Raw genomic sequence first — 143,844 nt, forward strand, 5'->3', positions numbered from 1 at the left:
TCCTCAGGGTTTCAACCAACTCTTTCTCAAATTCCACATATCCTTCAATTTTCCTTTGTCTTGTAGAAGTTTGACATTCTACACCCAATTCCTGATGAGTTCCTCTAAGATCATTCCCATTTTTTTATAATTTTGCCCCTGATGCTTCTGCTATTTCATGATAGTTGAGGTTCCTCAAACTACCTAAGATGGTTAGAGTTAGGATTCATAAAACTTGAGAGGTTTTTTGAGGTTCATGAAACTTGGGGTTCCACAAACCACTGTAGATGGTTAGGATGAGGGTGCATGAAACTTCAGGTTCCTCTAACCAACTAAGATGATTAGGGCTATGGTTCATGAAATTTTGAAGTCCTAAGTGGTTCATGAAGCTTGAAGTTCCACAAGCTACCTAAAATGGTTAGGATTAGGTTTCATGAAGCTTGAGGTTCATGATGCTTGAGGTTTCCCCCCCACCTCAATTGGGTCTGAAGAGGCGATTCATTTGGTGGCTTTGCCAACAAATCTTTAAGCAAGATTTGTGCACTGGAGACCTTTGAAAGGAACTGTTGAGATACACAGTAGACTGGACAGTTGAAACCAGCAGTCACAGCAACAAAACTTTGCTGATCAGGATCAGCACTCAGAAGGAGGGGCCAGGAGTGTTGGCACTCAGAATCAAACAAAAATATCTGTAGTTAAGGATTGAACTGTGGGGTCCTTATTGCGCTCAGAGCTTGGTGGTTTTGTTGCAGACGTTTCATGACCCAACTAGGTAACATCATCAGTGAAAGAAGAGAGTGGGGTTGGAGGAGGAGGAGAAGGACTATGGAGAGAGAGAGAGAGAGAGAATATGAATTGCTTTAGCTGACCAAAAAAAGGCTATTTTCCTTTTTTGCAACAGGCAACCTCCAAGTGTCAGGAAAGGCTTTTCTTTGAGCAGGGAGATCCCTCTGTTCCTTTTCAACAATCCAAACAGATGCAGGAAGATCCTGGCAATTAAAACCTGCCTTTTTGCCGTTTGGCTGACAGATGTGGTAAGCGAAATTTTCTTCCTAATCCCGCGCTTTACGATTATGGCTCCAAATGTAAGACGTTCTTTCTTGCTTGCTCTTTCTTCCTTTCTTTTATTTTGTTGTTCGGAGAGAGATATTTTTTTTCTGTGGTTAAGGCAAAGCACAAACCTTGCTTGTGCTTTTTTTTTAAAAAAAAAAATCCTTCTCTTTTTAATCCTCCCAGACTTTAAAGAGACGAACCGTCTGATGCTTTGATTTGTGCTCTGGTTGGGTTATCCAGTCTCAGGACGAGAGAAGGGCTTTTCATCCAGTCCTTGACCTACGACTACAACTGAGCCCAAAATTTCTGTTGCTAACCAAGACAGTTGTTAGTTGCCCTATGGTACAACCTTTCTTGCCACCGTCGTTATGTGAATCCCTGCAGTTGTAAACTCAGCCACACGGTTGTTAAGCTAATCCAGTTTTCCCTTCGACTTTGCTTCTCGCCAAAGATGATCGCATGACCCTGGGACACTGCATCCGTCATAAATATGAGTTAGTTGCCAAGCATCTGAATTTTGACTGTGTGACCTTGGAGATGCCACAACAGTCGTACGTTTGGAAAAACGGTCATGAGTCATTTTTTTCCCCATTGCTGTTGTACCTTTGAACCATCACTCAATGAACTGTTGTAAGTCAAGGATTTCCTGTATTTGCAATATTTTTTCTCCCTCCATTCGCAATGCTTTGCAAAAAAAGCACCGGTGGAGTTTACACGGCTCTCCTGAGAAAAACCAGCCTTTGTGTGAATCCACCTCCCACCCCGTGCCACCGACAATCACGGGCCATGAAATTGTGTTGCCTGCCACACAAAGCGCCTGGCCGTGGCCCCTGGCCCCATCCCCAGAGTCTCCATGCAAACTCGCGGGAATCCCTTATACCGCCCAGCCTGGCTTCTTAACCGATGTTAACATGTTGTTATCTGCTCGGCAGGTGGGTTAGCTTGACATTGTTTCCGCAAACAGCAGGATGTGAAACAGAGAATGGGCTCATGGCGCCAACTCTGGCATCTGAGATGGTTGGATGGCCCTCAACGGTCGCTAAAAAAGAGACAGCGAGAATAGCCGAGCCGAACCGACCCCGCTGCGTTCAACCCACACAGTCCTAGGCTGCATCAACAGGGATAGAATCAAGATCACATGAAGATTTAATACCATTTTATAAAGCCTTCGTAAGAATATGCATGGAATATTTGCATCCAGTTTTGGACACCATCATATAAAACAGATGTTGAGACTTTAGAAAGAGTGCAGAGAAGAGCCACAAAGATGATTAGGGGGTTGGAGGCTAAAACATGCGAAGAATGGTTACAGGAATTCAGTATGTCTAGTCTAGTGAAAAGCAGGGCTAGAGGAGATATGATAGCATTCTTCCAATATCTCAAGGGCTGCCACAAAGAGGAGGGGGTCAACCTGTTTTCTAAAGCATCTGAAGGCAGGAGAAAAAGCAATGGATGGAAACTAATCAAGGAGAGAAGCAACCTACAATTAAGGAGAAGTTTCCTGACAGAAATTGTTCCTGTGAAAACAATTAAAGAAGAGATTGGACAACCATTTGTCTGAAATGGTAGAGGTTCTCCTGCTTGAGCAGGGGGTTGGACTAGAAGACCTCCAAGGTCCCTTCTAATTGTTGTTAGTCTGTTAATTCCTAAGGGATTGGCCTGGGTAATTTTCCAGTTGAAGTTTAGATTAAACAGTGCATCAAGGTGACTGGAAGAAACAATTAATTATCTTGGGCTTGGCTTTGATCCCTCTTCCTTCCTACCCATCTATCCACTCAGCCTTTGCCCATCCTGGTTCCTAGTATGGTTCGTCATTTTACATCCCTTTGGGCCAGCTTTGAAAGGAAAATATCCAATGGATCCAAATTTCTGTTGGGTGTTGAAAAAAAAATTAAAACTGTATAGGCAGCAGAGCATGGAGTGATAAACTCTTACGATGAAAGAAAAGAAAGAAAGAGAGAGAGAGAGAGAGAGAGGGAGGATTGAAAAGAAAGAAAAAAGGAAAGGGAGGGATGGATGGATGGATGGAGAGAAAAAGGGAGGAAGGAATGCAGGAGGGAAGGAAGGAAGGAAGAAAGAAACGAAATGAGGAAGAAAGGAAGGAAGGGGAAAGTTAGAAAGAACGAATGAAAAAGAAAAAAGGATAGAAGGAAACAGAAGGATGGGAGGGAGGGAGGGAGGAAAGAAGAAAAAAGGAGGGAGGGAGGGAGGGAGGAAGGAAGGAAGGAAAAAATAGATAAGCAAACAAGGAGAGAGGGAGAAATGGAGGAAGTTAGGAAGAAAGGGAGAAAAACAGAAAGAAAGAAAAAAAAACAGAAAGAAAGGGGATGGGAAGAGCATATTCTGTGCTCAGCTAAATATCATTTTCTTCCTTTCGAAAGGGTTAAGGCCGCAAAGAGCAGCTGAGAACCTTCCCCTCCGGAGACACAATGCCATCCTTCTTATAGAATAGGTTCCATTCTCCTTGGATTTTCCACAAAATCTTTAATAATTTGATTCCTTTCAGGCCCGGCAGCCCGCCGAGGTCTTTAAGAAACAGTAACAAAACCCAGAGAAAAACCCACCACTGGGCCAGGAATTTGAGGGGCGAGGAGCAATGAAACAGATTAGCCACAGCCTGAATAGAGCCCGGCAGATCCTCGCAGTGCGTCCCAGCCTGGAGTAGCCAGCTTCATTCATGTTCGCACAATATCACACCAGAGTCCAGACTAACCGCCTCAATTACACCATTATGGACCTTGAGGGATGCCGAGCTGGAAGGCCACGTCGCAAAGGGAAGGGGGTTTAATTTTAATTTAATTTCTTTTTTCTTTTCTTTCTTTTTTTTTTCCAGCAAGGTTTAGAGTGCCCCCTAAGGAATTCCTCGCTTCCTGTAAAGCAGATCAACTCAGAATTGTGAATTGCCGCACACCCAAATTTGCATAGGGAAAAAGGCAGAGCTGACGTTCTGCACATATACATATACACACTCTCCTGGAGACCAAGCGCAGAAGGGGGTCTAACTGGGTTTTAAAAAACCTTTTGGGTCCCATGGATGGGGGACAAACAGACCTAGGAGTCACCTGTCAGGGTTCAGCCATAGGGCTTGAATTTTGGTTTGCCACCCGTGCAAAATTGGGCAGAAATCTTTGCTCCCAGAGATGCTCATCGCCCCAATATCACTTCTCTCTCCTTCTCTCTCTCCCTCCCACTCTCTCTCTCTCTCTCTCCCTCCCTCCCTCTCTTCCATCATCTATGCCTCTCTATTATTTATTTTCCCCTCTCTCTATCTCTTTATTATCTCTCTGTCCATCCCTCCCTTCCTCCCTCCATTTATTATCTATTATCTATCTCACTATTATCTCTCTCTCTGTATTCATCCATCCGTCATTTATGTCTCTATTATTTCTCCCTCTTTCCCTCTCTCCTTTCATCTATCAATCTCTATTATCTCCCTGCCCATCCCTCCCTCCATTTATCATCTATCATCTATCTTGCTATTATCTCTCTCTTCATCCATCCATCCTTTTCTTTCTTTCTTTCTTTCTTCTATTTATTATCTATGTGTTATTTCTCCCTCTTTCCCTCCCTCCCTCCATTCATCTAGCTATCTCTCTCCCCTTTTCTCCCTCCCCCCATTTATCATCTATATTATCTATCTACCTATCCATCTATCATCTATCCACTTATCTCTCTCCCTCCCTCTCCCTCCCCCCCCTCTCTCTCTCTCACACACACACACACATACACACACACACACACCTCTAAACTATCAAACCGTTGCACTATTCCATGCAATCGTAATGGGTGGGGGGGAGGAACCCACATCTGTTTGTTTGTTTTCCCAGGCACCCAAAGAGACAAAAATTACATTTTTTCCCTCCCTCCCCAGACATCCCAGAAGGAACCTGAAAATTAATGAGGCGAAGAAAATAATTTAGAAGAAGGGATGGGTGATTAAATCCAACCATCTCAGGAATGTTTGAGCAACAGCTACCCAATTCAGAGTCATTAAAAGCGTGTCAGAGCTCTGTCAACAGGCTGGCTGAGACCCAAATCTCTTAATATCTTTTAGTTAATTTTTTTTTCTTTTTCATTTCAGCAAAAAAAAACATTAAAAAAATAAAAAATAAAATAAAAGATTGAGCAGAGATGTTTTCATAGCTTGGGGCTACAGAGAAGGAAGGGAGTGAAAATGAGGTGGAAAGTAACATTTTTACCTCCGGCTTTTCATTTTAATTGTCTGTAGTGTCTGGCTGAGTCATTCCTCTGGCTTTTCTCAGTTTTGTGGGCAACCAAATCCTTTGCCGCAATATTTACGCAATCTATTTACCGCTTGACACAAAATCAACTTGCATCCTTCAAACAGTAAGCATCCATATTTTTTTTCTTCTTTTCTGTTTTTGCAGGACTGAAAAAATCTGATTTATTTATTTTTTTTATCTTGAAAAACGGGCTGGTCCAGATCGTCATTTTGTCATCCGAATCTTTCAACCTGCAGTCTTCCTTGGGGTCCATCGCAGATGGCCTCTTGTGGTTATTGGGGGCTGATCTTGAACAATTAACCAGGGTGGGTTCTGGTTAGCAACAGGAGGGGAGACCACCAGAAAGGAGTGTTTTGCTTTGGACTAGAACAGAGGTGTTGTGGTCTGCCAGCAGCCTGTGGACCTGGCAGCAGAGTCAGGCAGTGAAGAGGCTGGGGAGGACAATGAGCCAGTCCTGGAGGCTGGGGAAGGCCCGGATGAGGGCTCTGCATCAGAGGCAGAAATGGGCCAGAGCCATCTGGGAGGGATGCCTGGACTCCGGAGCCTCCAGAGGCGGACAGCAGAGAGGCAGAGGAACAGGAGGAGCCTGTTCCTAGTGCACACATGCAAAGAGCTTTCCAGAAGGCAGGAGCAGCTAAAGCAAAAAAGGACGATTCGGGAGTAAGGCCAGGAGATGATTGGCCCCTCCCATATGGCTTAAAAGAGCAGCAATGAACCTTGGATTCTTTGTAGAAAAGCAACATTGATTCCATTGCTTCTTGTCAGCGTCTCTTGAACTTTGTGGGGTTTTTGCTGAGAAAAGCCTTTGGCAGGTTGCAAAGACAACAAAGGTTGGTGATAAGGCTAAAAGACTGTTTATGAAGAATCTGTTTTGGACTAAATTGAGAATGAATTAATTCTCAGCTGTTTTAATAAAATAAGTTTGTTCAGGACTGAATTGTGTTTGGTAATCACTACTTGGGCCTTGGTCACAACAAGAGGTCTCCAAACTTGGTAGCTTTAAGACTTGAGGACTTCAACTCCAAGAATTCTCAGCGGACCAACTCCCAGAATTCCTCAGTCAGAAAGTATATTTAAGACTTGTGGACTTCAACTCCCAGAATTCTCCAACCAACCATGCAGCTTTAAGATTTATGGATTTCAACTCCCAGAATTCCCCAGCCGACCACGCAGCTTTAAGACTTATGGACTTCAACTCCCAGAATACACCAACCAACCATGCAGCTTTAAGATTTATGGACTTCAACTCCCAGATTTCTCAGCCAGCAAGTATCTTTAAGACTTACGGATTTCAACTCCCAGAATACACCAACCAACCACACAGCTTTAAGACTTATGGACTTCAACTCCCAGAATTCATCAGACAGCCATACTCTGTCTGTCTGGGGTTTCAAAGTTACCAAGTTTAGAGATCTCTGGACTAGAACGAGAAATTGGGAAGAAAAATATTCCCGAAAAAATATTGGGAAAAATATTCCCGAAAAAAGCATGGCAAATCATTTTTGTTAAAGAAAAATCAATATGGATTTTTTTTCTTCTGGTTGCCAACTTGATGACAAAAGCAACATTGCGGTGTTATGCTGTGTTGCAGGGAGGAGGAGGAGGAGGAATAGATTTTATTGTGTTCAAAAAATCAGCATAGGTACTGTTTCATTTATGACTGTTCATTTAGTGACCGTCCGAGTTACAACAGTACTAAAACATAACTTATGACATATATGACCATTGCAGTATTTCCATGGTCACATGATCAAAATTCAGACACTTGGCAACGTATTTGTGACAGTTGCAGTGTCCCGGGATCACATGATCCCCTTTTGACAAGCAAAGTAAAAGGGGAAGCCTGATTCACTTAGCAACTGTGTGACTAACCTAACAATGACCGTGACTCCCTTAACAACTATGGCAAGAAAAGTAATTTAAAAACTCTCACAACTTTCTCGCTTAGCAATGGAAATTTTGAGCTCAATAATGGTAATAAGTGAAGGACTACCTGTATATAATAAAACTCAGGAAGAAAATCGGGTTATGTTATGCGGAACATAAAATTAATTGGACTTATCAATCAATGGTAAATTTTAAAGATGATACAATGGACTAAAACGGGGGTCTCCAACCTTGGCAACTTTAAGACTTGTGACTTCAACTCTCAGAATTCCTCAGCCAACTTTGCTGGCTGAGGTATTCTAGGAATTGAAGTCCACAAATCTTAAAATTGCCAAGGTTGGAGACCCCTGGACTAAAACAATAGCAAAGGCCAGGAACGTGAGAAAAGCACTCAATATTTTTCTATCTTGATGTTCTTGGGCATCAGTAGGAGAAAAGGGGACAGGTTTTAAAGAGGGTTTTCAAATCCTATTACAGGTAGTCCTCAAATTACAAGTATCTTGATGAAGGTATTTTTTTTCTTTTTCTTTTATGTACACTGAGAGCATATGCACCAAAACAAATTCCTTGTGTGTCCAATCACACTTGGCCAATAAATTCTATTCTATTCTATTCTAAATTCTATTCTACAATTGAGCCCAGAATTTATGTTGCTAAGTGAGGCAGTTGTTAAGTGAGTTTTGCCCCATTTTACCACCTTTCTTGTCACTGTTGTTAAGCCAATCACTGCAGTTAAGAGAGCCATCCGGTTGCTTAGCGAATCTGGCTTCCCCAGTGACTTCACTTGTCAGGAGGTCGTTAAAGGGGACCACCCCAGGACACCGCAATTGTCATAAATATGAACCAGTTGCCAAGTATACTGAATTTTGATCACATGACCATGACGATAGGTGTAAATGTGACAAATAGCCATAAATCATTTTTTCAGTGTCGTTATAATTTTAAATGATCACTAAACAAATGTTGTAAATTGAGGACTACCTGTATTATAGCGTATATCAGTGATTTTCAACCAGTATATCGCAGCATACAGATGTATGATTGGCTTGTTTCTAATCTTCCATGACATTTTGTTTTAATGTTATTTTTTTCATTTTTTTCCCCCTTTTGGTACTACTGGGTAGTCCAGAATTTACGACTGCAATTTGGATTGGAATTATGGTCATAAATTATGATCGTTATATGTTGAGGGTGTCCAGACCTGATTTTATGATTGTTTTTACGGCTGTTGTTAAATGAATCACACAGTTTTAACTCTGAATTCCTTCTTCTGAATGGGATGTTTTTGGGGAGTTTTCTGCCAGAAATTGGCAAAAATGTCAGAAATTCAACAACAACAAAAAAGTCACAAAATACAGTCATGTGACTGCAGGATGCTGCAATCAATTTGGTATAATGGTTAAAGCAGCAGGCTAGAAACAGAGGGTAACTTATAGTCCCGCCTTATACAAAAACCAGCTGGGTGACTCACCCAATCACCAATAGATGATGAGTTCTCATCTCGCTTTAGGCATGAAGCTGTCTGGATGATTTTAGGCCAATCACTAGGAGATGGTGAGTCCTAGTCCCGCCTTAGGCATAAAAGCCAGCTGTGTGATTCAGCCAATCACCAGGAGACAGTGAGTTCTAGTCCCGCCTTAGGCACAAAAGAACGCGACTGGGTGAATTTGGGCCAATCAGCAGGAGACTTGAGTTCTTGTCCCGCCTTAGACATAAAAGCTAGCTGGATGACTTTTGGCCAATCACTAGGAGATGGTGAGTTCTAGTCCCGCCTTAGATATAAAAGCCAGTTGTGTGATTCAGCCAATCTCCAGGAGATGATGAATTCTCATCCCGCCTTAAACGTGAAAGCAGGCTGAATGACTTGGGGCCAATCACCAGGAGACAGTGAGTTCTAGTCCCGCCTTAGGCATAAAAACCAGCTGAGTGATTCATCCAATCTCAAGGAAATGATGAGTTCTAGTCCCGCCTTAGGCACGAAAGCCAGCTGAGTGACTTTGGGCCAGTCCCTGTCTCTCAGGCCAAACCAACTCACATAGTTTCTAGGGAATTCTGGGAATTGAAGTCTATTCATGCTGGCTGAGGGATTCTGGGAATTGAAATCCACCCTTCTCTCAGCCTTCCTGCATTTATCTATATTTCAATACAGTAGACTTCAAGATCCCTGTCCATTCTCCCAAAACAACCCTGCAAGGTAGGCCTGGCTGAGAGGTCAGGCCCAGCCCCCCCCCAAGACCCCTTCTCCAAAATGCTGGAAGTGAAACTCTACAGACCCTTCCCCCAAAGCCTCTCTTCCCCTCCCTCCCTCCCTCTCACCCTACCTATCCATTGCAAATGAGTAGACAATCTCTCCTTCAAGTCCTTGAAAAGAATTTTATGGCTGGGGGTTTGGGCAGATGCCCACCCCTCTTCTTCCTTTTGTATTACCGCTTCCCCCTGAGGGGGGGGCTGTTCATCTGGGAGTGGGGTTCCCAGAGGTGGGCGGGGCAGCCAAAGGGAAATGGCCAGGTTAGCAGGTACTTGAGAGGCTGTGAAAAGGAAAAAAGTGAGGAGGGGGGCGTATAGAGCAAAGGCGTGAGAACAGAGAAGGAAAACCCACCCTAATGCCCAACTGTGGGGGTGTCTCAGCTTTTGCAAGTTGCAACCCCCTTGCAGAATGCTAATTGGTTCAAAAAAAGAGAGTGTCCCTGTATTCCAGAGACATTCCCCCCCTTTACCCCCTGCAGGTCAATGAGGGTCTGACTCTAGTTTCCCCCACCTCAAATTAAACATCACATTGTAAGAAGGGGCAGGATAAAACTTTGCCTGGCCTTTGATGTGTTCCAACTCCCCCCTCCAGGAAAGCAAGGCTGACACATGAAGGGGTTTCTGGGGAGGGTCTCTGAGAGGCAGGAATGGAGAAGAGGGAGGGGAAACCAAAATTGGAGAGGAAGAGTAGGAACAAACTTTTCCAAACTTGAAACAAAATATTGTGCAGAATGTGTGTTCTAACTCAGGGCAGGTTCCCTGCCAGAGCAGGTGAGGTGGGGGCTCACCCCCTAGAATTTGGAAATTCAAGGTTTTTTTCTCTCCCCTCCCCCTTCCTCTTCTCCAGATGTAGATCCAGCATCTGTAGGGACAACTCGGGAACTCCCCAAATTTAAGGCATGGTCAGGCAAAAGATTAAGGTAAAATATGGGTAGTCCTCAACTTACAACAGTTTATTAAGTGACCGAAGTTTCAGTGACACTGAGAAAACTGACATAGGACTGTTTTTCACACTTATGACCATTGCAGCCTCTCCATGGTCATGTGACCAAAATTCAGACGTTTGGCAACCAATTCATGTTTATGACGATTGCGGTGTCCTGGGGTCACATGACCCTCTTTTGTGACCTTCTGACAAGCAAAGTCAAGGGGAAAGAAAGCCAGCTGGGTGACCTAAGTTAACAATGGCAGTGATTCATTTAACAAAGGTAGCAAGAAAGTTCATCAAATGGGTAGAACTCACTTAATAAATATCTCATTTAGCAACAGAAATTTTTGGGCTGAATAGTGGTCGTAAGTTGAGGACTACCTGTATTATTATTACTATTATACTATTACTATTATAAACTGAAGGCATGACCAATCTGCAAACTGAGATAAAACCTTTAAGGGCAACGGCCACCATCTAAAAACTAATTTAAACACGATTTAAAATTAAAGCTAAAGTTCCGAATCTAAAAATTAAGGCTCAATCTAAAATCCAAGGGGTTGAAATCCATGCATAATGGCTGAGGAATTCTGGGAGTTGAAGTGTATGCATGGTGGCTGGTGGATTCTGGGAATTGAAGTCCATCCATCTTAAGGTTGAAAAAATTGTTTCTAAATTTTACAACCCAGATTGCATTTTGGAAATGCAATTGCTAAAGAGCTGTGACCGACTCTTAATGCGTGTGTCCATTGGACAAAAGCCCCCTCTTCCTCATTTTATTTCTCACGCATTCATGGATCACAGAGGCCCTGACGGAGGAGACACGGCAGGATTTGAATCTGTGCCCAGCTCAAATCCCCTTGTAGAAAGGTAGAGAGAGAGAGAGAGACCCATATCTACAATGAAGATATAATGATTGGTGACCGGCTTTTGAGACCTGGCCACCCAGGTGTGGCTGAAGGAGACCTCCCACAAAATCTGTCAATGCTCCGGTCTGTTTCAAGTGGTTTCAGCCAGAGGCAGATTGGTTGCCTTCCCTCTGTCTGAGCCCTACTCTGATGGATGGCATTGACCCCTCTTCAAAAGAGTTGGTTGCTGTACACGTCTCCCCTCTTGAGAGACTCCTTGCACCTAAGTGAACTCCAGCGTGGTCAATCCCCCTAGGGGGTCAAAGACCTGCCCGGCCTGGAACACACACCTTGCCGTCACTCTAGTTGTGATCCTCAAATCTGTTTGGCAACCCCTGTCCAAAAATTAGGAGAGGCTCAGCTCCAGGGTCCCCTTCTCTGGCTAGGTGTCTTTCAACAGACAGGTAAAGGTAACAGATCAGAGAGCAAGAACAGGTGACCTGCCCAGGTATCCGTGTCATGCACTCATCTGGTCTCTCTTTGTGCAGGTAGTCTTCGACTTACGACCGCAATTGAGCCCAAAATTGCTGTCGTTAACATGTGACATTTGTTAGGTGAGCTTTACGACCCTCCTTGCTACCGTTGCTAAGTGAATCGCTGCAATTCTTCAGTGAGTCACGTGGTTCTTAAGTGAATCTGGCTTCATCATTGAGTTTGCTTGTCAGAAGGTTCCGAAAGGTAGTCACATGACCCCGGGACACTGCAACATTTGTTAAGTACATGCCAGTTGCCTAGCGTTTGCATTTTGATCATGTGACGTGGGCATGCAGCATAGGGTGTAACTCTGAAAAAACACCCACAAGTCACTTTTTTCAGTGCTGTTGTAAGTTTGAACAGTCACTAAATGAACTATTGTAAATCAAGGGCTACCTGTATTTATTTTTTTCCCCATGTTTAAGATCCGAACCAGAAGGTAAGCATCAATCAATCAATCGCCGCTAATTTCTTGCATGCAAGAAATGTCATTTGTACCCATCCTTATATACGGAGCAATTGTATACAGGTAGTCCTCGACTTACGACCACAATGGAGTCCAATATTTATGACGCTAAGTGAGACACTTGCTCAGTGAGTTTTGCCCCATTTGATGAACTTTCTTGCCACTGTTGTTAAGCGAATCCCTGAGGTTGTTAAGTTAGTCCCACAGTTGTTAAGTGGCTTTCTCATTGATTTTGCTTATCAGGTCACCAAAGGGGATCACATCACACACACCAGGGCAGTGCAACTGTCGTAAATAGGAAGTCAGTTGGCAAACATCTTTGATCAAGTGATCACACAAGGATGCCAAGACAGTCGTAAGTATGAAAAATGTAAGTCACCTTTTGTAGGATTTGGGTTTGGCTCGTCTAGAGAAAAGAAGGACCAGGAGTGACATGATAGCCATACTCCAATATGTGAGGGGCTGCCACAAAGAAGAGGGGAGGGGGGTCAAATTATTCTCCAAAGCACCAGAAGGCAGGAGTGAAGCAACGGATGGAAACTAATCTAAAGGAGAGAAGCAGCCTGGAATTAAGGAGAAGCTTCCTAACAGTGAGGACAATTACCAATGGAACAACTTGCCACCAGAAGTTGTGGGTGCTCCATCAGTGGAGGTTTTTAAGAAGAAATTGGACAGCCACTTATCTGGAATAGTGTAAGTTACCCTGCTTGAGCAGGGGGCTGGACTAGAAGACCTCCAAGTGCTTTCCTGTTCTGTTCTGTTCTGTTCTATTCTATTCTATGGATCATCCCCAACTTGCAACCATTCCTTTAGGGACTCTTCAAAGTTACAACAGAACTGAAAAAGGTGACTTAGAATAGAACAGACTAGCAGAGTTGGAAGGGACGTCGAAGGTCTTCTAGTCCAACTTCCTGCTCAACCTTATACCATTTCAGACTTAAGACTTCCATTTACCACCATTCTTCACACTTACAACTGTTGCAGCATTCCCAAGGTCAGGTGATTCTCAACTTACAACCAATCACACATTTTAAGTTACAGCAGAACTGGAAAAAGGGCTTAGAGGCGGTCCTTGCATTTACGATGGTTGCAGCGTCCCCATGTGATGAAAATCAGGTGATGAAAATTTGGACTCTTGGCCACTGGCATGTACTTATGACAGTTGCAGCGTCCCAGGGAATACCATTTATGAGCTTCCAAGCCAGTTTCCAACAAGCAAAGCCAAGAGAGGAGGGGAGAAGCTGGATTTGTGTAATGACACAATTCATTTAACAAATCACTGATTCACTTCACCACCATGGCAAAAAGAAATCGAACCCAATGTTCAATTAAGTTATGCACCTAGTGAAAATTACATGCAATGTAGTGGATTATTTGGACATGGTTGGTGGCTGTCCTTGACTTACAACAATTGGTTTAGTGACCATTCGAAGTTACAATCACAATGAAAAGAGTGGTTTTTTTCATACTAAGAACCATTGCAATAACCCTACTCCCTTCTACCACTGAAGATGTTCCCAAGTTGGGTCATGAAATGTCTACGAGAAAGCCTCCAAGCTCAGAGAGCACCAAGGAAGCAACACTCCTCCTCCTCTTCTTCCTCTTCCTCCTCCTCTTCCCTACTAGCACTGAAGATGTTCCCTAGTCCAGTCATGAAATGTCTGTGAGCAAACTCCCAGGTTCAGAGAGCCCCAAGGACCCAACACTCTTCCCCCTCCCCCTCTTCTTCTTCCTCTTCTTCTTCTTCCTTCTTCTCCTCCTCCTCCTCGCAACTTCCTCCTCTCTTTTAGCACTGATGATGTTCCCTTACTTGGGTCATGAAACGTCTGCGAGAGAACCTCCAAGCTCAGAGAGCACCAAGGACCCCACAGTCCTCCTCCTACCCCACCCTCTCCTCCTACCCCCCTCCTCCTCCAAGTTGAGATAGCGTTAAAAGACCCCTAGTTCAATCCTGAACAGCAAATATTTTCTCATATCAGTGTTCAGTCACCTGGTCTCTGGGATTCAACTTCTGCTATCAGTTCGGCAGTTAGCTGACCACTGCCTGGGATCAGTGCACCTATGGAGATGGTGGCATTTAACTATATAGATATTCCCTGGGGCACTACTACTAAGATTTGGTGAACCTTCAAATGAGTGTTCTACCACAGCAACACAAGCTCCTTCCTTTCACGGGTGTACAGTATTGTGACACCAGAAGCACAAACACAAAATGGACAGAACATGTACAATGAGCGGGCAATTCTGCATTTATGTTGATTTTTTTCTCAAAAGTGTGGGATCCCATGTCTCTGCAGAAATGCTACCTAAGCATACTTGGGAAGACTCCATGGGCTTCTCTGGACTCCATAGCTGGTCTAGGCTGCACTAATAAGAGGGATAGAATCAAGATCACGTGAAGTATTCATGCCACTTTATAATGCCTTGGCAAGGCCACACTTGGCATATTGCATCCAGTTTTGGTCACCACAAAGATGCTGAGACCCTAGAAAGAGTTTCAGAGAAGAGCAACAAACATGATTAGGGGACTAGAGGCTAAAACATATGAAGAACGGTTGCAGGAACTGGGTATGTCTAGTTCAATGAAAAGAAGGACTAGGGGAGACATGATAGCATTCTTCCAATATCTCAGGGGTTGCCACAAAGAAGAAGGAGTCCAACTATTCTCCAAAGCACCTGAGGGTAGAACAAGAAGCAACAGGTGGAAACTAATCAAGGAGAGAAGCAACCTGGAACTAAGGAGAAATTTCCTGATAGTGAGAATAATTAATCAGTGGAACGGCTTGCCTCCAGAAGTTCCGGGTGTCCCAATACTGTGGGGTTTTTAAAAGAATTTTTCTGGAGTAATATAGGGTCTCCTGCTTGAGCAGGGGCCTGGACTAGAAGACCTCCAAGGTCTCTTCCAATTCTGTTATTCTGTAATTCTATGCCCTGAAGTCATCTGTGTTCATCTGTTGTGTATGGTCCCAAAAATACATATTTGAGGAACTATTGATCTTCACGAGTCCCTTCTCTTTTCCAATCTGAACACCCTCTGGAAGCAACTAGGGGTACACTGCTCAGTTGTGATTAATTGTACAGCTGAAAGAGGAATTTAGAGGAGGTACCACCTTCTAAGACGCTGCACAGTCCTGAGAAGGGAGAAGATTTAAGTATCTCTACTCTAGAATATCCCAGGATATATCTACAGGCAGTCCTCGACTTACAACCATTTGTTTAGTGACCGTCCAAAATTACAATGGCACTGAAAAAAAGGGGCTTATGGCTGTTTTTCACACAACTGTTGCAGCATCCAGTCAAGGGATCAAAATTTGGATATTTAGCAACTGGCTCATATTTATGATGCTTGCAGTGTCCCAGTGTCACGTGATCCCCGTTTGCAAACCTTTCACAAGGACAGGGAAGCGACAACCACATTTCTAATTTAACAGCTGCGTGATTGGCTTAAAAACGGGGTCAAGGAAGTTCCTATAAAGGGGCACAACTCACTCAGCAAAACGTCTTACTTAGCCACTGAAATTTTGGGCTCAACCGCAATCGTAAGTTGAGGACTAACCATACCCCAGGTATGAAAACATGGAAGAAGCATTTTGACGCGGGACAACGGGCGCACAGCAGGCGGACATTTGACCTTGAAATCAAAACCCCATCAAATCAGTGATGACCATGGATTCAACATTTTATTTCATGTCTTGCATGGCTCAAATAAAGATGAAGACTATTCAGAGAGAAGGATCCAGTTTCTCCTCCTCTCTATCACGGCAATACAATATTTGTTGGCTAACCATACAATAAGGCATCGATCACAAGAGAACCATTTATTGGATCCGCATTGTCCAAGCGTAGCTAACGAGCCCAGTGCGACGAGACGATTTCTCGCGGCCTGAACGAGAAAAAAAACAAATGTCCTTGAGACCGATTCCAGGCAGCACGAGAGAGTCCTACTCGACCCACAGCCTGTGTATGTGTGTGTGTTTGTGTGTGTGTATGGGTGTCTTTTGTCCAACATGCCGCACAAGCATGATTGTCTCCTCAAAATGTGGTGGAAACATCACCTCCCGTAATGGTACGAGACACCGTTATCATCCAGTTTGGGAGACCGCACACACGGCCCATCGACAGAGCAAAGGGTCTCTTCAGATCCTTTTAGTTCCCTCAAGAAGTTATGGGAGATCTTTGATAAACCATCACCTGTAGACCGTTTTCAATCCTATACAACAGTTAAAGTCCCGGTTTACACTTGATGCTGTAACACAAGGATCCTCGTGTAGAATCGTCTTCTGAGTTCAGAATTCAACTACAGATCCGGTGACTTGTAGGTTTCAAAGAAGGAAGGGGTGACAGCCCAGAAGACAACTACAGAGCACCCCCTGACCCAATTCTATGTCTAGTTAAAGAAATCACCACCTCTCCTCTGTAGAGCAATAGTGGGAGAGAACGACCCGTTCGTTCGTTTCTCTCGTTGACGGCATTGCAAAGTTAACTTCCGGGTGTGGCCACCCAGAAGACATTAGACCTATCCTAGTCCACCCATTTTAACTTCTTCTTCCCTCTCTCTCTCTCTCTCCGTTTGTCTTCACTCACTCTCAAGAAGTCGTGTTTTTTTTTTCTCCCCCAACTAAAAAATAAAAATAAAAATTGTTCCTTCTGGTTCATCTCCGACGATGGAGCAGGTTATTCCATTTTTTTTTTACTTGCACGTGTGAACGTCGTAGATCCTTATACATTCCTGGCAGCTGACGTAGCAGCACCAGTGAAAGATGCAATGGCACTTCTCCTTCCTCTTCTCAGTCCTCGTGTTGTGTCCGCGGCCGCAACACAGCAGGTCGCAGCCATCGATGCCGTGCGAGGTGATGTTGCAGACTCGGTCATGGGTGCCGAATGAACCGGTTTCAGGGTTGGGCTCGCAAAAATTGGGGGAGTTTTCGTAGTAGACCAGGTCTCGCTCCGTGGGCGCTTTGAAGAAGTTATATTTGGGGCGCAGGGTTTCGACCCAGCCGCGGGATTCTCGGTGTTTCTCCACCACCATCTCAGAAGCGCTGTCGTACTTATCTTTAAGGTAGTCGCCGATGACTCGGAAGTCTGGTTGAGACCACCAACAGGTTTTGACCTCACAGCTGCCAGACAGCCCGTGGCACTTGCATTTGAGATGCATGTGGTCTATGATGGACTGAAAAAGAGAGAAGGAGAGAAGGAGAGAAAGAGAGAGAGAGAGAGAAAGGAGGAGGGAGGGAAGGAAGGAAAGAGAAAGAAGGAAAGGAAGGAAGGGAAAAAGAAAGCAAAAAAGAAAAAGGAAGGAAGGAAAAAGGAAGGAAGGAAGGAAAAAGAAAAAAGGAAAGGAAGGAAGGAAACAGAAAGAAGGAAAAAGGAAAGAAGGAAAAAACAAAAGGAGGAAAAAAGAAAACCAAAAACAAAAAGGAAAGGAAAGGAAGGAAGGAAAGAAAGAAATAAAAAGCAAGAGAAAAACAAAGAAAGAAAGAGGGGGACAAAGAAGCAGAAGATTAATTGACCATAATATTTGTACAGGAAGTCCTCAACTTACAAGCATTTGTTTAGTGACCGTTGGAAGTTGCCACAGCCCTGGAAAAAAAAGTTGACTTAGGACCATTGCAGTATCCCTTAAAGCCATGTGATCAAAATTCAGATGGTTGGCAAACTGACTCATACTTATGATGGTCGCAGTGTCCCGGGGTCATCGATTGCCTTGCTTAGCAACCAAAATTCAGGTCCCAATTGTGATCGTAAGTCGAGGACTACCTGTACTAGAAGTGGGATAGATGGCTCGCGTGTCCCTGCCACGGTGCACGGACATGTCTGTACGTCAATCTCAAATCGGAAGGAAATATGTCGTCGTTCAACGAGGACCCCGTTAAGGGAACACAAACAAGAGGACCACAATCCTTACCGTCCGTCCTGCTTCGTTGTTGTGTCTGTTCATGGCTGAGCGAGCGTCCGGGCGGTTCTCTCGTGCGTCTGCAAACTCCCGTGACACCATGCTGCCGAACTCCACGTCCTCGCTGCAGCCCCCCCACTTCCAGCCTTCTCCAGGGGGGCCTTTGTGACGGTTGTCGCAGCCGCAGATCGTGGAGGACCCTTCCGCGCAGGATCGGGTGACGGCGAAAGCCACTCCAGCCGATGCAATGGCGTGGACAAAGGCCGATTCCCGGGTGGCTGCAGGGGAAAAAAAAGAAACAACTCCAGTGAGATGGGATGGGGACGGAACATTGCAGCGGAACATCTCTTCAATCTGCTGACCAAAAGGATACAGGTAGTCCTCGACTTATGACCGCAATTGAGCCCAACATTTCTGTTGCTAAGCGAGACATTTGTTCAGCGAGTTTTGCCCCATTTCATTACCTTTCTTGCTACGGTTGTAAAGTGAATCCCTGCGGATGTCAAGTTAGCAACACGGTTGTTAAATAAATCCGGCTTCCCCCCGTTGACTTTACTTGTCAGAAGGTCGCAAAAGGTGACCGGGATACCACAGCCATTATAAATTTAAGTCAGCTGCCAAATATCATGACCATGGGGATGCTGCAATGGTTGTAAGTGTGAAAAATTGGTGAGGGTTAGGGTTTTTCAGTCCCATTGTAATCTGGACAGTCACTAAACAAATGGTTATAAGTCGAAGACTACTTGTAGATATATCCTGGGAGATTCTAGAGTAGAGCTACCTAAATCTTTTCCTCCCTTCCTTTTGTTCAGTGGCCTTGTGGACTTTAAATCATCACTAAATGAACTGTTGTAAATTGAGGACTACCTGTAACGGAATAACAAAGTTGGACAGGACCCTGAAGGTCTTCTAGTCCAACCCCCTGCTCAAGCAGGAAACCCCATATTATTTCAAACAAATAGTGGCCTAATCTCTTCTTAAAAACTGCCAGTGTTGACCTCCGGGAGCATTGAACAATTGGCTATTGCCTCTTCTTGCTGGGATTATAGGTAATTCTCAATTTATTCATTTAGTGACTGTTTGAAGTTACAACTGCAGTGAAAAAGGGGATTTAGGGCCATTTTTCACATTGGTTGAAAATCTGCAGCATCCTCCATGATCACATGATGAAAATCGGACGCTTGGCAATGGACTCATACTTACGACAGTTGCATTGTCCCGGCGGGGTATGTGTCATGTGATCCCCTTTTGCGACCCTCTGCAAGCAAAGTCAGTGGGGAAGCCAGATTCACTTAACAGCCATGTTAGTAACTTATCAACTGCAAAGATTCATCTAACACTGTCTCACTTAGCAACAGAAATGTTGGACACAATTGCCATAAGTCGAGGACTGCTTGTAAAGCAAAGCAAACCAGTGCAGGGCAGAAAGGAAAACAGATTAAAATAAAAACAAATAAATAGGATAACAAAATAAAATCAAAAATACAATGAAATAAATAAAAAATAAAATAAATGAAAAATAAATAAAATATCATCTCATATAACATCATGTACTATAACACCATATAATATCATATAAGGTAGTATAATGTCATACCATAATATATGATAATATCATATAGTATAATATAATATTATATAATATACTGCTCAAAAAAATAACGGGAACACCTAAACAACACAATGTACTGTATTTAAGAAGAATATTTCATTCCTTCAGATCTAGGATGTCTTACAGCATTTTTTGTGTTCCCTTTATTTTTTTGAGCAGTGTATATAAAATGAGATAGGAGTTGTGCACTGATCCAAACAGGTAGCAAATGGAAATTTCCTTGTTGACCTGGAAGGGTTATCAGCCTGGAAGGGTTATCAGCTATAAATGCCATTTTATGGTATTTTTAAATTCACACCTGCCCGCTGGCTGTTACCTTCAGGGTTGTACAAAGATAAACCAAAATTCCAATATGCTACCTTCACGGGCTGTTCTAAAAGTTTACATTAAATAGCGCACGTCCGCAGCTTCTTCAAAATCCCGAAGCTTCCAGAAATTAGGATTTTCATTTTAATCGTACCATCTCAGTTGTTGTTAGTTGTGAAGTTGTGTCCGGCCCATCATGACCCCATGGACAATGTTCCTCCAGGCCTTCCTCTCCTCTACCATCCTCTGGAGCAGGGGTCTCCAACCTTGGCAACTTTAAGACTTGTGGACTTAAAAGCAAAGCTGGCTGAGGAACTCTGGGAATTGAAGTCCACAAGTCTTAAGGTTGCCAAAGTTGGAGACCCCTGCCCTGGAGTCCATTTAACCATCTCAGACCCATGTCAAACTTGCTTAACCATCTCAGACCCTATCCTACTTGCTTAACTGTAATGTGGGCATCTACTTTTATCTTAGATGGGTAATTTATGACTCAGACTGACCACAACTGCTTATTTGACCCAAATAAGGGTCATGTATGTATGTCGTTGTTTTTTTAAATCTGATTTTGTATTAGATAAATTAGGTCCATTCATACGTTGCTTTAATCTGGTGTTACTTTGCAGCCTGATGGTCTATGGACCAACTCCAAGAATTTCAGAATGGTGGATAGAAAGAGAGGAGAGGAGAGAAAAGAATAGAGTAGAATTACAGAGTTGGAAGGGTCCTTGGAGGTCTTCTAGTCCAACCCGCTGCTTAGGCAGGAAACCCTACACCACTTCAGCCAAATCATTATCCAAAAAAGGGAAGACAAAAGAGAGAAAGGAAGGGGAAGGAAGGAAGGAGAGAGAGAGAATGACAGGAGGGAGGGGGGAGAGAGAGAAGGAAGGAAGGAGAATAAGAAAGAAAAGGAGGGAAGGGGGAGGAAGAGGAAGGAAAGGGAAGGGAAGGAGAGAGAGAGAATGACAGGAGGGAGGGGGGAGAGAGAGAAGGAAGGAAGGAGAATAAGAAAGAAAAGGAGGGAAGGGGGAGGAAGAGGAAGGAAAGGGAAGGGAAGGAAAAAGAAGGAGGGAAGGAGGAAGAGAAGGAGAAGAAGGAAAGGAAAGAGGAGAAAGGAGAAAGAAAGGGAGGGAAGTAAGCAGGAAGGAACGAAAGAAGGAGGGAAGGAGTGGGGAAGGGAAAGGAAAGGAAAGGAACAGATAAAAAGGGGAGGGGAGGGGAGATAGAATAGAATAGAATGGAATGGAATAGAATAGAATAGAATAGAATAGAATTTTTATTGGTCAAGTGTGATTGGACACACAAGGAATTTGTATAGGGTTAGGGTTAGGGTTAGGGTTAGGGTTAGGGTTAGGGTTAGGAAAGGAAAAGTTTACTCCTTTCTAAGATTTTCTCATAAACAGCCTTCTCAGTCTTGGCAGGTTGAAGATGTATAGACTCTCAGAATTCCCCAAGCATCACACATGGACTTCAATTCCCAGAGTTCTTCAGCCAACATGCATAGAATTCCTCACACTAGTCGGGCAATTCTGGGAATTGAAGCCTACCCATTTTCAAGGTGCCAGGGTGAAGAAATGCTGTTCCAGCATGCCATACCAATAGAAAATCCTATATATTTAGGCCTCTATCCCTAAGGAGGCTTCTTGGTGGCCCCATCAAAAGATCTCTGAAAGGATCCTCCCTTTCTTGTGGCTTTGAGCAGGGACAAAGAAAGTCGAGACAAATCCCCCGGGGTCTCCAAAAGACCTTCTAGCTTCTCACCCACCCCTGCCCGGATGCTTCGGAGCAGACCTGACCCTTCTGAGCTCCAGCAAGGTGCCTCAGGCTTTGCAGAAGAGCGAAAGAGGATGAGAGGAACGCAGTTGTAATGGAAGTGAAGGGTTATTAAGATGCCATATAAAAATGTAAGCCCTTTGATGGAGATAAGAGCAGAGGGGGCTGGGGGCATATTTGTTAGCCGGCCTGGGTGGTTCGCCAGAGGTGTAGCGGTGACAAGCAGCAGGTCATGACTTGAGATGTTCGTGGTAGGCCTTCTGCAAGGACTGGGGGTGGGCCAGGAGTGGGCAGAAGGGAGTGGAAGGCAAAGCTTTTGAAACAAGGGTATGCAGAGCCTCCATAATTTGTAGAGCCTTGTAGAGCAGTGAAAGATGGGGTGGGGGAAAGAGAGGAGGAGGACCAACAGAAGATGGACAGACTCAGTTATGGTGACAATGGAGGCATCATTAGAAGAGTTGAATGGCTAGGTTGGAGACAGGTCCTTATCAAGAATTTCTATCTAGAATGTTGCTTCAAACACTCTTGAAGGCACATAATCTATCCAACATTCAGTTTGCGCAAAGAGCCAGTTTTCTGGAGAAGACCTTAATGAAGTTGGTAAGGATAGAAGGAAAGAGAAGAAGAGGACAATGATGAGAAGGCAGATAGACTCAGTTTACCCTGGTGATATGGGTACCTTTGGAAGACTTGAAGGATAAGGGCAGATCTTCTGGAGAAGATAGATCTGTGTGGTCACTAAAAGTGGATAGTGACTTCATAGTGCACCATCAATCAATTACTGCAAACAATCAGTTCCTTTGAGGAGTACATAGTGCAAACAAAGATGGAAGAGAAGAGTAGAAGAGGACAACCAGGAGTAAATCTGATGGACTGAGTTACAGTCAGGATGAAAGCATTGTTGGGAGACTTGAAGGACCAAGTTAAGGAAAGATCTTCCAGGAGAAGATCTACCTATCTGGACACTGAAACTTGACACCAAGTTAATGGCAGATAATCCATCTGTCAATCAATGCAAAGACTCATCTTCCTTGAAAAGTCAACAGTGTTGGGAAAGATGGAAGGAAAGAGAAGAAGCGGGTGACCAGGAGAAGGTGGATCAACTCAATTATGCTGGCAATGGGTGCATGGATGGAAGACCTGCAGGACTAGTTTAGGGACAAATCATCCTGGAGAAATTAGGTCTATGTGATCACTAGAGTTGAAAATTATTTGATGGTACACCATCCATCCATCCATTCATCTGTCCGTCCGTCCGTCCGTCCATCTGTCTGTCTGTCCAAGCATCCATCCATCATCCCATCCATCCATCCATCCATCCATCCATCATCCCATTCATCTACATCCTTTCCTCATCCCATCCATCCATCATCCCATCTGTCATCTCTTCCACCCATACTTCCCTTCATCCATTTATCCATCATCCCATCCCATCCTTGATCGGGATGCCTTGTGCACAGTCACTCATGCGCTCGTTACCTCTCGCTTGGATTATTGTAATGCTCTCTACATGGGGCTCCCCTTGAGATGCACCCGGAGGCTGCAGTTAGTCCAGAATGCAGCTGCGCGGGTGATAGAGGGAGCTCCCGTAGTTCCCATGTAACACCGCTCCTGCGCAGACTGCACTGGCTACCTGTGATCTTTCGGGTGCACTTTAAGGTTCTGGTTACCACCTTTAAAGCGCTCCATGGCTTAGGGCCCGGGTACTTACGGGACCGCCTGCTGTTACCGCATGCCTCCCACCGACCCGTGCGCTCTCACAGAGAGGGACTTCTCAGGGTGCCGTCCGCCAAGCAGTGTCGGCTGGCGGCCCCCAGGGGAAGATCTTTCTCTGTGGGGGCTCCCACCCTCTGGAACGAACTTCCCCCGGGTTTACGCCAAATACCTGACCTTCGGACCTTCCGCCGCAAATTGAAAACACATCTATTTATTCGTGCGGGGCTGGCCTAAATTTTATTGGTTTTAAATTTATTACTAATTTTAATGGGGTTTTTAGTTTTATATGGCCACTTTTATAATAAGTTTTTTAATTTGTATTTTAAATTGTATATTTTTGTATTGTTTTGTTTTTATCTTGGCTGTACACCGCCCTGAGTCCTTCGGGAGAAGGGCGGTATAAAAATTGAATAAATAATAATCATCATCATCATCATCATCTCATTCATCCATTGTCCCACCCATTATCCCATCCTAATCTTATCCATCCTTCCTCCTGGCTCTATGATCCATCCATCCATCCATCCATCCATCCATCCATCCATCCATCCATCCATCCAAGCAACCAACCAATCAAGGGGATGGTGAAAGTCTTCTTTGAAGGGTGACCTTGGAGATAGAAGGCCTTAAGAAAAGAATGCCAGCAGTTCTCCTTGGAAGAGAAAGACATGTAGAATTCAATTTGTAGTGGCTGAAGAGTATCTGCAACACAGGATGAAACCTTCTTGACCAATGCCCATATCTGACTTCTTTGGGCAATTGCTAGGCTGCCAAAGCTGTAGCCTCATGTTCTTCAAAGCTGCCAACCATCACATGGATGGATTTTAACTTCATGATGGCTGGGGAATTCTGGGAGTTGAAGTCCACCTAATTTGAAGAGGGTGGTTGAAACAATGACTTAGTCTTAGGCTTTCATCCACCTGCTTAAGGGCACCAAAAGCTGTTTGATTACTATCCTAGAACATTTGAAAATCTGGCTAGAAGTTAAAATTTAACTTGTAAATTTTTAACCTTGTTTTAAATTTGTTTTAACTATGCTTCTAAAAACCCTTTTAGCTAGTTTTATTGTATTGTGGGTAACCAGAGATAAAATGGCTAATGTAGAAATTTGATCAATAAATAAAATAAATAAAACAGATCTTTGAAGATAGATAATAATAATAATAATAATAATAATAATAATAATAATAATAATAATAATAATAATAATAATAATAATAATAATAATAATAATAATGGTATTTCTCTTCATTTCTACAGAGTCCTCGACTTACAACAGTTCATTTAGTGACAGTTCAAAGTTACAACGGCACTGAAAAAATGGACTTATGACCATTTTTCCCACTTACGACCATTGCAACACTTTGCACATTGCAAAACAAAATTTGATCAGGGTCACCTGATCAAAATTCAGAGGCTTGGCTACTGACATATTTATGATGGTGGGAGGGTCCTGGGGTCACGTGATCCCTTTTTGAGACCTTCTGACCAGCAAAATCAATTGGGAAATCCAGATTCACTTAACAAATGTTTTATTACTGTAACAACTGCCTTGATTGACTTAACAATTATGGCAAGAAAAGTCGTAAAATGGGGCAAATTCACTTAACAAATGTTTCACCTAGCAACATAAATTTTGGGGTCGATTATGGTCATAACTCGAAAACTACCCTGTATCGTGTATAAACTGCCAAGAGTCACTTAAGGTAAGGTGGGCGATGTAGAAATTTGTTGAATAAATAAAATAAATAAACCGTATTTTTTTTAAGATTGATAACAATAATAAGGGAGTTTTCCTTCACTTCTACAGATTCTACAGACCTACAGATACAACTATTTAGATATGAGCCAGCCGTGTGCAGCAGCTGCCAGAAAAGCCAACACAGTTCTGGGCTGCATAAACAAAGGGATAGAATCAAGATCACGTGAAGTGTTAATAACACTTTATAATGCCTTGATAAGGCCACACTTGGAATATTGCATTCAGTTTTGGTCGCCACAATGTAAAAAAGATGCTGAGACTCTAGAAAGAGTGCAGAGAAGAGCAACAAAGATGATTAGGGGACTAGAGGCTAAAACATATGAAGAACGGTTGCAGGAACTCGGTATGCCTAGTTTAATGAAAAGAATGACTAGGGGAGACATGAAAGCAGTCTTTCAGTATCTCAGGGGTTGCCACAAAGAAGAAGGAGTCAAACTATTCTCCAAAGCACCTGAGGGCAGGACAAGAAGCAATGGGTGGAAACTCATGAAGGAGAGAAGCAACCTAGAACTAAGGAGAAATTTCCTGACAGTTAGAACAATCAATAAGTGGAACAACTTGCCTCCAATAATTGCAAATGCTCCAACACTGGAGGTTTTTAAGAAAATGATGGATAGTCATTTGTCTGAAATGGTGTAGGCTGTAGGGTTTCCTGCCTGGGCAGGGGGTTGGACTAGAAGGCCTCCAAGGTCCCTTCCAACTCTGTTGTTATATTATTATTAGATAGTCCTTGACTTACAACAGTTCATTTAGTGGCCCTTTGAAGTTACCATGGCACTGAAAAATGTGGCTTATTGTTGTTTATTTATTTCTGTTTATTATTAGCTCATAGAATCATCCGTTATAATGTCCTTCCTGCCAATGATTACTTCAGTTTCAACTACAATAACACAAGAGCTACCAACAGATTTAAATTTAATGTCAACCACACCAGTTTAGATTGCAGAAAACATGATTTCTGTAACAGAACTATCTATGCTTGGAATGCATTACCTGACTTTGTGGTCTCTTCTCATAACCCCAAAAGTTTTATTAAAAATCTATCCACTGTTGACCTCACCACATTCCTAAGAGGACTCTAAGGGGCGTGCATAAGAGCACAAATGTGCCTACCGTTCCTGTCCTATTGTTTCTTCCCCTATATATATATATATGCTTATACTACCTTGTTTCTCCTCATATATACGTTTATATATTATATAATCTTTTGTGTTATGCTTGTTATGCTTGTGTATATTGTTATGTCAAAATTAAATAAATAAATATTTTATTATTGTATTTTATTTTATTGATTCATAGGAAGTCCTTGACTTACAACAGTTCACTTAAGGATCGTTGAAAGTTACAGCAGCAATATTATGATTGATTTTCAAATTTATGACCATTGTAGCATCCCCATGGTCAGGTGATCAGAATTCAGATGCTTGACAAATGACTCATAGTTATGACGGTTTCAGTGTCCTGGGGTCAGGTGATCCCCTTTAGCAACCTTCTGACAAGTCAACAGCGAAGCCAGATTCACTTAACAACTGCAGTTATTCGCTTAAAAACTATGGCAAGGAAGGTCATAAAATGGGACAACGCTCGCTCAACAACTGTCTTCCTTAGCAACAGAAATTTCGCGCTGAATTGTGGTCATACGTCGAGGACTGTCTGTCCTGAGTTACAGTCATTTTTTTTAAAAAGGCACTTCCATTTGTATTTATTTTGCTTTATGGCACCCGGGCTTCCTTACAAAACAGGAATTAAAATGCGAAATAAGTTTGCATATTATACTAAAATTATTTGTTGTCTAAGTTGACATCACCTTAGAAACATGTTGGTTAATCTTCTAGCGGTTGTCTTGTGTACCTGCAAAGCTTGGTTAGTGCTCAGTCTAGTCTACTTGGTTAGCAGAGGGCTCCCTGGATTATATGAACCCCTAAACAGATTAATTCAGGAAGCAGACAATTAAGGAGAAACAGCAAATGCTTGCTTAATCCTAGCCAACTCCGGAAGGCGGTTAGACAGGTTTTGGTGGAGCACCAAAGCAATCTTCCTAACCTCAGGCCCTGAATAAGGTGGGACTTCAACTCTCATAATCCCCAGCCAGTACAGAAGAGCTAATATTCACACAATGTACACCAATATCCAATACAAATGGTCCTCGACTTAACGACCAACATTTCTGTTGCTAATCAAGACAGCTGTTTTAAGTGACTTTTGCTCCATTTTACGATGTCACAGTTGTTTAGTGAATCCCTGCGGTTGTTAAGTGAGTTATACGGTTGTTAAATGAATCTGGCTTCCCTATTGACTTTGTTTGTCAAAAGTTCACAACAGGAGATCACAGGACCCCCCGGGGCACAGCAATGGTGGTAAATATGAGTCAGTTGGTAACTATCTGAATTTCGATCATGTGACCATGGGGATGTTGCAATGGTCGTAAGTATGAAAAACGGTCATAAGTCACTTCCAACACTGAGATCAGACAAACAGTTGTCTGAAATGGTATAGGGATTTCTGCTTGAGCAGAGGGTTGGACTAGAAGACCTCCAAGGTCCCTTCCAACTTTGTTATTCTGCTACAGGTAGTCCTCAACTTATAACAGTTCATTTAATGACCATTTGAAGTTACAATGGCACTGAAAAAGTGACTTAGGACCGTTTTCACACTTATGACCGTTGCAGCATCCCCAGGGTCATGTGATCAAAATTCAGACTCTTGGCAACTGACTCATATTTATGACAGTCACAGTGTCCCGGGGTCACGTGATCCCCCTTTGCGACCTTCTGACAAGTAAAGTCAATGGGGGAGCCCAGATTCACTTAACAACCATGTTACTAACAACTGCAACAATCCGCTTAACAACTGTGGTGAGAAAAGTCGTAAAATGGGGCAAAACTCACTTAACAAATGTTTTACTTAGCAACATAAAATTCTGGGGTCAACTGTGGTCCCTAAGTTGAGAACTACCTGTATTCTGTTTTTTTCAGTGCTGTTGTAACATCAAACTGTCACTAAATGAGCGATTGTAAGTCGAGGGCGACCTCCGTTGACCCAGTAGTTCAAGAAGAAGAAAAAAAACCCAGAAGCCATCCACAACATACAGTATAACGTCTGTAACAGTCCCTATGTAAGACAGGTAGGGAACACCAGCTAGGAATCAGACGACAAAATGATGAAAACTCCTTAATCTCACAACACATGGACACTGTCAACCAACGTTTCTAATGGGTGTATCTGTGAGTGTCCTACACCAAGCTAACTCCTAAAAGGGTAGGGAATTCCTGAAAGTTTGGCATTCAGACACCTGGGACATCCATGGACACGTTGAGATAAACCACCTTTACACACCATTCAAAAGAGACAAAAGTGATGAAGGAAAGGCCAAAGATCCAAATACATCCTCTCTGGATAAGCAGGGATTCAGACCAGACAAGCAATTCATCAGAAAACAATATCCCCAAGGAGAAAACCACATCCCGGCCATAGGGTAAGTTACTGACTATACACAAGGAGCAAACCCCATTTACTTCTCGCCGGTGGTGAAATCCAAATTATTTTACTACCAATTCTGTGGGTGCGGCTTGGTGGGTGTGGCTTGGTGGCTTAGTGGCTGTGGCAGGGGAAGGATACTGCAAAATCTCCATTCCCATCCCACTCCTGGGGAAAAGATAATGCAAAATATCTATTCCCACCCCACTCTGCTGCCAGCTGGAGGTAGTATTTGCCGGTTCTCCAAACTGCTCAAAATTTTTGCTACTGGTTCTCCAGAACCTGTCAGAACCTGCTGGATTTCACCCCGCCTCTAACACTGATGATGTTCCCCTAGTTGGGTCATGAAAGGTCTATAAGCAAACACGAAGGATCCCACAGTCTTCCTCCTCCTTACACCCCACTCCCTTCTAGTACTGATGACGTTATCTAGCTGTGTCTTGAAACGTCTCCAAGAAAATCCCCAAACTCAGAGATCACTAAGAACCCCATAATCTGTTCTGTCCCCCTCGCCTCAGTCCGAGCAATGACTTAATTAGCCGGCACTATCAGCTCTGGCAGCAAACTAGCGAGCATCTGCCAAGTGTCTCTGTTATCTCTCTTGATGAGTCAACCAGGAACAAGCAGTACTTTAGCTCTAGTTTAGCAGTTGATTTGCTTGCTATGAAGAGATATAGCAGCCCTTGCTGCTTTTATATCCTCCATGACTCAGCACTTCCTAGGCCTGCCCCACCCCTGCTTCTGTTGTTCCCATGAAACCTAGGGTCTAGCCAGGCCTGATTGCCATCAGCTGGGTCTGGAGGCGTGGCGGGGGGGGGGAAAGAGTCAGGGGACTGAGGCCTCCGTTATCTCTTCCACCTGGCCTGCCTCTGCCTCCTGGAGCTGAGCCAGGGAAGCCAGTGCTCCCAAGGTAAGTCCTGATGGCCCTTCCCCCTCACTTTCCAAGTCACTTTCTGGCAGGGAGCCCGGCTCGGAGGGTGCAGACACAACACAATCCTCCTCCTCTCTGCTAACCTCCACTTTCCTTCTAGCACTGATGATGTTCCTTAGTTGGGTCACAAAACGTCTGCAAGAAGACCACCAAACACAGAGTGCACCAAGGACCCCCTCCAACCCTAACCCTAAATATACTACCGTAAAAATTGCCAAGAAAAAAACAACTCCAACAGCAGGTATCCATCTCAGCCTGCATAAACTGAGAGACTGTCCTCTGTCAATACAATTTGACAGGACCCTATCTAGGCAGACATTTGCTCTTGCATACAAAAAAGAAAAAGCGAAAAGCAATTCCGAATCAATATTTGGTTTCCAACGTGCCCAATATTTTTGCCGAAAGCAAGGATTCAAAAATTGCGGTTTCATCCCTCCTGTCTTGTTTGATTCCCTTCCAGTCTTTGGGCTCAGCTTCCCACGCATCTGTGGCCTTCTCCATAAATTACAGGCAGGTTAAAAAAAACTTCCAAGTCTCTCTCTCTCTCTCTCTCTTTTTTTTTTGCAATATTTTTTTCTTCTGGGATAATCTCTACCTCAACCTGGTGCCTTGCCAAAGTTTAATAGTTTTGATTGCTGCATTATATGTTCCTGGGGAATCATAAGAGATTATTATTTTATTTATTTATTTATTTTTAAAATAATCTCTGCCTTTGCCCCAGGAAACCTAGGTGTCTAGGGAAGGAAATTTTTCCATGTATCTTCATGATTTCATTGCGATGGGATCTGTAGAAACAGATTGTTCGCTTCGAGCATTAGTATAATTAAAAAAAAAATCCTTAGCAATAAAGGGAAACGGGACAAAAAATTCAAAATGCTGGTGACATATCTCTATCTATCTATCTATCCATCCATCTATTTATTAAAATTCAGAACCAAACATTAAGATATAAGCTGAAATAAAAAGGAAAGGGCAAAGGAAAGAATAGAAGGGCCCCAAAATGCATTCAACAAATAACAGAGATGGCAAAGATTCTTTTAATTTTCATGCTATACCTAAGACATTCTCCAAGGTAAATAAGCTCATATTGAAAAAACTGCAATACAGGTGGTCCTTACGACCACAATCGAGCCGCAAATTTCCGCTGCTAAGCGAGACAGTTGTTTAGTGAATTGTGCCCTGTTTAACGACCTTTCTTGCCATGATTGTTAAGTGAACCCTTGCAGTTGTTAAGTCAGTAATACAGTTGTTAAGTGAATCCAGCTTCCCATTAACTTTGCTCTTCAGAAGGTCACAAAAGGGGGATCACGTGACCCTGGGACACTGCGACCGTCATAACTGTGACCCTGTTGTCAAGCGTCATAATTTTGATCGCGTGACCATGGGGATGCCACAGTGGTTGTAAGTGTGAAAAGCGGTCATAAGTCACTTTTTCAGGACTCCCGGCCCTCTACAATTTAGCTTGTATCGACTTACAATCACAATTGAGCTGAAAATGTTGTCGCTAAGCGAGACAGTTGAGTTTTACCCCATTTTGCGACCTCGACTTATGATTGCAATTGAGACTACAATATCTGTGGCTAACCAAGGCGGCCTGCTTTTATGACCCTTATTTCCACAATTCTCCATGCAAATCTCTGTAGTTGTTAAGCGAATCACAGGGTCGTTAAGCGAATCCAGCTTCCTCCATTGACGTTACTCGCCAGAATCCGGCTGGGAAGGTCACAAAAGAGGATCACGTGACCCCCGGGATACTGCAACAGTCATAAATAAGACCCAGTTGCCAAGCGCCTGAATTCTGATCATGTGACCACGGGGATGCTGCAGTGGTCATAAGTGCGAGGAGTGGTCGTAAGTCCCCTATTTTGGAGGGCCGCTGTAACTTCGAACAGTTGTGGCTGTAAATCAAGAATGACTGTAGCTTCTGACAGGCACCCAAAAATTCAATTTTGGGCTTGTGCTTTGTTCAAACTGTTTGATAAGACCTTGTCGTGTTTGAATGGCCCCAGGGCACCTGATGCTCGTTTCAGATAAATAACCCATTTAATAATTTCAGGAAAGTTATTAAAGCCGATATCCCTGCCAAGGAACGGTGTATATGCTTCACGGTAGGTGGAACATATGTTTGGGTTACTTAGGCAACACGTCAACTTTGTAAGAACATGGCGAATTGCGCACCTTCAGATCAAAACTTGATTTCCCAAAGATCAAAATTTGGGAAGCTTCCAGAATTCACTCCAGAGACAATTCGTCTTCTATTCCGGGTTGTTTTGACCCGGAAGCGCACATGGGCTCTGATCCTGGAGCAGGCGTCATATCACTGCACGCTTCTGCTTCATCGATCAATTAATTTGATTTTTATTTTCTTAAGACCAGGACTAGGGTTCACTCATGGTGGCTGAGGGGCAGCTTATAAAGCAGGGTTCTCCAAGCTTTGCTGGCTGAGGGACTGTGGGAGTTGAAGTCCGCAAGTCTTAAAGGGACCAAGGTTGGAGACCCCTGGCTTATAGCAACAAACAACCCTGGGAGAAAAGTCAAGATGCAGCCACCCCCAGTGACAGCAATCGAACCCGTCACTTGTGAGGGTCCTTGGTGGTCTCTGAGCTGAGTGGCTTTCTTGAAGACGTTTCGTGACCCGACTAGGTAATCTCACCGGTGCTAGAAGAATTTGCTCTCTCTTTATATATGAGGACAGAGTTCTCCAATCTTTCTGGCTTTGTGGACCGGGTGTGTGGTTTGTGGACCACAGATGGTTCTCGCTCGCTCAAGTGGGGATGTACACATGGACGCCCGCTGCTTCTGCAGCCTGGTTCCGAATGGCTCACGGACTGGATAATGGGCCGTGACCTGAGGGTTGGGGAGCCCTTTACTGGTGGCTTGCCTTGTCAGTGTTGGTGGGAGTGGAGGTGGTGGTCTCTTGATTAGGCCGTGGTTTAAAGTCCCACCAAAACTGATAGGTATATAAAGAGGGCAAACCCCCCCTCCCCCTCTAGCAATGATAGAGTTACCCAGTTGGGTCATGAAACATCTGCAAGGAAGCCACCAAGCTCAGAGACCACCAAGGACCCCACAGTTGTCGTTGTCCTCCTCCTCTTCCTCCCCCTTCTCCTCCTCTTCCTCCCCCTCCTCCTCCTCTTGCTCCTCCTCCTCCCCTCTACAAACCTCCCTTCAAGCCCTGATGATGTTACCTAGTTGGTCACAAAATGTCTGGAAGGAAATAATCAAACTCAGAGACCACCAAGAACCAAACAGTCATCCTCCTCTCCCTCCTCCTCCCCTCCTCCTCCTCCTCCTCTCCTCTCCTCCTCCTCCTCCTCCTCCTCTCTCCTCCTCCTCTTCCTCCTCCTCCTCCTCCCCTCTCTCCTTCTCTTCCTCCTCCTCCTCTCACTCTTCCTTCTCCTCCTCCTCTCTACAAACCTCCCTTCAAGCACTGATGATGTTACTCAGCTGGGTCACAAAACTTCTGTAAGGAAATAATCAAACTGAGAGACCACCAAGAACCCCACAAACCTCCAGCTAACATCCTCTTCTATGGAAACTGCTTTATGGGCTCCATTTATCACCCTGGGGTCCACAGGCCCGGTGGTCGCACCTTGCCTTCAAGGCCCTTTTGAAAAGGACGTCAAAGTGTGCGGGACCAACCTTATCTCTGCAGGGATGATGTTCCGCAGGGAGGGAGCCACTGCAGGGAAGGCCCTTCTTCTGGGTCACACTAGATGAGATCCATAACCTACCTCGCTCCCTTCTCTGATGTGTCAGAGTGACTTAATGACCGGTTTTCACACTTAACGACTATTGCATTCTCGTCCCCATTCACACCTGATCAAAATTCCGGCGCTCGGCAACGGTTTCATATTTAGGACGGTCACAGTATCCCGGGGTCAATTTCACCTTCTGAGAAACAAAGCCAATGGGATTCACTTAACAACAGTGTTACTAATATCCACTGTGACCCACTTAAAACAACCGGGGCAAGAAAGATGGAGCAAAAACTCGCTTCAACAACCGTTTCGCTTAGCAACCAAAAGTTTGGTCTCAGTCGGTGTCGTAAGCCAAGGACTCCCTATATTTCGGTCTATTGAAGTCCAGCCTTGTGGCCAAGTGGAGCATCGGGCGTGTTTCGCAAGGGGTCCCCTCCCACCCCCCACTGTAAGTGACCCGCAACCCCTCCGTCAAAAATGTTCAGTCTTTTAGGATGTGTTCGCAAGACCCCGCTTTTCATCCACGCCTTGTATCGTCTTCCTGGGGGAGGCTACAACATCAGTATATCATTAACTCGGGCCAAGAAAAAGGGGCCGTCGAAGGGGACCTTCACCCCACACCCTGCTGGGGTCCGCTCGGAGCACAATATCCCAGCGACGAGCAGATTAAGGCCCCGGGTATCAAGCAAAATGTGTTTTTCTGCCCACAATTCACACGCCCTCGCAATTGTTCGATGCCACCGTTTGAATGGAAAATTTCCCATTTGCCGGGCGAGCGACGCATAGTTTTACGTTGCTATGACTTAGTTCGGGGTCTTGCTAATCAGGGAGCAAAGCAAACTTCATATAAAATATCTCCGGGCCATTGTGAGCTTAATGCACCGTGACGTTCTCGTCACAAAATAGGGATAAAGTCACCCCAGCAGGTATCAGGGGCCGACTTTGCAAGCCCTCCCTGCTCCATCGTCCGACGGAGTCAAGCCGAGATGGATGAAATCTCTTGAATTTTAGGCGCAGGTAAGCTGAGCCGAGTCTCTTTTCTTAGCAGGATTTAAGACAAGGGTGTTTTGCATGGAAAGAGAGGGGGCGAAAACGTTTGAGGCTGGGGTTTTGTTGTTTGCTGTTTTACTTCAAGAAAAGATACTTAATTTCCTATTTTCTAGAATAATTGGATCAGACTAAGCCAGGATTTCCCAAGTTTAGCCACTTTAAGATGCAGAGACTTCAATTCTCTGTATTGGGAGGGCCTTCTCTGTGGGGGCTCACAGAGGGCCTTCTCTGTGGGGGCTCCCGCCCTCTGGAACGAACTCCCCCCAGGACTTCGTCAACTTCCGGACCTCCGAACCTTTCGCCGCGAGCTTAAAACTTACTTATTTATCTGCGCTGGCCTGGGTTAGTTTTTAAGTTTATAGGTATTTTAATGGGTTTTAGTCTCAAATTTTAATTGTGGCCAATTTTAATAAGTTTTTTAATTGTATTTTAATTGTATTTATATTGTATTGTCTATTTTACTTGGCTGTGAACCGCCCTGAGTCCTTCGGGAGAAGGGCGGTATACAAATTTAATAAATAAATAAAATAAATAAATAAATAAATTCCCAGAATTCCCCAGCCATGCTGTAAAATGCACGTTTGATCCATGCTGTAAGATACATGTTTTCAACTTACAACCATCACGGAGCCCCAGATTTCCATTGCTAAGGTGTTAAAATGAATTTTGCCCCGTTTTACCACCATCCTTGCCACGGTTGTTAATTGAATCCCTGCAGCTGTTAAATTAATAGCACGGTCTTTAAATGAATCTGGCTTCCCCATCAACTTCGCTTGTCAGAAGGTTGCAAAAGGGGAACATGTGAGCCCTGGACACTAGGACCATCATAAATACGAGTCATTTGCCAAGTGTTCGAATTTTGATCACGTGTGTCTGGGGAGGCTACAGCGGTCGTAAGTCTGAAAAACGGTTATAAGTCACTTTTTTTCAGTGCTGCTGTAACTTTGACCAGTCACTAAACGAATGGTTGTAACTTTGAGGACTGCCTTGAGCCCGTTTTCATTGCTCTCAACAAATTCTGGACCTCAGCAATTGGCCTTAAACAAAACCCCACGTCATACGCCATCATCACCTAAGTGATCTTGTCATAAATTGATACACAGGTACTCTTCAACTTATGATCATAATTGAGCCTGGAATTACAAAGGTCAGTTGCGCAAGTCGTTCAGTGGATCATCGGGACCGCTTTTCTTTTACAACTTTTTTTTTTTTTTCCGGCAGCAAATAGGATAGTTGTAAACCACTTGATTTGTGCTCTCTGAGCTTGGTTGAGGTGGTTTTCTTGCAGACATTTCAGGACCCAACTACGGAACATCATCAGGGCTAGAAGGTGTGGGGGGGGCTTGTGGAGAGGAGAAAGAAGATGAGGAGGAGAAAGAAGAGAAGTGGGAGGAGAAAAAAGGAAAGGGAGGAGGGGGGAACTCTAGGTCCTTGGTGCTCTCTAAACTTGGTGGTTTCTTTGCAGACGTTTCATGACCCAACTAGGTAATGTCATCAATCCTGAAAGGGAATGGGTTGTAGACAGGAGGAGCAGGAAGAGAAGGAGGAAGAGGAGGAGGGACTGTGGGGTCCTTGGTGCTCAATGAGTTTATGGTTTTCTTGCAGATGTTTCATGACCCAAATAAGTAACGCCATCACTGCTACAAGGAAGGGAGGCTGTTCTGTCCCCCCTCGCCTCAGTCCGAGTGATGGCTTAATTAGCCGGCACTATCAACTCTGGCAGCAAACTAGCGAGCGTCTGCCAAGTGTCTCTGTTATCTCCCTTGATGCCGATGAGTCAGCAAACAGTACTTCAGCTCTAGTCAAGCAGTTAATTTGCCTGCTACGAAGAGGCATAGCAGCCCTTGCTGCTTTTATATCCTGTGAGATGTGGCTCCATGACTCAGCACTTCCTAGGCCTGCCCCACCCCTGCTTCTGTTTGTTTCCGCCTCTCCTGCCTATGAAACTTAGGGTCCAGCCAGGCTTGATTGCCATCAGCTGGGTCTTGAGGCGTGTCCTGGGGGGGGGAAGAGTCAGGGGACGGATGCCTCATTATCTCCTCTACCTGGCCTGCCTCTGACTCCTGGAGTTGAGCCAGGGAAGTCGGTGCTCCAGAGGTAAGTCCTGATGGCCCTTCCCCCTCACTTTCCAAGTCACTTTCTGGTAGGGGGCCCGGCTCGGGGGGCGCAGACACAACAGGGGTGTTCTAGCTTCTAGCACTGATGATGTTACCTAGTTGGGTCATGAAACATCTGCAAGAAAAAACAAACAACAACCCAAACTCAGAGAGCACCCCGCCATTTCTAAACCTCTTAAACCTCCTAATTTCTCTCTCCAGGGGTTTCATTCTCCTTCCTTTTCTGCATGACGTTCTCAAAAAACTCACAGGCCCCTAAACCTGGTAGCTCTTTTCCCTGCAATTTTAAGCATCCTTTGCGGTTTTGATCGATTTCCTAAGTTGATTTCCACCATCACCACCCGGTTTTCTCACCCGGGGGAGACTTCATCCATGATTGTTCATTGATGTTATCTCTCCTTTTAATTATCCATTTTCTTGTTCCAGCATCCTGCACTTTCTCTTTCTTAAAAGGAGGGTGTTTCCTAACCAATGTTAATCGACAAATGCCTCCTTTAGGTTGACTCACTGGGACAAGATTAATGTCTCTCTCATTTGCCTAACTATTTCTTTGTGCACAAGATGTAGGAATTTAATTAAAGTGGTTCTCCGTTCCATGCCATTTCTGGGCAAAATTTCAAATATCCAAAGGGTGCATTCAAATGAACAGAAAGATGCCAGCAAAATAGGTTGGAAGTAGGTTTGTCTCGTTCCTTCCTCTTTCTTCTTCTCTCTTGGGTTTTCCCCACCGCCAAAATCGAAGCTGCAATACAGGGTCTTTCTCAAATTACGACCTCAATGGAATCTGCCCATGGCAGACCGTCCTTGACTTATGACCACAAGGAAGGCCAAAATTTCTAAGCCAGACAGTTGTTGAACGAACATTTTGCAAGCTTTCTTGCCACCGTTGTTAAGTGAACCACTTCAGTTGTTAAATTAGTTACCCAGTCATTAAGCAATTCGGACTTCCCTTTTGAATTTGGTTTTGGAAGGACTCGGAAGGGAATCACATGACCTTGGAACTCTTTATCTGTCAAAAAGGGACTTATGACCATTTTTCACAGTTATGACCATGGCACGTGATCAAAATCCAGGCACATGGCAACCAACTCATATTTATGACAGTTGACAGGTTCAACACCAGTGGTGGGTTGCTACCAGTTCGGTTCGGAGCTTGCAAACCGGAGGCTCCGCCCACCCGCCCGGATGTCGTCATGGCCGCTCTGTGCGCACACACACTTCCATTGCAAACAGGTAGCGAAGGTAAGTAGAACCCACCCCTGGGTCATGCGATCCACTTATCGCCAACTTCTGGCAAGCGAAGTCCACGGAGAAGACAGATTCGCATAACGACCCATGTTACTAACTTCACAACTGCACTGATTCACTTTAACGACGGTGGCAAGAAAGGTCATAAAATGGGACAGAACTGCAATTGTCTCAATTAGCCAATTAGAAATTTGGGGCCGAAGTGAAGTGGTTAAATCGAAAACTACTTGTAATTTTAACGCCTGTTCCTTACGTCAGAAAACCCAAGCAATGGAGATGACTGTGTCCACACCACTTGGACTTCCGCTCCCATTTTTCCCCACGTTCCCCATGTTTGGCTCAGGATTATGGGTCCTGAAGTCCAACCTCTAGTCTAGAGGAACTCATAGATGGCCATGAAGTCCTTCTGCTCAAAAAAAAAAAAAAAATATCTATTCCTCTCAGGTCTAATTTTTGCCACGATTTCCTCTGAGTAAGGCTATAATAAGACAGCTCCCTAAAAAGATGTTCTATGACAGGGATCTCCAACCTCGGCCACTTTAAGACATGTGAACTTCAAATCCCAGAATTCCTTTGGGATTCCAGAGAACTCTGGGAGTTGAAGTCCACAAGTCTTAAAGTGGCCAAGGTTGGAGATCCCTGTTTTTAAGGTAGTTCAGCTTCGCAAATTCCTCTACAGAAATCCAATTATTCTTTGCGTTTTGTCCATCTGTGACACATGCCCAATTTTGCGACTCAGTTTTGGGCTCGAAGGGGGGGAAAAAAGAAGAAGAAATCCCATTGGCGTGCAATAGAAAAAAATAATAGCAGCATTTTCGGAATATAGTGCGCATGAATGTCTGCTTATAAATGGACGTTGACCAGGAAACATAAATAATTCTTACTTTATAACTAGTAACTGTTCAAAATTACAACGGCACTGAAAAAAGTGATTTATGACCGTTTTTCACACTTACGACTGTTGCAGTGTCCCCATGGTCACGTGATCAAAATCCAGATGCTTGGCAACTGGCTCGTATTTATGACGGTTGCAGTGTCCCGGGGTCACGTGATCCCCTTTCGCGACCATCTGACAAGCAAAGTCCACGGGAAAGCTAGATTCACTTAACAATTTAGTGTTGCTAAATTAACAATTGCAGTGATTCGCTTAACAACGGTGGCAGGAAAGGTGGTAAAATGGAGCAAAACACACTTAATAACTTGTCGCGCCTAGCAACAGGAATGTTGGCCTCAGCTGTGGCCGTAAATCAAGGACTAGCTGTATTGTGGTACTTAGAAAATTGGGGGATGGGCAGAACTATTTATCCTGACATCCGCAAGTCTTACGAAGTTTGTTGCAACCGAAAACAGAAGCACCTTGACATCAGTGAAGTCTTGATTTATGACGAGGGAAATTCCTGAAATTTAAGGATGGCTTGGGTTAATGACCTGAGGCCATTGGCAAAGTTTTTAAGACATCTTCTTAAATTGGGAATTGCCAAGGAAGGTTCAACCCACCTCACAATACAGATGCTTTTCTGGCAATATCTGGATGAAGGATGCATGTAGTCCTTCACTTATGACCATTCCTTTAGCAACCACCTGAAGTTACGCTGGTATGAGAAAATGACCTGGGACCGGTTCTTGCACTTACAGCTATTGCAGTATCCACAATGTCTTGTGGCCAAAATTCAGGCCTGCATTGTACATCTGACCAGGAGATTGGGAATTGTAGTTCCTCCTTAGGGATAAAAGGCGACTGGGAGTCTTTGGGCCAATTCCCAGGAGACGGTGAGTTGTTGTCTCGCCTTAGGCATGAAAGCAGGTTGGGTGACTTTGGGTCAGTCCATCTTTCTCAGCCCAGCCCACCTCACAGGGTTGTTATTGTGGGGAAAATAGCAGGAAGGAGAATTAGGTATGTTCATGGCCTTGAGTTACTTAAAAACTAGTAAAGGTGAGAATGAAAGTCTAAAAATGTATATAATACATCTGGTGGGATCATATAAAAGCGACTTCTCAGTGGTGGCCACCTCTCTATGGAACATGATTGCGCTGGAGGGAGGGAGGGAGGGAGGAAAGAGGGAAGGAAGGAGGGAGGGAAAGAGGAAGGGAGGTCAGAGGGAGGGAGGGAGGAAGGAAAGAAGGAAGGAGAAAGGAAAGAGGGAGGGAGGGAGGTCAGAGGGAGAGAGGAAGGGAAGGAAGGAAGGAGAGAGGGAAGGAAGGAGAGAGGGAGGAAGGAAAGGAAGGAAAGGAGGAAGGAGGGAAGGAGAAAGGGAAACTGGAAGGACGGGGAAGGGTAGGGGAAGAATGGATGAAGGAGGAGGAAGGAGGAGGGAGAAGAAAGAAGAAGAAGGAAGGAAGAGAGAAGGAGGAGAAAGGAAGGAAGGATTAAAGGAAGGAAGAGAGAAGGAGGAGAAAGGAAGGAAGGATTAAAGGAAGAAAGGAGTGGAGGGAGGGAGGGAGAGAGAACAAGATGAGAGGGAGGGAGGGAGGAAAGAGGGAAGGAAGGAGGGAAGGAAAGAGGAAGGGAGGTCAGAGGGAGGGAAGGAGGGAAGGAAAGAAGGAAGGAGAAAGGAAAGAGGGAGGGAGGGAGGGAAGGAAGGAAGGAGAGAGGGAAGGAAGGAGAGAGGGAGGAAGGAAAGGAAGGAAAGGGAGGAAGGAGGGAAGGAGAAAGGGAAACTGGAAGGACGGGGAAGGGTAGAGGAAGAATGGATGAAGGAGGAGGAAGGGAGGGAGGGGAGAAGAAAGAAAGAAGGAAGGGAAGAAGAGAGAAGGGAGGGAGAAAAGGAAGGAAGGATTAAAGGAAGAAAGGGAGTGGAGGGAGGGAGGGAGAGAGAACAAGATGAGAGGGAGGAAGGGAGGGAGAGAGGTAGGAAAGAAAGAAGATAGGAAAGCAGGAAGGAAGGATGGGAGGAGAAAGGGAAACTGGGGGAAGAAAGGAAGGAAGGAGGGAAGGAAGTAAGGGAGGCGAATTACATTCCTCACTTGCGGGCTCCATCCTTACGCGTGTCAGGTCCACCCTCCCCTCCTGCCTCCCTTCCTCCCTTCCTTTCCCGTTGACAAGCCTCCTCCGGGTTCTTTTACATCTCCCCTCCGACAAAGCTCTTAATCCCCTTGGGCACGACCCTTGACCCTATTAGGGACCATGGTGACCCTAATCCAATCAGATTGATTAACTGGAACCCAGAGCCGGAATGCTGACCCTCTCTCTTTCGGGGGTCCAACAATAGCAGACGGCAGGACCCCCATTTGCACCACAATAGCCAGAGAGTCAAAATCCGACTTCTTCATTAGGTTGACTTCGGTCTTCCCCTGGTCAGCCCTCCGTGAGGTCATTAAAAGAGGCTCCGGATCACCTCTCCAGGCCAACGGGGTCCGATGTTGGGGTGTCTTTGGGAGGGCAGTGAAAATTAATGGGTTTCCTTTTCTTTTCGAACCATTTAAATGAGTGGGCTGGTATAGGCTGAACATCGGGGCGTTTTAGATACACGGCGGGGGGAGGTCATTGAAAAGGGGGAGGACGAGACCAGGAAGGGGATTGTTTATTCTGGGTTAACCGCCTCCATCATCCCCAACTTGATTTCTAATCAAAGTTAGGATGGGGGGGGTGGCCTTAAAAGAACCCCAAGAAACAATCGGCAATATGGAAATCGTGTTTAGCCATTCCACGGGGGAAAAAAATTAGTTGAATTAAAGGAGAGATGCTTGCACAGAGAACCGAGAATTCATGGAAACAATGACAGTGCTAGAAGGGAATGGCGTTCACAGGGAAGAGGAGGACGGGGAGGGGGTCGTCTTTGGGGCCTTAGTGCTCCCTGAGTTGATTGCTTTCTTACAGACGTTTCATGACCCAGCCAGGTAACATCATCAGTGCAAGAAGAGATCGGGTTTGAAGAGGAGGAGGGAAACAATCTTGATGTTCTCTGATTTTGGGATTTTCTTTTAGACATTTCATGACCCAGCTAGATAACATCATCAGGGTGTCTCTCTGTTTATATATTATTTATTATATTATTGAACTGAATTCTTCCCCTCTTAGAACTAATATAATAATTAAATATAGCATAGCATAATAGTATTGTTGTTATGTCCCCTCCCGACCACAAACCAAAAAGACACACGAGCTGACTTTCCTTGCCAGCAATTTACTCCGACAACAGATAACAGTCCTGGCAACGAACCTGCGATTGCCTGCCAAGTAATGTAATGTAATGTAAAGAGAAAACAAACCTCACACTCCCTTCTAGCACTGATGATGTTACCTTGTTGGGTCATGAAATGTCTGCAAAAATGCCACCAAGCTCAGAGAGCAACAAGGACTCCCTGAGTTCAACCCTGAGTTACACAGGTTGGAACAACATTGGGTCTCAGATCATGTTTATTTGATTTTTATCTGCCTTGATGACTTTATAAATAAATCAAGGTGACAGACAGGCGTGATATTCCGTCCTCTTTTTTTGCAGCTTTGGGGGGGGGGGCAGCCTCACCCTGATAGCTTTCATGCCTAAGGTGAGAGTAGAACTACTATCTCTTAGTGATTGGCCCAAACTCACCCAATCTCCCTGCCTCCCTCTCTCCTGTATCTATCTATCTATCTATCTATCTATCTATCTATCTATCTATCTATCTATCTGTCTGTCTATCTATCTATCTATCTATCTATCTATCTATCTATCTATCTATCTATCATCTCTCTCTCTCATCTATCTTATCTACCTACTTACCTACCTACCTTCTGTCTGTCTGTCTGTCTGTCTGTCTGTCTGTCTGTCTGTCTGTCTGTCTGTCTGTCTCTATCTATCTATCTATCTATCTATCTATCTATCTATCTATCTATCTATCTATCTATCTATCTATCTATCTATCTATCTATCTATCATTTCTCTCTCTCATCTATCTTACCTACCTACCTACCTACCTACTGTCTGTCTGTCTGTCTCTCTCTCTCTCTCTCTCTCTATCTATCATATCTCTCTCTCTTATCTACCTACCTACCTATCTACTGTCTGTCTGTCTGTCTGTCTCTCTCTCTCTAAGCAATCTATCATCTCTCTCTCATCTATCTTATCTATCTATTTATCTATCTCTTTCTCTGTCTCATCTCTCTCTCTCTCTGTCTCTATCTTATCTCTATTAGCTATCTATCATCTTTCTCTCATCTATCTTATCTATCTATCATCTCTTTCTCTCTCATCTCATCTCTCTTTCTCTTAGCTATCTATCATCTCTCTCTCATCTATCTATCTGTCTATTTATCTATCTATCTCTAGATCTATTTATCTATCTATCTATCTCTATTAGCTATCATCTCTCTCTCTCATCTATCTTATCTATCTATCTATTTATCTATCATCTCTTTCTCTCATCTATCTCTCATCTATCTATCTATCTATCTATCTATCTATCTATCTATCTATCTATCTATCTATCTATCTATTTGTTTTCTGAGTTTTTTGCGGGTGTTTGTATGTAGGTCTTTGGTTATTCGGGTTTTCTCCCGCGTAAAATTGGAAGTGTCTTGGCGATGTTTCGACGAAGTCTCATTCATCATCTTCAGGCTTCAGCTTCGTGCTTCTGGGAGCATTGCTCTTATCTATCTCTATCTATCTATCTATCTATCTATCTATCTATCTATCTATCTATCTATCTATCTATCTATCTATCTATCATCTCTCTCTCTCATCTATCTCTCGTCTATCTCTAATCTATCTCCTACTAGCTATCTGTCTGTCTGTCTGTCTATCTATCTATCTGTCTGTCTGTCTGTCTGTCTGTCTGTCTGTCTATCTATCATCTATCATCTCTCTCTCTCTCTCTCTCTCATCTATCTATCTCTCATCTATCTATTTGTCTATCTATCATCATCACTCAGTAAGCTCAAACTGCCCAAGGAGCTGCTGACCCAGTTCTACAGAGGAATTATTGAGTCTGTCATTTGCACCTCTATAACTGTCTGGTTCGGTTCTGCAACCCAACAAGAAAAACACAGACTTCAGAGGATAATTAGAACTGCAGAAAAAATAATTGCTACCAACTTGCCTTCCATTGAGGACCTGTATACTGCACGAATCAAGAAGAGAGCCGTGAAAATATTTGCAGATCCCTCGCATCCTGGACATAAACTGTTTCAACTCCTACCCTCAAAGCAGCTATAGAGCACTGCACACCAGAACAACTAGACACAAGAACAGTTTTTTCCCGAAGGCCATCACTCTGCTAAACAAATAATTCCCTCAACACTGTCAGACTATTTACTGAATCTGCACTACTATTAATCGTTTCATAGTTCCCATCACCAATCTCTTTCCACTTATGACTGTATGACTATAACTTGTTGCTGGCAATCCTTATGATTTATATTGATATATTGATCATCAATTGTGTTGTAAATGTCGTACCTTGATGAAGGTATCTTTTCTTTTATGTACACTGAGAGCATATGCACCAAGACAAATTCCTTGTGTGTCCAATCACACTTGGCCAATAAAAATTCTATTCTATTCTATTCTATTCTATTATCATCTCTCTCTCTCTCTCTCTCTCTCATCTATCTATCTCTCATCTATCTATCTATCTGTCTATCTATCTATCGTCCAGCTTTAGACCCTGTGAGTGGTGTGTGTCTCTGTGTATAAAACATAGTGAGAAAGAGGCAATTATGTGTTTAAAAGTGGAACTGTAGCTATTGTGTTTTTACTCTAAGCTCCTTTTCTTTTCTTTCCCCCAGGTTGCTTCGTTCTCTTCCTTTCAGTAAATTAAAAATCCTCCAACTTGATTAAAAGTGATTATGCTTTATTTTAAAAGTTAGCCATCCGTAAGGCCTGGAAGACCTGGCATTTCCCTCAGGCCAAAGTGTTTGTTGTTCAGGTCGATTTCGTCAGCTAGCAGCCTCAGAAACATTGTATTGTTGTGTATGTGTATAATTAAATTAGTTATTTCAATTATGAGGGATTTTTTTTTTAATTCTTAAATTATCCTTTCTTGTGTTTTTAGGCACTGTCAGCCATCCAGAGTCACCAGGCTGAGATTTCTTTAGAAATCATATCAAGTCCTCGACTTATGACCACAATTGAGCCCAACATTTCCATAGCTAAGTCTGTTGTTAAGTAAATTTTGCTCCATTTTAAGACCTTTCTTGCCACAGTTGTTAAGAAAATCACTGCAGCCATTAAGTGAGTCACACGACTGTTAAGTGGATCTGGTTTCTCCATAGACTTTGCTTGTTGGAAGGTCACAAAACGGGATCACATAACCCTGGGATACTAAAACCGTCATAAATATGAGCAAGTTGCCAAGAGTCTGAATTTTGCTCACGTAACCATGGGAATGCTGCATTGGTCATTAAGTGTGAAAAACGGTCATTAGCCACTTTTTTTCATCGCCATCACTTGAACGGTCACTAAAATGAATGGTTGTAAGTCGAGGACTACCTGTAGAGAATCACACTTCCTATGAACATATTTGTGAGGGAGAAGTAAACCCACAAAAGTGTTTGTTTCATTCAGATCTTCCTGAGACCCACAATGAAACATCTCCTGACCAACCAGATTCAGCAGATAACGTCCGTAATTACACGAATCACACATCACACCAAGCCATAGAAGCCACAACCACACCTCAAACTATACAGCAGAGTTTACAAACCACAACACTGGCATCTCCACAACCTAAGCTAACATCAAACCACCTTATGGCTAGCTTGACGCAATACTTCTAACTGGGCTTCTGGATATACATCGGGGTCAGACTAGATGACCTCTAAGACATCTTCCAACTCTACAAGATAACAGGAATCCATCGAACCATCCAACAATCAAAGTGGCTGTGTTTGCCCGAGCTGCTAAGCCACAAACGTACTTAACCAGGTTAAACACTAACCACACGTTGCATTTCCTGCATCGTGTAGCCCGCACTTAGTTATGGTGCTCGGCATCCCAAAAATTCCATTCAACAATCCGACAGGTAGAGTACAGCTCCATTTCTGCTGTTTGGCCAGTCCTGCTTCTCACTTAATGGAACTCAGGGTTGTAAGACGAAGATCAGGACAGATTTTGGTGGCCCCGCAACCTAGTTATCTCCCCTCCCCACCCCAAGCTGTACCGAGAAGGGAGGTTTATATGACTAGGCAACTCATTCATGGGTGACTTACAGCTATAAAACACCAATAAAAACAACAACAAAGAATCCACACAGTGCCGGTGACAACAGTCAACAACCACGTGATGGACTCCATATCACCTTGGAGTCCTGAGGCCTGTTGGTCAAACCTGGTCTTCATGGCCTTTAAGGAAAGGTCTCAAGCTGGAGACCAATCTTATCTCCACAGGAAGCCAGCATGAAGAAGTCTTTTGGGTCCCGCCAGATAGACTGGGGTCCCGTAACACTGCCTCTCCCTTTTGGTGGGTTGGGTGGATGTAAATGGGAAAATGTGGTCCTTCTAGGATCTTCTAGTCCAACCCCCTGCCCAGGAAGGAAACCCTACACCATTTCAGACAAATGGCTATCCAACATTTTCTTTAAAATTTCCAGTGTTGGAACATTCACAACTTCTGCGGGCAAGTTGTTCCACTGATTAATTGTTCTAACTGTCAGGAAATTTCTCCTTCATTCTAGGTTGCTTCTCTCCTTGATGAGTTTCTATCCGTTGCTTCTTGTTCTACCCCCAGGTGCTTTGGAGAATAGCTTGACTCCCTCTTCTTTGGGGCAGCCCCTGAAATATTGGAAGACTGCTATCATGTCTCCCCTAGTCCTTCTTTTCATTAAACTAGGCATACCGAGTTCCTGCAACTGTTCTCCATATGTTTTAGCCTCCAGCACCTCACATCTCCTGCTCTGGTAGGTTGAGTAGATGCCACTGGGAAAAGACGGTCCTTCAAATAACCTTTGAAGGGCTAGTTTGAAGGTGACCACCGGCACCTTGATTCGGACCCGGAAGCCAATCGTCAGCCAATGCTGAGAGGTGACCTGTGTGCGAATCTAGACTTGCACAAAACCGCTGCCTTTGGAATCAGTGGAAGGAGGCTTTCCAAGGGCAGCCCCATGTAGCAGTCAAAGCTGGCAGCTCTTAAGATTCCTGGAGGACATCAACTCTCACTTGAAATCAGGGAAGAAACTGAAGGAATTCCTCTTTGGTTTGGGTTGTGTGTGTGTGTGTTGGGGGGGGGCAGGTTCTGTGGATCTGGGTATTTCAGGACGACACCCTATTTTATTCAATTTTGAAGGTGGCCGAAAGGACACAGGAGGGAGCTGAAGAAGAAGGTTGGCATTGCTGAAATCCGTCCCTTTCCTTCTGAGCAGAAATATGTTTTTTCTCTCCCCACCCCCCCAGGGCACCCTGAAGAATGTGGCTGAGATGTTTAATTCTTGTTCACCTCCCACCCCCCAACTCCGACCCAGCCAGCGGCTGCTGCTGTAAGTGAGGGAGACCAACTTGGGGGGGGGGGCCTGTATTCTGCCTCCAGGGAAAACATTCTTCAGTTATGAAATAGTATCACCCCCCCACCCTGAGCAGGCCCCCCTTCAAGACCCAATTTGTCTGATTACTTTGGTAGGGGGAGGGAAGAGGAGAAGGTAGACGAGGAGGAGTAAAGAGAAAAAGAGAAGGGTAAATGTGGAGGAGGGAGAGGGGGGGAGAGGAGGAGGGAGAGAGAAAGAGAAAGAGAAGATAGACAAGAAGAAGGAGAAGATAGACAAGCAGGAGGAGAATTGTAGACAAGGAGGAAGAGGAGGAAGAAGAGGTAGATGAGAAAGATAAAGAGATGGAGAAAGAGTAGGTGAGGAGGAGAAAGAAGACAGACAACAAAAAGTAGGAGAAGATAGACAAGGAGCAGAAGAATGGTAGACATGGAGGAGGAGGAGGATATAGACGAGGAGAAAGAGAAGGAAAGAGTAGAAGAAGAGGGGAAGGGAGAAGAAAGAAGATGGGCAAAGATGAGAATGGTAGACATGGAAGAGGAGGTAGACAAGGAAGAGAAGGAAAGAGTAGAGATGGAGGAGGGGAGGGGGAGGGAGAGGAGGAGGAGAAGGGAAAAGAAGATATACAACAACAACAAGGGTGGAGAAGAAGGAGGAGGGGAAGATAGGAAGGAGGAGAAGGAGAAGACAGACGAGGAGAGAGGGAGAGGGAAAGGGTAGACATGGATGAGGGAATGGGGAAGAGGAAGGAAAAAGAGGAGAAGGAGGAGAAGAAGATAGACAAGGAGGAGAAGGGAAAGGAAATGTTAGATCTGGAGGAGGAAGAGGAGGAGGAGTGGGGGAGAATATAGACGAGAAGAAGGAGAAGATAGACAAAGAGGAGAAGGAGAAGATAGAAGAGGCTTTGTCTGATCTTACCACACCACAGCTCTTGATTCCCTTTGCCTGAAATACCTAAGGGAGCCTCTGTTGGTTTCCCCAGACCACAGATCTTAATTCCATTTCCTTGAGATATCTAAGGTGGCTTCAGTTAATCTCACCAGACCACAGATCTTAATTCCATTTTCCTGAAATGCCTAAAGTGACCTCTGCTGATCTCACCAGATTTATCCTTTGCTAGAAACCTCTCAAATTATACAAGAATGCTGAAGATGAGCACTCCAGAAGTTCACACAACTAATCTTTCTATGAATTTGCATGACAACAGGAAGCAAGGAAGACTCAAGATGTTCCTACTACTACCTTCCCTGCTGATGATGTTCCTTCATTTCTACAAAGACCTCTTTTCCTACCCACCCTGAGATCCCTCCTCCTTCCCAAAAGTTGGGTGACCTTATTCCAAAACCGGACACTCACCTTTATCTAACACCGGTCCAAAGATGGCCAAACTATCATTGACGGTGGTACAGTTCCACCTCCTTCCACGAAACTGATGCTGGCATTCCTGAATGCCGATCTTCACTCCTTCGGCCACGCTGGGCATAATCTGCACATAGTTCCTGCAGAATCGAAGCTGCTTGGGAACTAGACCAGGAATGCTCCCACAGAGGATGGGCTGAGTTCCCAACGAGGAGTACTGATGACCGATGGCCAAGGACCTTCAAAAGAACAGGAAAGGGCAGAATCAGAAATCGGTTCCTCAAAAGACGTCTCCATCCGCCTCATCTTGAAGCCTCCACAAAGAAGAACTAAGGTGGTTGAGAACTTACAGGAGTCTCCTGTCTCATCGTGTGGACAAGGACTTCCTTCAAAGATACAGGGGTCCTGATAACTAACTTTGGAGTTGACGTGACCTCTTTTCAGATGGACTATTTGTGGATCACCAACACATTAGGCGAGAAGAGGGCTTGGTCATTTATGACAGGGGTCCCCAACCTTGGCAACTTTAATCCTGGTGGATGGATTATGAATGAATGGACCAATGCTTTAAACCAGAATATTTTGCCTAGACAAAACATGTTAGATGAAGAGCTGAGTTTGAACACCCATGTAGACATCAATGTTGGATTTATCTTTCGCTGGGCAAGAAATATTTTTTTTTTATTCTAGTGAGCTTCATTTCTCATGGAGCTAACTTGTGATTTTGGAGTGTTCAGTCAGGGCCAGGTGATCTAATGGTTAAGGTATCATGCTAGAAGCTGGGAGACCAAGAGTCTAGTCTCACCCTAGGAAGGAAAGCCAACTGGTGACTGGGCCAATCACTAGGAGACGGTGAGTTCTAGCCCCACCCTAGGAAGGAAAGCCGACTGGGTGACTTTGGGCCAATCACTAGGAGACGGTGAGTTCTAGCCCCACCCTAGGAAGGAAAGCCGACTGGGTGACTTTGGGCCAATCACTAGGAGACGGTGAGTTCTAGCCCCACCCTAGGAAGGAAAGCCGACTGGGTGATTTTGGGCCAATCACTAGGAGACGGTGAGTTCTAGCCCCACCCTAGGAAGGAAAGCCGACTGGGTGACTTTGGCCCAATCACTAGGAGACGGTGAGTTCCAGTCTCATCTTAGGTATGGGCGCTAGCCCCTCTCTCTTGGCCCAGCCAACCTTACAGCGTTGTTGTGGAGAAAACAAAAAGAGGAAGGGGCCTTAGGCATGTCTGAACATGCCTGCCACCTCAAAACAATAAAGGCAGGATAAAAAAAATATTGCACATTTAGGATTTGGTGTCTTGAAAATCAAAGACAGGCACTTTCCTGTATCCCAGAGATGCAAAATTCCAGGCGAACCAAAATCTCCAAACCATGTACGGGGGAGAGAAAAAAAAAGAAAAAGAAAAGGAAGGACAATATTTCGTAACACAAAATGTTGAGTTTGTAAGCCACCTTTTCTTCGTTCAAAAGGGGTGAATCAGAGGTTGATGAGAAAGCGAAGAAAGATGTTATGACAACTCCTAACATCATCAATCAGTTGGGAGTCCTTAGAAAAAAATAAAACTGTTTGTAAAACGGATGTGACAAATGAAATACACACACACATACACACATACAAAATTCCCAATTTCCTAAAGCCCACTTAAGTGGTGTTGCCTAATGCAAGGGTCTCCAGCCTTGGCCGCTTTAAGCCTGGAGGACTTCAACTCCCAGAATCCCCCAGCCAGCAAAGCTGGCTGGGGGATTCTGGGAGTTGAAGTCCTCCAGGCTTAAAGCGGCCAAGGTTGGAGACCCCCTGCACTAGTGCATCTTCACTTTTCTGCATAGACTTTTAGCTTAGTTACGAGGTAGTCCTCAACTTACAACCACAACTGAGCCTATCTCCATTGCTAAGGGAGACGGTTGTTAAGTGAGTTTGGCCCCATTTGATGACGTGGTTTTTAAGTGAATCCCTTATTAAGTTGAATCTGGCTTCCCCATTGACTTTGCTTGTCAGAAGTTCGCAAAAGGGGATCACACGACCTCCCCACCCCCCACCCACCCCCTCCCGGCCAACCGGACCAAATTGTATTTATGACCAACCGTCACAAATACAGTTCAGATGCCAAGCATCTGAATTTTGATCGTGTGATACTGCAACGGTCGTAAGTGTGAAAAACGGTCACGTCACTTTTTTCGCTGCCGTTGTAACTGCAAACAATCATTAAACGTTACAAGTTAAGGACTAGCTGTAATTTTAGTGCGTGTAGTCCTCAACTTACAACAGTTCATTATTATTTTTTTATTATTATTTTTTTATTTTATTTATTTATTTATTTATTATTTTATTTATTTTTATTTATTTACATTTATACCCCGCCCTTCTCCGAAGACTCAGGGCGGCTTACACTATGTCAAGCAATAGTCTTCATCCATTTGTATATTATATACAAAGTCAACTTATTGCCCCCAACAATCTGGGTCCTCATTTTACCTACCTTATAAAGGATGGAAGGCTGAGTCAACCTTGGGCCTGGTGGGACTTGAACCTGCAGTAATTGCAAGCAGCTGCTGTTAATAACAGACTGTTTAGCAGCCTGCACCACTCAAGGATTATGTGACCGTTAAAAGTTACAATGGCACTGACAAAAGTGACCAGTGACCATTTTTCGCACTTGCGACCTTTGCGGCATCCCTGTGGTCATGTGACCAAAATTTGGACACTTAGCAATTGACTCATATTTATTACAGTTGCATTATCTCTAGGGAGCATCATCAGTGCTAGAAGGGAGGGGGGATTGCAGAGAGGAGAAGGAGGAGAAGGAGAATAAGAAGAAGAAGAGAGGAGGAGGAGGAGAAGGAAGAGGAGGAGGAGAAGAAGGAGAACAAGAAGAGAAGGAGAAGAGGAGGAGGAGGAAGAGGAAGAGGAGGAGAAGGAGGATGAGAAAGAGAACAAGAAGAACAAGAAGAGAAGGAGAAGGAAGAGGAGGAGAACAAGAAGAGGAGGAGAAGGAGAAGGAAGAGGAGAAGGAGAACAAGAAGAACAAGAAGAGGAGGAGGAGGAAGAGGAGGAGGAGGAGGAGAAAGAGAACAAGAAGAACAAGAAGAGAAGGAGAAGGAAGAGGAGGAGAACAAGAAGAGGAGGAGAAGGAGAAGGAAGAGGAGAAGGAGAACAAGAAGAACAAGAAGAGGAGGAGGAGGAAGAGGAGGAGAAGGAGGATGAGAAAGAGAACAAGAAGAACAAGAAGAGAAGGAGAAAGAAGAGGAGAAGGAGAACAAGAAGAGGAGGAGAAGGAGAAGGAAGAGGAGGAGGAGAAGAAGGAGAACAAGAAGAGAAGGCGAAGAGGAGGAGGAGGAAGAGGAGGAGAAGGAGGATGAGAAAGAGAACAAGAAGAACAAGAAGAGAGGAGAAGGAGGAGAACAAGAAGAGGAGAAGGAGAAGGAAGAGGAGAAGGAGAACAAGAAGAACAAGAAGAGGAGGAGGAGGAGGAAGAGAAGAACAAAAAGAAGAACAAGAAGAAGAAGAGAAGGGGGAGGGGAAGGAGAACAAGTGTACAAGAAGAAGAGGAGGAGGAGAAGGAGAAGGAAGAGGAGGAGGAGGAGAACAAGAAGAACAAGAAGGAGAAGGAGGAGAAAGATTGTCTGGTCTTTGGTGCTCTCTGAGTTGGAAATTTCCTTGAAGATCTTTCATGACCAAGCTCAGAGAGTACCATGGACCCTACAGTCCTCCTCTTCCTCTCCAGAACCCCCTCCCTTTTAGCCATGATGATGTTCTCTAGTTGGACCAAGAAACATCTGCAAGAAAACCACCAAGTTCAGAGACCCGTCCCCCAAAGATTCCACAATCTTCCTCCTCCTCCTCCCTTCAAACCTCCCTTCCTTCTAGCACTGATGATGTTCCCTAGCCGGGTCATGAGACGTCTGCAAAAAAAACCATCCAGCTCAAGAGAGCTCCAGGGATCCCACAGGTCTTATTCTGTAAGAGTTCACTATTCTAGGAACTTTTTTTTTCTTGGTACTCTTTGCAAATCATTAAAGATCCTTTAATGAGGCAGGGGAGGGATCCAGGCGAAGAAGCAGCTACTATAGGTAACCATTTCTGCTCCAAAGCGTCACTTCCTTGTGACTTCATGCTCACCATGTTTTTAAAGCAACAGTATGAAAACTTTCCCCCAAACTTTCTTTTGAAATGTGTTTTTTTTTTTAACTTTATAGTCCTAAGTTTTGCTTAAGCCAGGGGTCTCCAACCTTAGCAACTTTAAGACTTGTGGACTTCAACTCCCAGAATTCCTCAGCCACCTTTGCTGGCTGAGGGATTCTGGGAGTTGAAGTCCACAAGTCTTAAAGTTGCCAAGGTTGGAGACCCCTGGCTAAGTCACAACTGCAAAATTTGTGGTGTCTACAACTCCCATGAGCGAGCCAACTCTCCGATACAGGTAGTCCCCGACCTTCAACCGTTCACTTAGTGACCATTCAAAGTCACAACAGCAGTGGGGGGAAAAGTGACCTATGACCATTTTTTACACTTACGACCACTGCAGCGTTCCCATGGTCATGATATTTGGCAGCTGACTTGTATTTATGACAGTTGCAATGTCCTGGGGGTCACGTGATCCACTTTTGCGACCTTCCGCTCAGCAACGTCAGTAGGGAGGCAGGATTCAGTTACCGACCGTGTTACTCACTTAACAACTGCAGTGATTCACTTAACTGCGGCAACAAAGGGGCAGAACTACTCTCTGGCTTAGCAGCAGAAAATTTGGGCTCGATTGCGGTCGTAGGTCGAGGACTTATGTAAGTCGTAAGTCGAGATAAAGAAAAGGATTTTTTTTTTTAAAAAAAAAACTGTTTTGTTATGATGATGATGGTTTTACTTTAGTTTTTGCCACAGCGCTGTGGCCATTGTGGTTTGTGTTAACATTAAATAAGTAGAAATAAAGAAATAAAATGGAACATCTGTAAAGATGGACACACCTTAAAAATGGATAAATCCTGTTTTGTCTCACCTCCCAAAGCAATGAATAGATAATGAGTAAGATGCTGATCGGAAATTTTTCAAAGAAGAAGAAAGGATGTATTTACCTAAATATTGGCAATCCGATGCTAAAACCAACATCCTGTTGTTGGAAATAATATGTCTCCCCCCCACCCCTCACTTAGCCTGGGGCAATTCCTGACTGTCGAGATAAAATCAGAATGACTTGGCAATTCCAAGGAATTTTTGAGAGGTTGACATGATCCCTCAAGATTCCCGAAGACTAGTTGCAAAGTTGTCACAGGAGAAACCAACCAGAGATGAATCAGTGAGGAGTTCCTCCAAAAGAGAGGATTCATGGTTAGCATTCCTCCAACTTCGAAAAATGCAGTTTGGCCTCTCAAAACCTGCCAGCAAGTCAAAATATATATAATATATGAAATTTCCTTTCATTATATCCAATTAATATAGTTATTACATACTTACGCTTATATATATGCTTATATATATAAAAGAAAACAAATATATATATATAGAAAACAAATCTATATTTGGAAGTGTCTTGGTGACGTTTCGACGAAGTCTCATTCGTCCTCTTCAGGCTTCAGCTTCGTGCTTCTGGGAGCAAGAAGCACGAAGCTGAAGCCTGAAGATGACGAATGAGACTTCGTCAAAAGTCGCCAAGACACTTCCAATTTTACAGGAGAAAACCCGAATAACCAAAGACCTATATACAAACACCCGTGAAAACCTCAGAAAACAAATATATATATATATATATATGTGTGTGTGTGTATATATATATATATATATATATAGTTATTTCATGCTTATGCTTATATATATATAAAAGAAAACAAATCTATATTTGGAGTGTCTTGGTGACGTTTGACGAAGTCTCATTCGTCCTCTTCAGGCTTCAGCTTCGTGCTTCTGGGAGCAAGAAGCACGAAGCTGAAGCCTGAAGATGACGAATGAGACTTCGTCAAAAAGTCGCCAAGACACTTCCAATTTTACGCAGGAGAAAACCCGAATAACCAAAGAACTATATACAAACACCCGCGAAAACCTCAGAAAACATATATATATATCGTATAGTTATTTCATGCTTATGCTTATATATACTGTTGTGATAAATAAATAAATAAATAAATAAATATCTGAACTTAACCTGGCCTCACAAAGTCGGTGTGAAAAATAAAACACAAAGCAAGCGAAATCTGGTTTTTTTGGGGGGCCGTTTGGTCTCTTGGGGTGAAAGCTGAAAGGAAACTACAAGCAGCTAACACGACTTACCATCATTGTTTAGTGACCGTTTGTAGTTGCGATGGCACTGAGAAAAGTAACATAGGACTGCTTTTTCACACATTAAAGGGCATCCCTGTTGGTCACGTGACCAAAATTCACACGCTGGGCTTCTGACTCATATTTATGACTGTCATAGTGTCCCGGTTCATATAATCCCCTTTTGCGACCTTCTGACAAGCAAAGTCCATGGGGAAGCCACATCCACTCAACAACCATATTCTTAACAACTGCAGGAATTCACTTAACAGCCGTGGCAAGAAAGGTCACAAAATGGGGCAAGAAACACTTAACAACTCCCTTGCTTAGCCACAGAAATTTTGGGCTCAATTGTGGTCGTAAGTCGAGGACTACCTGTATTTAGTAAATTAGATGGATGGATGGATGGATGGATGGATGGATGGATGGATGAATAGCTAAACATGTATAATCTTTGTGGTGAAAATAAAATGAGGAGGAAGAGAAAATCTTCTGTACAATTTTGATCTCTTGAGATGAGTTTAAAAAGGAAACTAGTTTATTTTATATTTTATTTAAATTTCACATTTCTGAACTCCCTCAAAGAGTTAGCAAATACAGGTAATCCTCCACTTATGAACAAAACTGAGCCCAAAATTTTCGTTGCTAAGCGAAGCAGTCGTTCAGTGAGTTTTGCCCCGTTTTATGACTTTCCTTGCCACGGTTGTTAAGTGATTCACTTAACAACCTAAGTTAGTGGTTGTTAAGTGAATCTGGCTTCCCTATTGACTTTTATGATCAAAGGTCACAAAAGGGAATCATATGACCCTGGGACGCTACAACTGTCACGAGTTCAAGTTAGTTGCCAACCATCTGAATTTCTATCATGTGACCATGGCCAATGCTGCAACGGTTGTAAGTGTGAAAAACATTCATAAGTCACTTTTTTCAGCACCATTGTTACTTCAAATAGTCACTAAACTAACTGTTGTAAATCGAGGACTAGCTGAAGTTACTGAATTTTGTTTGCGAGCCAAAATACATTTGAGCTGTTTTAATCTCTCAGAATTTCAAAGGAAATTTATTCGTAAATGAGGCTAGTGAATGAACGAACAAACAAACAAACAAATAGCTGAGTGTAATAATCCTTTTTTTGGAAAATAAAATGCAAAGAATAGAAAGATGCTATTTTGGTCCCTTGGGATGAAAGTTGAAAGGGAACTAGTCAGAAATTTAAAGAAAGAAAGAAAGATCCCATTTCTGGGCTCGTATTAAGCCATTACAGAAACACAAACTACTATTAGCCAAACAAGGTTATTATACAAGTTCTTAGCTAGGTCTTTCTGCTGTGATTCACTTAACAAGTATAGCAAAACATGTCACAAAATGGGGAAAAACTCCCTTAACAACTGTCTCCCTTAGCAAAAGACTCAATTGTGGTCTTAAGTGGAGGACTATCTATATAAATATTTGCAAATGAAGGCCAAACCAAGACATTGATCTGTTTATATTTATAAATACAAATATTCATAAATATATTTATTTATAATAAACAAATAAATTTATTTCTAAATAAAAATATTTAAAATATATAAATATATTTGTATTGGTAAGTATAAATGTTTGCAAGCAATGGCCAAACCCAGATATCGGTCCATTTACATGTATACATATAAATATCCATAAGTATATTTATTTATAAATATATATATTTATACAAATATTTAAAATATATATTTATATTCATAAATATGTTTGCAAATAAAGGCCAAACTGAGACACATGTGCACGCACACACACATATATTCATAAATATATTTATTGTGTGTGTGTGTGTGATATAAATATAAATATATAAATATTTATATATTTATATTATAAATGTAATATAAATATATATTTATACATATATTTATTATTATAAATATAATATAAATATTATATATAAATATAAATGTTTGCAAACAAAACCCAGACATCAATCCATGTGTGTGTGTGTGTGTGTGTTTGTGTGTGTGTGTGTGTATGATCTTTATACGTATCTATAAATATGTAAAATATACAAATATATAAATATTTATAAATGTAAATGTTTGCAAACAACAGCTGAAAAGCTGCAGAAATCCATTCCAGCCAGCCAGATGTGCGGATCAGAGAAAACTCACCTCTAGAAGTTCACAATGTTGTTGTTGTTTTTTAACACAACTACAAAGCTGTCAGTTTTAACACAAGGCGAGATCTACCTGCAATTTTGGGACCAGTCTGAATTTTTTGCCCCCCCCCCCCCCCTTCAAGCCCTCATTAAAGATGTAGATGAAAGTCTCGCCCTAACCAGGTTCTCTGATGCAGGGCAAGCAAACAAAGTCAGAGTGCAAACACTTAAAAGGATCAACTTTAAATCACACCCTTGGGCTTCCAAGGCCCTCAGGCTGCCCCCATTTTAGCAAACACGCTCGTATTCCCCCCCCCCAACTCTCTTTCTCTCACAAATCCCTGCCAAGTTGCCAGAACAGATGCGCACTTTGTCTTCTTATCTTGTGTTTGTGTTCGGCTTTGGGTCTGAACCTAAATTTTTGTGTTTGCTTGTTTGTTTGTTTGTTTGTTTGTTTGCTTGTTTGTTTGTTTGGGTCCCTATTCAAACATCACCTCCTCTTCTGAGGTTGAGAGAGGAAGGGCGGCCCGGATGATCCAGAGGATTTTGCTCAAGAGGAAAACCCAAATACTTCAGCAGTTCTTTAACCCCTTTGGGGAAAATGGAGATGCTAAATCTCTCCCCACCCCCTCTGACTGGTTATTAACACCTTGTGGGAAGGTGAGGTCTTTTTCTGCTCCTTCCTTCCTTCCTTCCTTCCTTCCTTCCTTCCTTCCTTCCTTCCTTCCTTCCCTCCCTTCTTCCCCCTCTTCTTTCCTCCCTCCTTGCCTTCTTCTCTTTCCTTCCTTTTTCTTTCCCTCCTCCCTGCCTCCTCATTCCTCCCTCCCTCACTTCTTTTCCTTCCTCCCTTCTTCTCCCTCCCTTCCTTTTCTCTTCCTTCCTCACTCTGTCCCTCTTCTCTTCCTTTCTTCCTCCCTCCTTCACTCGCTTACACTCACTCCCTCCCTCTTCGCTTTCATCCTTCCTCCCTCTTCCTCCCATCCTTCCTCCCTTCCTCCCTCCTTCACTCACTTACTCTTACTCACTCTCAATCACTCCCTCTTCCCTTTCATTCTTCTTTCCTTCCATCTTTCCTTCCTCCCTCCCTCCTTTACTCACTCACTCTTAATCACACTCACACCCTCCCTCTTCCCTTTCATTCTTCCTTCCTTCCTTCCTTCCTTCCTTCCTTCCTTCCTTCCTTCCTTCCTTCCTTCCTTCCTCCCTCCCTCCCTCCCTCCCTCTCATTATGTAGTCACTGCTGATTAAATTAACTTTTCAATGTGTGGCCATAACTCTTTAAGTGACTCACTCTTCAGCCACCTTGCTGAGCCACAGAAGTGGCCGGTCTTAAAACGAGGATCAGCCATAACAGACTGCACCGGTGGGCATCCTATGCCCAGCCCAGCCCAGTCCAGCCCAGTCCATTGTTCCTTTGCTTTGGCTTTGCCGGAGGAGAGACTAGGACCCAACTGGGGCTTCATCGCTGAAGGATTTCCAGCTGATTGAGGGGATCATGGTTTCAATAAAGCCCCAGTGTTTTCCCCAAATAAAAAGACAGACCCAGAGATCAAATTAAAGGCACTTGAATCTTAAAAGTGGAAGAGGGGGGGGAAAAACCAAAAACCTCCATTACTTTCCCAAACTTCCCCCCCCCCTTTCCACTTTAAAGAAACTCAAGAGCCAAATTCAGGATTTGATTGAGTGATAATCTGACTTGGAATAATATTGCTAGTTTTGAAATTTCTTCTCTTTTCTTTGGCCGGTTTCTTCTCCATCGAAAGAGGGGAAAAAGGAGAAGAAAATGGATTCAAATACAGGCCGTCCTCGACTTACGACCACAACTGAGCCCAGAATTTGCTGTTTGCAAGACAGTTAACTGAATTTGGCCCCCGACCTTTCTTGCCACCGTTAAGTGAATCGCGGCAGTTAATAAGCTAGTAACCCGGTTGTTAAGTGAATCTGGCTTCCTCATTGATTTTGCTTGTCAGAAGGTCACAAAAGGGGGGCACGTGACCTCCCGGGAATATTGCAACCGTCATACGTATGAGTCAGTTGCCAAGCATCTGGATTTTGATCACGTGACCACGGCGTACGCTGCAACGGTCGTAAGTGTGGAAAACAGTCCTGAGTCACTTTTTTCAGCACCGTTGTAACTCTGAATGATCACTAAGTGAATCGTTGTAAATCCAGGACAACTTGTAAAATATCCCACCAATAAAACCTAAAGATGAAAACTTAAAAATAGAAACTTCAAAAAAAATAATAAAATAGACTGACAAATACAAGGCTCATTTGAATGTAAATTTCTCTCAGGTTTGCATATACAAAAGGCGGTTTTGATGCTGTTTTCCTTGCACGCCGCTCAGTTCAAATATTGCAAGTTTCTAGTCCACAAACATGTTCAAAGCTGTCTCAAATGTGCTCATTCCAAAGACATATTTTAACAAAACCTACAAATCACGCCCATAGAAACAGATGGGGGGTGGGTGGGGGGAGAATCACATCATGATGAAATTTGGTGGGTGGCTATGCATGTGGAAAGAAAAACCTCTACAAATTTTCATACCAATATTTTAAAATTCATTTTGAAATCAGTACAGGAGTCTGTTAAAGCAAAGAAAAAATGTAGGGAGGGAGGGAGGAGGGAGGAGGAGGGAGGAAGGAAGGAAGGAAGGAAGGAAGAAAGCAAGGAGAAGAAGGGAGGGAGCTAGTTAGAGGGAGGGAGGAGAAGAGGGAGGAGGGAAGGAAAGAAGGGAGGCAAGGAGGGAGGGACGATGAAGGAGGCAGGGAAGGAAGGAAGAATGCAAGGAGAAGAAGGGAGGGAGTTAGTGAAGGAGGGAGAAGAGGAGGAAGGAAGGAAGGAAGGAGAAGAAGGGGAGGAGGAGGAGGGAGGAAGGAAGGAAGGAAAGAAGGAGGGAGGGCAGGAAGAAAGCAAGGAGAAGAAGGGAGGGAGCTAGTTAGAGGGAGGGAGGAGAAGAGGGAGGAGGGAAGGAAAGAAGGGAGGCAAGGAGGGAGGGACGATGAAGGAGGCAGGGAAGGAAGGAAGAATGCAAGGAGAAGAAGGGAGGGAGTTAGTGAAGGAGGGAGAAGAGGGAGGAAGGAAGGAAGGAAGGAGAAGAAGGGGAGGGAGGAGGGACGATGAAGGGGAGGAAGGAAGAAAGCAAGGAGAAGAAGGGAGGAGTTGAGGAGGAGGAGAAGAGGGAGGAAGGAAAGAAGGAAGGAAGAGAAGGAGAAGAAGGGAAGGAATTAGAGATGGAGGGGAGGAGAAGAGGGAGGAAGGAAGGAAAGAAGGGAGGCAAGGAGGGAGGGTAACAGGGAGGAAAGGAAGGAAGGAGAAAACAGAGGGAGGGAGAGAAGTTGGACAGACAGACAGATAGACAGACAGACAAGTGGACAAAGAGAAAGAGAGAGAGAGAAATCTAGCACGCTCTCAGTTTACAGACTCTCCAGGCGAAACACACAGTGCTCTCCAATATTACACACTCCTTGCAATTGTTGAGAGATGTTAGACAACTTTCAAAGAGTAAAAGGCCTCACCTCACACAGCCCCCCCCCCAGAAGTTAACAAAGTCCATCCTGCCATTGTCCTGGGTCGGCCCAAACCTTGACGTCCTCACCTGAGGATACCCCTGAAGTCCAGATGCCCCCTGAACAGAATTCTCAGCATCCCTTGGGAGACCTCTAAATTCACAGCCAAAGAGGTGTTTGTTATGTATTAACAGTTGTGCCTTTAAATATTTGAGCGGGAAATCAGCACGTTGCTGATTGGACGAAGCCTCCAGCAGAACTGTATAAAAGGAGAGGTTTTTCCCCCAGCCTGTCGCTGGGTTCACCATATATTAAAGAGCTGTTGTCACTACCCTGGTCTCCAGCCTCGTTACTTCCCGAACATAACATTGGCGACGAAGGTGGGATCTCGAGGCTAAGGAGAACCAGAACCGAGCTGAAGCACGCTAGTTCCGAACCCAGCAAACTCAGGGCAGAAACGCGGAAATGGCAAACACGCCACCCGCACTGCATAAACCCGGCAAGGAGAAATGGGGAACATATATGACCCGTTTCGAAAGCTTTCTAGAAGCCAACGAACTACAGGATCCCTGATAACGGCAAACGGGCTTACTTCCTAAGCCATTGCGGGCCCGAGGTAACCGAGATTGCGGAAGCCCTGGCAGAGCCAACGCCGATACAACCGGTAGCGTGGCCGACTCTGCAGACTTTGCTGAAGAACCATTTCGCACCGACGCCGTCCAAATCGTGCAGCGGTTTGAATTGGAGAACGAGACAGATGGAGGGCGAGTCCATCGGTGACTACATGGCCGCGTTGAGAAGAGCGCCCAAGGACTGTGGATACCGAGACTTAGACGAAGTGCTACTCGAGCAACTCATCCGAGGGGTCAAGGACATCCGCCACGGCGACGACTGCTAGCCAGAGCAACCTGACACTAGCCACCGCTCTGGGCGAGGCCAGAGCACACGAAATGTCTACTAAAGCAGCAGAGACTCTGCAAAAGCCTCTTCAATCCAAGGCGAGCGCAAAGCCAACGCCAGTACACCAGGAGGAGATTCAGTCCGAATCCGAAGGTGAGGCGAGGATGAGGAAGGGTCTGCCGGACCGAGAAACGCGACACTGAGGACCGTGACGGTGCGGAAGCTGCGGAGGGCAGCATCAGCGCCAACGCTGCAGGTTTAAAGACGCAACATGCCGGCGGTGTGGGAAGAAAGGACACTTAGCTCAGGTTTGCAGAGCGCCCAACCTTCCGCCGAAAATTCAAATCGAATCAAAACGCTGAACCGGAAAGGCGGCCCGCGATTGGTTCAAACAAGAAAGGCGCAAGTCTAACCAAACGACTGTCATTATAGGCCGCTACCAACCAAAGTGGAAAAGAAGATTTTCACAAAGCCCAAGATCGAGGGAGTACGGTGCAGGCTTGAAGTAGACACGGATCAGCGATCACCATCATGTCCTGGGACACCCTGGCGAAGTCACTGCCGTCCGTCATGAGCGCCATTTCCAGCAACAGCACAACAACAACAACACAACACACACCCACACACCCACATGAACCAAGCTTCCTTATGATGCCTGTGAAGACTCCAATCTACATCTGGAAAGAATTGGTTCTGGCCCATTCCTCATGGCAGAGTTTGCAGAGTCCTCCACCCATCCTTGCCTTGGTAGGCAAGGATCCTACCATGAAAGGCGACCTTCCTGTTCCTTGATGTCCTCTTGCCTGCCTTCAGTCAGTCTCATCGCCATCCAGGATCCTGGAGGACCAAGCCTTCTCCAACCTTTGAAGCTTTGTTGGAAGATGTGAGAGGGGAGAAGAACCCTCACTCACCTCCTTCTCTCAGCATCAACATCATTAAGGAGGACTAAGTTCTCGGGTTGTAAGATCCATCAAAAGAAGAAGAAGAAGAAGAAGAAGAAGAAGAAGAAGAAGAAGAAGAAGAAGAAGAAGAAGAAGAAGAAGAAGAAGAAGAAGAAGAAGAAGAAGAAGAAGAAGAAGAAGAAGAAGAAGAAGAAGAAGAAGAAGAAGAAGAAGAAGAAGAAGAAGAAGAAGAAGACATCTGCCAGGACACGTTTGAGATACGAATTGGGGAAGTTGACAATTGAGGATGACTGAAGCACATGGGAATGTTCATTCCCAAAAAGATGGAACATTTTGTAGAAAACCACCAATAGCTCAAGATTAAGATGGAACTGGTCCAGAAAATAAGGATCGATGGGTCACGCTAAAAACAACTTTGGAAGACATTTTGAAAGATTCTTTGAAAGACATTCTCTTTAACGAGTTCAAGATGTCTTCAAGGACTGCCTGGGCAAGTACAAGGGGACCCCTATTTCCTTCAACTTAGACCCCAGGTAGCCCCCATTAGGCTTAAGGCGAGGAGAGTCCTTTGCCCTAAAACCAAAATTGATAAGGAGCTGGACAAGCTCATAAATCAGGGGTTTTGGTGCCAGTCGATCACGCAAAGTGGAGACGCCAATCGTCACCCCAATCAAGTCGGACGGGTCAATTAGAATTTGCGCTGACTACAAGGCGACGCTTAACAAAGCCTTACAGAAAAGCGTACCGGTTCCGTAGTGCAACATTTATTGCACTCCTTGGGGCAAGGGCAAGTCTTTGCAAAGTTAGACTTGGCCCAAGCCTACCAACAACTGCCAGTAGACGCCCGCACAGCCAAGCCCAAACGATTGTGACGCACAGGGGGCATTCAAGTGCACCCGATTGCAATTTGGGGTTAGTGTGGCACCAGGGCTGTTCCAAAACCTGATGGAACGACTACTGCAAGGGCTCCCAGGGTAGTTCCTACTGATGATGTCCTAATTTCAGGGAAAACATGGAGGAATTGGGGAGCGTTAAGAAAGGTCTTGAGCATTTTCCGACAGCCGGATTAAAAGTCAAGACAAATAAATGTCAGATAGGGGTCGAATCGGTCGATTTCTTGGGCTACCGGATAGACAAGAAAGGAATTCACCCTACTGAGAGCAAAGTTAAGGCAATTAGGAAGGCTCCAGCGCCCAAAAACAAAGCAGAGCTGCAGGCATTCCTGGATTGGTTAATTTTACGCGGTCTTTTAAAGAACAAAGCAACTGCTATGGAACCGCTGCATAGGCTCTTAGGGAAAAATACTGTTTGGTCTTGGGGAAAGTCAGAAAATAGGGCTTTTGAAGCAGTCAAGAACCTGCTCTCAAGTGATAGCCTGCTTATCCAATATCACGACTCACTACCCCTAGTGCTGGTTTGCGATGCGTCACCTTATGGGGTGGGGGCTGTACTCAGCCATAGACTTCAAACGGCACAGAAGCCCCTATAGCGTTCTACTCTAGAACGATGTCCTCCCAGAGAGGAACTACAGCCAATTAGACAAAGAAGCATTGGCCATTGTATCAGGGGTCAAAAATTCCATGAGTATGTCTTTGGGCGGAATTTTGAAATTGTGACTGACCACAGACCGTTATTGGGACTACTGGCTGGCGATCGCCAACACCTGTGGCACTGTCGCCACGCTTGACTCGATGGACTATATTTTTAGCCGCTTACTCATACAAGCTGCAGCATCGACCGGAAAAGAAGTGGGGCATGCAGACGCTTGAGCCGATGCCCACTGCCAGGGGCGATCAAGACCCCACTCCGGGACACCCATCCTCCTTATTGACTCGTTGGACTCTGGCCCAGTCACATCAAAGGAAGTGGCTCGGCATCATACCGGGACATTGTGTTAAGGACTGTACCGGTTGGGTACAGAGAGGGTGTCGCGCGGGCGAACGGTTCAAAGAATTTGTTAAGAAACGTGATGAGCTCTCGGCTCAAGGGGGGTGCCTGTTATGGGGTGATCGTGTAATAATTCCTGTTAAGTTAAGGGGCAAGGTATTGGATCTCCTCCACGAGGGTCACCCAGGCATCGTGAGGATGAAGGGGTTAGCTAGAAGCTATGTATGGTGGCCACTCATGGACGCAGAGATTGCTGAGAGGGTAGGGAAATGCCAAGCTTGCCAAGAGTCCAGAAAAGCGGCCTCCAAAACTTGACGACTTTAAGACTTCTGAACATCAACTCACAGGTCCCTCACCCACAAAGAAGTCAGGGATGGATGGGTTCTCTACACAAGTTATTTGACCTCAAAATCAACTGACCCAAACCAATGGTGAAGCAGGAACAGGGAAGGAGGATTGGGTTGGGAAAGATTAGAACTCAGAACAGTTAGGAGAAGCAGAAGGAAGGAACAAGATAAGGAAGATCAGTAGATGAGAGACACTTGTATGTCTGCACAACCTCTGCTGCAGTCAAAAGACCATTAATGTCTTTTGAAGATCATTTGATGGCCGTCTCCAGGAGAGCTTTTTACCAGGTTCGCCTGGTTCACCAGTTGCGCCCCTTTCTAGACCGGGGTGCCCTATGCACGGTCCCTCATGCTCTCGTGACATCTTGCCTGGATTACTGCAATGCTCTCTACATGGGGCTCCCCTTGAAGAGCATCCGGAGGCTTCAGTTGGTTCAGAATGCAGCTGCACGGGCTCCCACGTGACACCTCTCCTGCGCAGACTGCACTGGCTACCTGTGGCCTTTCGGGTGCGCTTCAAGGTTTTGGTTACCATCTTTAAAGCGCTCCATGGCATAGGGCCGGGTTATTTACGGGACCGCCTGCCACCGACTACCTCCCACCGACCCGTACGCCCTCACAGGGAGGGACTCCTTAGGGTGCCGTCCGCCAGGCAGTGCCGACTGGCGACACCCAGGGGAAGGGCCTTCTCTGTGGGGGCTCCCGCCCTCTGGAACGAGCTCCCCCCAGGATTACGTCTGCTTCCAGACCTTCGAACCTTCCGCCGCGAGCTTAAGACACATCTATTTATTTGTGCAGGGCTGGCCTAGGGTTTAATTTTAAAATTTTAAAATTAATTTTAAATGGGGCTTTCTACTTTTAACTATAGTTTTAAATTTGGCCTAATGGAATAAGTTTTTTAAATGTTGTTTTAACATGTATTTATTTTATATTTTATGTTTTATAAGGCTGTAAACTGCCCTGAGTCCTTCGGGAGATAGGGCGGTATAGAAATTTGAATAATAATAATAATAATAATAATAATAATAATAATAATAATAATAATAATAATAATAATAATAATAATAATAATAATAATAATAATAATAATAGATCTTCCTATCCATTGAGGAGAACTCAATGGCCAGTCAACCCAAGTTCGGGAAATATATCCTTGACTTACAACCACAATTGAGCCCAAAATTTCCACTATTCAGCAAGACAGTTGTTAATTGAGTTTTGCCCCGTTTTGCAAATTTTCTTGCCACTGCTGTTAAGTGAATCACTGCAGTTGTTAAGTCAGTGATAAGGTTGTTAAGTGGATCTGGCTTCCCCATTGACTTTGCTGGCCCTCGCCAACACCTGTGGCACTGTCGCCACGCTTGACTCGATGGACTATATTTTTAGCCGCTTACTCATACAAGCTGCAGCATCGACCGGAAAAGAAGTGGGGCATGCAGACGCTTGAGCCGATGCCCACTGCCAGGGGCGATCAAGACCCCACTCCGGGACACCCATCCTCCTTATTGACTCGTTGGACTCTGGCCCAGTCACATCAAAGGAAGTGGCTCGGCATCATACCGGGACATTGTGTTAAGGACTGTACCGGTTGGGTACAGAGAGGGTGTCGCGCGGGCGAACGGTTCAAAGAATTTGTTAAGAAACGTGATGAGCTCTCGGCTCAAGGGGGGTGCCTGTTATGGGGTGATCGTGTAATAATTCCTGTTAAGTTAAGGGGCAAGGTATTGGACCTCCTCCACGAGGGTCACCCAGGCATCGTGAGGATGAAGGGGTTAGCTAGAAGCTATGTATGGTGGCCACTCATGGACGCAGAGATTGCTGAGAGGGTAGGGAAATGCCAAGCTTGCCAAGAGTCCAGACCGCTACCCCCAACAGCCCCAGTCAGAGAATGGGAAAAGCCCCAAGGGCCTTGGTCAAGAATCCACATTGACTTTGCTTATCAAAAGGCCGGAAAAGCGGATCAGATGACACTCCAACTGTCATAAATATGAGTCAATATGAGCCAAGCGTTCAGAGCCCAGCTTAACTAGAGTGGCTAGGTTTCCCAACCACAAACCATGGGGTATTAAACACAGTTTGTTAAACGAAGTCACAGTAAACTGGATTACGGTTAACATATTTGTCCATAAATCCAGGTTCACCCATCCAACTGGTTTGCCGCATTTGACACATTAAGCTAAACAATAGCTGGGGATTCTCATAACGTACTTCCAGATAGTCTCCAACTTATGATGGGTTGTCCAGCAAAGGTTCGAAGTTCTAATGGACTTACCGAAGATTCGAAGCTACCACCCACATTCATTGTTCTGATGCTACTTTGGGCTCTCGGCATTTATAACTGTTTTTAGCATCCTGCAGTCAGGTAGAAAACCGGCTTTTACTTCGATTTGGGCAAACCACTGGTTTGCAAAGCTGGCTGAGGAACTCTGGGAGTTGGAGTCCACAAGTCTTAAAGTTGCTAAGGTTGGAGACTCCTGCTCCAGACGACCCTCCCCCCCCCAAGGTCCTTTCCAGCTCTAAACTGATTGGATTAGTCATTCAAAGGCCAGGGATGTGCCCCTCCCTACAATCCTCCCACCACCACCACCACCACCACCACCACCACCACCACCACCACCACCACCACCACCACCACCACCACCACCACCACCTCCCAATTCCTTCCCCCCACCCCATCCAAATCTCCTTCGCTTGACCAAAAGCAGGAAAGATTTACGGTCTCCCTTCTTCCAAAGCTGCACACTCTCTCGTACATATTTCAAACAAGCCCGTGCAAAGGACAGAACACGCATCCCTTCTTCGCACTTGTGCCCCGGGGGGGCCACGCATTTCGCCTCTGTGTGTGCTTTGACATCATTTTTTTTTTTTTCATTCATCAAGAATGTACAACAGCATAGCATGGCCGTCACCCGAAGGTATTTTTCTGGAACAGGCAGGCAGGCAATGGAAAAAAAATTAAATAAAAAATAAAAAGGGAACAAAAAAATAAAATAAGACGCGCGGAAGATCTGAAAAGCTAAGCTTTTTAAGTCAGCTTTTCGGGCCCTGCATTCGTTCACTGGCTGACTTTTTTTTTTTTTACAGGTAGTCCTTGAGTTACGACCACAACGGAGCCCAGAATTTGCTGTTTGCAAGACAGTTGTTAATTGAGTTTTGCCCGTTTGCAAATTTTCTTGCCACCGTTAAGTGAATCGTTGTAAATCCAGGACAACTTGTAAAATATCCCACCAATAAAACCTAAAGATGAAAACTTAAAATAGAAACTTCAAAAAATAATAAAATAGACTGACAAATACAAGGCTCATTTGAATGTAACTTTTTCCTAGCCGTCCAGCACAGAACCCCAAGCACAGCCACTGGGAAAAGCCCAGCCGAATTGCTAATGGGACGAAACTCCGTGCCCACTTGACCGCTTGAACCCCATTACACACCCGAGGGTTACAAGGGGAGCTAGAAAAACAAGGGAATTGAGCATAGGCGACCGGGTGTGGGCCCGAAACTATGGGGACGGCCCTAGTTGGCTCGCAGGACAAGTAACAAGAGTAACAGGGCCAAAATCGTATGTGGTAGAGCTACCAGACAACCGAATGTGGCGGCGCCACATAGATCAGTTAAGGAAACGAATAACTGAGCAAACCGAACCAACAGAGACAGGTAATGACCAATACCACTTTGAATCCACAGCTGACAATGACCCGGGGGAGGCGCAAGACTTAGCTGAGGTCCCAGAGTTCCAGCGACGCCATCAGGTCCCCGAAGGAAACAGCAAGGATAATCCCAAAATTAATCCAAAGCCGGAGGGCCAAGAAAAAGAGTCGGCCAATAATCCAGAGCCCGACGGCCCAGAGAAAGAGCTGGGAGGAGAAAACAGCCCCTCCGACCAGCTCGAAACACCACCCAGAACTGAACCGCGCAGGTCAGAAAGAACTAGGAGACGCCCAGGTTATTTGCGTGACTACGTCGAAAAATAACATGTAAATAAATATGTAAATAAGACCAAGTGTTTTCTGGGAGGGGAGGAGTGTTATGTATTAACAGTTGTGCCTTTAAATATTTGAGCGGGAAATCAGCACGTTGCTGATTGGACGAAGCCTCCAGCAGAACTGTATAAAAGGAGAGGTTTTTCCCCCAGCCTGTCGCTGGGTTCACCATATATTAAAGAGCTGTTGTCACTACCCTGGTCTCCAGCCTCGTTACTTCCCGAACATAACAGTGTTGAGTGCCATTTCCAGCAACAGCACAACAACAACAACACAACACACACCCACACACCCACACGAACCAAGCTTCCTTATGATGCCTGTGAAGACTCCAATCTACATCTGGAAAGAATTGGTTCTGGCCCATTCCTCATGGCAGAGTTTGCAGAGTCCTCCACCCATCCTTGCCTTGGTAGGCAAGGATCCTACCATGAAAGGCGACCTTCCTGTTCCTTGATGTCCTCTTGCCTGCCTTCAGTCAGTCTCATCGCCATCCAGGATCCTGGAGGACCAAGCCTTCTCCAACCTTTGAGGCTTTGTTGGAAGATGTGAGAGGGGAGAAGAACCCTCACTCACCTCCTTCTCTCAGCATCAACATCATTAAGGAGGACTAAGTTCTCGGGTTGTAAGATCCATCAAAAGAAGAAGAAGAAGAAGAAGAAGAAGAAGAAGAAGAAGAAGAAGAAGAAGAAGAAGAAGAAGAAGAAGAAGAAGAAGAAGAAGAAGAAGAAGAAGAAGAAGAAGAAGAAGAAGAAGAAGAAGAAGAAGAAGAAGAAGAAGAAGAAGAAGAAGAAGAAGAAGAAGAAGAAGACATCTGCCAGGACACGTTTGAGATACGAATTGGGGAAGTTGACAATTGAGGATGACTGAAGCACATGGGAATGTTCATTCCCAAAAAGATGGAACATTTTGTAGAAAACCACCAATAGCTCAAGATTAAGATGGAACTGGTCCAGAAAATAAGGATCGATGGGTCACGCTAAAAACAACTTTGGAAGACATTTTGAAAGATTCTTTGAAAGACATGAGGATGGTCATTGGGAGGTACCACCAAATAGGTGTTTTTTCTCTTTCTTCTGGTCTGCCAGAATCAGATGATCTCACTAAGAGATCACTAACCATTATCAATCAAGGTTAAGACCTTTCATGAGGTGGAACATGAGCGGACTTCCCTCTTCTGGAACTATCCCTTAAGAGTTCCACCTTCCAACGAAACATTTTTGATGGTAGAAACTATCTTGAGCACACGAATGGATCATGGTGGCCTCCATAATTTTTATTTCTTAATTCATTGGGAGAAGACTTCCTCTAGGACTATGGTGTATTCCATATATTTCATCCTTTAATAGACACTCTCCGTAACAACCTTGAGTGGGAGAAGAGTTTCTTTGCAGCTATGGTGGTCTCCATAAATTTCATCACCTAGCAGAGGTTCTCCATAGCAACTTTGGGGTGGGGGGAGATTTTCCTCGCAGCTATGGTAATCTCCACAAATTTCATCCCTTAATAGATGTTCACGAAAGCAAAGTTGGGAAGAGAAAGGTTTTCGTGAGGACCACAAACTTCCTCCCTTTGTAGAGGTTCTCCGTGGTGATGTTGAAGTGAGGAACAATCAATAGAGAGCCACCAACACTCTATGAAACTACTGTTGATCTACTATTAACCTAATTATTTGGATAAGTAACTCCATATTTAGTAGACTCAGGAGTAGAAGAACAAAGTTTAACCTGATACATCAGATGGAAATTGAGCATGTTCTCCTGCAACTGAGACCACCATAAACACGGGCAAGAGAAGGGTGGATTTTCAAAACCTGGGTTAAAGGGTCTGTAGACTCCAGATACCCCCAAAAACATCTCGTCAGCACAACAACAATTAATGATTTTCTTCCAAAGCTTTGGAAGTGTTAAGTCACACACGCCAAACGTGCCGAGATCCCAGGATGTGTTGATTTTTTGAAAGAAGAAACCACCCCTCCGCCTCAGCTTCCTTCTTCTTCAATCAAAGCTATGAGGACATTCAGTTTGATAGATGGAAGTCTGGTTTGAGAGAATGACGGTCTACTTAAGAAGCTTCCAACCAGGTCCCATGGAGAATAAGGGGAAGATGAATTAATTAAAGGTGGACTCTACCTCCTTGAGTGGATGTAAAGTCACCTCTTCTGAGACGTTTCCTGTTGACTTTAAGTTGGCTTCAGAACTTCCTTTGCTGCATTCTACATTCCTTCAAGAGTCCAGAAAAGCGGCCTCCAAAACTTGATGACTTTAAGACTTCTGAACATCAACTCACAGGTCCCTCACCCACAAAGAAGTCAGGGATGGATGGGTTCTCTACACAAGTTATTTGACCTCAAAATCAACTGACCCAAACCAATGATGAAGCAGGAACAGGGAAGGAGGATTGGGTTGGGTACAGCCAGGAAAGATTAGAACTCAGAACAGTTAGGAGAAGCAGAAGGAAGGAACAAGATAAGGAAGATCAGCAGATGAGAGACATCTGTTGTATGTCTGCACAACCTCTGCTGCAGTCAAAAGACCATTAATGTCTTTTGAAGATCATTTGATGGCCGTCTCCAGGAGAGCTTTTTACCAGGTTCGCCTGGTTCGCCAGTTGCGCCCCTTTCTAGACCGGGGTGCCCTATGCACGGTCCCTCATGCTCTCGTGACATCTTGCCTGGATTACTGCAATGCTCTCTACATGGGGCTCCCCTTGAAGAGCATCCGGAGGCTTCAGTTGGTTCAGAATGCAGCTGCGCGGGCTCCCACGTGACACCTCTCCTGCGCAGACTGCACTGGCTACCTGTGGCCTTTCGGGTGCGCTTCAAGGTTTTGGTTACCATCTTTAAAGCGCTCCATGGCATAGGGCCGGGTTATTTACGGGACCGCCTGCTGCCACCGACTACCTCCCACCGACCCGTACGCTCTCACAGGGAGGGACTCCTTAGGGTGCCGTCCGCCAGGCAGTGCCGACTGGCGACACCCAGGGGAAGGGCCTTCTCTGTGGGGGCTCCCGCCCTCTGGAATGAGCTCCCCCCAGGATTACGTCTGCTTCCAGACCTTCGAACCTTCCGCCGCGAGCTTAAGACACATCTATTTATTTGTGCAGGGCTGGCCTAGGGTTTAATTTTAAAATTTTAAAATTAATTTTAAATGGGGCTTTGTACTTTTAACTATAGTTTTAAATTTGGCCTAATGGAATAAGTTTTTTAAATGTTGTTTTAACATGTATTTATTTTATATTTTATGTTTTATAAGGCTGTAAACTGCCCTGAGTCCTTCGGGAGATAGGGCGGTATAGAAATTTGAATAATAATAATAATAATAATAATAATAATAATAATAATAATAATAATAATAATAATAATAATAATAATAATAATAATAATAATAATAATAATAGATCTTCCTATCCATTGAGGAGAACTCAATGGCCAGTCAACCCAAGTTCGGGAAATATATCCTTGACTTACAACCACAATTGAGCCCAAAATTTCCACTATTCAGCAAGACAGTTGTTAATTGAGTTTTGCCCCGTTTGGCAAATTTTCTTGCCACTGCTGTTAAGTGAATCACTGCAGTTGTTAAGTCAGTGATAAGGTTGTTAAGTGGATCTGGCTTCCCCATTGACTTTGCTTATCAAAAGGCCGGAAAAGCGAATCAGATGACACTCCAACTGTCATAAATATGAGTCAATATGAGCCAAGCATTCAGAGCCCAGCTTAACTAGAGTGGCTAGGTTTCCCAACCACAAACCATGGGGTATTAAACACAGTTTGTTAAACGAAGTCACAGTAAACTGGATTACGGTTAACATATTTGTCCATAAATCCAGGTTCACCCATCCAGCTGGTTTGCCGCATTTGACACATTAAGCTAAACAATAGCTGGGGATTCTCATGACGTACTTCCAGATAGTCTCCAACTTATGATGGGTTGTCCAGCAAAGGTTTGAAGTTCTAATGGACTTACCGAAGATTCGAAGCTACCACCCACATTCATTGTTCTGATGCTACTTTGGGCTCTCGGCATTTATAACTGTTTTTAGCATCCGGTAGTTTTGGAGAAAACTGGCTTTTACTTCGATTTGGGCAAACCACTGGTTTGCAAAGCTGGCTGAGGAACTCTGGGAGTTGGAGTCCACAAGTCTTAAAGTTGCTAAAGTTGGAGACTCCTGCTCCAGACGACCCCCCCCCCCGCAAGGTCCTTTCCAGCTCTAAACTGATTGGATTAGTCATTCAAAGGCCAGGGATGTGCCCCTCCCTACAATCCTCCCACCACCACCACCACCTCCCCAATTCCTTCCCCCCCCACCCCATCCAAATCTCCTTCGCTTGACCAAAAGCAGGAAAGATTTACGGTCTCCCTTCTTCCAAAGCTGCACACTCTCTCGTACATATTTCAAACAAGCCCGTGCAAAGGACAGAACACGCATCCCTTCTTCGCACTTGTGCCCCGGGGGGGCCACGCATTTCGCCTCTGTGTGTGCTTTGACATCATTTTTTTTTTTTCATTCATCAAGAATGTACAACAGCATAGCATGGCCATCACCCGAAGGTATTTTTCTGGAACAGGCAGGCAGGCAATGGAAAAAAAAATTAAATAAAAAATAAAAAGGGAACAAAAAATAAAATAAGACGCGCGGAAGATCTGAAAAGCTAAGCTTTTTAAGTCAGCTTTTCGGGCCCTGCATTCGTTCACTGGCTGACTTTTTTTTTTTTACAGGTAGTCCTTGAGTTACGACCACAACGGAGGCCAAAATGACACGTCGTTACGCGAGACGTTTGTTCGGTGAGCCCCCGCCTCATTTTTTTTTTTTTAACCACCTTTCTTGTCCCGATGGTCAGGTGAATAAAACCCTGAACGGAAAAGGGTCGTTAAGCGAATCAGGCTGCCCCTTTGATTTTGCTCGTCGAAAGGTTGCCAAAGGGGATCACGTGACCTTGGGACGCAGCCACGGTCGTAAGTATGAACCAGCGGCCGAGCGTCGGGATTTTGATCACGTGGGGATGTGGCAAAGGTCGTAAGTGTGGAAAACGGCCATGTCACTTTTCCCTGTGCTGATGTAACTTTGAATGGTCACTAAATGAACCGTTGTACTCCCTGTCTTTGTCAGCATTCGGTCAGGGTGGACTTTTTTAATCAGTGGAACGACTTCCTTCCAGAAATTGTGAGTGCTCCGTCACTGGAGGTTTTTAAGAAGAGATTGGACAGCCGTTTGTCTGAAATGGTATAAGGTTTCCTGCTTGAGCAGGGGGTTGGACTAGAAGACCTCCAGGGTCCCTCCCAACTTGGTTATTCTTTTTATCTGTTGTTTTTACGTTATTCTGATGTTTTTCTCATATTCTGTTGTGGGTGCTCCATCACTGGGAAGTTTTAAAGAAGAGACTGGACAATCATTTGCCTGAAATAATGTAGGGTTTCCTGCTTGAGCTGAGGGTTGGACTAGAAGACCTCCAAGGTCCCTTACAACTCCGTTATTCTGTTTTTCTCTAATTATGTTGTTATTCTGTGTTTTTCTGTTATCGTGTTGGAGGTTTTCAAGAAGAGATTGGACCATCATTTGTCCAGAATACTATAGGGTTTCCTGCTTGAGTATGGGGTTGGACTAGAAGACCATCAAGGTCCCTTCTAATTCTTATTATTTTTATGTTTAATGTCAGTAAAATTATATACTTTTGCTCCCAGAAGCACGAAGCTGAAGCCTGAAGATGACGAATGAGACTTCGTCGAAACGTCGCCAAGACACTTCCAATTTTACGTGGGAGAAAACCCGAATAACCAAAGACCTACATACAAACACCCGCGAAAACCTCAGAAAACATATATATACATTTGTTAGAATAGAATAGAATAGAATAGAATAGAATAGAATAGAATAGAATAGAATAGAATAGAATAGAATAGAATTTTTATTGGCCAAGTGTGATTGGACACACAAGGAATTTGTCTTGGTGCATATGCTCTCAGTGTACATAAAAGAAAAGATACGTTCATCAAGGTACAACATTTACAACACAATTGATGGTCAATATATCAATATAAATCATAAGGATTGCCAGCAACAAAGTTACAGTCATACAGTCTGTAGGTTGATTTCTGTACCTGTATGTGTGGATACAATTCAGACATTTATTCTAAGTTCCTGAAATCCTGATCAACATGATTCCTTCAGTATTTTACAGATTACAGAATAACAAGAGTTGGAAGGGACCTTGCAGGTCATCTAGTCCAACCCCCCACTCAAGCAGGAGACCCGATATCATTTCTGACAAATGGCAGTCCGATCTTTTCTTGAAAATGTCAAGCGATGAAACTCCCACAACTTCCGAAGGCAACTTCTATCCCATCGATTGACTGTTCTCACTGTCAGAAAATTCCTCCTTATTTCCATGTTGAGTCTCTCCCTGGTTAGTTTCCATCCATTATTCCTTGTCTGGCCTTCGGGTGCCTTTGAAAACAGATTGACCCCCTCCTCTCTGGGGCAGCCCCTCAAGTATTGGAAGACTTCTGTCATGTTTTCTCTGGTCCTTCTCTTGACTAGACTAGCCGTGTCCAGTTCCTGCAACCGTTCTTCATATGTTTTAGCCTCCAGTCCCTTAATCCTCTTGGTTGCTCTTCTCTGCACTCTTTCTAGAGTCTCAACATCTTTTTTGTATTGGACCAAAACTGGATGCAGTACTCTAGGTGGGGTCTTACTAAGGCAGATTTGGATAACAACAGCAAACAGAGTATACTACAAATAAACTAAGAATCAATCTAGTTTGCACCCTAGGCAGCCGAGAAATGGTTGCACTGTATATTGTAGGTAGGTGGGTGAGAGAATCCTTGCATGTAGAAAACTAGCATCTCAGCAAGGGTGAAATCCAGCAGGTTCTGGAGAACCGGTACTGGAAATTTTGAGTAGTTCGGAGAACCGGCAAATACCATCTCTGGCTGGCCCCAGAGTGGGGTGGGAATGGGGATTTTGCAGTATCCTTCCCCTGTCATGCCCACCCAGCCATTGTCGTGTCCCACTCCTCCACTGACGACCGGATCAGGGAAATCCGAATCAGGCGTGGCTCTGCAGCTCTGCCAAAGTCCTAGCAAAGTTCTCAAGGCAGGCAGGAGACCAAAAAGTGACTTCAGCAAGATATGTTCGACTTTGCCTGACTCAGAGAATGCCAGAAAGCAGATCCTTTATATAGGCCATGGGGTGTGGCTCCATGACTCAGCACTTATCCAGGCCTTCCCCTCCCTTCCTTCTGTCGCCGCCACCTATCAATTCTTCTGAAGCGAGGGTCACTCCAGTCTGCAGCTGTTGGTAATTGACCTTCCTCAGGCTCACATACTGTGGGGGAGGGAGAGGGGGTCTAGTTGCTCCGTTTGCCTGGGCATTGAGCCAGAGCTGGGGGCTGGAGGTACTTCTTCCTCCTCAGCCTGTCTGGGCATGGAGCCAGGGCTGGGGCCGGGAGGCATACTAGGACATTCCTCAGCGTTCGGAAGCAGATAAGAAGTCCCCGGCTGCCTGGAAGCAGGCGAGACACAACAGCCATGCCCACAGAACCAGTAGTAAAAAAAAAAATTTGGATTTCACCACTGCTTCTCAGGGAAAAGGCTTCAGCCAAACAACAAGTTGTACGTCAGGGCCCATTTTCTTCAGCGGCATTCAGAAAAGGCTCCCGAGTTGTGTTTTTGGCAATTTGGCACCGTTTTGTGGTCATGCAAACCCACCGTCTCGGTGGTTGAGTGTCCCAGGGTCCTGGGTTCAAGCTCTATATTAGGTGCATAGCGTTGACAGCCAGTTTGGCCTAGTGGGTAAAGCACCAGCTTAGACACTGGGAGACCATGAGTTCGAGTTCTGCCCTAACCATGAAAGACAGGTGAGTGGTTTGGGGCCAGCCACCAGGAGACGGCGAGTTCCAGTCCTGCCACGGGGGTGCTGCAACGGTTATTAATTTGAGCTCTCCCTCATTTTACCGCCTCCCTTGCCGCAGTTGTTAAGTGAATCCCTGCGGTTGTTAAGTTAGTAACATGGTCGCTAAATGAATCCGGCTTCCCCGATTGACTTGGCTTGTCAGGTGGGTCGCAAAAGGGGAATCACGTGACTCCTTTTAGGACACTACAACCATTGTAAATACGAGTCCGTTGCCAAGGGTCCGAATTTGGATCACGTGATCATAGGGATGCTGCATCGTAAGTGTGAAAAAAACGGTCCTATGTCACTTTTTTCCTGTGCTGTGCTGTAACTTTGAACGGTCACTAAACGAGTGTTTATAAGTCGTGGACTGGCGGCATTCCCCCAACTGCTAAATACAAATGAAATTGATCAGACAAACACATAGTGTTGCTTGAACTGGCCTTGTGCCTGCAGAGCCTGGTTTCTTTCTACCTTCCTAACCAACCCGTAGCTCTTCCCTCCTCCCTCCGACCCCCGCCCAACCCCATCCCCTATCCCCAAAACCTGTTTTTAAAAGCCTCCATCAGCCAGCCAAGCAGCCGGACCTCATGGCTGCAATGCCTCCCTCGAGGGGACAGGGAAGGGCTAAAGATTGAAGGGACAATTTGCTGAGCCTGGCCCAGTCATAAATAACTGCCCCTGGGAAAGAAGATAATGCCCCCATGCTCTGGGCCGGGACACACACACACACATACAAGTCTCCTGCAGCTTGTAATCAGCTCAGCTTTTCCTTATGCATGGACGTTGCTTCATTAGGAAACTGAGTTGAAGAACTTCAGAAGGAGGGAGGGAGGAGGGAAGGAAAAGAGGAAAGGAAGGAAAAGAGGGGAGGGAGGATCAGGAGGGACGAATGAATGGAGGGTGGAAGTAAGGAATAAAGGAGAAGGAAAAACAGGAGGAGAAAACGAAGAGAAGGATGAGAAAAAAGGAGGAGAGATGAGAAGAAGAATGAAGAAGGTGGTGCAGGAGGAGGAGGAAATGGCAAAGGAGATAGCTAAAGAGAAGGAGCATCTAGAGAAGGAGGAGAAAAGAGAGAAGGCGAAAGAGAAGATAGAGAAGGAAAAGATAGAAAAGGAGATAGAAAGGAAGAGAAGGAGAAGAAAGACAAGGAGAAAGAGATGGACAAGGGGGTGTAGAAAGAGAAGAAGGTAGGGAAGCGGAGAAGACTAACGAGAAAGATGAAGAAAAAGAAGAAGGAGAGGAAGAGAAGGAGGGAGGAAAGAGGGCAGAGTTAGAGTAGGAAGAAGACTCTTAAGAAAGAGAAGGAGGAGGAGAAAGAGAGAAGGCAAAAGAGAAGATAGAGAAGGAAAAGATAGAAAAGGAGATAGAAAGGAAGAGAAGGAGAAGAAAGACAAGGAGAAAGAGATAGACAAGGGGGTGTAGAAAGAGAAGAAGGTAGGGAAGCGGAGAAGACTAACGAGAAAGATGAAGAAAAAGAAGAAGGAGAGGAAGAGAAGGAGGGAGGAAAGAGGGCAGAGTTAGAGTAGGAAGAAGACTCTTAAGAAAGAGAAAGGAGGAGGAGAAAGAAGGGATGAAAGAGTTCTGATAACTAACTATAGAATTGTCTTCAATCATCAAGACTTCCATTTATGGAATGTAAACTTCAAATCCAAAACAGAAGCCATCTAAACTAGGCTCCATCTCTCCTCTTTTCAAGGGCTAAGCCACAACCTTTGATGACAATTGTCAGTAGCCTCCTGTGGTGCTACTCTGTGGACAGAGATGCCCTCTGCATGCTCTGTAGATGTTCTCCAAGAACATCTACAGAGGTTCTTTCTGCAGTTAACCTCAAAAGCTGAGGCCCACTATCTTCTGACCTTCCATCAAGACCCGAAGAAGGCCCTCAATTTTGTCACTCCATCTTGAGTGGTGGACCAAATTTTATTTCTAATGCAAGAGTCTTAAATCCCAAAGCCATCAAGCCTTATCTTCATGAGGACCACTCCTCTTGATAACCAAGAAAAAGACAAATTCTTGATGCTTATCTAAGTTGATATGGATTTCAGAAGTAGGAGGACACAGCCTCCAGCAAAGATCTGGCCATCCATCATGATCTTGTCAACACAACTATTTCTCCCTTGGGGTTGTCCTTGAAAGGTCTCCTGATGGAAGTCTACAAAATTTGGAGCACTTGGAAACAAATATTCCCCAATTATTTAGACCCTGTCTTGAGAAACCAGGTTTCTGGGTGTTTTCAAGATCGGCTTGGAAATTTTCAGAGACGGTCTTGTGTAACTTTTCCTTTGTTGTTGTGGCCACATACAAGATAGGTTCACAATGGACGGCTTGACTGGGTATTTCTCCTTCTCTGGGTGACCTGCTGATTGCAATCAGAATTCCTAAAATGCAAATTTTTCCTAGGAGCCCCAATGACTCCTAGTAAACTTCGAGTACAGACAGTCCTCAGCTTATGACCGCTATTGAAACCAGAATTTCTATTGCTAAGCAAGGCGGTTGCTAAGAGAGTTACGCCTGATTTGATGGCCTTTTTCTTTTACTGTTGTGAAGCGAATTGCAGCGGTTGTTAAGTGAATCGTGCGGTCCCTAAGCAAATCCGCAACTGATATTGCTTATTGGAAGCCATCTGGGAAATTCACAAATGGTGAGTACATCATAAAAATAAGACGATTACCAAGTGCCCGGATTTTAATCGTATGACCATAGGGATCTGGAATGGTTATAAGTGCAAGGACCAGTCGTAAGTCACTTTTATTAATGCCGTCATAACTTTGAATGGTCACTATACGAATGGTATTCCTCAACTTATGATGTTGCGATGTCACTGAAAAAAGTATGTTGCATCATATGAACAAAATTTGGATGCTTGGCAACTTGGCATGTACTTATGACAGTTGCAGGAATTCTGGGAGTTGAAGTCCCCAAGTCTTAAAAGTGGACTGATTTGGAGAGATTTCTCAATATTTGACTACTTTAAGAGGCGGTGGACTTCAATTCCCAGAATTCCTCAGCTGGCCATCTTGATGAAATCCAAGGCTTGGATCCAGACTGCCCTGACTAGGGAATTCTGGGAGCTGAAGTCCCCAAGTCTTAAAAGTGCCCAGAAGAGGAGATAGAAGAGCTGCCATCTTGAAGAAACCTCAGACTTGGCTGCCTTCTGCCTTCTGACATAGCCACCAGTGACTTCTTCGTAACCCTTGCCCCCCCCCACTTTTAGGTATGGGCCTTGTAGTCACTTGGAGAAAAATGTGTTGCACGTTTGCACCTGGGTTTCTGCTAGTGGTGTTTGCTTCCACATCTGCGGCATTGCCAGAAAGCTGCAGATCAGAACTGGAGCGAGTTCAAAGCTCTGCAAAGCAAAGCTGGAGGAGAGATTTCAGAGAGGAAAATCTGTGTAGCTGGGCCAAGCCTTCGCACAACCGGCCGTCCCAAACTGAGGGATAAGAAGGGACTTGCCTGTGTGGAAATTCTCTCTGCGCTTGGAAGACAGGAGGGAACAGGGGGTCTGGGGAGACGTCAGAAGGCTGCTTGGCTAGGGAAGTTCTCCTTGCCAGTAGAGCTAGAAGTGGAAGGAAAGGAAGGGAGGAAGGAAGGAAGGAAAAGAAGGAAGGAAGGAAGGAAGGGAAGGAAGGAAGAAGGGGAAGAGTAGGGAAGGAAGGAAGGAAGGAAGAAAGGAGGGAGGGAGGGAGGGAGGGGAAGAGGAGGGAAGGAAGGGAAGGAAGGAAAGGAAGGAAGAAAAAATAGGAAGAGAAAAGTAGAGAGGAAGGGAGGGAAGAAGAAAGGAAAGAGTGGAAGCAAGGAAAAGATGGAGGGAGGGAGGAAAGAAAGGAAAGAAAAATAGGAAAAGTAGAGAGGAAGGGAAGGAGGAAGAAAGGAAAAGAGTAGGAACAAGGAAAAGCAGGAGAGAGGGAGGGAGGGAGGCAGGAAGGATGGAACCACAGGAAGAGAAAGGGAAAAGGCAAGAATTGAGTACGGCCGGTCTAGAGAAAAGGACTAGGGGTGACATGATAGCAGGATTCCAGTATTTGAGGGGCTGCCAAAAATGGGAGGTGGGGGAGCAACTTATTTTCCAAAGCACCAGAGGGCAGGACAGGAAACAATGGGTGGAAACTAATCAAGGAGAGAAGCAACCTGGAACTACGGAGAAACTTCCTGACTGTTAGAACAATTAGTCAGTGGAACAGCTTGCCTCCAGAAGGTGTGGGTGCTGGTGGTATTGGGTTTCCTGCTTGAGCAGGGGGTTGGAATAGAAGATCTCCAAGGCCTCTTTCAGTTCTATTCTTTGTTTGTTTGTTTGTTTGTTTGATTGATTCATTCATTCATTCATTGATTGAATCAGGAAAGTATCTGCCTAAATTGCTTCTGAATGTTATCTGGATATTCTGGTCTTATAAAGATGCTCCTTTTATTTAGGGAATTATCCATATGTCTTCCCAGCTATGCTAATTTCCTTACTGTTTCTATGCAGGCATGAATGTAAAAAAGGGGAACTTAGTTCACCGAGTTGGATCCTCACATTAAGCATTTAAATCTCTTGAGGTCAAGGATATCTACACCAAATCTTATCAACTTTGTAGTAGCAATAGCCCGTAGACTTATATAGTGCTTCACAGCCCTTCTCTAAGCAGTTTACAGAGTCAGCCTCTTGCCCCCCAGTTATCTGGGTCCTCATTTTACCCACCTTGGAAGGATGGATGGCTGAGCCAACCATAAGCCTGATGGGATTCGAACTGGCAAATTGCAGGCAGCCGGCAGAAGTATCCTGCAATGTCACATTCTAACCAGTGTGCCACCACTGCACCACCCATAGTATAAGGGTAATCCTCGACTTAAGTCCACAATTGAGCCCAACATTTCTGTTGTTAAATGAGACAGTTCTTAAGTGAGTTTTGCTCCATTTTAGGACCTTCCTTGCCCTGGTTGTTAAGTGAATCACTGCATTTGTTAAGTTAGTCACATGGTTATTAAGTGAATCTGGCTTCCTCATTGACTTTGCTCGTCAGAAGGTCGCAAAAGGGAGATCACGTGACACCCCCCCCCCAAATGCTGCAATTGTCATAAATATCAACCAGTTCCTAAGTGTCTGAATTTTAATCACGTGACCATGGGGATGCTGCAACCGTTGCTAAGTGTGAAAAATGGTCATAAGTCACTTGTCAGTGCTGTCATAACTTTGAATGAATGGTTGTAAGTCAAAGACTACCTCTACTCCAAGATGCATCCAGAGAGTGACAGTGTATTATTATTATTATATGAGGAAGAAAAAACCATCAGCTCCTCAACTATGACAGCATGTATTCTTGATGGCCATGCATAAATATTCAAGGCATAAACGTGTTATGGAGTCTAGAGAGGCCCATGGGGTCACCCCAATATTTGTTTCTGCAGAGACCACCATAATTTGGTCAAAAAAGTCAACAGAAGAGTTGCCTGATCACCATGCATGTTCTACCTCCTCCCTACAAGCTTCAGAAGAACAGACAAAGGGTTGTCCCATTTCTTCAACCTTAACACCTCCATGCCTACCTAGACAGGTTTGTGGTGGGCCTCCACAAAGGACCTACAAAGCTTTCCTTGATGACGGTGGACTTCTCAAAGGAGATGCCACCTCCTGCCCGTTCCTAGCTCCGGAATCTGAGGGGAACCACAGAAAATTGCTGGGGAGGATGGGAAGTTGGTTCTTTGGCACAAGGAGCCCTCTTGGCTGCAACTTAATATGATTTTATTAGAGCTAAGCTGGTATAATAGCAACGAAGGTGGTCCATCATGTCTCCTTGCCAACATCAACAGAAGACAGCTATTAACTCATTTTCATTCCTCCCTTGCAGGAGATTCAAATGCTCCTCCTCCTCCTCCTCCTCCTCCAGTCAAGAAAAAGTTCCTCTACCTCCATCTTTGTCTCACCTGTCCAAATTCACCTTGACAGGTTTTCCTTGACATTGTGAGGTGTTCGCCCTCATGGAGCTGGTGGGTCCAGCATTGAGACTTTATATCCTGCCTACTGTCCAATCGGGCTGCTTAATCTGAGGCTACAGGTAGTTCTCTACTTACAACCATTCATTTAGCAAATGACCCAGAGGAAATGGGAACAGTGATCCCTGCAGTTAGTATCCCCATGGTCATATGATCAAATTCCTTCCTTCCTTCCTTCCTTCCTTGTTCCCTTTCTCCTTTCTTTCTCTCCTTCCTTCCTCATCTCTCCTTTCTTTTCCCCTTTTCTCATTCTCTCTTTCTTCTTCTTCTTTCCTTCTCCTCCTCCTTCCTTTTTCTTCCTTCTTTCCTTTTCCTTCTTTTTCTCCTTCCTTTCTCCTTTGTTTCTCATTCTATCACCCCTTCCTTTCTTCCTCCATCCCTCCCTCTTTTCCTCGCTCCCTTTCTTTTTTCCTTTTTTTCTCCTTCATCCCTCCCTCCCTCCCTTCTTCGTTCTCCTTCCTTTCTCTTTCGCCTTTCCTTCTTATCTTCCTTCTTTGTCCTCATTCCACCTTCCTCCTTCCTCCCTTTCTTTTTCTTCCCTTTTCCTTCCCCCTTCTTTCCTTCTTTCCTTCCTTTTCTTTCTTCCTTCTTTCCTTCCTTCCTTCCTTCCATTCTTTTTCTTCCTTTCTCTCTTTCCTCTCTTTTTCTTTCCTTCCTATCTCTTTTTTCTTCCTCCCTCCCATTTATATGGCCACAAACCAAAGACAGCACCAACAGCAATAAATGCAGAAATACCATCAACCCAGTGTCAAAGACCACAAATCACAAAGACCTATCCAAGCAGGGCACAGCCAGGCGTATTACACCTCGCCCTAAGTGACCTCACCTTCACATCCTCCTCTCAATGGCTGGGGGGGAAGAACATCCAGGGGTCTTCAAAGCCTTCTTAAAGACTCACTTCCTTTCCCCACCACCCTAGATCCCCTCTCCACCCACCCACCCCACCCCCATCCTCTTCAGAAGCCAAGCCTAATCTCTTGGCTGATCCTTTCAAAACCTCTAAAGCTTCTCTAAGGATCTGCTGAATTGCTTTGCAGGATAACCAAGGGTCTCTAAAGAAAATGGATCAAATCTTGAGTCTGGTGGAGATCAATTCCAAGAAGGGTCAATTGGACAAGAAGCCACGTTGGAAACTAATCAAGGAGAGAAGCAATGTAGAACCAAAGGAAATTTAGACAGGGAGAAATAATTAATCAGTGGAACAACTTGCCTCGAGAAGTTGTGGATGGACACAACTCCAACACTGGATATTTTTAAGATGAGATTGGACAGCCATTTGTCTGAAATAGCAATAGCGCTTATTCCGCTTCACAGTGCTTTATAGTCCTCTCAAAGCGGTTTACAAAGTCAGCCTCTTGCCCCCAACAATCTGGGTCCTCATTTTACCCCACCTCAGAAGGATGGAAGGCCGAGTCTCCTGCTTGAGCAGTGGGTTTTGACTAGAAGACCTCCAAGACTCTGTTATTCTGAATTTCTAGCTGGGTCAACTGGACAAGAAACAATTGGATGGAAACTAATCAAGGAGAGAAGCAACCTAGAACTAAGGAGAAATTTCCTGACAGTGAGAACAATTAACCAGTGGAACAACTTGCCTCCAGAAGTTGTGGGTGCTCCAACACTGGAGGCTTTTAAGAAGATATTGGATAACCATTTGTCCAGGATGTTATAAGATCTCCTGCTCAGACAAGGGGTTGGACTGGAAGACCTCCAAGGCCCCTTCTAACTCTGTTCTTCTGATCCTTCTGTCTTAGTACTACTGCTAGTTCTTCTCCTGCACAATTCCAGTAGAACAAGAGATCTGGGAAGATCACATGGCTTCAAAACCTTTTTAGTGGGATCTGGGACCAGACCATGCAAGGTTTCTTACATGTCCCGCAGAGGCTGGTCTACCAGTTGAAGGAGAAACTTCATTGATGCAAACGCAACATTCCAAAAGAGCTTCCCTTTGTAACACATGCCCCCAAATCTTTGACCGCCTCCCCCACCCCAGAGGAGGTACAGAAGGTAAAATAGCCCCAGTGAGAAAGAAATATAGGTAGCCCTCAACCTAATGACAATTTTAGCCCAACATTTCTATTGCTAAATGAGACATCTGCTGACCCCATTCTAGAACCTTTCTTGCCCCAGTCATTAAGCAAATCACTGCAGTTGTTAAGTGAGGAACATGGTTGTTAAGCAAATCCGGCTTCCCCCTTGACTTTGCTCATCAGAAGGTTGCAGAAGGGGTCCATAAGTCTTAAAAGTTGCCAAGGCTGGAGACCTCTGCTCATGAAGATACTACAATGGTCACAAGTGTGAAAAATGCCCCTCCCTTTATTTCTGTCCGGTTTTTTTTCCAGTGCTTTGTAACTTTGAACGGTTATTAAAGGAACTGTTGTAAGTAAAGGACTATTAGTATCTGCATTGAGAATACCTCTGTATCAACACACAGAAAAAAAGGAAGGAAAAGAGAGGGTGCGGGGAGAAAGAACATGATAAAGGAAATAACTGCAAAATATAAATTATTTTTGCACGCTGATGGGCAAAACAGACACTTTCCCTCCAATGCATTAATCATCAGTTGCAGCCTGTAAATTTAAAATAAAGCATTACCATCATTTCTACTCCCTGCCTGGGGATGGTGGGTGAGGGGGATGTAGTCTCCCCAGTCATACAGAGATTGGGGTGGGTTTTTTTAACCCCTAATGTCCCTTCCACTCCTAAAGACCACCAGGTGTCTATCTGGGGGTCCAAAGCTTTGTTTCCATATTGGGAGGATGAGAAAGAGAGATAATGAGAATAAGAGTCGGAATGAGAGAGAGAGAGAGAGACAGGCAGACAGACAATGAGAGAATGAGAGAGAGAGAGACAATGAGAAAGAGGGAGAATAAGAGTCGGAATAAGAGAGAGCGAGAGAGAGAGAGAGAGACAGACAGACAGACAATGAGAGAGAATGAGAGAGAATGAGAGAGAGAGAGAGAGAGAGAGACAATGAGAGAGAGACAGAATGAGTGAGAGAAAGAGTCAGGGAATGAGTCAGAGAATGAGAGGGAGAGAGAAAGGGAGAAAGAGAGAATGAGAGAAAGAAAGAGACAGTAAGAGAGAGGGAATGAGAGAGAGAGAAAGGGAGAGTAAAAATCAGAGACAGAATGAGAATAAAAGATAATGAGTGAGACAATGAAAGAGAGGATATGAGAATGAGAGAGAGAGAGAGAGGACAAGAGAGAACGAGAATAAGAGAACAGGAATGAGATAGAATGAGGGAAAGAAAGAGAGGAAAAATAAGAGACAGAATGAGAGAGACAGGGAGGAGAGAAAATAAAAGAGAAGGAGAGAGGGAGAGATTAGGAAATTAAAGTGGAGCTAAGGCCAAAGCGAAGTGACTCCGGATGCCTCCCATCTCTCCTTAAACGGATGGAAAGGGAAGGGCGGCTTAAAATCGAACTGCCTCGTTTTAGGAGATGTCAGGGAGACGGATGGAAGGCGACCGCCTCTAAATCCGAATCAAACAGCCTTCGCGTTTGGTTCTACGGTCAGTGGCGCGTGGGGTGGCTCAGACATGAACCCTTTCCCTCACCCATCCACCCCCTAAATGGGACTGGAACTCACCATCTCCTGATAATTGCCCCAAAGTCACCCAGCCAGCTTTCAGGTCTAAGGCAGAACTAGGTGTCTCCCCACTTTGTAGCTCGGTGCCTTAACCACTAGATTAAAAACTGTGCTGTGTTTGTTCATTTATGGGCAAAATTTGTTCATCCCAGCAAAATTTGGAGGGGATAACACCCCTCCCCCCCAGCAACAGGTCCCAAGCAGCGGGTATTTATTTGCACTATATTTTTTGCACCCCGGTGTTTGCACACCGATCCTTTAAGCAGCTGGCAGTCCTGTCCCCCCACCCCACAAATCATTTTTCCGTCCCTGAAGCTGGAAAGAAATCGAATTGTTTTCCAAAAAGAGGGGACTCTAAATCCGGCCTCCCACGAACCTTTTGCGTGCAGAATTTTTCGCAGATTTACGAAGTGGGGCGATAAACGTCGGATTTTTAATCGCCTCGCGCTCTTTAGGCGGTATGAAAGCTCCGCGTTCGTTTGAGTAGGATGCGTTTTTAAACCGAATTAAGCCTCCAATGTTTCGGTTTAACGAGGCCTAGTCCGGACCCTTTCCCAAGGAAAGCAGCTTTTAAAAAGTGTAAAAATTTAACAACGGATTTCACAATCTGGGTTCCTGCGAAGGGGAAATTTAACACTTTTAAATCTCCTTTAAGCTTAATTTTTAATATATATTTTCTCCATGGCTCTATTTCCAAAGACGCAACCGCTTATATTTTAATTGCATACACGCATCCTTCACGAAAACAATTCTCATCAGGATCTAGATAACCGAGGTCATTTTTTCGATATTTGAACTATAATTCCTATGTCTCTTATACCTAAAGGTGTTTGAAAACACGTGTATCATATCTGGGGTGCCGTCAGAGAAACCAAAACCAAGGCGCTTCGCCCTTTCGGGCACATTTGGCGAGGCGCGTTTATTGCAAGGTAACGTGAGTGCCTTTTATAGAGCTTTTATTGCAGCGAAATATATATAAAGCCGCCCGGAGTCACACAGAGCGAATTGGGCGGCCATGTATATTTTCTTAAATAAAATAAATTTTAAAAACCCAGTCCTTTAAAATAACCAATGATGGGTTGAGGTGAAATTTAAATATGTCCGAATAGGAACACGCGCTGGGAAAACAAGGCGGGCATTAATATAATCCATTTTTAAGAAATAATAATAAAAAAAACTTGGCTACTTTCACTGGTGCAGACTTTAACTCCCGGAATTTAGCCTGGGGAATTCTGAGAGTTGAAATTCACACCCCTTAAAGCGGTCCAATTTAGGGGAGAAAATTGACACAACGCCAGCTTATCTAGGAGCACTTTTTTTAAAAAAAGGGGGGGGAAACAGGTGAATTCTATAGAGACCTTATCAAGTGGACGAGCTCTAACTGGACTGAACCATTCAGACTGGGGAGGGGGAGGAAATTTAGAAATTTCACTTTCTTCTTGGCTTCGAGAGGCGATTCGCCCACGTGCAAAAAGATACCTTTTTTTCTCACGTTTTTCCCGCCTCCTTTTCTTCCTCCTCCCTCCCCACACCACACACACACCGGGAAACTGAAGTGGTCCAGCCCAGACAAGCTTACGCTATTTGCCTCTGGTTCTCTAGCTTTCTTGCGTCTGTAAAGCTTCTTAAAGCAGCACCTGGAGATGTGCGGGGGGGAGGACAAACACACGTGTTTGCGATTTTTCACAGCCCCTGACCTTGGGAAGCGGGACCCTTAAGGAAAGCCCGGCTTGGGGCGGGCGGGGGGAACCCGGCGAGATTGGCAAGAGAGCCCAGGGGAGGTGGGGAGCTCCGCAGCCAAGCTGCAGAGAGCTAGCCTCGTTTTTCTCATCTCCAGCTCTCTGAAGTCTATAATTACCGCCGACCGACCGATTTGCTGCAACTTGCCCGGCCCGACAGCCTGCCAGCCCCCCCCCCGCCTCCCCTTCCCTCGCGGGGCTCAGCCTGCGAAGGCAGCGAGGCGGCAACCTTCTCCGCGAAAGAACCGGGCGAGCGAGTCGTCAAAAGCGGGATTCGGAGACGCGCGAAGGCTTGGATGAGGGCAGAGAAGGAGGGAGGGAGTGGAGCTCTGCCTCCAGACCTCCTCACACGCACATCCCCAGCCTCAGACACCCTCCCCGGAGGCTAAAGACTGGCTGCATCCCCTCCAAATCGGCCGAGCTCCCCGATTTCTGGACCGCAGCAAACCCGCTTTCCAACAATTGCTTATTCGCCGGGCAGGGAGGATCGGCTTCCAGGCCAGCAAGGGACCCGACGCCTCGCCAGGGTGGCCAAGTCTCGGGGTGCTTTCTGAGGTTAGGAAGCTGCCTGACCGGTTGGACAGAACCGGATCGGAAAACCGCTCGAAGCCCGACCTCTAAGCTATAAAAAAAACGGTTGGGGTCGGGCCAAGGCGGCGGAGGGGTGGGCGGGCAGAAATGACCCCTTCACCTCCCCTCCCCCTCTTGCCCTACAAACCCCCGAGAGCGAGGGCAAAGGGGGAAACATCCCCGGTTCGCAAGGACGGAGTCTGGAAAGCCGGAATCGCGTCTGGCCAAGAAGCGAAGGCGAAGCACGCTTCGTGCCGCGTTTACCAGCGAGTCGCATAAAGCTTTACCCGAAGCTACGGGGAGTTTGGCTTCTTCTCAAACCTCCCCCCAACCACCCCACATTTGCAGTTATAAGCCAGAAGGCAGTAAAACAAGCCCGGGCGACTGCCGAATCTCAACCATTTACCTCCCCCCACACTCCCCCCAAAAAAGACAGCAACTAGAGTCACTTTCGAGAAAATCCTGCAATTTTTCACTGGGGTTTCGGTTTTTTTTTTTCCAGGTGGGGGGCCATGAAGATGAGCGAAGACTCCTCCCCGCTTTACTAAGCTTATCTTCTAAACTGTCGAGGGGGAAAACGGTGCAGAAAATAAAAATAAACCTGTTCTTTAGCAGAACGTATTTTCTATTTTTACGCTTCTGGCATTTTTACGCTTCCTTCCCAAAGCCGCATTACTCTGCCCCTTTGGGTTTGCTTTTCTCAAAAAAAAAAAATCATTTCCCCCCTGCTCTTCCCCCCTCCCCCATAATTAAGTTAAAATTACGGGGTTTTTTTTCTTTTTTTAAAAAAAGAGGCAAGCAGCACGCGTTGGCTTGTATCTTGATTTAATTCGCCCAGCAGCGCATCAAAACTGGATTCCTTAAAAAACAAAACAAAAAACCAACCAATCTCTTCTGCCGCTCATCCCCTTCCTCACCTTTTCAAAGTTCCCCCTCTTCTTATAGTGTTCTTCTTTTTTAAAAAATGAGTTCATCCAGTCAAAACAAACACCGTATTGGAAAACTAAGACCCAAAATTACCCAGGTCTTAAAATTGTCATAGGAACCGCAATTCCCTAGGTGCTCAGTGACACCCAGTTCCTGACAACGGGTTAGAAATAAGAAAAAGGCGAAGCCCACCTTTTCTGGCCAGGCTAGAAAGTGGGTCCCCCCCCCCGAAAAATTAAGGAATTAAGACAACCAACTTACCACCAGATGGGATAACTTGAAAGAACCGTGGTCATTCCGCCAATAAACAGCAAATATCCTAGAAAGAACATTTTTGTCGCCTGGGAAAGTTGGTGTTTTTTTTAAAATGCAAGTCGGAGAAAAGTCAGGCGAATAATAAAAATAAGAAGAAGGCAAGAATTGCAATATTTTTTTCTCTCCTTCAACTCGCGGGGTAGCCAGGAAAAAAAAAAAAAACACCCTACGCCACCTCTTGAAAATAAATTAGCCTCAACAGGTAGCTGCGTTTCCGTCTCTCGTGGATTGTTCCTCGGCGTCTCTCTCCAACTTTCAAGCAAAAACCCGAAATAAATCACACCGAATTAATTTCGGAGAGGAGTTCCCCCTGTTTTTTGGGGTGGGTGGGAAGAGGGGATCTTTCCTCCCTCAGCCAAGCAAAAAAGGGAAAGGAAAAAAAAAAAGAAACGTTTAACAGGAAAAATAAGTTTTCAGAAAAATCAACCAGCAGATCGAGGAGGGAGCACAGAGGCTGCCCTCTTTCTCAAAAGCCAGAAGAGCAACTGAACTACTTCCGAGAAGGTGCTTCTTTTAATACCCACTTAAAGGCACGTTGGCCCACAATCCCCCGTGTGTGTGTGTGTGTGTGTAAGCTGAGCAGGGTGCGAAAGAGAGAGATAGGGAGGGAGGGAGGGAGAGGAATAAAGGAGAGAAGGAAGGAGAAAAATAGAATTACATTTTGGAGAAGGTAGATAACGCAGTGATGGAGCGAGTGAAATCCAACTGGATGTAGCCTCCATGTATTGCCCCCCCCCCCTTTATAAAATGGGGGTGATTTTAAGGCAGGCTGGCTTTTAGACACCCTAGACCCTCCCAGCTTCCCCTTTTCTCTGCTCCGTAGATCCGACTCTGTGCGTCGAAAGCGGTGGCAAAAATAGAAATTTGCGGATTTGTTTGTTTTTGTTGGTTTTTTTTTAAAAAAAATCTTGCACCCCTACTGGGGAATTTATTTACAGTTCCACAAAATAAAAGGCGTCCCGGAAATTCTCAATCCATGCCAGACATTCCGGGAGGGAGACGGTGTTGGTAGCGATCTTCTGTCCCACCCCCGCGTCTCCGAAGTTGACACGCTTGTCGCGTTCCCACGAGACGCTGAACCAGCGCAGGGGACGGAGGCGGCTTGCGCGCCCCCTGCCACGAGGCTTCTCTTGCTTAAAACGGATTCGTTTGGAGGTGCTCCCAACGAAGGAAGGGGGCGGGGGAGAGAGCGCTTTGGGACGGAATTCAATAGGGGTGTGTGCAGGTTGAATGGGTCGTGTGAATGCGGTCAGCGAGGAAGAGGGCTTTGCCGGCTTGGGAGAAGCGATTGTGGGGGTTGAAGCCGGCTGAGTTTAGTTTAGCTCTGCTGTATTCTGGTGTGACTACGGAGCTGGCTGCGCTTGTTAATCTCTGTGATCCGGATTGAGCCGGTTTTCTTTGCCAAGCGCCCAAGTTGATTCGATTTCAGCCGAGGCGAACCGGAGTGGTGTCCTTTGTGGACAAGGACGGGGGGGGGAGGGTGTTTGGGGCTGGGAGACCCTAACGCAGGTGTTAAGCGATGAGGTTTTGACTCAGCCTTCCATCCTTTATAAGGTAGGTAAAATGAGGACCCAGATTGTTGGGGGGGGGGCAATAAATTGACTTTGTAAAAAATATACAAATAGAATGAGACTATTGCCTTATACACTGTAAGCCGCCCTGAGTCTTCGGAGAAGGGCGGGATATAAATGTAAATAAATAAATAATAAATAAATAAATAAATAATTCTAAGGAAGCGGGAGGAGTCGGTCAGCCCGTTTCTCCGCTCGAATTCGGATTCATTCTCGTCGGAAGAAAGGTCTTTTGCGAATCCGGCGCTTCGAAGTTGAGAGAACTAGGAGCCTCTCTCCAGTTTTCTCCCGTGGTGGGCATAAAAGCCGTCTGAACCACGTTCAGAAAAAAATATCCTTCACGTAGGCCGGTGAGGTTTTTTTTAGGGGGGGTGATCTCGTTTACGATCCTTCCTTACCGACTTTCTCGGGAGAAAACTCTTCTTTACGACCTCGTGGCATGTGTCCAGACAAATACGCGCGTGCACAGACTGGGAGGAAAAGACCAGATTAAAACCACTCGCGTTTGGAGGAAGAAATGAAAAAGCCGTGGATGTGCACACACGCAAACGCGCGTTTGCTTTTCACACGTGTGTGTGCGCAGAGATCGATACACTTGCTGATGCCTAGGTGCACGTGCGGGTGTCTAGAGCTACCTATATCCTCCCCCCCGCCCCCGAGAAAAATGGGGCCCGTATGTTTTCCCTATTCATACAATATCCTGACCCTTCATTCAACAAAGACGCGTGGAAGTGTAATCGTGTTCAGCGCGGTAATTTCAAAGCCAGGAAATGTATATACATCTTGAACGCGCGTGTTTCTGCCTGAGTGCCTTTAGACGCTCGCGGACTTATTTGCGCACATAGACACCAACCAACGCGTGTATCTAAATCTCTGCTCGCGCACGTGTGAAAGCACCTTGAAAGTCCGCGCAAACGCGCGGGGGTGTAGGTATTTATGTACCTGCGCGCCCCCTCCCCGGCTGTTTCGCTGATTTCCCCGCAGCTCCAGGAATTTTCCCTAGGTCTCTTTTCTTAACCTGTGTGTCCGTGCGCACGTGTATTTGTATGAACGCCGATCACGCGGGTTTGTGGGGGAGGATTTCCATTTTTCTCTCCCCCCCCCATTTTCGATCCCCGCGGTCCGTCGGTCCTTCCTCCATGACTTGCTTCCCTCCTGGTTCCTGTCCGGACTTTCCCGGAGCCAGGCGACAGTCCCTCGCAAACCCGGATGGAATCCTGCGACATTTGTCCGGGGAAAATATGCACCTGATTTTCACTATGCCTAAATCAGCCGATCAGGAGGTTTAATTTTTTTGCACCGGATTTGATCCGGATTCAATCTTTCTCCTTTGCTGCCTCTTCCTTCCTTCCTTCCTTCCTTCCTTCCTTCCTTCCTTCCTTCCTTCCTTCCTTCCTTCCTTCCTTCCTTCCTTCCTTCCTTCCCTCCATCCATCCAGAGAATGAGAGGGAATGGGAGAGAATGGAAGAGAGAGAATGAGAGAGAGAGAGAGAGAGGCGAGGAGAGACTGAGAGGGAAAGATGGAGAGGGAAAGAAAGAGAGAGAATGAGAGACAGAAAGAAAAAGTGAGAGAGAAAGATTGAGAAAGTGAAAGAGACAGTGAATGAAAGGAAGAGAAGGGGCCAGTCCTTCCCTTAGACTTCTAATTTAAAGATTGGATATAAGAATCCACAGGAAAGTCAAAATCTGTTTTTCAAGCTGGCTTTGCTCACATTCAAACCCAAGGCTTCCCCCCCCCTCACTTTTCACCTGAAATACTTAGGCAATTTTGGAGTGTATTTTTGAGGAGACTGTCTGCAAAACGTCCCTGCAGTTTTCTGGGCAAAATTTTCAGAAATGATTTGCCATTGCTTCTTTTGTTGGAGGTTAAAGGGAGAGACTGGCCCGAGGTCAGCCAGCAACCTTTGTGCCTAAGGCAGGATTAGAACTCATGACTTCTGGATTTGGTGTCTTAACCACTGTGCTGCAGCTGCCAAAAAAAGTGAAGACTTGCATTAGCACAGGGATAGAATCAAGATCACGGGAAGCGTTAATACCGCTTTATAAGGCCTTGGTAAAAACCACACTTGGAATCCTGCATCCAATTTTGGTCGCCACGATGTGAAAAAGATGTTGAGACTCTGGAAAGAGTGCAGAGAAGAGCAACAAAGATGATTAGGGGACTGGAGGCTAAAACATATGAAGAACGGTTGCAGGAACTCGGTATGTCTAACGAAGAGAAGGACTAAGAGTGACGGGATAGTGGCCTTCCAATACTTCAGGTGCTGCCACAAAGAGGAGGGGGTCCATCTATTCTCCAAAGCACCTGAGGGCAGGAAAAGAAGCAACAGGTGGAAACTAATCAAGGAGTAACTTAGAACTTAAGGAGAAGTTTCCTGACAGTGAGAACAATTAATCAGTGGAACGACTTGCCTGCAGAAGTTGTGAATGCTCCAACACTGGAAGTTTTAAAGAAGAGGTTGGACAACCATTTGCAGTGACGTAGGGTTTCCTACCTGAGCAGGGGGTTGGACTGGAAGACCTCCAAGGTCCCTTCCAATTCTGATATTCCATTCCATTCCACTCCACTCCATTCCACTTATTCCAGTCTCTACAATTAGGCCATGTTGAAGCATATCTGCATATACGACTTTTAGCTCCCAAAATTCCCCAGCCAGCCAGCATGGAGACTGTATTGTATTGAAGCACTGGGGGGTGGGGGTTAAAGTCTTTGGAGAATTTCTTTCTTTCTTTCCAAATTCTTCTTCTTCCTCCTCCTCCTCCTCCCTTCCTCCTTTGTGTATCTTCTCTTTCTTATTCTCTTCTCCTTCCTCCCCCTGCAATGTGCAGCAAAAGAAACCACCAAAGTTTGTTGAATTGTTTAGGGTTGAATTGTGGGGCCCTCTGATGTACTATGAGCCGGGTGATTTTCCTGCAGACACTTCATGACCCGACTAGGGAACATCATCAGTGCTAGGAAGGTGGGTGGGTGGGTGGGTTGTGGAGACCAGGAGCAGGAAGGAGGAGGAAGAAGGCGGAAGAAGGAAAAAGAAAGAAAGAAGAAAAGAAAGAAAGAAGAAAAGAAAGAAAGAAGGAGAAGGAAAGGAGATGAAAAGAAGAAGAAAAGAAAGAGAAGGAAAGAAGGAGAAGTAAAGAAAGAAAGAGAAGGAAAGAAAGAGAAGGAAAGAAACGGAAGGAAAGGAAAGAAAGAGAAGAAAAGAAAGAGAAGGAAAGGAAGGTAGGAAGGAAGGGAAGGAGGGGAGGAGGGAGGGATTGTGTTCTCTGAGCCTGGTGATTTTCCTGCAGACATTTCATGACCCAGCTAGGGAACATCATCAGTGCTAGAAGGCGGGTGAGGGGTTTGCTCAAATCCTCAATTCCTATCCAGGCTATTCTCAAGTCTCCTGGAGAAGGTGAATTCACAATCTTCGTAGTTAGAATGTCCCATCATATCATAGTTCTTGCGGTTCGGTTCGTCCTTTTCAGGGCACCTTTGGATTCCATGGACCTGTTTCTATCACGCATTTTCCTAAATTTTCCTTAATTCAGACTTTTCCATTTTGGGTATCTCAGAAGTCAGAGAATCAGGGAGGCTGAATCTTATGGGCTAAGTCAACAACAGGAACTCTGTTCTGTTAACATAAAATCTTGTTTGACAGTGAAATGGTCAATGTATTAATGGAAGGAAGGAAGGGAAGAAGGAAGGAGAGGAGAGAGGGAGAAAGGGAGGGAGGTGAAATGGAAGGAAGGAGGAGGGAGGAAGAAGGAAAGTGAAATGGAAGGAAGGAAGAGGGAGGGAGTTAAGGAAGGAAGGAGAATAGGGAGGGAGGAAGGAGAAATGGAAGGAAGATGGAGAGAGGGAGGGAGGGAGGGAGGGAGGGAGGAAGGAAGGAAGGAAGGAAGGAAGGAAGGAAGGAGAGTAGCGAGGGAGGGAGGGAAAATGGAAGGAAGGAAGAGGGAGGGAGGGAGGAAGGAAAGAAGGAAGAGGAGGAGGAAGGAAGGAAGGAAGAAGGAAGAGGGAGGGAGTGAAATGGAAGGAAGGAAGAGGAAGAGATGAAGGAAGGAAAGAAGGAAGAAGGAAGGAAGGAGAGTGGGGAGGGAGGGAGGTGAAATGGAAGGAAGGAGGAGGGAGGAAGAAGGAAAGTGAAATGGAAGGAAGGAAGAGGAAGAGATGAAGGAAGGAAAGAAGGAAGAAGGAAGGAAGGAGAGTGGGGAGGGAGGGAGGTGAAATGGAAGGAAGGAGGAGGGAGGAAGAAGGAAAGTGAAATGGAAGGAAGGAAGAGGAAGGGAGGGAGGGAGGGAGGGAGGGAGGAGTTTGCAGAATATAACCCAATGCTAAGTGAAGCCAACTATCTGGGTTCATGATAGTAATAATTTTGACTGGATGCAGATATTTCCTCAACTTGCAACTGTGCATTTAGTAACCAAAGTCAGAACGGCACTGAGAAAAGTGACTTATGTCCATTTTTCGTGCTTATGACAGCTGCAGCATCCCCAGGGTCATGTGATCAGTCCAGACTCTTAGCAACTGGCTCATATTTATGACGGTCGCAATATCCCGGGGACGAGAAATGAGGTCTCTTAGAGATACACGTGGTCCTCAAATTATGACCACAATTGAGCCCAACCATTACGTTGCTAAGCAAGACGGGTGTTAAATGAGTTTTGCCCTGTTTTAAAATCTTTCTTGCCAGAGTTGTTAAGTGAATCATTGCAGTTGCAAAGTTAGTCACCCAGTCGCTAAGGAAACCTGGCTTGACTTTCCTTTGTCTCAAAAGGGGATTAATTACATGACGGCTGGACGCTGCGACCGTCATAAGTACGAGCCAGTTACCAAGTGTCCAAATTTTGATCTGATCAGCATGAAGATGCCGCTACCAACATAAGTGTCGGAAAAAACAGTCATAAATCTCTTTTTTCAATTCCGTTGCAACTTCAAACAGTTGCTAAGTGAGAAAAGGAAATTTAAAAGAAAAAAACTGTGCAGAAAAGGAAATTTATAGGCATGTGTGAATCTGCACTGCCATCTTGTGGATGAAAATCTCAGACAAATTTTCTTCCTGGTTTGGGATTTTAGACATAGAATAACAGAGTTAGAAGGGACCTTGAAGGACATCTAGTCCAACCCGCTGCTCGAGAGAGTCTACACAGGTAGCCCTCAATTTACAGCCATTCATTTGGCCATGCTTCGTGCTTACAAACGCACGGGAAGAAGTGACTTACGACTTGGTCCTCGCACTTACAACTGTCGTGTGATCAAAATTCCGGCACTAGGCATTTGGCATGTACTTACAAAGTCACGTGAACGCAATTTGCATCCTTTCCCCAGCCGGCTTCCGACCAGCAAAGGAGGGTAGCTGGATTTGCTTAATGACTGCCTGGTTCACTTAACAACTGTGTTCATTCGCAGGGTGAATGAACCTTACGCAGTTCTGATGAGAACCGATTAAAAAGACGATAAAGAACTGGCTTTTATTTTCGGATGCGCTCGGAGGTGAAGCAGGATCAGGTCTGTGTCATCTCTGCGTGGGAGACCGGCGGGGACATCTTGAGAGTAGGGAATCTTGGCATTTGTGGTCCACACCCCTGAAAGTTGCTAAGTTTGCTAAGTTTGAGGAACGCTGCTCTGGGAACTGACCTCTGTTTGAAGGGTTGAGAGTGGAATAGAGTTTGAAGGGACCTCAGAGGTCTTCTAGTCCAACCCCCTGCTCAAGCAGGAAGACCCTATACCATTGCAGACAAGTAACCCTCCACTCTCTTCTTGGAAAACTCCAGCACCCAAAACTTCTTGAGGCAAGTCGTTCCACTGGTTAATTGTTCTCGCTGTCAGGATATTTCTCCTTAGTTCTAGATTGCTTGTCTCCTAGATTAGTTTCCACCCATTGCTTCTTGTCTGGCCTTCTGGTGCCTTGGAGAATAGCCTGATCCCCTTCTCCTCTTAAATATTTACAGACCCCTCGCATCCTGGACATAAACTGTTTCAACTCCTACCCTCAAAACGACGCTATAGAGCACTGCACACCAAAACAACTAGACACAAGAACAGTTTTTTCCCGAAGGCCATCACTCTGCTAAACAAATAATTCCCTCAACACTGTCAGACTATTTACTGAATCTGCACTACTATTAATCTTCTCATCGTTCCCATCACCACTTTCCACTTATGACTGTATGACTATAACTTGTTGCTGGCAATCCTTATGATTTATATTGATATATTGACCATCAATTGTGTTGTAAATGTTGTACCTTGATGAAGGTATCTTTTCTTTTATGTACACTGAGAGCGTATGCACCAAGACAAATTCCTTGTGTGTCCAATCACACTTGGCCAATAAAAAATTCTATTCTAATGGCAGCCCCTCGAATACTCAAATACTGCCATCATATCACCCCTAGTTCTTCTTTTCTCCAGACTGGCCAAACCCAAATCCTGCAGCCATTCTTCGTATGTTTTAGTCTCCAGGCCTTTGATCATCTTAGTTGCTCTTCTCTGCACTTTTTTCAAAGTCTCGACATCTTTTTATATGGTGACCAAAATTGGTCGCAGGATTCCAGGTGTGGCCTTATTAAGGCCTGGGTTTGTTTTTTTCTTTTTTCTTGATAAGTGAGACTTTGTTTTTGTGATCAGCTGAATTCTCAAGCCAAGCGGAGCTGAATTTGAGGAGAGCTTGGATGGGAGACCACAAGGAGATTCACAGAGTTTCTGGACAGCTCTTTCATGGAGGGTGACTGGACTTACCACCATTCTGGCAATCCTTATGATTTATATTGATATATTGATCATCAATTGTGTTGTAAATGTTGTACCTTGATGAACGTATATTTTCTTTTATGTACACTGAGAGCTTTTGCACCAAGACAAATTCCTTGTGTGTCCAATCACACTTGGCCAATAAAATTCTATTCTATTCTATTCTATTCTATTCTATTCTATTCTATTCTATTCTATTCTATTCTATTCTATTCTATTCTATTCTATTCTATTCTATTCTATTCATTTCAATTCATTTCATTTCTGTGGGGGCTCCTACCCTGTGGAATGAGCTTCCCCCAGGACTTCGACAATTGTCTGACCTTGGGACCTTTCGCCGCAAACTTAAAACCTATTTGTTCCGTCTCACTGGACTGGCTTGATTTAAAAAATTTTTTAATTTGATTAATTGGGGTTTTAATTTTTTTGTAATTTATAGGGTGTAACTGTGTTTTAGTTTTGGCCAATTGAATGAGTTTTTTAAGGGTTGTTTTTAATATTGTTTGTTTTCCTGTATTTTAACTGGCTGTTCACCGCCCTGAGTCCTTCAGGAGAAGGGCGGTCTATAAATTAAATTATTATTATTATTATTATTATTATTATTATTATTATTATTATTATTGTTGTTGTTGTTGTTGTTGTTGTTGTTGTTGTTGTTGTTGTTGTTATTATTATTATTATTATTATTATTATTTAGTGACTCTTTGAAGTGAAAAAAGTGACTTATGACTGTTTTCACTCTTAACAACCATCGCAGCATTTCCCATGGTCACGTTTTCAAAATTCAAAAACACTCGGCAACTGACTTGTACTTATGACGGTCGCAGTGTCCCGGGGGAGGGGGGGGAGGGTCACGTGATCCCCTTTTGCGACCTTCTGATGAGCTTAGCCAATGGGGGAAATCAGATTCACTTAACAATGGTGTAACTAATTCAACAACTACAATAATTCACTTAACAACTGTGGCAAGGTCGTAAAATGGGGCAAAACTCACTTAACAACTGTCTCACTTAGCAACAGAAGTTTTGGGCTCAAATTGTGGTCTTAAGGCTAGAGCTTCCTGTACTTGCCCCATCACGCCAGCCCAGTTACATTGGTTGTTTGGGAAAACACATAGTCTCTAAAGTCAGCCTGATAGAGTTTTTAAATGTATCAAGACTTGAAACCAGGAGGCTGTGGGTTCTAATCCTGCCTTAGGCACAAAGCAAACTGAGTGACCTTGGGCCAGTCACTCTCTCTCAGTCCTAGGAAGCAAGCAATGGCAAACCCCTTTTGAAAAACGTTGTGAAGAAAACTACAGGGATTTGTCCAGGCAGTTTTTAAGAATTGAAACAGTATTGAACAGAAAAGGATTAAATTTTTTTTAAAAAAAACAACTATACAGAAAATATCATTTTCAGTGATGATTTATTGACACCAGGGGGCGACAAACACCCATGAATTAAACACAGCCAAAAATGTGATTATCTTTTAAAAAACAGTACAGGCAGCCCTAGATATACAATAGTTCATTTATTGACTGGCATTGAAAAAAGTGACTTAGGACCATTTTTCACACTTATGACCGTTGCAGCATCCCTGTGGTCATGTGATCCAAATTCAGACACTTGGTGACTGACTCATAGTTATGACGGTGGAAGTGTCCCTTGGGGGGGGTGTCACGTGATCCCCTTTTGCAACCTTCTGGCAAGCAGAATCCAGATTCCCTTACAACCATGCTATGAACTTAACAATTGCAGTGACTCATTTAACAACGGTGGCAAGAAAGGTTTTAAAAGTGGGGCACAAAGAAACGTCTCACTTAGCAACAGAAATTTTGGGCTCCACTGTGGTCATAAGCTGAGGACAACCTGTTCTATAAATGCTTCGAGTGGAAGATCTTGCTACAAGTAGGGCTCGATTTACGACCAAAATGGGGGTTAGAATTTCCACTGATAAGCGAGGGTTGCTAAGCGAGTTGCCCCCTAATTTTATCAACTTTTTTTCCTCATGGTTGTTAAGTGAAACACTGCGGTTGTTAAGTGAGTCACTTAAAAGAATTGAGCCCAATATTTCTCTTGCTAAGCAAGGTGAATATTAGCTGAGCTTGAACAGATTTTATGCCTTTTTTTTTCATAGTTGTTAACTGAATCACATGGTTGTTAAGTGAATCACATGGTTGTTAAGTGAATTGACTCCCCTGTTGACTTGGCTTGTCGGAAGTCAGCAGGGAAGGTCATAAATGGGGATCACGTGACCTCAGGATGCTGAAACCTCTGTAAGTGCCTGCCAGCTTCCCCATACCCGTAGTTTTATCCTGTGACTGTGGGACTCTGTGACGGTCGCAAAAGCGAGGACTGATTTTCAGTCACTTTTTGCAGGGCTGTCGTAACTTCAAACAGCTGTTAAATGAATGGTCGTAAGTTGAGGACTATCTTATTAGGTCCAATGAGAGGGCATGAAATGGAAAAGTTGAAGAAACAAATTGCATAAATAATAAGTCACAAATGAATGAATGAATGAATGAATGAATAAAACAACTTTGAGAACTTTGAGGCTAGGTAAGAAAGTCTTCTCTAAGAGAAGAACCAACAACCTAGAATTTGTTTGTTTGTTTATCACATTTGGAAATTACCTACATGCCTCACAGGGTAAGACTAAATCCATTTCCTTTACTGAGCAGGGGCTGGGCTAGATGACCTCATGGGGACTCCTCCTTTTAATCCTAGGATTTTATGGCTCCCAAAATGCAGAGATGATTTTGGAAGCGCTTGAAGCGCGATATCAGGCTGTCCACTGATCTGGGGTACTGCTAACCCAGATTTTTTTTTTTTAATTTTAACTTAAAAAATTTTTTTTTAGGTTTCCAATCATTGTAAAATATGCACAGCAGAGACTGCCGGATGCTGAGATGTTTCCAGGGGAATTCTGGGATCTGAAGCCTACACCTATGAAATCCATCTGATGAAATGAAATTACAAAATAAATCTTAGAGAGTTTGGATGGGAGACCACTAGGAGATCACATAACTCCTTGCAATTTTTTGGAGACTCATCGCCCCTTAGAGGAAGAAATACACCACACCCATGGCTGGCTGGGGAATTCTGGGAGTTCAATCCCATACGTCTTAAATCCATCTGATATAATAAAATTGTAAAAAAAAGCATTAAGAGGACTTGGATGGGAGACCACCAGAAGATCACACAACACCTTGTAACTATTCTACAGTTCTCTCACGGATACTCATAATCACCGATGGAGGAATGAATACACCACGCTAGTGGCTGGCTGGGGAATTCTGGGAGCTGAAGTTTAGACATACCGATTGGGGGATTCTGGGAGTTGAAGCCCACCCCTCTTTGTCGCTCTGTTTAAGAAACCCTGGTGTAACGCCCACTTTGAAAACCTCTGAGAATTGATGCCACTTTGCACACACCTCCTTGATGGTGCCAATGGATTCCCGGCATGGCATAAGCAAGAATAGTAATAGCCCGTAGACTTATATACCACTTCACGGTGCTTTCTAGCCTCTCTCTAAGCGGTTTACAGAGTCAGCCTCTTGCCCCCAACAATCTGGGTCCTCATTTTACCCATCTCGGAAGGATGGAAGGCTGAGTCAACCTTGAGCCTGATGGGATTCGAACTCCTGGCAGTTGGCAGAGTTAGCCTGCAATACTGCATGCGAAGGAACACTGTGCACCATGGAGGGAGAGAGGGAGGGAGGGAGGGAGGAAGGAAGGAAGGAAAAAATGAGATGAAAGGAAGGAAGGAACAATTGGGAGGAAGGGAGGGAGGGAAGAAGGAAGGAAGGGAGGAAGAACTGGAAGGAGGGAGGGAAGGAAGGAAGGAAGGAAGGAACAATTGGGAGGAAAGGAAGGAAGGAAGTAAATTGGGAGGAAAGGAAGGAAGTAAATTGGGAGGGAGGGAGGGAGGGAGGAAGGAAGGAACAATGGGGAAGAAAGGAAGGAAGGAAAAATTGAGATGGAAGGAAGGAAGGAACAATTGGGAGGAAGGGAGGGAGGGAAGAAGGAAGGAAGGGAGGAAGAACTGGAAGGAGGGAGGGAAGGAAGGAAGGAAGGAAGGAACAATTGGGAGGAAAGGAAGGAAGTAAATTGGGAGGGAGGGAGGGAGGGAGGAAGGAAGGAAAAATTGGGATGAAAGGAAGGAAGGAAAAATTAGGATGAAAGGAAGGAAAAATTGGGAGGGAGGGAGGGAGGAAGGAAAAATTGGGATGAAAGGAAGGAAGGAAAAATTGGGATGAAAGGAAGGAAGGAAAAATTGGGAGGAAGGGAGGGAGGGAAGAAGGAAGAAAGGGAGGAAGAACTGGAAGGAAGGAAGGAAGGAAGGAAGGAAGGAAGGAAGGAAGGGCAATAGCACTTAGACTTACATACTACTTTATAGGGCTTTTACAGCCCTCTCTTAAGCAGTTTACAGAGTCGGCCTCTTGCCCCCAACAATCTGGGTCCTTATTTTACCCACCATGGAAGGCTGAGTCAACCTTGAGCCTGGTGGGATTCGAACTGCAGTCAGCAGCTGAAGTAGCCTGCAGTTGCTGCACCCTAACCACTGTGCCACCTCGGAGAATATTGCCGTAAAGCAAATCACATCCTCTCATTGGATGGCGGGTTTCGTCCGTTTTGAAAATGTTAGCGTACTCCCAATGCTGGTTTTGTTATGGCCAAGGCTGGGACCCCCCAGTGGACAATGAAAGTGTCTGGTTCTCGTTGGACTGTCCAACTGGACAGCGCCCATGTCTGGCTCGATCAGATTCAGTTCGCCCCAAGGGGACTGGCTGAAACTGGTTGGTTAAACCTGGTTGGATGAACTGAAAAGAGCGACGGGGCTCGGCCAAAGCTGGTTAATTATTGACAAAGTCATTTTAAAGGGAAACCGGATTCAAACTTTCAAACGGAATGATGCAGAATCACCCAAAGACGCCCCCCCCACCCCGCCTCAGTCCTTCGAATGCAAGTCCTCGATTTATGACCCACAATTGAAAACAGGATTTCCCTGGTTAAGCAAGACAGTCCAAAATACCTTGTGTGATCACACAACCCCGGTATGCTGTAAATACTTGCCAGTTGCCAAGCATCACTGACTGTGTGGGGAGGCTGCAATGGTCATAAGTGTGAGGGCTGTCATAAGTCAGGGGCCTCTGTGGCTCAGACTGGTAAGACAGTCTGTTATTAACACAGCTGCTTGCAATTACTGCAGGTTCGAGTCCCACCAGGCCCAAGGTTGACTCAGCCTTCCATCCTTTATAAGGTAGGTAAAATGAGGACCCAGATTGTTGGGGGCAATAAGTTGACTTTGTATATAATATACAAATGGATGAAGACTATTGCTTGACATAGTGTAAGCCGCCCAGAGTCTTCGGAGAAGGGCGGGATATAAATTCAAATAAAATAAAAAAGTCACTTTTGGAAATGCTATTGTAACTTCGACTGGTTGCTAAGGCCACATGTTCCGATGGTGGTATTCTGGAAGTCAAAAGTCCTCACAGTTTCCAAGGCTGAGCAACCCTGCCCCTAAAGCAAAGCAATTTGCTTGAGTACTTGGATGGGAGGCCACTCAGAGATCCTAGGACGAAAAGTCAAAACACTCTTCCAGAGAATAGAGAAGGAAGCCAGTCTGCAGCTTATAGATTGGAAGGGGAGAAGTCTGGCTGGGCGTTTGCCTTGGACATCGGGGTGATGGTGGGGTTCCCTTTGCTTTGCCTGATGGCATCCCCATCAGACAGACCAGTGAGGGGTCTGGTCGCTAAAGGGGTCTGGTATATGACAGAATCTCTGCATCTGTTTAAATTGAGATTTAGCTGTGGTTTGAGGAATATGCCATCAAAGGTGATTTGGTGTGTGTGTACCATCAACTTTCCTGTTTCCTTTTTCCCTCCCTCCCTCCCTCCCTCTCTCCTTCCTCCTTCGTTTCCTCCTTTTCCATTCCCTTTCCTTTTCCCCCATTCTCTTCTGCTTCCTTCCCTTAGTCTCTCCTTCTATTTTATTTCGTCTTTTATTCTCCCCTCTTCCCTTCCGTCCCATCTCCTTTTTCATTCACTGTCCCCTTTTCCCATTCTCCTTCATCCTTCCTTCTCTCATGCTCTCCTTCTCTTCCTCCCCTTTTCCTTCCTTCCTCCTCTCTCCCTTTTCCACCCTCTTCCCATTTCCCCCCTCGTCTCCTTTTCCTATGCGCTCCTTCTATTATATTCCTTTTTTCCCTCTCTCGCTCCTTCCTCCCGTCCCTCTTTCTTCTCCAGACACTTTCCCTTTCTCCCTTTCCCTTTCCACCCCTCCTCCTTTCCTTTGCCCCCTCTCCTCTTGCGCCGCTCTCCCCCCCTCCTCCAGGGCCTCCCCCCGGGGGGGGTGGCCCTTCCCCGAGCCCGCCCCCCAGCTGGGCTCGTCCCCCTCCTTCCCCAGACGGCTGCTTATAAAGGGGGCGTCCCGGCCGGCCGCCGCCGATCCGGCTCAGCGGGAGGAACGCGATGATCAGCGCCAGCGCCGAAGCAAAATGCTGGATGGACACCCCCGGCAGCGACGGCTCTTCTTCTCCTCCTCTTGCTGCGCGATCCTAGTTCTGCTCTCCTGCGCCCCGGATCTTTCCACCGCCTACTTCGGGTGAGCGCCCCTCGCTGCGCTGCGCCGCGCCGGAGGATCCTTGTCTCTTCGGGATTGCGCGTCTCCTCGTCTCTCTTAGGAACAGCCGTTCCCCGGGGGAGCCGCATCTCCCCAGAGCTCACCCCCCCACGGGTGGCGGCAGGGGTCGACCTACGCTGCCCCACTGCCAGCCGACGCCCCCTCCCCAGTTTGCCACCCGAGTGCGCAGCCTCACCTTCCTCTCCTGCCTGGGGCGCGTAGCGCAGATGAGCTACCTTGCGCGGGGCATTTAGAACCACAGGCATTTAGAGTCCAGCCTCTTGCCCAAGGCAGGGGCCCTTACATCCCCTTGCCTCGATCCTACGTCGAGAAGCCCCCCCCCACCTTAATCTGGCTTCTCCTGCCCCCTCCGGAGCTCAAACAGGTCTCAAGCCGGTCCGCCAACGCTGGGCGCTTCATGCACAAAGATCAATCGCGACTCCGAGTCCTTTTCAGCACCCCGGCCGTCCCTGAGCCCAGCTCTCTCTCCCCCCCCCTTCTCTCTGCCTCCCAGTAACTTTGGCAAACTTTCTATACCCTTTTCCGTCTCCGCCCCTATTTCATGGGGGTGTCGGCCGACTCTGTGGGACTATAAAGCTCATCGCATCCAGCCTCGGGGGCGGGGGGGGCGGGGGGGATGCGCTTTGAGTCACCTGTGAAACTTGGGGACTGTGAACAGGTGGGCTGTGGCCTTTTTGAAATGGGCAGGGGATTTATCAGGGAAGCAGGAAAGGAAGAGAATTATTAATAGAATTAATCATCAATGGATCAGATTTTAAAAGAGAAGAAAGTTTGCCTTAAGATGACAAGGCTCATCTAAGGCGTTTCAAGAGAATGAGGATGTTCTTGCTCTACCTTTAAAAATCTTTAAAAATTGGTATTTTATGCTCTGTGACATTCTCCTCTAACCTGGTTAGATCTCTGGGGTCTAACCTGGTTAGATCTCTGGGGTCTAACCTGGTTAGATCTCTGGGGTGACAATTCCTAGATTAAGAAGCAGCGGATAAAAATTAAAACCCAGCCAGGATGGCAGTACTATTTCAAAACCCTGATTCCATTTAAAGGAGAAATTGGCACTTTAAATCTATTCATCTCTGAGATTTTTTTTATTCTGTTTGAATACGTGGAGCAAAACTGATGGGAAGTGCCTGGTTGAGACATGAGTATGAATAATTAATCTTTAATTGATATTAAATGCTTCTTGGAGATATATATATATATCAGAAGAAACTATGACATAAATGACAAACAATGTCCCAGTTTGATATTGACTTCTTGAACAAATCTTGAAAGATGTTGGTTAATACTGGTATAATGATCTTATAAAAAGATCCAGGATATTAGTAAACTATTGATTATATTTGAAGAAATTTAATATTCATTCAACCTTAGAGGTTTTGCAGCTTTAAGAGATAGGGACTTCAACTCCCAGAATTCCCTAGCTGTTTGGGGAATTCTGGGAATTGAAGTCCATACCCTTTAAAAGTGTTCCAAACTGCCTGTTAAGAGTTTGGATATGATGTTTTCTTAGAATTCAATAAAACTATCAGCATTTATGGTTTTTTTTTTGCTCTTTTATAAAATAGGTTGACCCATTCTTCAAACACGGTTTAATTTCTCAGTTGATAAGAACTGAGTTGCTAGGCCGCCCTCTCCTTTGGCTTTCTTGCTGCGGTGTGCGGGGTTGCTGTGCATGATGGTTTGTAAAGTCCAGACCAAACCATCACATTCTTGTCTTGAGGATAGGAGAAATTACAAGTAGATGGTTCTGGAATAATGAACCTAAATGTGATGCGTCCTGGGGGAGGTTTTTAAGAAGACTGCCTTTTATCTTGAAACGGTGTAGGGTTTCTTGCTTGAGCAGGGGGTTGGACTAGATGACCTCCAAGGTCCCCTTCCAATTCTGTTATTCTTAAATGAATGGTTTTTTTTTTTAAAAAAAAGTCTGTTGCATTTTAAAACTTTGCATCTGTGTAGGGGCGAGCATGCTCAGAAGTGTCGGGAGAATGTGAGTTTTTCACACGGAAACTTTTCTGCACTTTTGTTCATGTCTCGTGTGGAAAAAAGGGTTTGCGGGCTGCTGGCTGCTTTAACATGGGGGGTGGGTGGGAAAGGATTAGTGAAAATCAATAATGGGTGTCTTTATATTACCTTGTGCACCTTCAGAGAAGTTTCAACAGCATCTTTCCAACCACCTAAGCACTCCAGAAGTGGCTGTTTGCAAACAGCTGGAGAGAAGTTGATAGTGTGTGTGTGTGTGTATGGGGAAATCTCGGTTTGGTGTGGGCGTGTGTGCACGGGTGTGCAAGGAAGGAACTGAGACAAAAGAGGTACAAAGAGTGGAGGCAGCTGAAAGGAATTTGGTGTTATTAATTGTTGAGGTGCCTCCGCTGTGGGTGTGCAAAATGGTAACTGAGACCGCAAGAGGTACCAAGAATGCGACCAGCTGGGAGGGATAATGGTGAAGGCTGCTCTTTGGTGTGAGCGTGTACGTGGGTGTGCAAGGAAGAAAGCGAGACCGCAGAGGTGCAAATAATGAACGCAGCTGCAGGGAATGTGATAGTTATAATGGGAAGGTCTCTTTTTTGTGTGGGCTTGTGCATGGGTGTGCAAGGAAGGAACCGGGACCGCAGGGGTGCAAATAAGGAAACCAGCTGGAGGACACAATGCTGAAGTCACTCTTTCAAATGTGGGTGTGTGCATGAGTGTGCAAGAAAGAAGCTGAGATCAAAGACCTGCAAATAATCTTATCTAGAATATCTGTTTTTGGTCTCCTGCAAGCTACTGGTTTAAAAATGGCAAGGAAATAAAAGTCACTGGAGAAGATAAACAGTCTTTCCTTTTTTTTATTCTTGTCTTTCCTGAGAAAATGGGCTGATTGAAAATTGGGTTTTGCCTCCTCTGTCTGATCTGTGCCTAGTCAGTTTCTCTCGTCATAAATGGGTGGGGAACTTTCCTCCCCCCATCCTGTCTGCAAAGATCAACTCACGTGCCCTACCTCGTCTTTTAAATTATTCCATTTTTGTTTTTCTGGATAGAATTTCCCTCCATCTAAGTAAGCTGCCTTCTTCTAATTGAATTGGGTGACATTTTGAGTGTCTAAACCAATGTTTTTCCAAACTGGATAATACTTCAAGCATCAACTTTAAGAGGAGTGGACTTCAACTCCTTCAAGCTGGCTGGGGGATTCTGGGAATTGTAATCCACTTTCTTTTAAAATTGCCAAGTTTGACAAACACTATCTAAAAATCCCTGCACAAATTTTTGCCACTTGCTAAAATCTATGATTGGAGTTTGGGGGATGGGCGTGTGAAAAATATTGTAATTCCCATCGCTGCCAGCAGAGGGATCCATTAAACCGTCAATTAATTGGGGGGGGGGGAGGCTGAATTTCTTATTTTAAAGTCTAGCAGGTGTATCCTGTCCTTTAAGAAAATAAAATATTTTCATGGGAAAGTTATTTTACCCTCTTTCTTCCCTCACACCCCTGTTCATTTCTATTTATTTTTTTTTCCTTCCCTGGAAGGATCCAGGGAGAGCTCGTCTGGAGGAAAACAGAGGGAAAAATTGCAAGAATTAGCTTGAAATTTTTTTTCCTCCCCTCTTGCTGGCTGGCTTCGAAACTGGGCCTCTGATCTCCTTCCTATGCCCCGGTTTTGCAAACTGGGGTTTGGGAATGCAAAGGGGAACCTGGTTTTGGCTGGAACCGAGAAAGAAATGCCAATTATTGCAACCTGTTAAAGAGATGGGCATAAAGGACAATGTTTGAAGCTCAGGGTTGAATTGAAAAGTCCTTGGTGCTTCCTCTGAACTTGGTGGTTTTCTTCATCAGTGCTAGAAGGGGGAGGGGTTGTGGGAGGAGGAGGAGGAAGAAGAAGAGGAGGAGGAGGAGGAAGAAGAAGAGGAGGAGGAGGAGGAAGAAGAAGAGGAGGAGGAGGAAGAAGGAGGAGGAGGAGGAGGAAGAAGGAGGAGGAGGAGGAAGAAGAAGAAGAAGAGGAGGAGGAGGAGGAGGAAGAGGAGGAAGAGGAGTATGGTATCCTTAGTGTCCTCTGAGCTTGGTTGTAGACGTTTCATAACCCAACTAAGTAACACCACCAGTGCTAGAAGTGAGTCTCTGTTTATATACTAGTACAGTGATGGCTAATCTTGCCCATACAACCCCCCCTGCAGTCCCCCCACTTTTGGCACGCGATGGCACGGTGTGCCTGGTAGGCCTGTTTTTCACCAGGGTCCAGAGCCTTTCTAGGAGACTGGGGAGGGCAAAAGCGGCCTTCCCCACACACCCCGGAGGCCCTCCGGAGGCCCTCCTGAGGCCGGAAATGGCCTGTTTCCCGAGTTCCGGTGGGTCCGGAAGGCCAGAAAATCAGCTGGCCAGCGTGCGCATGCGAACTGAAGCTGAGCGAGGGCAACGCTCACGTGCCCACAGATATGGTTCCGCATGCCATAGGTTCGCCATCACTAGTAGCTTGTTCTATATATAAAATAGAGCAGGGGTCTCCAACTTTGGTCCCTTTAAGACTTGTGGACTTCAACTCCCAGAGTTCCTCAGCCAGTTTTGCTGGCCGAGGGACTCTGGGAGTTGAAATCCACAAGTCTTAAAGGGGCCAAGGTTGGAGACCCCTGAAATAGAGCAAAACATATTCCCTTTTAGCACTGATGATGTTACCTACGTGGGTCATGAAACGCCTGCAAGGAAACCATCAAACTCAGCGAGGCTCCGAGGACCCTAATTTCAACCCCCCAGCAGCTACAAATTTTCCCTGTTTAATCATTACAAAACGGTGTGCTTTATCTCTTTATTTCACATTTTCTCATTAGAGCTGCAAGCGATTGAATTTGCAGGAAGCCATTTGGGCTCAGAAGCACGGGCTGGGGGGGTATAAATCAGGATTGAGGGGAGCCACAGGGGCTGATCTATGTTTGGGGCATACCGATGCTGCTAGGCCCCTTTTATTTTGTGCAGAAACGGACTTAGTCCTCTGGGATTCCTGCATTGGTCTACAAACCCACCATTTGTTTATAAGCCTACCATTCCTGGCTAAAAGTTTCTGGTGTGAAGCTCTCCCATGGTGAGAACAAAACGTGGTTTAGCCCAGGGGAGGAGGCTTTCCATGCAGCTGGGAACCATATAGGGAGTCCTCAACTTATAACCATTTGTTTAGTGACCGTTTGAAGTTGCAACAGCACTTAACCAGTTTTCACACTTACGACCATCAGAGCATCCCACAGACTTGGGCCTTTGGCAACTGGCATGGATTACCAAGTAGGGACACGGTGGCTCAGGGGCTAGGACGTTGAGCTTGTCGATTGAAAGGTCGGCAGCTCAGTGGTTCGAATCCCTAGTGCTGCCGTGTAACGGGGTGAGCTCCCGTGACTTGTCCCAGCTTCTGCCAACCTAGCAGTTTTGAAAGCACGTAAAAAATGCAAGTAGAAAAAATAGGGACCACCTTTGGTGGGAAGGGAACAGCATTCCGTGCGCCTTTGGCATTGAGTCATGCCGGCCACATGACCACGGAGACGTCTCTGGACAGCGCTGGCTCTTCAGCTTTGAAACGGAGATGAGCACCGCCCCCTAGAGTCGGGAATGACTAGCACGTATGTGCAAGGGGAACCTTTATCTTTACTTTTATGGATTATCAGGTCCTGGGATCATGTGATCACTTTTTGCAACCTTCTGAGAATCAAAGTCGGTGGGGGAAGCCAGATTCGGTTAATGACTGTCAGAATACAGGCAGTTCTTGACTAACGACCAAAACTGAGCCCAACATTTCTGTTGCTAAGCGAGGCAGTTGTTAAGTGGGTTTTGTCCCATTTTACGACCTATATTTGCCACGGTTGTTAATTAAGTGAATCAATGCAGTTGCTACGACAGGGTTGTTAAAGGATGCTGGCTGGGGAATTCTGGGAGTTGAAGTCCACCCATCTTAAAGTAGCCACGTTTGAAAAATCCAGGGTTCAGTGGCTGGCTTTCTGGATTTCAAGGAAATACTATGTTTCCCCGAAAATAAGACCGGGTCTTATATTAATTTTTGCTCCAAAAGACGCATTAGGGCTTATTTTCAAGTTAGGCCTTCTTTTAGGGGAAATACTGTACTAAATGCATCCGTTGGCTGACAATCCTAACTGGGGCTTATTTTTGGGGTAGGGTTTATATTACGAGCATCCTGAAAAATCATTCTAGGACTTATTTTCCGGTTGGGTCTTATTTTGGGGGAAACAGGGTACTTAGAGATGATGCAGTAGTTTTAGGAACATATCTAAAGCTGCTGAAAAAAAAAATTAAAAACAATGTTTAGAGCCTTTGAGGGTGATGCCCTCAAAGCCTCAAGTAAGCAGATATATTCTGGTTTAAGCTTAGGTTGACTGGGATCTAAAGTGAATCCCTTTATTTGAGGGAATTGAGGTGCATGGATGGATGGATGGGACTATAGATGGATGGAGAAAGGGAGGCATAGAGGGTGGAAGGTGGAGGACTGGTAGCTAGATGGATTGAAAGATGGATGGGTGGAACAGTTGGTGGATGGAACAATGGATGGACAGATGGCTGGATGAAACTATAGGATGGATGGATGGATGGATGGATAGATAAATGGATGGGTTATAGATGGATGGATAGGATGATCAATAGATGGATGGATGGATGGAGAGATGGATGGAGGGAGAACTGTAGGGTTTGTAGATTTAGGGATGGACAGATGGATGGATGGAACTATAGATGGATGGGTAGATGAATGGAGGGAGGGAGGCATAGATAGGCAGAGGGCTGGAGGACTGGAAGATGGATGGATGGACTATAGATGGATGGATGGGATAATCAATGGACGGATAGATGGAGGGAGGGAGGGAGAGAAGGAAGGAGGGCTGGTAGAGATGGATAGATGGAACATTAGATGATGGATGAAACTATAGAGGGATGGATGAAATAATCAGAAAAAGAAAGAAAGGAAGGAAAAGAAGAGAGAAGAGGCAGATGTTCCCCTGCCTGCCTGCCTGGGAAAAATGGAGGGGTCTCCAGGGCCCCTCTAAGGTTCACACCACGAGATCTTTCCTGGAGCCCTCAACGTGAGCTGGCTCTCTGATCATCCCTTCCAGCCAAGCCACCTTCAAGTTCTTGGCTTAGCTCTGGAGGCCTCCTTTGGCACATGATCCACCTGTTCTTCCCAAACCGGGTATCCTATCCTGGGTGGGCTTTTAAGAAGACCCACCAAAGAAGCCGCGCCACTCCTTCCTAGCAACACTCTCCCAGATGCAGAGAACCAGCCCTCCAGATGTTTCATTAAGCGGGTAGATTCACCCCTCGCCCCGATGAAGTTGCCTTCCTTGCAGCTTAAAAGGTGCCCTAAGCCCAAATCACCCTACTTTATTCCACAAACTCTGATTAATACAACTAGTCCTCAACGTACAACCACTATGTCATTAAGCATCATGGCCATTAAGCGAGGGAGCACCCATCCCATGATCTGCAACCATCTCTTCTGGCTTCCATATTGACTTGGCTTGTCAGAAGCCAACTGGAAAGCTTGCAAAAGTCCGTCACACAACCGCAGGCGGCCGTGATGTTTATAACAGTGAGGACCAGACAGAAGTCCCTAAATGAACATCTCTAAATGAATGTCGTAAGTTAAGGACTACCTGAAGTGGTTTAGAATAATAATAGCATTACTTGGGTGCATTACAAAGATTTCAACCAACACAGTCTCAACTCTGGCAGCCCTCAAATTACGACCATAATTGAGGCCAACATTTCTGTTACTAACTGAGACAGTTAATTTTGCTGCATTTTAGGTCCTTTCTTGCCACCATTGTTAAGTGCACCACTGTGGTTGTTAAGTTAGTCACACGGTTGTTAAATGAATCTGGTTTCCCCGTTGACTTGGTTTGGCTCAGAAGATCGCAAAAGGGGATCACGGGACACTGTGGCCGTCGTAAATGTGAGTCAGTGGCGAAGCAGATGGCCAAATGGTTGCAAGTGTGAAAAATGATTGTCACTTTTCCCCCAGTGCTTTTGTAACTACAAATGGTCACTAAACGAATGATTTTAAGCTGAGGACTACCTAAACTTTAGAAATTCTGGCGAGTTCATGACCCATAACCCCAAATTCAGGAATATATTTGGCTCAATAGTAGTAACTGTGGGAGGGATCTTGGAGTCCTAGTGGACAACCAGCTAAATATGAATCCAGTATGCAGCAGCACCCAAAAAAGCCAATGCAGTCCTAAGTTGCATTAACAGAGGGATACAATCAAGATCAAGTGAGGTACTAATACCACTCTATAAAGGCTTAGTAAGACCACACCTAGAATACTGCATCCAGTTTTGGTTGTCACAGTACAAAAAGGATGTTGAGAAATGACAGAGTAAAGTTCTATATTTAGGCAAAAAAACAAAATGCACAGGTACCGAATATGTGGTTCCTTGCTCAATAGTAGTAACTGTGAGAGGGATCTTAGAGTCCTAGTGAACAATCAGTTAAATATGAGCCAGCAGTGTGCAGCAGCTGTTAAAAAAGCCAACACAGTTCTGGGCTGCATAAACAGAGGGAGAGAATCAAGATCACATGAAGTGTTAATACCACTTTATAATGCCTTGGTAAGGCCACCCTTGGAATATTGCATTCAGTTTTGGTCGCCACGATGTAAAAAAGATATTGAGACTCTAGAAAGAGTGCAGAGAAGAGCAACAAAGATGATTAGGGGACTGGAGGCTAAAACATATGAAGAACAATTGCAGAATTTGGGTATGTCTAGTGAAAAGAAAGGCTAGAGGAGAACTGAGGGGCTGCACAAAGAAGGTTTATCTCCCCTATAACTTTGTAATAGAATTATAATTTTCGGAGTCTTTTGTGCAGGAAGTTCAGCCAGGGAAAACACCAACAGTTCCATGCAAAAGTCTGCTGGTTTTGCTAGAGTAAGGAAATAAACAGACTTAGAGGTACGGACGCCACAGGAAATATTAACTCAGGAGAACACACACAGAGCCCAGTTCTTCGCCCTCCCCTGCACCCCCCCCTTATAATCTCCCCGATAAAAAATATTGCGTATGCAGATGGCGAGAAATAAATCAAAAAGTAGCAACCCAGAGGTTGCAAAACGAGCCAACGAAAGGGCCTCGTGCCACAGAACTGGAGATGTGGAGGTTGAAACCGGAGCCGGTGAGCCCGACTCCTGCCAAGAATTTGGACGTGGTCTGTGCTTTTGGGAGGGGTGGGATGACAATGTTGCGGTCCAACACATGCTTTGCAAGCAGGCAGGGTTGGGTTCAGCGCCCGGTCTCTCTTCCTGAAGGCCTGGGGAAATCCAGGAACCTCCGAGAACTGGAGATACCAAAACTCAAATTGTGGCGTTTGTAGAAATGCTGTAGCGTTTGGAAAGGAGGCAGAAGGATCATTTCAATTCCAGCTGGCTTAGGTGCCCAGGGTGGGGCTAGAGCTCCCAGGCACTTTGGTGGATTAGGCTCCAAAGTCGCCTGGGCGGCTTTGGTGCCTAAGATGGGACTTGAACTCAATGCCTCCTGAGGATTGGATCAAAGTCATTCAGCTGTCTTTCTAAGGTTGGACTAGAACTCATTGTCTCCTGGTGATGACAGCAAAGTCACCAAGGCAGCTTTCCTGGACAAACTCACCAGTTCAGAATATCTAAGTCTAAAGAAATCACCTAAGGAGTTTGGGCAGGAATATAAGTGGTTGTTGTTTCTTCTTCTTCTTCTCCTCCTCCTCCTCCTCCTCCTCCTCCTCCTCCTCCTCCTCCTCCTCCTTCCTCCTCGTCCTCTTTTCTTCTTCTTCTTCTTCTTCTTCTTCTTCTTCTTCTTCTTCTTCTTCTTCTTCTTCTTCTTCTTCTTCTTCTTCTTCTTCTTCTTCTTCTTCTTCTTCTTCTTCTTCTTCTTCTTCTTCTTCTTCTTCTTCTTCTTCTTCTTCTTCTTCTTCTTCCTCCTCCTCCTCCTCTTCCTCTTCCATCCTCCTCTTTCCTCCTCCTCCTTTAATATATTCTTTTGAGATGTCCTATATTCATATCAGCCCAATTTATGATGTTTTTTTGCTGGCCATTGGCATCTTTTTCTGATTTCAGGGGAAAAAATGCCCCCCTTAGCAAATCATGTTTTTTTTTTTTATGTGTTCGCTTAATGACTGCCAGGTTCACTTTTTGACCGCTGCATCTGCTTAACGATGGCTGCAATAAAGTTCAGGAAATCGAAACGTGAGGTGACCTGATTCTCAACTGACGTGACTTCCAGTGGAAATTGCACGCTCAATGACGGTCGTAAATCGAGGACTACCTGTGCAGCACAAACTTCGAAGTGGCATCCATCAAATACTTTAAACCGTCATTAAAAATGGCACAGTTTTTATAGTGCTTTTTTTTTTGTTTTTAATAATTGCAATTTGTACACCAAACTCAACAGTGTGTTTCGACAACCAGAACCAAAGGTGTAGTGGTTGAAGAGTGGTCAGGCACGGGTTCAAATCCCCGTTTAAACTTGTGTTTGTCCAATGCTGGTAGGTCTCTTCCAAATGTACTCATTTCCAGAATTGGCTAGATTTCCTCATCGTTTCTGGAATTAGCGGTCTAGTGAAGTTGGAGACTGTCGTGTTCTGAAACCAAAACTGGGTTTTTTTCCTATAATCTTTTCTTGGCTAGAATTTACAAAAAAACACAAAACCCTTTTAATTGAAGATGATTTGGCCCAGGCTAGGAGACCAGAAATGAATGTAAGATACTATTTTCTTTTTTCTTTTGCGATTTTCCTCTTCCAGATTGCCCTATTCTGTCTCGATTTTAAATTACCTGTATTTGGATCGAGATAATTCAGTGTACAGGCAGTCCTCTACTTATGACCACAACGGAGTCCAAAATTTCTGTGGCTAAGCGAGACAGTTGTTAAGTGAGTTTTGGCCCATTTTACCACCTTCCGTGCCACAGTCGTTAAGTGAATCCCTGCAGTTCTTAAGTTAGTCACACGGCTGTTAAGCGAATCTGGCTTCCCCATCAACTTTGCCGTCATAAGATCGCCAGAGGGGATCACAAGTCCCAGCAACCGTCACAAATACAAGTCAATTGCCAAGCGTCTGACTGAAAATCCTGCCACGGGAAAAAAAACGGTCACAAGTCCATTTTTCCCCCAGTGCTGTTGTAACTTTGAACGGTCACTAAACAAATGGTTGTAAATCGAGGACTACCTGTATCTGGATCAAGATAATTCAGTGAACAGGCAGTCCTTGACTTACGGCCATTTGTTTGGCAACCATTTGATGTTACCACGGCAAACGTGACTTACGGTGTGTCCTTGCATTTATAACCATCACAATGACTTACGCCTTTTTCATACTTATGATGGTTGCAGCATCCCAGCGTCACATTATGAACATTTGCAACCTTCCTGGTTGGCTTTTGACAAGCAGAGTCCATGGGGGAACCTCCTCCTCCATTCTGCAACCTCCTCTCCCTTCTTGCACTGATGATGTTCCATAGCTGGGTCATGAAACGTGGGCAAGAAAACCACCAAGCTAAGAGAGCACTAAGGACCTCCCCAATCCTCCCCCTCTTCTCCCTTCCACTCTCCCGCCCTCCTCCTCCTCCTCCTCCCACCTCTAGCACTGATGATGTTCCATAGTTGGGCCATGAAACGTGTGCAAGGAAACCACTAGGTTTTCTCAGGGTCCACTAAGGGCCCCACAGAAAGAGAAACCCAGATAAGCAGGGATTAACACCGGACAAACTATCAAGCAGAAAAGAATATCCTAATCAAGGAACTGCCAAGGAGAAAACCACAACCTCCACCAACATTGGCAGGGCAACCCACCTTATGTAAACAGGAGGGAATCCCACACTCGGTAGCATGGATGATGTAGCCTAGTTGGGTGATGAAACATCTTCAAGAAAACCACCAAGCTCAGAGACCACCACTGCGCTGATGTCACCTGGCATGCAAAGAAGCTTTCCATCGTAGAGTTCGATTTACTTGGACAGGCAATCCGACAGGGTGGTGAACTCGTATCCAATGATTGTTTTCCGGCCTGTTAAAAGAGTTGAAGCGAACAATTAACTTTCCGACTTGACTTTCCATCTCTGTTGAGTCAACAGTCCGTGACATTTCAAGTCAGGTTGGCCGATGGAGGTTTCCTTGCTGCCTTTTAAATCTTTCCTTTTTGACGGGCAAGGCTGGGTGGGCGATCTCAGCAGAGGACAACTGGCAAACTTGGGTCTGGATGAGCCCTTAAAAAAAAAAATTGTATATATAAAGTTGGATTCCAACTGAGGATCACAATTTGAAAAGAAATCACCCTGTAACATAACTAATTGGGTTTGTACAGCTTGCTAAAGCCTAAACCCAAATTTCTCTTCTCTTCTCTTCTCTTCTCTTCTCTTCTCTTCTCTTCTCTTCTCTTCTCTTCTCTTCTCTTCTCTTCTCTTCTCTTCTCTTCTCTTCTCTTCTCTTCTCTTCCCTTCCCTTCCCTTCCCTTCCCTTCCCACTCCTGACCACTGCCTGCAGTTTTCTTGGCAAAGTTTTTCAAAGCTGGTTTGACATTGCCTCCTTCCTAGGGCTGAGGGAAAGTGACTGGCCCAAGGTCACCCAGTGACATTTATGCCTAAGAAGGAACTAGAACTCACTATCTCCTGGTGATTGGCCCAAAACTGGGATGAGAACTCACCTTCTCCTAGCTTCTAGCCTGGTGCCTTCACCATTAGACCAAACTGGCTCTCTTCAACCCCCCCACATCCCCAAAATATGTCCTCCAGACAGAGGACCCCTTCCTCTTTGGGGTAGCTATTAACACAATGCGGGAGGTGCCTAATTTTTAAAAACACTAATAAGTGAGCCAAGCCGCATTCCAAAGTGCCCCAAATAACTTTTCTCTATTCCTGATTTTTGTTTGTTTGTTTGTTTGCTTGTTTGTTTGTTTATGGGCTGCCCACCCACTCCCAAATTGGAGAGGGAGGGTACTGCTCCACCCTTTTTTTTCTAGCGGCCCTGGCTTTCTGAAATGCAAGGTCCTTAAACTGCAAAGCATGATTGGCTTCGGAGTGGAAGCCAAGCCAGGGGCCAGACACCCCATCCATCTGTTGAAAATGAGAAGGTGAGACTTATAGGGCTGTCGGTGGTGTTAGGGAGACAAATGGGTGACTGATTACAACAGTCAGTTGTCTCTCTCTCTCTCTCTCTCTCTCTCTCTCTCTCTCTCTCTCTGTGTGTCTTTTGTGCGCTTGGTGGAAGCTAACCGAAACTGATAGGTGCACATATTGGGGTAGGGGAGACTTGCAAGGGGTATGGAAGTTTTGTAAACTTGATCCCTCCTTGTTACTGTTTCCCCTGGGGGGGCAAGTTTCCAAAAGATTTTGCAAAGAGCCAGCTTGGTGCAATTCTCAAATTTTGGAATGGGGTCTGAAGAGGAGGGGACAAGGTGGGCTTAGGGCATCCAGAAGTACTTGGAGCCAGGAAGGGAGATGGGGTGGGGGAGGTGTTGGCGAATGAGAGAAAGTCCTATTCGGTGGGAATCTAGCTGAGTAAAGGCAGTCCTCTATGTATGGCCATATTTGTTTGGGGGGGGAGGGGCTTTCTTTTGTCACTCAGGAATTCAAAAGCTCAGTGGTTTTCTGTAGTGGGCATGGTGCTGGTCTCAAGGCCAGGAGGCTGTGAGTTCTGGTTCTGCCTTCAGTGTGTAAGGTGACTGGGTGAATTTGGGCCAATCACCAGGAGACGATGAATTCTAGTCCTGTTTTAGGCAATCTCTCTCTCTCTCCATCCTATTATCTGGTCTGACTATCATCTCTTTCTTCCCCCCGCATCTACCCGTTATTTCATATCTATCTATCTATTTATCTGTCTATCTATCTATCTGTCTGTCTGTCCATCTGGTCTTTCTCTCATCTCTTTCTCTCTCTCTGTCTCTCCCTCCTCTCTCTCATCTACCTGTTATTTAATCTCTCTCTCATCTATCTTCTATCTATCTATCTATTACCTGGTCTGTCTATCATCTCTCACTCTCTCTTTTATCATCTCTTTTTTATCTATCTGTCTGTCATCTCTTTCTCTCTCCCCTACCCGTTATTTCATATCTCTCTCTCCAGTCTATCTTTTATCTATCTCTGTTATCTATCTATTTATCTACCTGCCTGCCTGCCTACCTGCTTGTCATCCATCCATCCATCCAGCCAGCCATCCAGCCAGCTATCTATCTATCTGGTCTTTCTATCATCTCTCTCTCTCTCTCGCTCCCTCTCTGTCTCTCTCTCTCTCACCTACCCGTTATTTAATCTCTCTCTCTCTAATCTATCTTCAGTCTGTCTGTCTGTCTGTCTGTCTGTCTGTCTGTCTGTCTATCTATTTATCTATCTATCATCTATTATCTATCTCTATCTATCTTCTATGTCTGTCTGTCTGTCAGTCATCTATCATCTATCTATTTCTATTATCTATCTTTTATCTATCTATCTATCTATCTATCTATCTATCTATCTATCTATCTATCATCTATTATCTATCTCTATCTATCTTCTATATCTGTCTGTCTGTCTGTCTGTCTATCATCTATCATCTATCTATTTCTATTATCTATCTTTTATCTCTCTATCTCTCTATCATCTATCTATCTATCTATCTATCTATCTATCTATCTATCTATCTATCTATCTATCTATCTATCTATCTATCTATCTATCTATCTATCTATCATTCCCCCTCCCCTCTTCCCCCTCTCTCTATCAGTCTCTGGTGTGAAGATTCTTCCTAGCTGGCAAATTCTGGAAGCCGAAGTCCTCCCATCTTCCAGCTGCCCCGAAAACTGAGAAGTCCTGGCAGGGACCTTTTTACAAGATCACTTTGCAAGGCCAGCCATGCCGAGGAACCTCAGAGAACAATCTGTCCAGACCTCCTTGCCGGCTGATCTGTTTTGTTTTCCTAAAGTTGAGCTGTGGGTGTTGAAATAGGAGGGAGCAAATTCAAAACCGGGCGGGGTGGATGAAAAGTCAACAAATCATTGCCGTCCCTGTAGCGGCTGCTGGTCTTGTGTGGATCTTGCCCTGACCCACAGCTGTTGTCTGAAGGAATCCTTGGGTGGGAAGCCTGGATTGGATCACAAGGAGGACTATTGTACTTGGCTGGCACTTCGGCTGGAGACTCCTAACTGTCCTCCTGCCAAGACTGAGGAGAAAAACTTGGCGGCTGGCGAAGTCTGGTGGACCTCCAACACCATGTGACCTCAGTTGCCCTTCGTTTCTCATTGCTGTTTTCCATGGTGAAAAGAACCCAGAGGCCCAAATCACCCCAGACTCAAGTCTTAAGCCATGGAGGAGAGCTTTAGAAGATGCAGAAGGTCAACACACGCCTGGCTCCTATTTAAGGGATTGTCCACTAGGACTCCAAGATCCCTCTCACAGTTACTCCTGTTGAAGCAAGGTTAGGTGGGACCTGGTTCAATACTAGTAACTGCGAGAGGGATCTTGACATCCTAGTGCAGGGATCTCCAACTTTAGCAACTTTCAGCCTGGCGGACTTCAACTCCCAGAATTCCCCAGCCAGCTTTGCTTTGCTTTGCTTTGCTGGCTGGGGAATTTTGGGAGTTGAAGTCCGCCAGGTTGGAGACCTCTACACTAGTGGACAATCACATAAACAGAAGCCAGCTGTGTGCAGCTGCCACCAAAAGGGCCAATCCTATCCTACTCCATTAATAGAGGGATAGAATTAAGACCATGTGGTGATTTGATACCTTGATGAACGTATCTTTTCTTTTATGTACACCGAGAGCATATGCGCCAAGACAAATTCCTTGTGTGCCCAATCACACTTGGCCAATAAAAAATTCTATTCTATTCTATTCTATTCTATTCTATTCTATTCTATTCTATTCTATTCTATTCTATTCTATTCTATTTAATACCGCTTTATAAAGCCTTGGTAAGGCCACACGTGGAATACTGCATCCAGTATATATAAAAGATGTCGAGTTATAAAAATAAGAATTGGAAAGAGTGCAACAAAGATGATTAGGGGACAGGAGGCTAAAACATATGAAGAACGGCTGCAGGAACTGGGTATGTCTAGTTTAATGAAAAGAAGGACTAGGGGAGACATGATAGCAGTCTTCCAATATCTCAGAGGCTGCCCCAAAGAAGAGGGAGTCAAGCTATTCTCCAAAGCACCTGAGGGTAGAACAAGAAGCAAGGGGTGGAAACTCATCAAGGAGAGAAGCAACTTAGAACTAAGGAGAAATTTGCTGACATCTAGAACAATTAATCAGTGGGATGACTTGCCTTCCAGAAGTTAGAATAGAATAAAATAGGGACCTTGGAGATCTTCTAGTCCAGCCACCTATATCTCCAGGAGAACCTATATCATTTCAGATAAGTGACTATCAAGTCTCTTCTTAAAAACCCCCAATAAGGGAACACCCACAACGTCTGACTGCAAGCTCTTCCACTGGTTCACTGTCAGGAAATTTCTCCTTAGTTCCAGTTGGCTTCTCTCCTTGATTAGTTTCCATCCATTTTTTCTTGTTCCTGCCTTCTGGTGCTTTGGAAAATAAATTGACCCCTTCCTCTTCTTCGTGGCAGCCCCTCGAATACTCAAATACTGCCATCGTATCAACCCTAGTTCTTCTTTTCTCCAGACTGGCCAAGCCCAAATCCTGCAGCCGTTCTTCGTATGTTTTAATCTCCAGACCTTTGATCCTCTTAGTTGCTCTTCTCTGCACTTTTTCCAAAGTCTCAACATCTTTTTTGTATTATGGTGGCCGACGTTGGTTGCTTTACTAGGGTTTTGTAAAACAGCACTAATATTCCACGTGATCTTGATTCTATGCCTCTGTTTATACAACCCAGGAGTGTATAAATGTGGGTGCTCCAACGCTGAAGGCTTGGGTTGGTTTTTTTTTAAAGAGATCGGACAGCCACTTGTCTGGAATGGTACAGGGTAGGGGTCTGCAAACTTGGCTCTTTTAAGACTTGTGGACTTCAACTCTCAGCAAAGCTGGCTGAGGAACTCTAGGAGCTGAAGTCCACAAGTCTTAAAAGAGCCAAGTTTGCAGACCCCTGGTATAGGGTCTCCTGCTCGAATAGGGGGTTGGACTAGAAGACCTCCAGGGTCCCTTCCAACTCTGTTTTTCTGTCCTGCAGGATCAGGTCATCTGTTTCGCTAATGTAGCTTGCTGGTTCTCCAGTGGCCAATGAGATAGGTTTGAGAAGTCCGTAAAATTGGCCCGGTGAATAAATTCTCTCTTTTTATGGTCTTTTGGGAGCAAAACATGTTTTAGAAAAACATGGTTGAGAATTCAGGAGGTCCAACTAACCAGTCAGGAGTATTGTTTACTCCTCTGACAACCGGTCCTCTCCACTTCTTAAAACCATCTAACTTGGTTGTCGTCGCTGCGACACATGGCTTGGGACCTACGTGTCTTCCAGGTGACTTGGTTATCTGCCCATGGCAAAGAATGGGGATCATTTGCAGGTCCACCTTTTTATAAATGCCGTTTATGGGACCCACAAAGGTAGACTCCTTTCTTCCAAACAGGATTTGGCAGATGTCAGCATTGTGCATCTGCGGGGGGTGGGGGGGAGAAAGGTCTGACCCACTGGCTTTGAAGCTTCCCTGCCGCACGAAGTTATAACTGGTAGTCCTCCACTTAAGACAACGGTCCACGTGACCACATTTCAGGCACTTGGCAATCGGCCCGCGATGACGGCTGTTTTCACCTGTAAATCACGTGACCTTGATCGATGACGTTTTTTGCCAATATCTGGCATTATATTTATTTATATATCCGACACATATTTCTCCTCCTCTGCGCCCCCCGCCCTTCACAATGACAACCCTGTGAGGTGGATTGGACTGAGAGAGAATGACTGGTCCAAAGTCACCCAGCTGGTTTTCGTGCCTAAAGCGGAACTAGAACTCGTGTCTTCTGGTAATTGACACATCTATTTATCTGCGCAGGACTGGACTAGAATTTTAAATTTTTATACGTTTAAATTTTAAATTTGGTTTTAAATGGGGTTTTATTATTTATATCTCTATTTTAAATATTCGGCCTATGTAATAAGTTTTTTAAATTAATGTTTTACTTTGTATATATCTATGTTTTTTATATGGCTGTAAACCGCCCTGAGTCCCTAGGGAGATAGGGCGGTATAAAAGTGTGAATAATAAATAAATAAATAATAAATAATAAATAATAAATAAATAAATAAATAAATAAATAAATAATTGGCCTAATGTCACCCAGCTGGCTTTTATGCCTAACGGTGGGACTAGAACTCATGTCTCCTGGTGATTGGCTCAAAGTCACTTAACCAATTTTTAGGGCTAAGGTGGGGACTAGAACTCACCGTCTCCTGGTGATCGGTCCAAAGACACCCAACTAGGACTAGAACTCACTGCCTTTTTTGATTTTTCCCTCTTTGGTGATCACAGTCATGAAGAGGGGGAAGAAAGATAATTTAGGAAGACCAATATCTTTTCCGCCTGCCAGGACTGGTCTAGGACTTTTTTCAATCCTAGGTCCCGTCCCTGCCTTTTCAAAATTTATTTCTGAAATCTGAAACCTGCTACTGTCTGCTTGTCTTTCAATTGCCGTAAGATCGTTCATTCCCTGCTATCTTACACACACACACACAAAAACTGCAGGTAGTCCCTGACTTACAGCAGTTCATTTAGTGACCGTTCAGAGTTATGACGGCACTGAAAAAAGCAACCAATGATCAGTTTTCGCTAACTTACAACCATGGCAGCATCCCCGTGGCTATGTGATCAAAATTCAGATTCTTTTTTTTTAAATTTGCATTTATATCCCGCCCTTCTCCGAAGACTCAGGGCGGCTAGTCTTCATCCATTTGTATATTTATATACAAAGTCAACTTATTGCCCCCAACAATCTGGGTCCTCATTTTACCCACCTTATAAAGGATGGAAGGCTGAGTCAACCTTGGGCCTGGTGGGACTTGAACCTGCAGTAATTGCAAGCAGCTGCTGTTAATAACAGACTTAGTCCGTTGAGCCACCAGAGGCCCTTAGCCATTGACTCACATTTATGACAGTAGCCGCATCCTGGGGGGGTGGGGGCACATGATCCCCTTCAGTGACCTTCTGAAGAGCAAAGTCAATGGGGAATCCAGGTTCATTTAACAACTTATGCAACTTATTTAACAGCTGGAGGGATTCACGGAACAACGGTGGCGAGAAAGGCCATATATAATGGGGACAAAGCTCACGGCCTGGCTTGGCAGCAGAAATTTTGGGTTCAACTGCTGTTGTAAGTCGAGGACAGCCCACACCTAAGGAGGAAGGCTGGGGAAAGACTTCAAAATGACGGTGTCTTTTTTCCATCCCGATTTTTTTGGTTAGATTTTTCTTGTTTTGGCACACAAAAGAAGCATTTCTGGGTTTTCCCCCAAAGGAAGGTCCCGGAGTTTTGATATGTTTTTACTGATTCTCTGCCCACATGGCCCCTGCCTGGAAGCCAGCCTGGAAGCTGCAGGCAACCTAAGCCAGGAATCCTGGTTAGTGGGAACCACTCCAGAGTTACCGCTCCAGCTCCCTGCGGCTCTAGCGGGGAATTAAGGGGTGTGCAAGAGGCTGGTTTCCTTGCACGCCTGTGCACAGAGGAACACCGGGGAGGGTGAGCAAAAGTTCTCATTTATTTTCCTGGAACGCCAGCTTGCCAAGAAAGCGCCTGACCCGTAACGGCCGAATATGACTTTATTTTCATAGCGTCATTTGCTGGCAATTGGGAACCTGTTGGAACCCGGGTGCCGAGTTCGAATGCTGCCAGCAGCGCGCACATGCTTAGTGCTCGCTGGGTCACTGCTTCTCGGTTTTGGAAGTGCAGAAGCTCCGCCCACTCATTCCAAGAAGCGCCCAATATTCCATTTGCCTTCCCTATTGGCTAAGAAGGGAGAAGTGGGTGTGGCTTAGACTCAGCAGCCAATCAGTATCGAGGGGCAGTTTTCTATCCTACTAGAGTTCTGTAATGGAGAAGCCAGTAGGGTTTTTTTTTTAATCCTCCCCCCCTCAGCCTCTCTGGCTACCCAACTCTTTTTCTTGGAGGTCTGGAAACTGGAAAACAGTACATGTATTCCTCGACTTACAACCATTTATTTAGTGACCGTTCAAAGCTGCAACAGCACTAAAAAAGGTGACTTGTGACTGATTTTCACACCGTTGATAACGTGATCAAAATTCAGACACTTGGCAACTGGTTCATATTTATGACGGTTGCAGTGTCCAATGGTCATGTGATCCTCTTTTGTGATATTCTGACAAGCAGGGGGGATTCACTTAATGACCATGTGACTCACTTAATAACTTCAGTGAAAGCATGAAAGGCATGAAAGCTAGCTGGGTGACTTTGGGCCAATCACCAGGAGAGAGTGAGTTCTAGTCAATGATAAAGGTGGGAAAGAAAGAAAGGAAGGAAGAAAGAAAGAAAGAAAGAAAGAAAGAAAGAAAGAAAGAAAGAGAGAAAGAAACCGTTGAAAGGTTTGTTCTGTCCTCTCTTGCCTCCATCCGAGTGATGGCTTAATTAGCCGGCACTATCAGCTCTGGCAGCAGAATAGCCAGCGCCTGCCAAGAGACTCCGTTATCTTCCACGACGCTGGTGAGTCACCTAGAAACAAACTTCAGCTCTTAATCAGTGGATTTGCCTGTTACAAAGAGACACAGCAGCTCTGGCTGCCTTTTATATCCTGTGGGGTGTGGCTCCACGACTCAGCACTTCCTAGGCCTGCCCCACCCTTGCTTCTGTTGTTCCCTCCTCTCCTGCCTACGAAACCTAGGGTCCAACCAAGCCTGCCTGCCATCAGCTGGGTCTGAAGGCATGGCCTGGGGGGAGGGAAAGAGTCAGGGGATGGAGGCCTTGTTATCTCTTCCACCTGGCCTGCCTGTGGCTCCTGGAGCTGAGCCAGGCAAGCCGGTGCTCCCGAAGTAAATCCTGACGGCCCTTCCCCCTCACTTTCCAAGTCACTTTCTGGCAGGAGGGCCGGCTCGGGGGGGTGCAGACACAACAGGTTGGCCCATCAGACTTAGGGATGCTCTTCAGACGATTCATCCCAATTTCCTTTCTCCCACCCAGGTTGACGGGCAACGAGCCTCTGACCATCCTCCCTCTCACCATGGAAATGGAGGAAGCGGCCATCAAAGCCCACTACAAGGTCTGCGACCGTCTGAAGCTGGAAAAGAAACAGCGCCGAATGTGTCGGAGAGACCCCGGCGTGGCCGAGACCCTCATGGAAGCCATCAGCATGAGTGCGCTGGAATGCCAATACCAGTTCCGCTTTGAGAGGTGGAATTGCAGCCTGGAAGGACGTTACAGGGCCAGCCTGCTGAAGAGAGGTTAGTGGGGGAGGAAGGCAGGCAGTCCTCGACTTACGACTGGAGTAGGAGTAGGAGGACTATAGGGGTCCTTGGTGCTCTCAGAGCTTGTGGGCTTCCTTGCAGGCCTTTCAGGACCTAACTAGGCAACATCATCAGTGTTAGAAGGGGGTGAGGTATGTGGAGAGGAGGAGGAGGAGGGGAAGAGGAAGAAGAAGATGACAGAATATGTAGGGTCCTTGGTTTTCTTGCAGACGTCTCATGGTCCAACTAGCTAATATCATCAGGGTAGGAAGGGAGTATGGTTTGCAAAGAGGAGGAGGTGGAGGAGAAGAAGGAGGAGGAGAAAGTCAAGGAAGAAGAGGAAGAAGAAAGAAGAGCAAGAGGAGGAGGAGAAGGAGAAGGGGAAGAAGAAGCAGAGGAGGAGGAGGAGGAGGAAGAAGAAGAAGAAGAAGGAGAAGGAGAAGGAGAAGGAGAAGGAGAAGGAGAAGGAGAAGAAGACTATTACTAATACTGTAGGGTTCTTGGTTTTCTTGCAGACATTTCATGGTCCAACTAGCTAATACCATCAGGGCAGGAAGGGAGTATGGTTTGCAAGGAGGAGGAGGTGGAGGAGGAAGAGGGGGGGAAAGGAGGAGGAGGAGAAGGAGAAGGAGGAAGAAGACAAGGAAGAAGAGGAAGGAGAAAGAGAAAGGAAGAAGTGCAAGAGCAAGACCAAGAAGAGGCAGAGGAGGAAATAGAAGAAGAAGAAGAAGAAGAAGAAGAAGAAGAAGAAGAAGAAGAAGAAGAAGAAGAAGAGGGCTGTGGAATCCTTGGTACTCTCTGCATTTAGTTCTTTTCTTGTAGACATTTCATGACCCAGCTAGGCAACATCATCAGTGCTAGAAGGGAGTGGAGGTTGGGGAGAGGAGGAGGAGGAGGAGGAAGAGGAGGAGGAGGAGGAGGAGGAGGAAGAAGAAGAAGAAGAAGAAGAGGAAGAGGAAGAAGAAGAAGAAGAAAAGAGGAGGAGGAGGAAGGAGGAGGAGGAGGAGGAGGAGGAGGAGGAAGAAGAAGAAGAAGAAGAAGAAGAAGAAGAAGAAGAAGAAGAAGAAGAAGAAGAAGAAGAAGACTGCTGCAGCTACTAATATAGGGTCCTTGGTTTTCTTGCAGGCATTTCATGATCCAACAAGCTAATATCATCAGGGCAGGAAGGGAGTATGGTTTTCAGGGAGGAGGAGGAGGAGGAGAAAGACGAGAGGAAGAAGAAGAGGAAGAACAGGAAGAGTAGGAGGAAGAAGAAGCAGAAGAGGAGGAGGAAGAGGTGGTGGTGGTGGAGGAGGAGGAGGAGGAGGAAAATTGTGGGCACCTTGATGGTCTCTGAAGTTGGTTGTTTCCTTGCAGGCATTTCATGACCCAGTTATGTAACATCAGGGCTAATGATTGTGTTGTTTACCTACAGTAGGTTGCCCTGCCAGTGTTGGCAGAGGTTGTAGTTTTCTCCTTGGTAGTTCATTGATTAGGATATTCTTTATTGCTTGATAGTTTGTCTGGTGTTAATCCCTGCTTATCTGGGTTTCTCTTTCTGTGGGGCCCTTGGGGCTCTCTGAGCTGGGTTGTTTTTCTTGCACACGTTTCATGACCCAACTAGGGAACATCTTCTGTTCTAGAGGGAGGAGGAGGAGGAGGAGGAGGAGGAGGAGGAGGAGGAGGAGGAGGGCGGGAGGGGGAGGATTCGGGATTCGGGTCCTTAGTGCTCTCTGAGCTTGGTGGTTTTCTTGCAGATATTTCAGGGCCCGACTAGGCAACATCATAAATGCCAGATATGAGGGGGAGGGATTCTTTCTGTTTATATAGATAGTCCTTGATTTATAACTATTCTTTCAATGACCATCTGAAGTTACAACCGATCCCAAAAAGGGGATTTATGGCACGGATTCCAACCCCACCGCAGTCTTCTGACTGAGCTTTGTGTACTTGGTAACAAGCTCCATCCATAGCCATTTTTTAACATCCTGCGGTCATTGGTCTCTCTTGCTAAAAATTGACATGTCTAGTTTTCAGCAAATTTGAATCCTTTGCTGCACTTAACAGCTTGCTACAAAAAAGCTACAAAATGTTTTAACCTGTTTTAGGACTTCTACAACAAATGACTGTAATGGGAAGACTTGATTACAGTCGTTCGATGAGGACAACCTGTAATCAAGAGTTTCTGGACTTTGGCTACCGCTAGCCAGGGAATTCTGGGAACTGAAGTCCATCCATCTCCAAGCAAGCTGGCTGAGGCATTCTGGGAGTTGAAGTCCTCCCTTCTTAAAGCATGCTGGCTGAGGCATTCTGGGAGTTGAAGTCCACCCATTTTCAAGCTTGCTGGCTGGGGAATTCTGGGAGTTGAAGTCCTCCCCTCTTAAAGCATGCTGGCTGAGGCATTCTGGGAGTTGAAGTTCACCCATCTTCAAGCTTGCTGGCTGGGGAATTCTGGGAGTTGAAGTCCTCCCTTCTTAAAGCATGCTGGATGAGGCATTCTGGGAGTTGAAGTTCACCCATCTTCAAGCTTGCTGGCTGGGGAATTCTGGGAGTTGAAGTCCGCCCCTCTTAAAGCATGCTGGCTGAGGCATTCTGGGAGTTGAAGTTCACCCATCTTCAAGCTTGCTGGCTTGGGAATTCTGGGAGTTGAAGTCCGCCCCTCTTAAAGCATGCTGGCTGAGGCATTCTGGGAGTTGAAGTTCACCCATCTTCAAACATACTGGCTGAGAAATTCTGGGAGTTGAAATCCATCCATGTCCAAGCATGTTGGCTGAGGAATTCTGGGAGTTGAAGTCCACCTGTCTTCAAGCTTGCTGACTGGGGAATTCTGGGAGCTGAAGTCCACCCATCTGCAAGCCTCCTGGCTGGGGAATTCTGGGATCTGGAGCCCATCCATCTCCAAGCATGCTGGCTGAGGAATTCTGGCAGCTGAAGTCCACCCATCTCAAAACGGTCAGGGCTGGGCGATACCGCTCTAAGAGAGAAGTTCGGTGTGCTAACAGCATTGTCATCTTCCTCCACAGGGTTTAAGGAAACAGCCTTCCTTTACGCCATCTCTTCGGCGGGGCTGACCCACGCCATGGCCAAAGCCTGCAGCGCCGGACGTATGGAGCGCTGCACTTGTGACGAGGCCCCCGATCTGGAGAACCGCGAAGCGTGGCAGTGGGGCGGATGTGGGGACAATCTCAAATACAGCAACAAGTTTGTTAAAGAGTTCCTTGGGAAGAAGTCCAACAAGGATCTGAGAGCTCGGGTGGATTTCCACAACAATTTGGTGGGGATGAAGGTAAGTGCTCACGATGGTTGTAGGCTGTAGCTGTGGAAAAGTAGGTCCTTGAGGGGCTGGAGAAGGCTGCTAGGTAAAGATTGTTGAGGGCCATCAAAAAAATCTAGGCGGAGGAAACCTGCTATCATGAAAGAGCAAGAGAAAGGAATGTTGGAAGACATGGACATGTTCATGCTTCTTCGTTCAGCTCATCTTGATCAAAGATGGGCTTTCAAGACAGTGTTGACTCTTGGCAAGTATCTAGTCAGATGTTCTTCAGGTACACCCATGGCTACCGTCATGGAGCCCTCCTCCTCCTCCTCCTCCTCCTCTTCTCCTCCTTCTTTCTCCTTCTCCTTCTCTTCTCCCTCTTTCCTCTTCCTCTTCTCCTCCTTCTCCTTTTTTTCTCCTCCTCCTCCTCTTCTCCTTCCTTCCTCTTCCTCTTCTCCTCTTTCTCCTCCTCCTCCTCTTATCCCTCTCCTTTCTCTTTTCCTCCTTCTCTTCCTTTCTCTTCTCCTCCTCCTCCTCCTCCTCCTCCTCCTTCTCCTCCTCTTCTCATTCTCTCTCTCCTTTTTTCTTCTTCTCTTTCTCCTCCTCCTCCTCCTTCTCTTCTCCCTCTTCCTGTCCTCCTCCTCCTTCTCCTTCTCTTTCTTCACCTCCTTCTCCCTCTTCTTCCTCTTCTTCCTCTTCTCTCTCTCCTCCTCTTCCTCTCCTTCTCCTTCTTTTTCCTTCTCCTTCTTCACCTCCTCCTCCATCTTCTCCCTCTCCCTCCTTTTCCTCTTCTCCTTCTCCTCCTTTCCCCTTCTCCTTCTTCTCCTTCTTCTCCTTCTTCTCCGTCTTCTTCCTTGTCCTCCTCTCTCTCCCTCTCCTTCCTCTTCTCCTTCCTTCTTCCTCCTCCTCCTTTCCCCCTTCCCTCTTCCCCCTTCCCCCTTCTCCTCCCACTCCCCAGCTTGCTTCCATCAAGCAAATTCAATGGGGAACTCCAACTCACTTAAGGATTGTGTGATTCCCTTAACAATTGCAGTGATCTGTTTAATGCCAGTGGTAAAAAAGGTCATAAAATCAGATGGATCTCACTTCACCAACATTTTGTTTAGCATGGGAATTCTGCTTCCATTGTGGTCACAAGTCAAGGACCAGGTGGTCACAAGTCAAGGACCAGGTGCGGTACCTATGTAAATGTATGACTGTGATTTTCTCATCCGGAGTTGAAATGGCTAAATACATTTTTCAACCTGCAGGAGTTCCTGCCATTATTTTATGGAAGAAACTTATATTCACCATAAATACTGCAGCGAGCCTTGATTGTTGAAATGATCCTTGATCTACGACCACAATTGAAACCTAAAATTCCTGTTGCTGAGACAGTTGTTAAGTGAGTTTTGCCCCATTTTATGACCTTTCTTGCCACAGTTGTTAAGCGAATCACTGAGGTTGCTAAGTTAGTCGCACGGTTGTTAATTGAATGGGTTTCTCTTTTGACTTTCCCCGCGAGAAGGTCACAAAAGGGGATCACGTGACCCCGGGAGACTGCAACCGTCATAAATATGAGTCAGTTGCCAAGAGTCTCAGTTTTGATCATGTGACCCTGGGGATGCTGCGAAGGTCACAAATGTGAAAAAATGGCCCCTAGTCCCTATTTAAAGTGCTGTTGTAACTTCAGGCGGTCACTAAATGAATTACTGTAAGTCAGACACAACTACCTACCTGTTTTTTTGGGGGGGTCCTGCATTCAACTCCACGGTTGTTGATTTTGAAGCACACCCGACTGACAATTTCCTCCTCTGAAAACTCAGCTCTTCTCGGGATTAAGGAATTTAGCAACGCTCCAGAGAGACGGAGTTAAAAATGTCAATTTTAATGAAGCTTAGCAGAACCCCCCCCCATCCCCCATCCGGGGGGCGGGGAGCCTTTTTTTCCTTTTTAATTAAAGCTTTTTCTGAACTTTGAGTCTGCAGGAAGACCAGTGTTTTAATGTACTTGTGAAGGGTGTATCAAAAGAGAATGTAGTCGAGAAAGGGGGAACGGTGGCTGGGAAAAAGGAATTACAGCAAGAAAAGGAAGAAAGAAAGAAAAAAAACTGACTGCAAAGAAGACCCAAAAGTGTTTTTTGGAAGAGGCAACTGAACTTTCTGGCTTTTCTTTTGAAGACGTTTCTCTTCTCATCCAAGAAGCTTCTTCAGCTCTGACCGGATGGTGGGGGAATGGAAAGATAGATATTCCTTGCAGACAGATGGTCATTTGCATCCTTTTTAGAGGGTCATTGAGGCCACTTGGAGGTTTACCTGTGTCCTCAGGGTCACCTGAGTGGTGCAAATGGTTGTGGAAAAAAAGGACTGTGCAATTCCAAGAAGGCTCAGCATCAGTGGTGGGTTTCAAATTTTTTTTTTTTCCATAAAAAAGTTTTATTTTTACAATCATATCAAACAGCTCATCCAATGTACAGTTATATACAATTAGTCGGGCTTGCCCAGTCACCCCCCCTTTTTAACACTCTTCCCTCTTCTACCTTCTTCTACTTTCCAGACCTTCCTCTCCTTCTCTCATCTACATCCTCTCCTCCCTCCACCCTACACCTTCCTTCTCCCTCTTCTACCCCTCTTCCTTCCTCTTCTCCTCTTTCCTACCTCCTACTCTCTCCTCTTTTCTCCCTCCCCACCGTTCTAAAATGGTAACTGGGCAGACCCGACCCTACATTAATTATATTTATACATCTTCAATAATCCCTGTACATTAACCACCACTCCATCCTCTACCCCCCAATTCAAATTTTTTTACTACTGGTTCTGTGGGTGTGGCTTGGTGGGCGTGGCATGACTTGGTGGGTGTGGCTTGGTGGGCGTGGCAGGGGAAGGATACTGCACGATTTCCTCCCGATCAGCTGGGAGTCGGGAGGCAGAGAATAGATGGGGAGCCAGACCAGTCAGAATGTTTACTACCGGTTCTCCGAATTACTCAAAATTTCCGCTACCGGTTCTCCAGAACTGGTCAGAACCTGCTGAAACCCACCTCTGCTCCACACGCATTTGCACTACTACCCAGTTGATCCTGAGGATAAACCTCCAACGACTCTGTAAAAGAATGCAAATGTCCAGCTATCCGCAAGGAGTATATAATTCCTTCCATTCCGCACCATCCAGTCAGAGCTGAAGAAGCTTCTTGGGTGAGAAGCGAAACCTCTTCAACGAAAAAAACAAAAACTCTGGTGGCCTCTTAAAAAAGCACCTTTGGGAGAGCCATGATGTGGATGATGGCTGAGAATCTACAAAGACATTTTAGCAATCAGAGAAGAGTAACAAAGATGATTAGAAGACTGGAGGCTAAAAAATATGAAGAACGGTGGCAGGAATTGGGGTTGTCTAGTTTAATGAAAAGGGGGCCTGGCGGGGGGTGGGGTGACATGATAGCAGTCTTCCAATATCTCAGGGGCTGCCACAAGAAAGAGGAGGGTCAACTTATTTTCCAAAGCATCTAAAGGAGAAACAAGAAGCAACGAACGGAAACTAACCAAGGAGAGAAGCAACTTAGAACTAAGGAGAAATTTCCTGACAGTGAGAACAATTAATAAGTGGGAAGACTTACTTCCAGAAGCTGTGAATGCTCCATCACTCAAGATTTCCAAGAAGAGATCGAACAACCATTTGTCTGAAATATTATAGGGTTTCCTGTCAGAGCAGGGGGTTGGACTAGAAGACCTCCAAGGTCCCTTCCAACTCTGTTATTTTGTTATTCTGAATAAAATAGAAAACGATCACTGGGTTTCATTATCACTCGTGTCTCCTTCTTCCTACACTTTAATCCCTTCTTCTCCTGCCCCCAAACGGCTCCGATGTAAAGAGGAAAAATTGCTTTAAAAAAAAAAAATCTGATCCTTATAACAAAGCCACCCCTCCCCATCGCTATTACCCCTTAAAGGAAGCAAAAGTCTTGCAAAAATCCTGCTAACTAATTAGCTCACGTTGCATGCCAGATAAACTGGTCTTGGCACTGGAAGTTGAAATGCATACCATAAAGAGATTGGGGGGTGGGGGGATTTAATCTGCTCGCTGCCAACTTGCCATCCGAGACCAAGAATGTTGCAAACCCCCCCCCCCCAAAAGAACCCCCCCCCGGAGAAGTCAGGAAGAATGAATCTGTCCAGATATTTCTTGCAGCATTTGGTGAAACATTGGCCCTCAGGAAAGCTGCATTATCCAAAGAGAATTTTTACATTGCTGAAATTCAGAAGCAAATCTCATCCAGAAGAAACAAAGCAATACAGGGAATCCTCGGCTTAATGACCGTTCGTTCAAAGTTACAACGGTGTTTGGAAAAAGGCACCTTTCACACTTAGGACCGTTGCAGCCATCCCTGTGGCCACATGATCAAAATTCGGATGCTTGGCACAACTGACTCGTATTTACGATGCTCCCAGGGTGTGTGTGTGTGTGTGACGTGATCCCATTTTGCAACCTTCTGACAAGCAAAGTTAATGGGGAAGCCAGATTCACTTAACAACTGTGTGACTAACTTAACAATCAAAATGATTCACTTAGCAACCCTGGGAAGAAAGGTCGTAAAACGTGGAAAAAATTCGCTCCGTCATTGTCACACCTAGCAACAGAAATTTTGGGCTCAAATGTGGTTGATAAAGGTGCTGTGTTTGCTCATTTCTAGTCCAATCCCAACTTAGGGTCAAAATCCACACCCACATCTAAGCCTCCTGGAGTCACCAATGTGTAATGGATGGCTATATACAATTGTTTAATAAGTACATTAAAAGTTTTGGAAAACTTAAGCCGGTGAATTGAGTACAGACTTCCAATTTTTGGAGAGAGTACCAAAGGGGTTGGTTGGCTGATAAGGAGGAAAACATAAGGAGTTCACAAATTATGATTGTTTAGTGATCTTTCAAAGTTATAATAGAACCCCCCAAAAAAGATATAAGATTTGAACTTATGTTGTGGAGCCTCCCCGTTTACATGATCACATTTGGGATAGATTGGCAACCAGTCTCTCTCTCTCTCTCTCTCTCTCCCTCTCCCTCTCCCTCTTTCCTTCCTTCCTTCCTTCCTTCCTTCCTTCCTTCCTTCCTTCCTTCCTTCCTTCCTTCCTTCCTTCCTTCCTTCCTTCCTTCCTTTCTTCCTGTCTTTCTTTTGCCATTCATCTCAAAACAAAACAACTCCAGGTGGTTTTATACCTGTTAGCTGCATCCTGCCATTACTCGACCCTGATTTACGATGCGTTTTTTGCTGGAAACGCATGTTTACCCCATGAATCGGTGTACAGACACTGGGTCCGCTCAGTGACTGTGGATTTGCTTAACAACCAGGTTGATTCGCTTTATGACCACTGCAAAAAGTGTCATAAAATCAGGCTGGCCTGTTTAACAAGCCGCACTACTTAGGACCATAATTTTGGGGTCGATTACAGCTGGACCTGCCATCGTAAGCATTTGATGCCCTAAATTGTAAGCCATTTTTGCCCGGGCTTGTCTTTCAGAAATTCTTTTGGTGTTTTTTTTCACCCCCCTCTGCAGGTCATCAAAGCTGGAGTGGAGACCACTTGTAAATGCCACGGGGTGTCCGGCTCCTGCACTGTCCGGACGTGTTGGCGCCAGCTCTCCCCGTTCCACGAGATCGGCAAGCAGCTGAAGCAGAAATACGAGACGGCCCTCAAAGTGGTGAGCACCACCAACGAGGCCACCGGAGAAGGGGACATCTCCCCGCCCAAGAAGTCCATCCTGGGACACGGCGACCAGATCCCCAGGACTACAGATTTGGTATATCTCGACGATTCCCCGAGCTTTTGCTTAAACAGCCGGTTCTCCTTTGGGACGTCCGGCCGGAAATGTTACAAAGACAAGAACTGCGACAGCATCTGCTGCGGGCGGGGACACAATATCCAAAGCCGGGTGGTCACTCGCTCGTGCCAATGCCAGGTCCGCTGGTGCTGTTACGTGGAGTGCAAGCAGTGTACGCAGAGAGAGGAGGTTTACACGTGCAAGGACTGAAGGAGTTGTGTCCGACGAGCCCCCACCTTCGGGGACGGAACCCCCACCCCTTGCCCCTTTCTTCAAGACAAAAACAAACAAACAAACCCCGGAGGACGTCCGGTAAGATGTTTGAGCGCAACCCTGACGCGATGGAAGCACTTTGAGGGGGTTCCGTGCTTTGCTTGGCCATGCCTCTTTCTCAGCAAAGAGATTTCGGACGCCAGCCAGCACCGATGGAAGACCCCTTGTGATGTCCAACATGATGGCTTGGAAACCAAAGAAGGACTCTTCTTGACCAGGATGTGGAGGCTAGAATTGTTCACCCTTCACGTTTGTGCTCCCTTCCTGAGAATTCTCTTGGACCTGGATGGTTCCATTTCATTTTGCAAGAGAACTCTTATCTCTTGAAGACCTTCAACTGCAGAAGGTGTTCTAGGGTGAAGAGGACCCTAGAAGGATTTTTTTTTTATTATTATTAAAAAAAAGTAATTTATGGAGCTTCTGGGCTCCAGAAAGCCCAAATCATAAGCCACATCCCATTAGCTGGAGAGGTCACTATACGAGGACGTATCCTCAACGTTCCTTCTAACAGCTTGTTGTAGCAGATGGTGAAAATGTTGGGTTCCCCCACACACCCCCTTATTTCCCACTTGTGTGCCCTCCACCTCTCTTCCTTTGCTCTCCTTTGCAATCCACTTGGTGAATTTGGAAAACCACTAGCGGAGCCTGTGCAATCTTCTCAACCAGCATTCTGACTCCTTCGGTGATTTAATTAGGACTTGCTTTTTTGTATTTTTGTTCTGCTCTGGTTTCTCTTCTTATGATTTCAGTTGGCACCCGAGGCCGCTTCGAGACCAGCGTGACGTCCTGGCTGGGAATGCCATTTGGCCCTCGGCCTTGGGAAAACGGAGAAAACGAATCGCCTTCGAGACGTCTGGATCACGGCGTCCAAGAATGCGTGTCTCCTGAGGATCGCATTTCACCCGCCTTTCTCCATGCCGATGATATTCTCCGGGGCCAATTAAAAGCCTGTTTCTTAAAAAAAAAAAGACCACTTAAACCACTAGAAAGCTGCATGCATTAGATGTAAGACAGCGAGCAGCCGATTCTTGTTCCTGTAGATTAGAAGGGGAAAAGATATATATGGAGAAATATCAAAATAGCAGACTGGATCACTAATACAGATAGTTCTCAACTTACAACTGTTTAGTGCAAGAGTTTCCAACTTCGGCAACTTTAAGACTTGTGGACTTCAACTCCCAGAATTCCACAGCCAGCTTTGCTGGTTTAGTGCCATTAAAAGTTTACAACAGCGCTGAAAAAAGTGACTTAGGACCATTTTTCACACTTACGACCGTTGCAGCATCCCCAGGGTCACGTGATCAAAATTTGGGTGCTTGGCAACTGATTCATATTTATGACGGTTGCACTGTCCTGGGGTCACCCTTTTGTGACTTTTCGCCTAGCAAAGTCAATGGGGGAAGCACAGTTCACTTAACAACCGTGTTTCCAACTTAACAACTGCAGCGGTTCACTTAACAACGGTGACAAGAAATGTCCTAAAACTGCCTTAACAACTGTCTCTCTTAACCGCATGAATTTTGGGCTCAATTGTAGTCGTAAGTTGAGGATTACCTGTTCAGATGTGATGGTCAACAGAGCATTCTTCTATCATGTGAACTGGGGAATATTAACAAATATGCAATTCTTTATTTATTTATTTTTGCTTCAAGATGGGATTTGGATGAAGAGCTGATAAATTCCTGGATGAATTGTCCACGTGTGATGGACAGTGATTTTAAAACTGATCCAAGAGTTGCATTTCTTTTTTTGTCTTGGGGAATTGCAATTTGATTCGTTGGAGGAGCAGAGCAGAAATCTTAAGAACATAGAATCACAGAGTTACTTGGAAGGGACCTTGGAGGTCATCTACTCCAACTCCCTCCAACATTTCTTGCACGTTCTCATCTGGGAAATCATCCCCGCTCTCAGGCCCAATTTTAAGGGTGTTTTGAACAAAATAATAATAATAATAATGATAAAAAACGGTAGCCGCTTCTATCAAAGCTGTCCTTCTTGGGAAATGGATGAATTTGGAGGAGATGGTAACCCAGGGAGGTAATGAACGAGATGGTGGCTTGCTTCCAAAATTGGTATGACGGTCCTGAGACGGCTTGGGCCGTTTTATGGATTAGAGGAGTGACTGAAACATGGAAGATCGCTCCTAGCTTTGGGACATGGCTTGTAACTGGTATGAAATATCTATGAACTGGCCTCGGGTCTGGTGATTTGATAGACCTTTCCTGAAGCTACATGCCCAAGAATTTCCTTGCCCAATGGACCACCTCTGTAGCTCCGTGCAACGGATCGCAAAACCAAATGAAGACTTAAAAGACTCTTTTATTATTTCAAGGGTGGAATATGAATCTGAGATACATATTCCGATGCCTAGATATCTAAATATTGAACGTTTATTTATTAAGCTTTGCAGAAGTTTGTATGGTTTCCATGTGGTATTATGAAACTGGGCCTCTCGTTTGAGCGTGTGAGCACTCGGTCCTTTCTTTCTTTCTTTCTTTCTTTCTTTTTTTGCACGCTGGTATTTGAACCCGGATTCCCGAAGGGGCTCTTTAATTTTTTCCAACACTGTAAGGCCTGACCTTTGAGCAAGATGCAGCCTCATTTTTCTTCCTTTCCTTCCCCCTCTCCCCCCCCTTTTTTCCCCTCTTTTTGATCAATGTTATTTGGAAAGCGAAGGTTTCTGAGCCTTGGTAGAGTCTTGCCTGGATGTCTGGTTTTCATTTAGCTAAGCCCAGCGGTGGGTCCTGTTTCTCAGAAGCAGCGTTTGACGTTCCTGGGTTGCCGTTGGAACAGCTCACGTTGAGGGGTTTTGGGGAGAAATGGGGAAGGGGGAAACCGTAGATGTGGGATTGGTGGAGACCTTGCTGTTCTCTGAACTCTTACGATTCTCTTGCAGATGCTTCATTACCTAATTATGGTTAGCACCGATGATGTAACCTAGTAGTTGCGTCATGAAATGTTTGCAAGAAAACCAAAAGCTCAGACAACAAGGACCTCACAGTCTTCCCCCCTCCTCCTCCTGCTCCTGCTCCTCCTTCTCCAAACACCTCTTCCCTTTGACACTGATGATGTTCCTTAGTTGGGTCATGAGATGTCTGCAAGAAAACCTCCAAGCTTAGAGAACACCAAGGACCCTGCTGTCTTCCTCTTCTTCCTCCTCCTCCTCCTTCCTATCCTAATCTTCTTCCTCTTCACGAACACCACTCCCTTCTAGCACTGATGACATTCTCTAGTTGGGTCATGAAAGGTCTGCAAGAAAACCACCAAGCTCAGGGAGCACTAACGATCCCACAGTCCTCCTCCTCCTCCTCTCCCTTGTAGCACTGATGACGTTCCCTAGTTGGGTCATGAAACATCTGCAAGAAAGCAACCAAGCTCAGAGGAACCCACAGCCACCATCTTCTTCTTCTTCCTCCTCCTCCTCCTCCTCCTCCTCCTCCTCCTCTCCCTTGTAGCACTGATGACGTTCCCTAGTTGGGTCATGAAACATCTGCAAGAAAAGCATCACACTTCGAGAACACGAAAGACCTCCCAGTTCAATCCTGAGCAACAAATATTCTTTCTGTTGATAAATAGATTTTGTTTTGGGCCATAGCCTTAATCTCTGGAGAGGAAAGGTGGAGAAGAAGTCCCAAATTCCTTTTTTCCCCTTAGTGGGAGTATTCTGGGGCCCTTGGCCAACCAGAAATATCCAAAAATGGGAAAATCCTTCTGTACGCCAGACCATTCTGTCAGTTATTTAAAATTATTTAAAATTATGGAACAGTGGTGACTTCATAAGCCACTTGCCCACAGCTGCTTCTCGACATTTGGGAAATTTTTGATACATTTTGATCTGCTTGATAAGGTGGAGAGTAATTATTTCTCTTGGTCACTATCTTAGATACCTGGACTAAAGATAGGTTAAGGAAGAACTTGCAATCTTGCAGGATCTTCCATGCTCATGGGGTTTTAGCCATCTCAGTCTGGAGATCAAATTGCTTGATTTTTGACGGCTGTGTCTGAAATACAGGTAGTTCTCAGCTTACATTCGTTTAGTGACCGTTCAAAGTTACGACGGCACTGAAATACGTGATTTATGACCATTTTTCACGGTTATGACCTTTGCAGCATGCCCACCATGATCATGTGCTTAAAACACATGATGCTTGGCAATTGACTCATCCTTATGACCGCTGCTGTGTCCCAAGGTCACGTGATCAACTTTTGTAATCTTCTAACAAACTTTCTGTAACTTTCTTTCCCTGAAACCGCATTTCTCAATCTTGACAACTTTCAAGACTTCAACTCCCAGAATTCCTCAGCCGGCATGGCTGGACTTCAACTCCCAGAATTCTGCAATTAGCATGAGGGCTGGGGAATTCTGGGAGTCGAAGTCCACACATTTTAAAATGGCTAATCCTGAAGCTGTTGTACCCTAAAACGAATGGGTCAAACAATTCATTTTTAAATCGATTTTTATTTCCCAGGCTTGGGGAGAAAAAACACACCAACTGGTGAAATTCACACAACTTGCTAAACCTAGATCACTGAACATAGCTATTTCTGGTGTGAACTGTAACCAAATTGACCAGACAGGCTGGATAAGCCAGCATGAAATTAACCACCATGTAAATATGTTCAGGTACTAGGTCTTTAACCAACCTAGTTGAGCATGTTGTGTGAACCAGACTTTTTTAAAAAGTCAACTCTGGATTGCCAAAATAAAGCTTACGCTAATCAGTATGTATAAGATTACAGGTAGTTTTCAACTTACAGCGGTTCACTTAGTGACTGTTCGAAGTTATAATGGCACTGAAAAAAGTGACTTATGACCGTTTTCCACACTTATAACTGTTGTAGCATCTCTATGATCATGAGATCAAATTTCAGAACCCTTGGCAACTGACTCATATTTATGATGGTCACAGTGTCCCGGGATCATGTGATTTGGGGCATATATATATATATTTTTTCTGAGGTTTTCGCGGGAGTTTGTATGTAGGTCTTTGGTTATTCGGGTTTTCTCCCGCATAAAATTGGAAGTGTCTTGGCGACGTTTCGACGAAGTCTCATTCGTCATTTTCAGGCTTCAGCTTCGTGCTTCTGGGAGCATGAAGCTGAAGCCTGAAGATGACGAATGAGACTTTGTCGAAACGTCGCCAAGAACTTCCAATTTTACGCGGGAGAAAACCCGAATAACGAAAGATCTACATATATATATATCTGAAAGTCTCAAAATTGCTGGTGATAGATTTCAATCTTTTTTTTTTTTAGGAGTCTATTGCATTACAGATAGTCCTCGACTTACAACACTTCATTTAGTGACCAAAGTTACAACGGCAGAGAAAAAAAGTGACTTATGGCCGTTTTTCACATTTATGACCCATGCAGCATCCCTATGTTCACGTGATCAAAATTCAAATGCTTGGCAACTGACTCGTATTTATGACGGTTGTAGTGTCCCCTTGGGCCACGTGATTCCCTTTTACGATCTTCTGGCAAGCAAAGTCCATATTCATTTCACAACCGTGTGACTAACTTTACAACCTTGGCAAGACAGGTTGTTAAAATAGGGGGCGAAACTCCCTTAAGAGCTTTCTCACTTAGACACAAATATTTGTGGTTGTAGTTGTGATTGTAATTTGAGGACTACCTGTATCAGAAGATTGTTGGCTGCGATGTTGAGCTACAGAGTAATCGTAAAATACTGTTCTTTTATTTAAAAAAAAAAAACTGGGGCTGCAGAGAGTTATTTCTGATGCAACCCATGTGCAATTGTGAGATGTGCTTGGTTTTAGTTGTGCGACAAGTGTGGCAGTGCTAGGGGTTGTCAACTCTCACAGATTGTACTGCACGCATGTGCAAGGGGAGAGGTGAAGGTGTGACCGAACTACTGAACAGGGCTGGGTGGGGTTTTGTATAGTTATGCACGCACTGAAGCCAGAGTGTTTCTGTAAGTATTTTTGTTTTAAAGTATTTATGTGAATTTTAATGGAGATAGTATTGCTTTTCTGTTCTGTGTTGTAAATAGTAAGGTTTTTTTTTCCTCCTGTGGTTTTTGTTAAATATATCTATATCTATCTATCTATATATATGAATAATATTGAGGCACATGCATTCAGCATAAAGGCAAGTAGTTCTCAATGTACAACCATTCATTTAGTGACAATTCAAAGTTAAAAAGAAACTGAAAAGAACCGGCAGAGGGAAAAAAGTGACTTATGGCCGTTTTTTCACACTTAACGACCGTTGCAATATCCCCATGGTCACATGATCAAAATTCAGGCGCTTGGCAACTAGCTCATACTTATGACAGCTGCAGTGTCCGGAAATCATGTGATCCCCTTTTGTGACCTTCTGACAAGCAAAAGTCAATGGGGGAAGCCAGATTCACTTAATGACCACGTTTCTAACTTAACAGTGATTTACTCAATGGTGGCTAGGAAAGGTCGTAAAATGGGAGCAAAACTCGTTGAATAAATGTCTCACTTAGCAACAGAAATTTTGGGCTCGATTGTGGTCGTAAACCAAGGACTACATGTATAATCGGCATGCTGCCAATGAAGGTGGGACTTTGAGATGCTTCTGAAGCCCCACCTCCAAAACCATCATCTAACATGGTCCAAGATGAGAGCGGTCTCTCTTTGAGGGACATCAGAACCTCCAACCTCAAAGTGGAGAATTTACTGAGAAGAACCTACTTCGCTTATTCATTTCTAGGTTGGTGATCCTCCAGAAACCACGTTGCCTTCAAATTCGAACCGTCTCTTAAAGTTCTACCACCATATATGATTCAATCCAGCTTTTCACAATTCTGTGGATCACCCAATCAAGGTTTTTTGCTTAAGGTGGTAGCTCTCATTTAAGAGCGTTCTAGTGCCTTAGGTCCATAAACCATCCAAAAAATTGTCTCCAGAGTGTAGACCTTGATAGGTTATTTTTGACTCTTTCCCCCTCAGTCTCATCACATTGTTGTCCACTTCAAATTGTCCCTCGGATTTGTCCCTCAAAGAGAGAACTGCCACGGCTTATATATAACTATGTAGCTGTGTAGTTACATCTGGATCAGAAGGGTGTGTGTTTGTGTGTGTGGATTTTTGTAGATGATTTAACTTTGTGGTCGCTTCGCAAAGGTTGGATGAGAAGAACACATGGAACTGTCCTCATCTACTCCTGAAATAGCTAACAAGAAAGTGAAAAGTGTGAGTTAGAGTGAATGTGCCATCTAATGCAGGGGTCTCCAACCTTGGCAACTTTAAACCTGGAGGACTTCAACTCCCAGAATTCCCCAGCCAGCTGGCTGGGGAATTCTGGGAGTTGAAGTCCTCCAGGTTTAAAGTTGCCAAGGTAGGAGACCCCTGGACTAATGTGTGCAATAAATCCTAAACTTCTATTGGTCAGATATAGAACATAGAATCCTAGGCATAGACGGGACCTTAGAGGTCTTCTAGTCCATGGGTCTCCAACCTTGGCAACTTTTAAGACTTGTGGACTTCAACTCCCAGAGTTCCCCAGCCAGCTTTGCCAGAAACTCTTCAACTCCCATGAACTCTGGGAGTTGAAGTCCACTAGTCTTAAAATTGCCAAGGTTGGAGACCCCTGTTCTAGTTCAAACCTCTGCTCAAGGCAGTAGACTTTTTAACCATCCCGGTCAAATAGTTGTCCAGTCTGTTTTTGAAAACCTCCAGTGATGGACAAACCACAAGCTGATATATATTTATGGTCTATATGTCCATCAGGGTCCACCTGTCTCCTAGGTAAGCCTATTGCGACTCCACAGCACCTACCTTAAGAAGGATTAGCCTCAGGTCACCTTGATAGCTTCATGCCTAAAGCATGAAGTCACTTTGATAAGTTTCATGCCTACAACAGAACTAGAACTCAGAACATAGAATGATAAGAGTTGGAAGGGACCTTGGAGGTCTTCTAGTCCTTATGGTCTCTTGGCTTCTAGAGCAGTGCCTTTAACCACTACACCACACCGATGCAGGTTTCACAAAATGTGGGACCATTTCTTTTCATAAGGTTGCCTAGAGCATTGAGACTCCAAGACACCCCATGTAGAGGCCAAACTGGGTGAACTCCATCTGATCCCATAACCTGTTCCACCATTTGTATAAAATCCGGAGAAGGTCCTAAGGTGATGTCCACAATTTTTCCCAGCCTGGATCCCTCAACTATTTCCATCATTCTAGTTCTAGACCAGCGGACGGTCAACATTTCTAGATCCAGAAGGTAGATTCAGGTTGGCTGGAGAAACCAAGAAGCTTTTTTCCAAAGGGGACTTCCTTTTTGTTTTCCCCTGAAGATGTTTCACTTCATCTTATCCAAGAGCTTCTTCAATTCTTCACAACTGAAGAAGTTTCCTGGATGAGAAGTGAAACATCAAGGAAAACAAAGGAAGCCTTTTGAAAAAGCACTTTTGGGACAACCATGACATGGATGACTGAGAATCTCCACAGATGTTGGTTGGAGATGTTCTAACAATTCTCACTGGAACGTCATTGTCGCCCTATCTTATTTAATGCTTATTTCAATACTTTCTCCAATTTGGGGCCTGCAAGTTTTCTAGGCTACTTTTCTATAGCCAGCTTGTAGGATTCTGTAAATTCCGAGTATTTAAAGATGCTTTGTTTTCTGTTTTTTTCTTTGCGTTGATTTTTTTTCTTCTTCTTCTTTTTCCCCCCAAAATTGTATCGGGGGGGCTTGCTCGCTTTTTTCGGTTTACCCCAAATCTTGTCAAAGCCGCCATGAATGTGGACTCGAAGAAGGGTTGCACGCACTTGTGAATGGGGTTCCTCCTGTGGGATCAACACGTGAAGGATTTGTAGTATTTTATTGTCCACGAATTTTTGGGGTGTTTAATGCTTTGTAAGGTAGCCTAAATTATTTTCTCTCTACCTCAA

The 143,844-nt window shown here is 45.0% G+C and overlaps 2 protein-coding genes across 2 annotated transcripts; one reads left to right on the top strand and one right to left on the bottom strand.

Annotated features, from left to right (window-relative positions):
- Nucleotides 1-15,514: 15,514 nt before the first annotated feature.
- WNT3A (Wnt family member 3A) lies at nucleotides 15,515-89,921 on the bottom strand. Its single transcript, XM_058179982.1, has 4 exons — nucleotides 89,373-89,921; nucleotides 48,519-48,760; nucleotides 18,092-18,357; nucleotides 15,515-17,356 (listed from the first exon to the last, which is right to left on the bottom strand). Exons 1-4 carry the CDS (start codon nucleotides 89,441-89,443, stop codon nucleotides 16,877-16,879), a joined length of 1,059 nt encoding a protein of 352 aa, XP_058035965.1. The 5' UTR covers nucleotides 89,444-89,921; the 3' UTR covers nucleotides 15,515-16,876.
- Nucleotides 89,922-104,160: 14,239 nt separating this feature from the next.
- On the top strand, nucleotides 104,161-139,995 carry WNT9A (Wnt family member 9A). The gene is made up of 4 exons (XM_058179981.1): nucleotides 104,161-104,320; nucleotides 125,395-125,654; nucleotides 128,660-128,922; nucleotides 134,420-139,995. Exons 1-4 carry the CDS (start codon nucleotides 104,214-104,216, stop codon nucleotides 134,891-134,893), a joined length of 1,104 nt encoding a protein of 367 aa, XP_058035964.1. The 5' UTR covers nucleotides 104,161-104,213; the 3' UTR covers nucleotides 134,894-139,995.
- Nucleotides 139,996-143,844: the final 3,849 nt, after the last annotated feature.

The sequence above is a fragment of the Ahaetulla prasina genome, chromosome 4 (genome assembly GCF_028640845.1).
Source record: "Ahaetulla prasina isolate Xishuangbanna chromosome 4, ASM2864084v1, whole genome shotgun sequence".
In the NCBI taxonomy this organism is placed as follows: domain Eukaryota; kingdom Metazoa; phylum Chordata; class Lepidosauria; order Squamata; family Colubridae; genus Ahaetulla; species Ahaetulla prasina.

Bases quoted from the DNA above. Each gene is read 5' to 3' on its own strand.
- WNT3A (XM_058179982.1), bottom strand. From the start codon at position 89,443: ATGTTCTTTCTAGGATATTTGCTGTTTATTGGCGGAATGACCACGGTT. The intron at 48,761-89,372 runs GTAAGTTGGTTG...GTTCTTTTGAAG, and splicing joins TCAAGTTATCCCATCTGGTG to GTCCTTGGCCATCGGTCATC. The intron at 17,357-18,091 runs GTAAGGATTGTG...TCTCTTTTTCAG, and splicing joins ACAACGAAGCAGGACGGACG to TCCATCATAGACCACATGCA.
- WNT9A (XM_058179981.1), top strand. From the start codon at position 104,214: ATGCTGGATGGACACCCCCGGCAGCGACGGCTCTTCTTCTCCTCCTCT. The intron at 104,321-125,394 runs GTGAGCGCCCCT...TCTCCCACCCAG, and splicing joins CTTTCCACCGCCTACTTCGG to GTTGACGGGCAACGAGCCTC. The intron at 125,655-128,659 runs GTTAGTGGGGGA...CTTCCTCCACAG, and splicing joins GGCCAGCCTGCTGAAGAGAG to GGTTTAAGGAAACAGCCTTC.